This window comes from Astatotilapia calliptera, chromosome 14, assembly GCF_900246225.1.
Source record: "Astatotilapia calliptera chromosome 14, fAstCal1.2, whole genome shotgun sequence".
Classification (NCBI taxonomy): Eukaryota; Metazoa; Chordata; class Actinopteri; order Cichliformes; family Cichlidae; genus Astatotilapia; species Astatotilapia calliptera.
In genome coordinates, this window is record NC_039315.1 from 14,599,025 (window position 1) to 14,743,203 (window position 144,179).

Here is a 144,179-nt window from a genome sequence, read left to right on the forward strand (position 1 = left end):
ACTAAATTCACTATAAATTCCAGCAGCCCTACATTAAGTAACAGCATGATGCTGCGGTTCGTTACATTATACTTTAAGGGAGCTGTTTGTAAAGTTGGGTAAATACTCTGTTATTATGTCAAAAAGCTGGAACTGTTGAGAATCTGACTTTGTTGATTAATACTCAGCAAACTTTTACTTAAAGGGTTGTAAGCAATAAAAGCAGCAATCAGCCTTTAGTCTCACAGACTCCATTAAGACAAGCCATCAAAGCAACATATTTGGCAGAGATGAAAAAAAATGTCATATCTCTTTCCTGGATTGCTAGAAGGGAAATGTTCTACAAAATTCAGACATTATATGGATAATAAAAAAGAACAGATTAACAGAAGAAAAAGTTAATCACAACAAACCCCTTGCCTGCATTTGAGGAAGTGCAAATCACTGGATATTTGTGCAAAACTATATTTTTTTGCGTAGATGCAGATCTGTTGCATTTTATTGTTAGGTGCAGTCTTTCTATTATCCACTTTTTTTCAAATGCGCCATTGTTACCGATGACATCAAAGGACACGATGTATTGATGTAATGAATATGAAAAACAATTTTAAGGAAGTAGGTAAGGAAGGTAAGTCTATATATTTGTCACACTGTATAACCATCGTGCACCATGACCTCAAATCTATTTTTGTGATGATGGTCTTTCTTTTGCTATATTCCCAAAGCTTTCTGTAGTTCTCTGCTCCTCACACCAACTCTTTTGAGGTTGCTTTTTCTTTCTTTTACCTATTATGTAGTAAGAGAAATAGTCACATGGGAGATGGGCACCATAGTAACTGCAGCAGAAACTAATGGTCTCTTCCATAATAGCACCATTCACCGGAGCCCACATCGTTGCCTCCATTATATAGGACACCAAATGATTAGAGGGTTTTAGAAAAAATCCTCTGAAATTGAAGAAGCAAGTGTGATGATGTCTTTTTTTTTGATATAGTATGAGTCACCATGTTAATCTAATTAGGTACCAGATTCATTTTTGGAGCGGTTCAAAATGGGAGGACAGATAAGAAATGTGTTGACAGAATGAACACGAGAGATAGCAATACAGTTTCTCACACTGAATAATATGTGACAGAGCAAACAATTCCCACAATGTGCAGCACACTCGCACGTGAGCTCTGATGAATGTTTATTGGACTGTCATATGAGTAGCACCAAATGAGCTCATGAGCTGATAGTATGATAAAATTTCTGTTCTATTTATGCAGAAATACATACTCCTCCTTAGAGTAAGGTAAGCTGAAAATGGACAGATCAATCTCATTTTATCTGACCATTAGGGAATGGTGTCATGATAAATACATCGCATTTTGTAAAGGGTCAGTACTTGGTCAGATTTTGCTTCACTTTTGTTTTAAGTCTGTTATGTTCTTTCCTATCGATCAATGTGTCATGCTATTAGGACATCAAGATTTATTCTTGTTTGTTTGATTGATTCCTAGTTTTGTTTGGTTTTTTTGTAAGTGTATGTGTGTTTTGTCTCAGGCATCAGAAGAAGAATAAAAAAAGACTTTGGTGCAATACAGAACAGAGTGCTTTAACTTCAGTACAGTGCAAATACCTTCTTTATGCAAGTATCAGTTCCAGGAAAACTAATGTACTGCTGGCACAAAGGCCACTTACAGAAGATCAGCATACTGAAGGTGATTAGTTTGGCTTCATTAAAATCAGGACATTTGTTGGCTAGAAGGCCAGGAGGAGGCAGACAAAGGCCAGTAGACCAATGTAGCCCAAAACTAGTGAGAGGCACTATACTGACCCCACTGCACATTCAGTAATGATCTTGGTTCCCTATTGTCCATGATGTCTGTTTCTGCTGGCTGATGAGCAGGCAAGGTCAGCCACAGTGCACAGATCAGTGCCTGTGAAAATAAGGTTGACTGAGGAAATGAAAAGGGAAATATGTTTAGAATACAAATCATATTAGGAAATTCAAATTGTGAATATAAAGCAGTTTGCAATGCACAGGGCTTTGAACAAGACTAAATCTCTGTTGCATGTCCTCATATGGGCACTAGTATGAAAAGTACGCCAATCACTACAGACCTAAAGAAGTGCTATGTTTTAAACATAGGATCACCTCTACAGAGGGCAAATTCCCAACCTCTGCTGACAACACATCAGGTTCTCCTGTGGTACCACAGAATGAAAAGCCACCAGGACCACCGAAGCTCAACTCAGCAGGCAGCAGATAGACAACATAAATCAGACTGCAACTAATATCTGGCCACAATAGACCAAAATGCAGGCTCCCCAAAGAAAACCCCCTCGGAAAAGAAGCAAATTCAGTGAAAGCAGGAGCATGAAGTTCATTTCTGGGTGATTAGCTCACACCTCAAATTAAGGGAGATTTTTTTTTTTTTTTTTTTAAAAGGAAGACTTTATGAATGACAGAACTGCATTATGATTATATAATAATTATATTTTTTGGCATGGTAAAAAAAAGATGCCGTTTTTTCAAAAATGTAATTTAATACCTGTGGTGGTGCTACACTTTGCTGGCACATCTTTTCCTGAATTGGTTATTTATACTAACAACACACACCTATGGCAATCTCTGCTCATTTGTCAGTGCAGCCTAAGCTGTGACAGTCGAATGAATGATGGTGTTTTTTTGGAGAAAAAAAAATTATCTGTGAAAACACAAAGAGAAAGGCAGCACACAAGAGAGATCGATAACAGTTATGTTTAGGCTTTTCCTTATGTTAAGTAACAAAACCTAATGACTCATAAAATGCAGAAAGACAAGAACAATTGGAGGTTATGACAAGGAGGAGGAGTAGCACTATTATAGTAATGACTTACACGTTGTAGGGAAACCGCATGTACAGGACATTTCCCTAAAGTTTCCTTTAATTTTCTATTCCGTGAACTTTAAAGGAAATATTTCAATGAAAAAAAAGTGCTTCTCATTAAGATTTTAAAGGCCTAAATAATTAACAGTTACCGTGGAGCTACATGAAATTATTATATTAAAATACCTTATGATTCCACATTTCACCTTAATATTAATATGACAACTTGAAGGCATTTTGAAGTGTGAAATTTAGTTTTTACTGATACATAAAATGAATGGAAAACTTTTTTAAAGAAAGGCTATGGATATGGGTTGGTCTATAGCACAAGACACACATTATTTATGTATTTCATTTCTCTTAAATGCATGTGAAGAAGAGCTATTTTCCAGTTATTATTATGTATTTATTCAAACACTATTTCAGTATAATGAATCCTGAAAAGTACCCTTTTCTCTCTCAGCACAAGGCCAGCAGTCAAGGAAACATGTAAGTCAGCACTGCTCTCCTTGAACCAGGAGGACAAGGACTACCACATATACACCCAGGCACCCAGGACCAGTTAACATGGTAATATTACATCAGACTCTGAGAATTCAAAAGAAGTCACATTCAGACTTCAGAACAAGATTCTGAGTGCGTAAAAGAGATTCAGGGGGTAAGTCAACTTTTCTCACTTTATGGGAATTGCTTCCTTACAACCACTCAGTCAGTGTCAATGTGTAACTGATGCTCGCATCACAAGATGACCAACAGTGTCAAACTATTGTTTCATATCCTGTCAGAGACCATTCAATGTCATATGAGACTGTCCAGAGGTCAGGTTTAGTTTGTACCTGTAAATGAAATTCTACAATCTTGAGAAGGCACAGATGTTATCAGTTTTAGAAGTGAAAAGAACCAATCCTGTCCTGTCTCAGATAGCACTATCTGCAAGAAGTGGCACGATATTTTTAAGAGACTAGTTGAACCCCACTGTAGTCATGCAGTCATGCGTTTCTTTTTGAGCTTCAAAGGCATGTGCATCTTTTATTTCATTGCTTTTGAAATTCTTAGTTGAGGCACATTTGTGTACACATGCATTTCAATGCCTAAATGTCTCTCCTTGCAAATAATGCAAATAAATAGTACAATCCCTGAAAAAAGATAGGACACTGTGCAAAATGTTAACAGAAATGTAATTAAGAACAGAATGCAATGATTTGCAAATCACAGATTTTATTTACAATAAAACATAGAAATCATAACCCAGAGTCATATTGAATTTGATGGCATTAACACATCTCAAAATCTGTAATACAGCCATATTTACTACTGTGTAGCATTAATTTTTCTTTTAGCAAAAGCCTGTTTATGTCTGAGAACTATGGAGAGCAGTTACTGTTACTTTTGTCCTATTATTGTCTGATCAAGGATTCTAGCTTTTTTGACAGTCCTGGCCGTACTTTGTTGTATTTTTTTTGTTTCATGATTTGTCAGCACATCACAGGCAGCACGGTGGAACAGTGGTTAGCACTGTTGCCTCACAGCAAGAAGGTCCTGATTTTTGTTTTCACCACCTGGCTGTGTGGAGTTTACATGTTCTCCCTGTGCTTGTCTCCGGGTACTCCAGCTTCCTCCCACAGTCCAAAGATGCAGTTAATAGGGTCAGGTTAACTGGTAATTCTAAGCTGCCCATAGGTGTGATTATGAGTGCAAAAGGTTGTCTGTCTCTCTGTGTTAGGCTCCACTCCCCACCCCCCGCCACAAGTGATAAGTGGAATAGAATGGATAGATGGATGGATGGATGGATAGATGGATGGAAGCCTATGTTACTCTTAAATGAATTCTTAAACCTTTCAATATGGAGGGTTGCTTTCCAGATCTGCAAACTGACAATTCAATTTAAAGTAATCGTGCACCCATACCATCAGGGATTTATGCTTTTGAACTGAGTTCTGATAGCAAGGTGGATCCATGTTTTGCGTAACAGAGCTTTAACTAGTAATTTAAGGTGGTGAACTGTGTTCATAGACAGTGCCTTCTGGAAGTTTTCCTGAGCCTATGCAGTGATTTCCATGAATTATGGAATTATTTTGTTTTAACACAGTGCTGCCAGTGGTCTTAAATAACACTGGCATCCAATTAGGGTTGCCAACTCCCTGAAAAATAAATAAGGGACACCTTGTGGCCAGGGCCGGGCAACCCAGTTCACCCTTCACAGTGTGGTGAATTTTGTAGCTCTTTTTTTGTGTGTGAAATTATTTTTTAACCATTTGACTTGAATTTGATTTAAGCAGATGCATATTCTTTGTGATATGACCATATGGGAAACAAATGATCATTTAGCCATTTATTTTTAGCTCAAAATGACAACATTAACACAGTAAAACAGGTCTCTTTCTTAAACAGAAGCCTGTCATGCTTAACTTTTGAGAATATAAGTAAATCTTTCTTTAAAAGAACTCTGTCCTGCTTAACTTAAAATTATATAAATTAATAGAAAACAATAGAACGAAAAATATTCTTGTAACAGTGCACATATAGTGCATTTAGTACAATTGGCTTCAGTTGAGGTATTATTTCAAATCTTTTTTACGCACACACAAATCTTTTTTACACACACAAATCTTTTTTACACGTACAAAATATTTATGACCACATTTTGAGCCCATAGTGGTGTGCGTGTCTGTGTGAGTGAAAGACAGAGAGAGGGAGAGCGACAGATTTTCTGTTATAACCTTCATTTTATGGAGACACAGTGTGCGCACTCAGGTCGCATCAGAGCATCGGGCGGTATAGTGTGAGAACCTGCATCGTGACCTACGAACTTCTAACCCCTGCGAGTCAATCGTGCAGTTTGAGCAGGAGCTGAATAACGTGACTGAAAAAAATCGCACAGTGTTTGCCCAGCTTCAGGTGTACTGTCGTCCGAGACTTGCACCGCAGTGTCGGCGTTTGTTTCCCTGTTGGCCATGCTTGTTGTTGTGGTCATCTGTTGTCTTCCGGTATTTTCTCCGTAAGCGACCTTTCCTCGACCAATGAGATGAGCGGTAATCTGAATTGTCATACTCGAATTGTCATAAGTGTGCTGTCAGCTCATGTGTCACAAAGCAGGAGAGGGGCTGGGAATTATGTTTTCAAACAAAGCGTTAATTCCATAAACATTTATAGACTACTTTTGATTCTCACTGTATTACGGGACAAAGTGCGTCCCTTATTAGCTCAATACGGGACGTGAACTTTTGTTTCTAAATACGGGACGATTCCGTTTTTTTAAGGGACGGTTGGCAACCCTACATCCAATACTGTTGGCACTTAAGCTAATTAGCCACTAAATGTCAATCAAGTTGTATCTGTTCAGTAGCACTTACTTTTTAGCCTATTGTTGCCCCCGTCCAGCTTTATTGAGAATCTTGCTATCATTGAATTCAACACAAGCTAATATTACATGAAAAAGCAAAATGTCATTTAGTAGATATTCTGTTCTACTGTGAATAAAATATCAGTTTATGACATTTACAAATCATTGAATTCTGTTTTCATGTCTTTTTCTTTAAAAAAAAGAAAGAAAGAAAGAAAGAAAGAAGCCAGTTGATGCCAGTTCGGGCATTTGACAAGGATGCCTCCTGGTTGCCTCCTAGGTGAGGTATTCTAGGCATGTCCTACAAGGAGGAGGCCCCTGGTCAGACCCAAGGCTTGCTGGAAAGATTATATCTCTCAGCTGGATGGGGAACATCTTGGCGTCCCCCCGGATCAGCTGGAGAAGGGGGCTGGGGTGAGAGAATCCTGGCCTTTTCGGCTCAGACTGTTGTCCCCAGAACTCCAACCCAGATAAGCAGCAAAAAAATGGATTGATTAATTAATTAATTGCATTTTCTTTCCATGTCAGCACTAAGAGACCAACCGCACAGCGTTCCTTGGAGATAGTTTTATGAAAGGATCAGAACTGAGGTGCATGAAGTTCACGAGGCATCCTTTCTGTGTTAAAAGCCAGAGATATCAACCTTCCACAAAGCAAATAGTATTGTCCTATCAAATGAGAGGACATTACATGGGATGCAAACAGTAATCTATATGACTCAAGCCTCATTACCGATTCACAGCTTAAGTACCCGAAGAGCTGAGAAGCAGAGGTGTATTATGTAGAGTTCAAGCTTTCAGCAATGCTTTCCATTACCACCTTTGGTTAGTCCTTTGAATAAAAACGGGAACTGGAGGCTTTAAGAATACAGAGGAGGAACTCATAGAACTACTTTAATAAGGAGGCATTGCTTTGAGTTTGTTTGCAACCCCCTGAATCCTAAATCTGCCAGAATCATCATATGCATACAGCAATTCCACCCAAGTCCATCCCATCAAGGGCAGCAGCTCAACTATGGCTCATGCTTGTGCAGCATCACTGGGCAATGAAGGCTAGGTAGCTCATCTGTGAAGAATAGCAGTGGTTAGAGTGACAGATGATAGAAAGAGAAAGAAAGACAGTTTAAAAAGACAGAGACAGTGAGTATGAAAAAATGGAAATTGACACATCAGTTGAGTTATAAAATATGAGTAATCCTAGAGAAAGACTTCATTTTTGAGGCCACTGCTTTTGTCAAAGGCAACTGTGGGAGCATGTCTAATACCTAACAGTGATGCCTTTGATTTGTGGGAAATTAGGAGCGGTCAGAGGAAAGCCATATGAAAACTGGTGTTACGTTTCGGTGTGTCAGTGTTTTGTTTTTGCATGACTTATGTATTTCCTGCTTTACTTTGAAAGTCTGTGTTATCTTAGTGTGTGGAGGGCCTTCGTGGTTTTATTTTCCTTATCTTTGTTTTTCTACGTTGCACCCCGGTTGCCTAGGCCGGGGTGTAACATATGGGGGCTCGTCCGGGATCGCTGGAGGGTCCGAAGGAGGGACAGCTTCGGCCTTCTGTCTTCGCTGGAGGGTCCGAGGACCGCTTCAGCCTCCGTCTGTCTTCGCTGGAGGGCCCGGGGACCGCTCCAGCCTTCATCCGCCTTCGCTGGAGGGTCCGAGGACCGCTTCAGCCTCCGTCTGTCTTCGCTGGAGGGTCCGAGGACCGCTCCAGCCTTCATCCGCCTTCGCTGGAGGATCCGAGGGACCGCTCCAGCCTTCTGCAGCTGGTGGGCTGCGTGTCCGTGTGTGCAGCTGGTGGGCTGCGTGTCCGTGTGTGCAGCTGGTGGGCTGCGTGTCCGTGTGTGCAGCTGGTGGGCTGCGTGTCCGTGTGTGCAGCTAGTGAGCTGCTCATCCGCCTTCGCTGGAGCGTCCGAGGGACCGCTCCAGCCTTCATCCGCCTCTGCTGGAGGGTCCGGGGGACCGCACCAGCCTTCGTCGTCTGCTGGAGGGTCCGTGGGACCGCTCCAGCCTCCATCAGCTTCGTCTGCCTTCATCCGCCTTCGCTGGGGGGAGGGTCCGTGGGACCGCCCCAGCCTTTGTCGTCGCTGGAGGGTCCGTGGGACCGCTCCAGCCTTCATCCGCCTTCGCTGGAGGGTCCGAGGGACCGCTCCAGCCTTCGTCGTCTGCTGGAGGGTCAGTAGGACCGCTCCAGCCTTCATCAGCTTCGTCTGCCTTCGCTGAGGGGAGGGTCCGTGGGACCGCTCCAGCCTTCATCCGCCTTCGCTGGAGGGTCCGTGGGACCGCTCCAGCCTTCATCGGCTTCGTCTGTCTGGATCAAACTTTTCACTTGGTGTTAAATGTTTGATTTTTGGGTAGGGGGAAATGTTACGTTTCGGTGTGTCAGTGTTTTGTTTTTGCATGACTTATGTATTTCCTGCTTTACTTTGAAAGTCTGTGTTATCTTAGTGTGTTTAGTTTACATTTTCCCTGTCTCGTCAGTTCTAATTTGCCCCTTCTATGTATTTAAGCCTTGTGTTTCAGTGTGTCATGGTCGCGATCTCCCCCGTGTTGTAAATAGTTTGGTGTGTTTGTTGTAAATAAATAGTCTGTTGTAAATAGTTGTGAATGGGTTTGTTAATATTTTCGTTTGAGACACCTTCGTTTTGGGATTTTGGTGGAGGGCCTTCGTGGTTTTATTTTCCTTATCTTTGTTTTTCTACGTTGCACCCCGGTTGCCTAGGCCGGGGTGTAACACTGGGGAAACTTGAAAGTTGAACATATAGAGCCTGCAAGCTTGTTATTGAGGTAGCAGTGCAACACAGTGTAATTCAAACACAAATGTGTAACGCTTCATTACTGGTATGAGCAACAAAGTAACAAAACAGTCAGTGTGTTGACAGCAATATTGTCGCTGACTTGCAATTGAAGTGTTGCTCTGACCCATGTGGACATTATCCAGGGGCTTGTGTCTACCTGCAAACTTGGAAGCATGATTGTTTGACCTTTCATCACTTCTACAGTGGAACGTTTGGGGCATGAACTTAATCTCTAGTTACCATAGACATGGCTGCTAACAGAGTGGTGCCCTTTGCTAGGCAACTCTCAGCTTTCAGACAGTCAAGGGTGACGCTGAACAGGAGGTCTGAGTTACTGTTCATTTCCTTCACTGCGAAGGTCGTATCCCCAAGGCGTTGACAAGCTGACTGGTTAAAACTGCTACATGAGTCACACAGGAAAATAACACCAAGAAAGATCAACATCAGAAATAAAGCCATACAATGAAAAATGCGTAGTATTAATAGACCTCTCTGCATTGAATCATATCTGTTATTAACCTCTGTCTCTCTTCCACAGCATGTCTTTTATCCTGTCTTCCTTCTCTCACCCCAACCGGTCGCAGCAGATGGCCGCCCCTCCCTGAGCCTGGTTCTGCCGGAGGTTTCTTCCTGTTAAAAGGGAGTTTTTCCTTCCAACTGTCACCAAAGTGCTTGCTCATAGGGGGTCATATGATTGTTGGGTTTTTCTCTGTATCTATGAAGCGCCTTGAGGCGACTTTTGTTGTGATTTGGCGCTATATAAATAAAATTGAATTGAATTGAATTGAATTAGCTAATATTAAGGAAAAGAAAACATTACATCCTTTAAAGTCCAATGTTTTAGGGGAAGCACTAGCTTTCTCAGTCTGAAATTCCAGCTCAGGCTGTGCTGCTCCCACATGAACACAGATGAGGCCATCAATCAATAACCTACCTACCTGATAAACACTACCTGGAATATATTTTACCACTGGCAAGAGTTCCTACTTCTCTCCATAAAGGTTATTGTCAGCAAAGCAGCCATGGAGCTGAAATGCATATTTGATAGAAAAAAGTGCAGTAAGAGAAATTCAAAGAATATCCAAAGTTGATTAGTTAGTACAACAGATATGCGCATGAAAATACTTCACATAAATCCTCTAATCACAAATCAACAATACAAATGAACAGTTACTTTGAGCAACAGTGGTTTCAAGTAATCTTTGTCACACTAAAGGAAAGAGGAGGAAAACAATGTAGCTAATATATAAGAATCACTGCAGCAAGGATGGAAAGTCTGATCAAGGCTTAGCAGGAGGAGAAAGAGATTACAGGCTAATATGGAGTTAACACAGGAATGGCGTAACACCCAGGTGTGCACATTCAGATCACCAGGGAAAGAGGTTTTAAAATATAGATGCTATATTTACATTTCACCTCAAAGTAAGTTGTTGCAGCAATGGTGTAAAATCATTGGAAACAGCTGTGTCAATTTCATCAACACCCACACTTTGCACTGACAGCAGACGTTGGGCACTTTCATGTAATCTTGCAATCAGCCTAACCTCATACTTTTCAGATCTCAGCATACAGACTCTGGGCCATATGTTAGCAGGTGAGGGTGCTGGATCTAGAGGGGTATTAACAATGAAAGGGCTTAGCCAGAGAAAAAGAGCTGTCATTTTCAGAAGGACAGCCTGTCAGTTGCAAGTGCTCATCCAATTACACCATGAGTGCCGTCTCTTTTGCGTTCTCGTTTTCTTCCCTTCCTTTGAATCTTCCTGTGCCCTCTGCTTTCCAGGGCACATGATCTCACTTTTCCTCTGCTCTCCTCCTTCATCCTTTGTTGGGTCTTAAAAGGTCTCCAGTAATTACTGCTCCTCTCCTCCACTCCTCTCTCCTTCTCTCGTCGACACGCCTATTTCTATCAACGTACAAAACAAAATCTGTTTCCACATCAGTTGGCATATTACATCCAATGTGATTATTGTGCAGAAAACACAAAGTGTGGAAATGACTGACTGTGGTTTTACTGACAAGTAACCTGCCCAGACTCTGGGGAGCCACAGCTCCTGGTCAAGAAATAGTCCTGCACACTCCAAACCTTTTTTAAAATATATATTTACACATGGTTTGTAAGAATCAAATTGATTTTAATATTTAAATATTAATAATCAGTTTCTTGTATGTTTTGGCTAATCTGTGTAGAAAAAAAAACAGACAGGTCAAAATCCACAAAAGAAACCGTTCAGAAAAATGCGTTTTATCTCACGTTGCTCTAATATTGACCCAGAGTATTGAGCTGCTGGAGAGTCAGAATACACTCTAGAGACAACATTGCCAGCCTCAGCTGTAACAGTTTCTCCCGGGAGGATAAGAGAGGAGAAGACCAGGGCCCACCACAGCTGGGACTTGGTCCATAGAGAAAACAATGTGACAGCCACTGCATCACTTCCAAAAAAAATAAATAAATAAAAATAAAGGAAAATTTAAATGTTCTGTTGGTAATATAAAGTGTATTGTGAATGTTGGGTAGAGGAGAACAGGCTAAAATCAAATGGGACTGAAGAAGGGCTAAAGATGGATTGTATTCCAACTCCACCAGATTTGTTTCACCCTGCTCTGCCGGATGCCAACATCAAGCCCTCACAGCAAGGAGGCTGGTTTTGCACACATCACAACAAAAAGATTAGAACAGAGAGAAGTGCCATGTCCAGGCGAGGTAAGACACACACGTACTACCCAGAAATGAGACACAACATTGGGTGGGGGGGGGGCTCCGTTTAATAAATTTTTCCTCAACCACTCATCACATTGATATTGTTTCTCTATTTGTCTCTAGTTGTGGGTCCAACAGATTCATCCTACAAACTATTCCCTGTTCTGTTGATCGTAGGATGGATTCTCGGTTGCATAGCTGTTGTCTACTTCGTCTTCATTTTTGCTTGGGTATCTGATTTCTCTTTAAAATGTATGACATGCTTAAATGTAATACAGCAATAATGTATGTATTTGCTAGATGTTTTTAAATGTGAATACTTTTGAATAAGTTGTGAATGCCAGTGGCTTGTCAGTCAGTCAGACTTTCAGCCCACCACTCTGACTCAGACTGAACTATCTCAAAAAATATTTGATAGGTTACCATGGGGCTTTGCATAGACCTGCAAGCCCCAAGACAATGATTTGCTGTGACTTAGCTGATCCCCTGATTTTCCTTTTTAGCACTACGTCATGGTTTCAGTTTAAAACAGAAATGGCTGGATGGCTTAAAATTTAGAAAATTTAAGATAGACATGGATGGCTCAATCTGGGTGAAATATTTTATCCTTGGCAACCACTTAATATTTCACATTTCATCAGATCAAGATGACATGTATACACAAGAGGAAAAGTACCTCAGAGAAAAAATAGTGACTAGAGATTATGTTTCAAAACCTACAAGCCAGCCTGAAGTCTCATCCTGTGTGTTGTCTAAGGGGCTTGGAAAGAAAAGCGTCTGGACTTCTTTGAGTTGCTTGAAGACGTTTCACTTCTCATCCGAGAAGCTTCTTCAGTTCTAAGGGTCAAATGGTGGAGAGTCCCAGATTTAAACCCAGTGGGAGTATCCCCCCAAAGAGGGACAAAGGACCCCCTGATGATTCTCTACCTAATCACATGAGTCAAGGTGTGAAAGCAGGTGTGGGTCACAATCAGCCAGGGTTTCGGGTGAGCTCATTATGAAACCTGGCCCCACCCTATCATGTGATTTCCTGAGATCAGATGGCCCAGGATGTGAGTGGGCGTTAAGGCGTCTGGGAAGGGATCTCAAAACTGGATTATAGATGGCAGACAGTTGGTGTCGTAAACCACCGCCTCTGTTCAAAGATGGTCGCTCACAGTGGACATAGATGGCTTCTTTCACTCCTCTACACTACAATAGGTGACACGGGGGAGCCCATGAAAGATAGACGCAACAACATTGTCATCCCCTATGTAGCCGGTGTATCAGAGAAACTCAGGAGAGTTTTCTCCAAGCACGGCATCCCAGTGTATTTCAGACCCAGCAACACACTCAGACAGAAACTGGTTCACCCGAAAGACAAAACTCCTAAACACAAACTTAACAATGTGGTGTATGCTGTACAGTGCAGCGAGGAATGCTCAGACCTCTACATTGGAGAGACCAAACAGCCACTTCACAAGCGCATGGCCCAACATAGAAGAGCCACCTCCACAGGACAAGACTCAGCAGTCCATCTGCATCTAAAGGGCAAAGGTCACTCTTTCGAGGATGCTAACGTTCACATTTTGGACAGAGAGGATGGTTTGAAAGAGGAGTGAAAGAAGCCATCTATGTCCACTGTGAGCGACCATCTTTGAACAGAGGCAGTGGTTTACGACACCAACTGTCTGCCATCTATAATCCAGTTTTGAGTTCCCTCCCCAGACCCCTTAACGGCCACTCACATCCTGGGCCATCTGACCTCAGGAAATCGCATGATAAGGTGGGGCCAGGTTTCACAATGAGCTCACCCGAAACTCTGGCTGATTGTGACCCACACCCGCTTTCACACCTTGGCTCATGTGATTAGGTAGAGGATCATCAGGGGGTCTTTTTGTCCCTCTTTGGGGGAAACTCCCACTGGGTTTATATCTGGGACTCTCCACCTTTTGACCTTAGAACTGAAGAAGCTTCTCGGATGAGAAGTGAAACGTCTTCAAGCAATTCAAAGAAGTCCAGACGCTTTTCTTTGCAAGCTCCTTTGACTACGATGACCTGGATGACTGAGAACCTTCACAGACATCCTATGTGTTTGTTTTACTAATGCATTTTGATTTTCTTTGTTTGGCAGAAAAGTGGCATGTGAGGAAGAAATTCAATTCATCACAGAAAATAACTTCTCCTTCCAGAGGGCACGGGGAAGAAAAGATCATCTGTACGCTTCAATATTAATTTTCTATCAGATACGGTCTGGACAGACAAGAAAATGTTTGTATGAAATTAGGGAACGGTTCCCTACTGTGATTGTTTGATAATAATGTTCACATGAATAATTCTCTGTCCTGTCATATATTGTTTTTTTTCAAATAAACACATTTCTGCAATTATCTCCCATTCAATTGCAGTATTTATATTATACTGTAATCACTACAACATGAATTAAAACACTTTCAGGCATCTGGGATTGAAATCCATTAACTCCACAATCAAGTAGATATCCTATTGAGAACACCAGCTGTTTTTTGTCAGATAGTGTTAAATGTGAAACATTTGCATATTTAGGCTGCTGAACTTCACTTTGTAAACCATTTCAACTTTAAAAAGAATAATGCTTCATGTTAAAAAAAACAAAGCCAAAAAAAAAAAAAAACAGGAATATACTGTATTGTCAGTGTCACATACACTCTAAAAAGTAATTAATGTGACCTTTAGTCATTACTTACATATATATGTTGTTGTGAAATGAAAAATCAAGTTCATAAATACTGTTAGACTTCCTAATTAAAAATTTTATTTTATTGAGTTCGGGTGACACATAAATTATGCCTCTTTACTCAATATATAATCGTGATTTGTCTGAATTTAAAATCTTCTATTAATCAAAAAACAATATAATTTTAAGTTCTGTCGATGTAAAATACAACTTGATGATGTGTAAACAGCTCACAGTTCCCTTCTTCTACTCAAGCGGACATATTCAACAGCACGTGTTCAAGGTTTATCATAGCTGTCTTTAGCTGTGTTCGTCGCGAACGGTGAGTAATTTTATGCGAAATTACACATATTTGCAGTCGCTCTGGATTTTGTTAGTTTACTTTAAAACAACGACGTAACATACATAACATACATCTTAGCTTGCCCCCGCGTTTGTGTGTTTCAATATACACACAGCAGCTAATTCCACGATAGCATAAATTGTTGGGCTCTTTTTGGAAAATTTAACACTGACGTTACTCTAATGCAGACCACTGTAATTGTCTTATAATTATTAAAAGATAGCGGACGTTGTTAGCCCCGGCGCTAACTACTATGCTAACGTAGCTAGCCAAGCTAAGTTGTGTTCACTGTGATTTTATTTTTGAAATGTGAAATTTATTTTTTGAAGGGAAGCATTTTATGTTAGTAATTGATAAGAAACGCTTCTAAATTTTCGTAACGTTACGGGGTGAAGTTCAACCCCATTGGCTTCTGCGCAGTCGGTCGCCATTAGTCCGGTGTGTCTGTTGACCGCTAAGAGCGGTTCTTCACCGTCTGCTCGGCCTATTTTCACAGGTAAAAGACCAGACACCATCTTGGTTGGGTCCCCATTCGCCGCCAGTGCATTTTTTCTACTGAGGAATGTATTCACCCATGGTAAATAAGGAAAATGTTTAAATATTTTTCCAAACGGATAAGGCAAGAAAGGTCAATAATCCCACATATGGTTTCAGTAGTATGCCAGTTTTTGCAACACTAGGGTGCACAAAAATGACCATAGCTGCTGACTCAGCATTGATTCCAATTTGGTTTTGGAGAATGAAATGAAAACAGATCAAGTGGGATTATTGACATTGTAGCTTGTGTATAAAAAGTTTGGGGTTTTTTTTGTATTTACTGTCAGAAATAATTCTGTCCTGTCATGCCACACCTTATGTTTGCTTTTGTTGATAAAAAACAACTAATACATATATATATATATATATATATATATATATATATATATATATATATATATATATATATATATATTAGTTTTTTTGTTTGTTTTTTGAGTTAACACATTCCTCAGTAGAAATACATGCACTGGGGGCGAGTGGAGACCCCTCCAAGATCGCGATCGGTGGGGATACACGCTCCAACAGACTGGCCCAGTCCATGTCACCTCTATGTATATTTGATCTATGGAAAGCCACGTTAGGCTTTCCAGCACCCAGTGTATTCAGGTCTATGTAGTTTTGAATGTTTGGTTCTAGCTCACACAGCTTTGACAGGTGAAACTTATTCACTGTATTGAAGACTCACAGGTGAAGTTGAAAATACCATCTTTTGTATTTTTGTGCAGGCACAACTTTCTGGTGTTATACACTGTCCTGGCGTTGCAGATCTAGGGGTTCCAGTTAAGACGTGGTCAGCCTTCTAAAGAAAGTGGGAATCTCACCGAAATATTCAGTTACTTTGCTGTGTTTCTTGCCAGGACAAAGGCTCAAACCATCATCTTCTCCTGGTACCAAGGGACCTTCTTAACAAGTAAGCTTGAATTGAGTAATTCAGAATCATGAATCATGCTGACTGCAAATGAAAAGTATGAATTGACATGAAGGATTTTCAGAAGCCGATTTGGACTTGGGACTACATTACGACAAAGCACTGCTGTAAGCCTCCACATGGTTATAACACAGCAGTTGAAGCCACTGCCGACCAGTGTCTATAAACCAACATGCTATTTGTGCAATATTTCTTCAACAAATCAAAGATCCATCCATTGTTACTGCAGCTTACTATGCTTGTATAGTAGTGGCTGTGTGTGTTTGTTTATGGAAGCTGGAGGCTTTTTCAACTGTTGCGTTATATCCATGCACCATACAGTGGATGTTTACAGCGGTGTTTGTCGTAACTGCAATGTAGTCTCAAGTCTAAATCAGCTTCTGCAAATCTTCCGTGTTACTTTTGCACTTTTCATTTGCCGTGAACATGATTACTAAGCTCCCAAGAAATATTTGTTTTCATTACTGAGTCATTTTAATCACTTTTGCACACAACATGCTAGCACCTGCTATTCACTTACATTGTTTATGCTCTGCTAAAGCAAATGGATTGCTTCCGGAGAATTAGTGTGCTGTTTACAAAAGGCTTGTTTCTCACTTTCTAACTGTGACAATATGGCAATAGATAAAATTTCACTTAGAAGTGGAATAACCCTTAAAAATGATTTATTAGATTTTCTTTTCAAAGTGGAAAAACAAAACTGTGAAAAACAAGACATTTTTTATTTTAAACGTTGGATTATGGTTTAATTTAGCTTTTAAAAATTACAGAATGACAAAGTAAAATCACTGAAAAACACAAAAGACAACCTGTTTTAGCTTATTTTCCTACCTGTAGTAGTTCATTCCCTTATGCACGTCATCCTGAAGTGCTTGAGCTATGTATTTTATACATCCTAACATTTAATTTCTCCTACAGGGATGAGGAGGAGCTCAACGCAGACCTTGCAATGCAAATCATGAAGATTGCTATCATTGGTGATGGGCCTGCAACCATCATCGTTGAGGGATCCAAGATCCTGGAGAGGATTGATGTTGCCAGATCCTGTGCTTTGATGATGGGAGTAATCTACGCTCTGAACCTTACCTATCCCAAGCAGCTGAAATTTACCTTTGAGGTATTTCAAAAGCTATGCCTTGAGCTTGATGGACAAAAAGCCAGCTCTAAAGTAATGAATCTTAAGTTTGGTATTTTCTAGAGCAGACTTGATAGACCATTCGTGAGTGAGTTTCACAAAAACCTTATTCCTGCATTTCTGGCACTACTTCAATGTGTTTTACTAAATTTTAAAGTGCTGTTCTTAAGTCTTCTGAGTTAATGTTTTGCCGTGCCTTAAATGCTGTTATTTGCACATTTTTAAGGAATGCGTTTAATTTCTCCCATGACCTGTGTTCTGAGGGTATTGGTGTGTTTTAAAGTTTGTGTAATGCCCTCTTTAGCTGGCCTTAATCTTGAGGGTGAAAAGTCAAATATAGAAGAGAATCAAGAATACTTTGTAAGAGTGCTGACAAAGTTGAATGAAAGAAGCTTTGCTCATTTTATGTTTAAATTAGTGCATTTAATGTATAGCAGCCTGTCATCTATTGTTTTGATTCACTGTCACATGTTAAAGTTAAAAAAAAGAGGATTCAAGTAGTAGGTTGTATTACAATTTTAATACACAGCTCATTAAGTTTCAGCAGGCAACTTGTGTTCTAGGAAACTGAAGCCCACAAATCTTGCACTTCACACGCACGTTAAAGAATTGTGATGTTTGTTATTGTAATTAAATGGGTCTAACTCATTTGAATACATCTTTCTGAATTTCTATTCTTTCTGAGCACCAGGTACGAGTCCCTTAGCTGATGTCCAGGTATTTGGCATCACATCTGCCGCATTCAAACAAATACACACAACATCCATTTCTTTTTCTGAAGGTCATGACACAAGAGCACACACAGCGCATGTTAAGGCTGACCTTCGTTTGGGGAAAAAAGTGATCGACAAGTTTCTAAGGTCTTAGAACCTTGACTTCTTTGTGGGCAGGCACCACCATGCATGAGCCTGCCCACGCGGTAGTCATGGTTATAAGACACAGCTTTTGATCAAGGTTGTATTTTGGAGCGACTTAGCCTGCTGGGAAACAGGTAAATGCCCTTATAGAATCTCCTGTAGGACCAAAAAATTACTACACTGTAACCAAAATATCATATTTGACCAACATAAATACTATTTATGCCGACAGTTAAGTTCATTTTAATTATAAATGTGTTTTATTTTGATCAAAAAGCTACTTCACCATACATAAATATAATCTTGGATCAACTTAAATTCCTGTGTATTTGTTGACAATTATTAAGTTCATGTTACTCAGAATGTGTTTTTTTTTTTGTGGCCAAAAAGTAACTTCACTATACGTAAAATTCACGTTGGATCAACTTAAATTTTTGTGTTCTAGTCGAAAATTATTAAGTTAATTTTACTTAAGAATGTTTTTAATTGTGGCCAAAAAAGCTACTTCACCATACTCAAAAATATTGCTTTGAATTAATGCTATTCTGCCAGAAGTTGGCTTAACTCAAAAATTCTAGTGGAAAACGTTAACATGTTTTTTTTATTTGAACCAATGTTTTATTTATTAGAGTGTAGCCACATTACTGGGACATGCCAAGTTCTGCTCAATTATAGTCTACAGTGAATGTATATAGCTGGGTGTAATTTCTGCTAAAATGATGCACCCCATTTGGTGCTTGTTCCAAAAAGTTGTCTGTGTGTGCATGTGCACGTGAGCCCTCTCTGTATATTCCTGTCATACAGCTGTGCATCAAAATTCTTTCTTAGTCTTAGGACTAGCAATATTGTTACCATGGCTACCACAAGTCTCTTTTTTTTTTAGCAGTCCCGCACTCTCAATGGCTGTGAAACCATAACTCTTGAGAGATTAGACATCTGAGGAGTACTTTTTGTTCATAATTTGTTCTAAGAAATGTAAGCACCTGATGAACTGTTGCACACTACTGAATTCAGGCAGAATTTACTGTAGCACGTCAGGAAATGTTTGAAGCCAGTATTTGGACTTCAGCTATGAGTGATCAAACATCTTAGCTCATAAGTTAAAATGACCAAACTCTGCAATGGCGCTGTCAGCTTAAAGAGGCATTTTAAAGACTGCATTTAATAAGAGGCTATTACACTGTCTGGTTTTTTACTGCAAGTTGTGTCACATCCACTTTCCAGTAAGCAAGAGGTGTAAGCCTTATAATCGGGCACAGGCCAAATAAGCCTGTACATTGAGTGTCATGTTCAATATGTGCACCAGATGCAAACATCAGTCTAAAGGGTAATGAGGCTGAGATGGAAACTTTGTATACCACAACACCGTAATAGCAGAAACACATGTAAATTATAGTGACTCGCACACACATCTTCATGCTGACAAACATGCAAACACATGCAATTACTCTGCATCCTACTTATACACATATAACCTTTCATTAAACACGCATACAATGATTTGTAGTAATTTAATAGCGTCAGGTTGCTCGTAACAGATATTTTGCAGAATAATCATGCTTTATGCTGTTAACACACCCACTGTGCTCACTTCACAGCAAACCTGCCTTACACCACCTCACATCGAGATACGCATTCTTCACAAAACTTGCAGCCAGCCTCACTTTGGCATGCCTTCCCACTAATAGATCACTTTACAGGTACACCACATGGTGCTGTGCAAAAACATGTCTTCCAGGTGTGGTACATTAACTCTAAATTAATTCTATGTGTCTACACTTGACATTACACAATTACCACCTTGTTGTTTTGCCCTTGTTTAGTAGAAAAACATAAAACATGCATGAGTGGAACGCAAAACTGAGATCATTCTAATAAGATGCATCGTTCCTGTCAAACCTTACTGTAAGTATTGGATGGTAACAGCACATTATAGTGATGCAAGAGTCTTTTTTAGGCTTTAGGCTGATTTTAGCAGTAAATTTAACACCACTAATGATGCTGGCAATACGGCTGCAGTTCTCCTATATATAACCCTGGAACCACCTGGCCTAACAGAGGCTGTTTGATACCACCACCACCTGGGGCAAAGCCAGGTCCATTTTGGTCTTAAACTTATTTTGGGATGGGAAAAAAGTAGCCTGTATGTGGATCTAATGCTCTTGAAAGACTCATGGGGAATAAATGCATTTGTTTTAACAGTAGCTGTGGGCCAATTCAGCTGTAGTTAAGAAATCAATAGCTTCTTAAAATAAACACGGAAAATGACAGTTAAACTTGAGTCAAATCTTGTTGTGGAGTTGATACATAGTGAACAAGCCAAATATATAAAAGCACTGCCTTAACATAAGCACCATGACCAGCCAAGACAAGAGATTAAAGTAGAACTGATGGTTTTTCTTGATAATTAAAGACGGAGGTTGAAAGAATGCACATCATGTTTTAATTGTCTGATTTAATCCAAATATCTAGCAGCTGATGATTTGATGATATTTTATCAAGAGTGTTTAACAAAGCAACTATCTGGCCAGCAAAATCAGCAAACCAGCAAAATGGAAAGACTGCATTCCCAGAAAGCCCTACAAAGTGCTGCATGTCGAACTGGCATTTCTGATTGTGACAGATAATAGTGTTTCATCAGTTGAACCAATTAAGTGCTGTGACCTGTGTGCCAGTGTCTTGAAGCAGTTAATAAGAAATGCGTGGTCCACTTAGTGAGACAAAATGTAAAATTAATGGAACTGATCTTTCACCTGTTATCTGCTAAAAGAAGATCAATGGTTAGTTTAATGGCAGAACACACTAGAGTAGACATGGTTGAAACATGAAAGGGAGAGGGGGGGAAAGCATATGTGGCTGTCTTCAGATAACTGAAGTGGATGCCTAGCTGTCAGCTCAAGGGTCGATTAGAGCGAGCTACAACATGCAGTTTCACCTGCGAAAGAGAAACAAGATCCAGTGTGGAAAGTTGTGTGCAGCCAAAGTAATCAGTAATCCTCATCGGATTAAACTTTTAAACTTTTGCAGCTATCTATCCAAATGGACTCAGCTAAAAAACAAATAATAATAGGTAAACAAACAAAGAAAAAGATATTTAAAAACAAAAACAGATTTACTGAACAACCACAGGAGGTCACTGTTTTATATTAATTATGAAGTGAGCACAGACACTAATGTGAAGCCTTAAAGCTGTTGATGCAAAAAATATTTTTTAAAGTTTTATCATGTCCTTTTTTCAAATATTTTAAACTGTATTTACACATTGTCTATGCTGAGTACTTGAGGCAAACTAATACACATATGTCTTTTTTAATTCTTAAATTCTTGACAATATTTTTAGAAAAGGCATTAAACAGTTTCTTTTGATATATCTGCACTCACTAATGTGAAGCTGAAGAATTTTATATGTTAATTTATGTATTAAATGAAAACCACTAGCGACAGTGAATTGTTCCCGTGCCCGTGTGATCTTATGAATTCTTTTCTTTTATACTAATGCATGAAAAAGTAAAGAGCCATATAAAAAAAACTTCAGGGAAAACTCAACCAGTTTGAACTCAAAATGGGTGGCTATCAGCAGCCATTAAAAACAAGAGCACAGCAAGAGGGCACTTCACAATAAGAGCTCCTTTTGAATAAAGTGAGCAATAACAAGATGTGATTTCCTACCTGAAACACTTTCTCACTTATGATTCTCCTAACATATTATTTGCACGTGGCAGTGTGCCTATGCACATGTGCTTTTGTGCATACACCGTGCAGTGCCCCAAGCACTAACACACACAAGCATTCCAGAGACTGGAAGAGACACCCCCCCCAAGATACACACGCAAACACACACATACCCACACACATACCAGTAGACCCACCATTAAGGTCACCCAAAGGGCGCACGATGGAAAACTGAGTAGTTTTATGACCAGAGGGCAACAGAAGGGAACTTTGTAGTGGGAGCGAAAACAAAAGAAGAGCTGGCACTGGTGACTTTCTTAAAGTTGAAATGGCAGTAGGCTTTAACATTTTAAGCCCAGAAGTGCTAGTTGTGTTGTGAAATATAAAATAAAATAATAACAGCAAATTAAAAAAAAACAAAAAACAAAAAAAAACTCAAGTCACTCTTTAATGTGTTTTCGTTTAATATCCCCCCTCTGGGTTACCACAGCAGTCTACAATGTTCACAGTGCAAAATAAACTGTTCAGCCTCCTAGGAACATGCTGAGGTGTTGTAATGTTAGCTGTGATGTTAGCTAGTGTAGCTGCTAATGACTGGGAAGGTGAGAGCACGAGGAAAGTGGGTGGTGTGAACTTTCAGCTAACTGCCAAAGTGTTACAGCCAGTGGGAGCAAAAGGGGGAATCTTGGCAGTAAATAAGCAACTGCAACTAATATTCTACTGAAAACAGTAACTGAATGAATCTCAGATAGGGCAGAAATGTGTTAACCAGAAGCAGCAGGTGAAAATATCTTTGTTGGCTGTTTGTTGTTTTATGCAGTCAAGAAACACTAAATAAAGTTTGTCCTTGCTTTTTAAAGTCACCCTGTTTGACACACTGGCGACATTTTGTAGACTCCAGCATAACCCCCAAATACTTCTGGTCTGCTCTGCCAATGAGAAGCATGCACTCACGTGAAAGTTTTTATAGTGTGGTAAAGAAGAACTACAAAAATGAAGACATAAACAAAATAATTCCAGGCTTTACTTTTTGTCTATTTGCACAAGTATGTGTTTTTTGGCCCTTGCCCCTGCAGCAGCACTCTCCCCTTTCTTAAGATATTTTTGACACTTTTCTTCAGAGTTTGGTCATATTTCCTGTGCTCCTACTTGGCATCCCTGTCCCTCACATCATGTGCGTTATAATTCTCTTTGGCTCACCTCTGAACTTCTGAAGTGTTGTTTTCCTTCTTCTTCTTCTTCTTCTCATTCCCTGTACGTCCCTGACAGTTTCCCTCTCTAGTCTCAGCCAAGGTGCAAGCCATCCCCGTGCCAGGAAATGTGCTTGCTAGTTCATTGCAGCATGGGGTATATTTACTAGCAGGCAGCTTGGGAGCTGCTATAAAGATATTGCACATTCATTTGTTTGCATTGTGACTAACTTTTGGCTGGCTTCACACTCAGCTCCTACTCCCCCAATTCTTATAGGCCTAATTAGTGGGGGAAGCTGCATTTAGATTAAATATTTGCCCTCTCTGTGGAAATTTCAAAAATAAACCACTTTATTCATAATACACGCATCAAGTCAACAATATTGTGTGAGTGGAATGTAATGTATGTCCATACTTTAATCTTTACAAGGCCATCAGGGAAATGCAGATTTCAAGCTTTGATGTAGAATATTTGAATGATTTTCTGCACAATTTTATTAGGTACACCTGTTAAACTGCTCTTTATCACAAATATTTAATCAACCAATTACATGGCAGCACTTATGTAGACATGGTCAAACCGAGCATTAGAATAGATAAGAAGAAGTTGACTTGTTGGTCTGACTATTTCAAATCTACCGGATTTTGATTTCAGATAGTATGGTCAGACTTAAACAACATAAAAACATTGATCCATCCCGGTTATGTCAGTTCAGGATGTAGTGGTGTAGGAGATATTCTCTTGGCATCCTATCATGTCAATATGAACCAAAATTGCTAAGTAAGGTTTCCAGTGCTTTGTTTATTCTAAGAATTAGGCATTTCTGAAAAACTGAGAAGAAGAGGAAAAAAAAAAACATATCATCAGCTAATTATTGTAGTAAATGACTTCAGCTTCGCCCAAAATTTTGATTTCTTGTTTCTCAAGGATTTCTGACAAGATTAACCAACCTTTCACATGTTACTAGCACGTCCTTCCTATCCCAGATAACATGCATTCAGAAATATATTTGAGCTAAAGAACAAAAACACCCATGAACATAATAAGTCAAGCTGTCTGCAGACATACTGTGTTTTTTAAAGGTTTATTCTGAAAGAAAGATGCTTCTCAAGATGATAATCAGTCATTCTTAGAAAGTATCTAAATACAGGCAACTGAGGTATTTCTGTCTTTCTACAAGTGGACTGAAAGTGAGAGAAAGAAAACCGAGTGACCAATAAAGACACAAAAACAGCTAGCACAAATAGCATTGAGAATATCTGTCTATATATATATATATATATATATATATATAGATGTATAGAGATATATAGATATATATCAATATATAGATGTATAGAGATATATATATATATATATAGATATATATATATCTCTATATAGATATCGATACATATATCTCCCGCTCGCCCCTGCAGGCAGTTTAGCTTTCAAGCTGTAGTGCTCTACCAAAGGCCTGGGAGCTTGAATATATATATATATATATATATATATATATATATATATATATATATATAGTTTGGACATGGAAGGCGTATACAGTCTACATGGTCTACATGATCATGTACATCATTCATTGCACTAATTTCTAGCTTTTCTAGCTTTTTCAACTTACAATTTAACATTAAAAAATAAAACCACATGAAATGGTTAATTAAATTCTACTGATTTAATACAATCACCTGTATTCAAAAAATGGATGCACTTGTGATTTTTTTTAATGTTTCTGAAACTATATAAGAAGCTTAATCTTTTTGCTTTGTGCTTATAATCACCTTAAAACAAAAACAGAAAACATTGGCTATATGGCACACTTTGTAAGATTAAGCCAAGATAAAAATGGGAAATCACTATGCTTCTTCTCAATAGTTAAACATTTTATGAACACACTTATTCAATGTCTTATCAAAAGTTTGGAAGCTTAATAATATGCTCACATGAGTTTGTTAAAAATCAGATTCTTTTTTGACTTTGGCTTTTCGTACTGATAAAAACATGAAACGCAATGTGGCAATTACTGAAATCAAGCCGGGGTTATTATATAAACTGGACAGACCACGGACAGCTCTTTGCACTCGTTATGCTAAGTTAAGTCATATGGCAGCTGGCTAAAACACTGAGACGTGAGAGTGGTGTTGATTTTCTCATCCAATTCTTAACGAGAAAGCAAACGAGCATGAGAAAAAGCCCAGCTACTTGTTTAATAATACATTTTCTTATCCTTTGTTCTCCCACAAATGCACATACACACTCACACAGAGTAGCACAACTGTAAGGCATACCAATCTGCTTGACAAACAGCAGGCAGTTATAACAAATGACGTACAAAGACTGGAAAAGACACAGAGACATTCATTCACACGGAAACACTCAGGAGTCTCGAAGAACGAAAAGGGTTTGGTGTCTGTCGATTGTCGTCTTTATGACTTATGACCAGGTGTCATCTTAAAGGCAAAAACTTCATTTTGGTTTATAATCCACGTTGTGCTAATGAAGAGCAGCCACCTGCCAACTGCGGTAAAGATGTTAGCATTGATTATAGAACAGCACTGTGTAATATGCGATCGCGATTAAATACTCGCTGCTCTATATAATAAAATGACTTTTGATTTTCTATAATAATTTATCTAATCTAGTTTTATGGATGACCAAAGATTACACTATGAGTACACTGAAGAGTGGATCAGCATGTTGATGAAGGCTGAAACCAGCTGAGGTTTTATGAGAGTACAGCTCAGTCCCACATACAATAGAGTGGTTCAGCCCTGTTACATGTATATGAGTGTGAGTGGGTGTCTGGTGTATTCATATGCCAGTGGGCTGAGCACATTTGTCTGTCTGCTGCTCTTCTGCCAAATACTTTTGCAGAATTTAGACTGAAACACACTCACATGTGCACTCACAAATACACATTGGACTCATAAATGAGAAGCAAAACAAGAAAAATTGAGAGAAAAATAAAAACAAAAATACAAAGTGATTGTATGAGTAGGAGAATAATTGGGCTGAATGAATGAACTACAGTGTCAGAGGTGGAGAGACAGTGCTCAGTCCATCCATCTACGAGGGTACAGTGTGCTGCCGTCCTTGGATGAAGTGCATACTGCAGTGTCAGTCCACCAGCCATGGTCCATCCAGTCAAGAGCTAAGGGAAGCTTCCATTTTAATGCAGCCCCCGGTGAGTTCTTCAAAAATCAGAGGGTAGAGGTACTGTAGGGGAATGGGGAGGACCCATCCCAGAGGTATGTGAATCACCACACACGGCAGATGTTGTCAGGAACCATGTAGCTGCTTTTGTTGCAGTTGAATGCTTTGGCAAATTCTGGGAAATTCTGAAGGGAGCCTAGTACCCTGTGAACGTAGAGAGGAGATTGATGGTTGGAGCTGAAGTTGTTATATTAGACGGGGACTTGAAAGTGAAATTAACATGACATATCATTTTGTCTAGGTTTTAAAATGTTAGCTACCATTGTAATTTGTTTTCTGCCCTTTGCCGGCAGCACATAGCTGATTGATGTAGAGAAAATACTCTTGGTTTGAGTTTACCTGAATTTCCCTGGACTGTGTACGTCAACTTTAATGGAATTAACAGCTTGCTCTGGCCGATGTGTTCCACACCACACCTGTAAAAAGACAGTGATTAGGATGCACTGAATTGCACCAAGAAATCTGCACATCTATCCATTGCTTAACCCAGTCATCCATCAATCCATCCATCATTCAATCAATCCACCAATCCATCCATCCATCCATCCATCCATCCATCCATCACGAAGCATGCATATTTTGCAGGATATTTTTCTAATGTTGCCTACAGTCCTAGGAAAGATCAGAACTACAATGCATGTGTAAAAAATGGCTTATTATTCAACAAACAACTGCTGCATCAGACAGTAAGGCTATTACCTGAGCAAAGTTTAGGAAGAAGAGTTGATCATGGGAAAGGTCAATTCCAGGCAGAGGTGGTTCCTCTCCATGCTGCTTTACGTAGTTCTTGTAGGCCTAAATCAGTGACACAATCTTACCCAGCAGTCATGTTGAATACATCCAAAAATCACACTGATTATGAAATCATAACTTATGTCACCATGTTTGCAGACAGAAAAATAAATGCATATGGATCCATCCTGTCTCCCTGAGATCTACGTATTAATTAGAAAAATAATCTAGACTTTGCGCTGAAAGAGAAAGAAAAAAAAGTGTACCGTGTATGTACTTTGTTAGACATGTATAATTTATGTGAAAATACTATACCTGCTCTTTCATGTTGCATTCAAGTCTTTGAATGTCTTTTCTGTGCTTTGCCAAGCTAAAACTGATACATCCAGCAGCGACATTATGTCCTTTATTGCTGTGTTTACAATAGCTAATGAGCCAGCCTGTGACCTAACAAAATAACTAGTCTATTAATGTTAGAAAGCAGATGACAATAGCAAGCTGCAGACTGAATCACCTCCTCTCTTATCTGTAAACTGGGCCTCTTAAACAGACTTTCTCTCTCTCTCTTTTTTTTTCCAGGCTCATTACCTGATACGCCTGTCGTATCCCTCCATTGTCAGCAATGTTTTCTCCGAGGGTGTTGTTACCATTTAACTGGAGAGGCGATATAGGGACATAGAACACAAAGATTGACAGGGGAAAAGGACAGAAGGAGGCTGTAATTTTTCCTCTGTATTTCAGCAAATCGTACATATAACTTTTGGGATATAGGAAATCATTTCACAAGGGATAAAAGAAGCATTGTTCAAAAGAAAAGGACACAGAAGGTGAGACAAAGAGAAGGAGAGGAAGAGCCATTGATATGTCAACACAAAATATTAAGGGCACCTGGAGCAGAGAAGGTATGAGGCAGCAAAATGTGTGGAAAGACAGAAAAATGACCAACAGATAAGCTGGCAAAGGTAACAGGAAAGCAAATTATGAGATAAAGTAAAGTTCATGATAATATTGGGGGAAAATATGGGAGGAAATTTGATAAGAGAAAGAAGAAGGATGGATATAGTTCAGATGAACGTACATGTAGTCCACTAGCGAGATCCCAAGAGAAGTTTCCGTACTGATCAACAATGCACTTCGACAGTTCGAGGAACCTCTGTGTTGAGTCTGGTGTCCACCAGTCCTTCAGGTCGCCATCCTTATCATAGTTACGGCCTAAAGAATGAATGGGACGTGGACAGGTTGAACTTGATGAACAAGAAAACAAGAATATCAAGAGCACTTAAATGCTATATAACATATAGCAACTAACATATATATTCTATGTTAGTTGCATATTTCAATTACATTTATGTGTTTGTGAACAGTAGATGTCAGTACAAATAAATCCTCTCATCTCTGAAGCAGAACCAAGTTGGAAAAAAAGTTCTGAGATCCTAAATGGTGTTACAAAACATGTTTTTCTGGTACCAGTTACAAGGGGAAATCTATTACATATATATATAATTTATTTTTCCAAAGATCAATGCAGTCTGCCAGAACTGCCCCAGGGAGGAACAAAGAGTAACAATGCGGAAACTCATACCATTGTCATCAAAGCCATGTGTGATCTCATGACCGATTACCATGCCGATGCCGCCATAGTTGAGAGACTTAGCCTGGCCTTTGCTGAAAAAAGGAGGCTGAAGGATTCCAGCAGGAAACACTGACACCAAGAAAAGTAAAATAAATAAATCAGCAAATACATAAAATATGTATTGTTTTAGTCTTTTGCAGTTTAATCTTTGCATATATGTGAAATACCTATTTGATTTTTGCTGGATGAGTAGAAGGCATTGACAACAGCAGCTCCAGTTACCCACCTGGAGAAAGATGTTGGAATTAACCTACAGTGAAGAGCACTACTGCTACAGTAAAGAGCACTAGACTACTGTGAAATGCATGTTTGATGAAATATATCAAAATTAACCTGCAGTTATTAATAGCTGGGCTAATGTTAGCCTCCCAGCCGAGGAAAGCTGAACTCTATACGTGGGTAGGAGTATGTGTGGGAGAATGATCAGTGCACTGTGCTAAATGTGAGATACTGGGGTACACCAAAAGTGGCAAAAAGAGAAAAAAACTGATTTATTACTGCTAATTTAAATGGTAATAATTGCAGCTTAATATACATCTGGAATAAGGCAGTTTATTCTACCCCTCAATGGAAAGCTTACTCTTCTTTGTTGACTTTTACTCTGAGTTTCCGCAGGCGTTTCTTCTGCACATACTCCAGGTTCTGTAGGATGTTTTCAAAGTACTCCTCTGCACTGTAGCTCAGCTAACACCAACACACAGAAAAACAGGAGGATTAGCCGAGATGAGAGCTATCAACACTTGGCCATATATTCTCCAGCAAAACTCATAAAAGCCAGGAATTCACAGAGATTTTTCACAGAACCGATATGCGGCTACAATGAAGGCGCTCTGTATTCTGCTGAAATGATTCCATGAAAGAAGGAAAACATTCTCAGTTGCATATTTTCAGATACTTACATCTTTGTACTCATTGTTAAGATATTCGCCATCCATGATGTTGTCTGAATAGCCGATCCGTTCCCGAATAGCTCGGGCCTGCACAAGAATAGGTTGAGAAAATTGAACAAACATTTTTAGCCATCAACTATCCTGAAATTCAGAATGGGCTATACGTATAACAATCATTAACTGTTATAGCTAAAAGTATAAGCAATACCTTCTCCTCAGCTGCTTTCTTGGTCTCTGCATCCATCCATGTCAGGTCATCAAGGTTACTAATGAACACTTCCCGAATGCCTTTAATCATCTCTTCCATCTAAGCCAAACCACACAAACACAAACAAAGAGTGAAAACCTCATCATATCAGTCAGAACAGATTTACTGCAGAAGGAGACTATCATCAAAAGTCATCTGAAGTTATGCCAAGCAATCTTGCAACATACTGGGCAACAAATTCATAAAAATGCACTTCCCTGAATTAAGCCTCATTATTACATAGTCACGTATGAATGCAGAACAACTCCAGGTTACACTCTGTGTAGGAGACCTTGGCAGACATTTTCAGAAGTGTGATATTAGTTTAACATGACATATTTTTTTCTATCAAGTGTTAAAATTGGCTGTAAATTGGCAATAATCAGATATGCTTCATTAGTGACTAAAAACAACTACAACTACCAAAAGAAAATTATTATTAAATAGATATTTCTTTGTACATATAAAAGTCTCATCTTGTTTTAAAATTCTCTACAGTAGATGTCTTCACTCCTTGACTGCATGGTTACAAATACATTATTGATCATGCTACTGCTCTACATATTTTAAAAATCTACATTCGCTTATAGATGCATTCAGCATTTTAGGGTTTCATTTCTGGTTACTCGAATGATCCTGAGCTTTATGAATTTAAATTATAGAAGAGATATTGCAGCATAACGGCATCCATGCGATAGGCAGGCCAGTTATATTATTTTTATTTAACACATGAACGAGTGCAAGTGAAAAGATGCTTCAGAGCAATAGTAGCTTCAGATAATGAGATTTTCTTATGCAAATTCAAAAATCATCAGTCATCACATCAAAAGCTCACTTTTCAGTGAAAACTGTGGTGCATGTTTCTATAATGTATTTGCCCTGAGCTACATGTTTTCACGATCTGACTGACGGCACCAGTGCAAACCATGCCTGTACTTTGGCCATCAGACTTAAAAAGGCAAAGGTTTTTTGGCCACAAGCACAACAAATACACAACTGGGACAATTCAAATGAAAGTGAAATGAATCGCCACCAAATAACAAATGCAAAGAGAACAGAAACAGGAAATTAAAAAAAAAAATAACTTCAGAGACATCAAAGGTCACCCTTCAAGAGTCCTCTAACCACAGATTTATTTTGAGGCCACAGTAGGCAGACAAAAGGCACACCAGCTTCTCATCACATTAGCAGAGCCCTAGCTAACATAATGCGTGACGACTTGGAGAGCACACTGTGGTTGCTGACAAACCAGCAGCGATTATACTTAAGAGGCTTTTCTAAAAACCTTTTAACATACTTGTGATAGTGTTGTGTGCATGGATACGCTGTGTTCCAGTTGTTGGTTTTTTTCTTTTAGTCAAAGTTTTAGTATGATTATGCTTCTTTGTCACACAGTGCTGCAAATTAGGTGCATTATCTACCCAAAGCTAGCAAAGTGCTCAAAAATAGATATTTTTCATTCACCATGATTTAGTCCACATGGACTGAGTTTGGAAAAGTAGACAGTTGGACCCAAAGTTACCTTATCGTATTAAAAAGAGGGATGCTTAGAAATGTAACGCTTTAGCAACAATCTAATGAAAAATATTGTAATTCAACGTATCAGAGTTACATATTTACCATCTACATTAACTATTTTGAATTACTTTATATACCATATATACTTACTGGTCAATTTTTTAGGTACACCTTTCAAGTACCAGTTTGGATCCTCTTTTGTTTTCAGAACTGTCCTAAATCATTGTTGCACAGATTCAACAAAGTGCTGGAAACATTCCTCTTATTTGATTTGTGAGTGTTTGTGTTGTTTTGTCATGGTCCTGGGCCATGTTGGCCCAGTATTCTTAGTTTCCATGTGTTTTGTATTTTGTTCTTTATTTATGCCGTGGTTCCTAGGTTCTGTTAAGATGTTGCTTATTTGATTACCCTCTGTGTATCTGTGAGCCCCCGTTTCCCCTCCTTGTGTTTTATTCCATCTTTTCCCCAGCCCGTTATGTCTGTGCTCTCCCCGGGCTCTCTCTCCTCCTGTCTGAACCTCTGTGTACTTCCTGTTTTACTTTGACAGTCTCCCGTCAGTGTTGCGTTTACTCCTGCCGTGTCTTGTTATGATTATCAGTTTCACCTGTGTTCCCCGTGCGCTCCCACTTCCCTCATTAACCCTCTGTGTGTTTATGTCTGTGTCTCCCTCAGTTCTGTGTCACGTTCTCCCTCATTCATGGCTGTGTGTTTCTCCGTGCAATATGTTATAGTTTCCAGTTTAGTTTGTATGGTTTTTCTGTCCAGCAATAAAGCTGTGTTTTGAGTTCAATCCTGCCTCCGTGAGCTTGCGTTTGGGTCCTCATCCTGCCTGCACACAGCCGCAACCATGACATGTTTAGCCGAAATATATTTCTGAATGCATATTATATATAAGATTTGCTAATTACATCTGAAAGGTTGGTTAAATTAAATTATTCATTGCAATAATAACTTTTGTTAGGGTTTTTCCTTTTATTTATTTATTTATTTATTTTTTTGAGAAGTCATATATACACTCACTGGCCGCTTTATTAGGTATATTTTTCTAGTACCATGCCTTAATTTTTAGATTAATCAAGATGCTGGAAAAACTCCTGAGAGATTTTGGGCTATATTGACATGATAGCATCAGCTGCTGCAGATTTGTTTCTGCATATATCCCATTCAACCCTGTCCCAAGGGTGGTTTATTATTGTATTGACATCTGGTGATGTTATGTTCAATAAACCAGCTTTATCATACAGTGTGTTATTCTGTTGGAACACAAAAAACATCAGAAGATAGATAGACTATACATATAGACTATGGTGTTTAAATGACACTTAATTTAAAACCCCAAAGTCTATCATTAAATTTCCCCCACACCATTACACCACTAGCAGCTTGTGCTATTGATTCATGGCAAGGTGGAACCATGCTTTCAAACTGAGATTTATTAGACCAGGTACCATGTTTCCAATCATTTATTGTCTAGTTTTGATGAGCTGATGTAAGTTACAGCCTCAGTTTCCTGTTCTAAGTTTACAGGAGTGGCAGCGATTGTGGTCTTCTACTGCTGTAGCCCATCTGCTTTAAGATTTGAGGTGTTGTGACCTCTGAGATGCTCTTCTGCATACCTTGGTTTATAAAGTGGCAGATGAGTAAATATTGTATCGATGGTATACTAATAGCAGCAGTATAAAACAACAATTTACCTAAAGTACGCACTGAAAGGAAAGAAGAACATATCAAAAAGATACTGTATCTGTGTCACTTAAAGAAAGTGTGGCAGCTGCAGGTCAGTTAGTCACAATGAAATGTGTGTACTGTGTGCATCAGGGGATGTACTGCCATACAAAGATACTGTAAAATTCTTGATGATATGACAGAAATGTACAATAATGTATTTCTATTTTTGAAAGTTGTACATGGTCGCAAATAAAAATTGATTCACATGCACAATGTCAGATGCCACAGCTCACACATACACATGCATAGGCAGTTTGAATTTACAGTGTGGGTGGTGTGATCATGCTAACAAGGACACCTTGTTCAGCTGCTTTGAGTGGAGGCAAGCAAAAACTACAGTATTCTGATAGACAAGACACAAATGTGACAAAAACACAAGTGGGTGTCAAAATACTCTCCATCAGATGTGCCTGAAACACATGTTTTTTGTTGTATGTATGACTAACTGAATACATAAACGTCCACACTCCTCTTGTAATGCCCTGCAGAGGCATTTTTAGATTATCAGTTTCAGCTTTCAATAAACAAGGTGCGGAATTCCATTACAGAGATTGTATCTTGTCTAATGAAGGATATTTCCAAGAGCTCTTTATCTTTGATTGAGTCTAATGTGTTTTAACAATACAAAGCCTAATGCACCTTCTACTGACCAGTTCTTTACTCTTTTCAGAGAATGCCTCCTGCACATAAAGTCGTCCCACAGCATTTTCCAGGTTGTTGTTGACGTACAGAGCACACTGTCGCCACACTGCTGCCTCTGACGTCGTACCAGACAGAGCCTGCAGGGAAAGTAACAAGGCACAGATCAATTAAAGATGAAGGATAAACTGGTCAGCATATTGTTTAAAGAGGCTCATGGCAATAGGAAATGGGGCAGTGGGGAAATGATTAGATTAGAAAAAGGATTACCAAGATTTTTAAGGCATGGAGGAAGAATATGAATGAAGCAACGTGTTGAAATCGACTGTTTATTAGAGCCTGACTGATACTGCAGTTTTAGCATCAATTAAATAGGTGTGTGGGTGGCGGTAGGGTTTGATTCCCATCCCCCACTTTATTTTAAAGAATTTTTCAAAATGAAAACTCTTAACACCCCCCCCCCCAAAAATATAAAATCTTCTAATTTCTAAAAATGTGCCTATTTTGCATGTTGCATAGACAAATCTCAAACATGTTTTAACCTTAGATGGTTTTCCAGTAGCCTTGTCAGTGTTAGAAGATAAACTGTATCAGCTTAAGGTAACTGATATTGCTTTATGAAAGTAGCAAAAAAGTGCAGTAAATAACCATTTGGAAGCAGCCTTATGTGCTAATGTAACTGTGGTTTAGATCATTTCTGTTTAGCACTAATTACCAAGTGTTAACATGCTCACATATTCCAGCAAGGTGGTGACAGTGGTAAACAAACCTGCAAATGATCAGCATGTTGGCATCTTAAACATGATCCTATGCTAACTTTAGCATTTAATTCAAAGCATAAGTATTGTCATTTAGCCCCATACCAGCAGGAACATTACTGCAAACATTTTTAACTGCTTTGCACCCTGTGTTGTTTGCATTTCTTTTAATAACTTAGGTAAGCAGCAGTGTCTGCAAACAGGACCTTCCATGGACTATAACAGCATCAAGGTCCTGTACGTATACCTTGCGGAAGGCTTTCCTGGTGTCTCTGTAAGCTCTGCTAAGACCCACCACCATGTTCATAGCAAAACGCCACACCATGTAGTTCTGCAGATCCCTGTGAGTAGACAGAAACATGTTGAGAAAAAAGCAATCATACTCACACAAAGCTATCAATACTGTGCACTCCCTCCCCCACAAGTTTAGAGACAAAAACAGGCTTTTATACTCCATCACAGATACAGACTTAAATGAACACACCTACCTCTTGGTGTATTTGGCCAAGATCAGGTTGAGCCTTCTGTAATAGTTGGGCGAGTAGTTTATGACCTTTTCTGTGTCAGGGACGCTGATGTTGACTGTATTCATTATTTTAGCTGTGAAGTAACTCCAGTCAAATAGCTTCAAAAGGAGTTGTTGTTTTTTTTTAAATCCCCCCAGAGATAAAGAGGAGAAGAAGATAAAGATGAGAAAGAAGTATCTATGTGAAATGAAAACAGCAAACTGTGGTACATAAAGAATTTTTTTTTTACCTGTGATTCAACCTCAAGGGTGAAGTTGGCGTTCAGGTCCCCCAGTTCCATCTTGTTGTAAAGCAACACCGGGTTGTTACGATCCTCTGGGGTATCAGTAGCCTTGGAAAGAGCAAGACAGAGGGGCTAAAAGTCAAGAATGCTGTCACAACCCTCCTGTTTCCCGACACATGCGTACAGTTGCAGTGCAGGTCCAGCAGCATCAAAAGTATTTGGCGTCCCAGGAGGCTTTGGCTCTGTAAATGTCAGAGCGCGAATGGTGTGACTGCCTTGTAAAAGCCAGCAGCTGAGTGGAGGAGAAGTGAAGCATGGCAGAGAGCAGAGCAGAACAGACTAGGATGACAAACACAGAGTGTGGAAAACTGTTGATGAAAAGTCACGGTGTTGGGATCAGGCTGGTTAACAGCTTGTTTTAGACATCAGCTGCTACAGACTGGAACCACAGACACACACACAGAGGAGGGAGGTTTGGTCTACAAATGGATGACAGGAGGGTCATCCTGCTAACAGAAACCTTTTGTGTTAAGTTAGATGAAAAAAAACAGAACTAGAATACAGAAGGAAGAAGGAACCTTTGAACCATCATCTTTCCAGTCTGTCAAGAAGTACCAGCTTAGACAGAAAGATAAAGCTACTGAACCTGCACAAAGTCTTTGCCCTGCTAAAGTTTTTGCCTGCATTTTAACTTACATCCGTTGTAGGTTGCCTCTTGTGGGATTATAATATTATTTTATGCCATGTTATACCCCTAAATAAAGATTGTGAATTATTATGTCGTTTTAGTTTGCATTATTCTCCTGAATTAGAAGAAGGTGATAACTATTGCATTTGTTAAACTGATTTGCATTACATTAGACTGCTGATTTATTGTGAATGAATGATATTGTTTTATGATGCATTATACTGCTGAGTTATAAGAAATACTGTTCGCAGAAAGTCATCGCCTTATTTGTCTGATTAGAAGAGAACAGAACATGCTGGAGTTTTCTGCCCCATCTCAGCAGGAGCAGATAAACAGGGAGCCAAGGTCGTAGCTTAGGCGCTGTGTGAGAGAAAGAATGTGAATGTTTAGGCTTTTATGATTAGGTGGGGGCCACTAGAGGCTATAAGAGGTTGATCAATGCTCCACCATTTTAAGATCTGATGCTGTCTGCGTACGGTGTCCATCTCCCACGCGTGTGATCATTAAAATCATTGTTTGACTCAACCCGGCCGGACCAGTGTTGTTATTGTGGTTTTTCCTCTTGTATCCATCCCCAATATTTGAATCCGTAACACTCTATATACTGAAATGATCACAGTAATTATGTCACCACAGCCTGCAGCTCTACATTTAACTGCAGGTCAGTGAGCTCTATCAGGTATGATTCAGAAAATCTTGGATTTCACAAGGAGGCAACTCACTGAATCTCCTCAAAAATGTGCAAGTGTTTTTCATTATGTTGACTTGCTTATTAAGGTATCTGCTATTTTACTGCTTTATTACTGACAGTTTACTCCAAGTTACCATTCCAGGTTATGGTTAACTTTCTTCTGTAATATTTTAGTTGACTGTACTATTCAGTCTCAATGGCTGTCACCTCATTCACTAGCCTCAAAATTGAGATTAGTTTAGCTTAATACCAGCCTGCTTTGCATCACTAACAGTAGTTTTAAATCAATGACATCCCAATGTCTCTCTTTCCATTACCTGAAAAATATTCTCTTTCAGCTAACAAGAAGAAAATGTCACTCCCTTATCTGCACATAGGTCAAGGAGAACGGGAATGAAGAAGCTCAGAAAAAAAGGTGTATTTCATATTTTATAAAATGATATGTGTTTAACTACACGTCTTCTGTTGCTTATCATTGGAAAAGGGTAAGATGTGAGAAAGAGGTTTATTTTTGATTGTGGTGTAGTTCAGTTTGCCACATAATCTTGCTAGCTGTTTCATTATGGACAGCTCTCAACCACCAGGAAGTCTACACTAGCAACAGTGCCCAGTGACAACTAGCCAGTTTTAGTTTGACGATATCTATTTTATATCTACCACACTTCTCGCAGTGGACCGGGAATTATTTTACATTCAGTTATTGATCATAATCAGACTTGGAACTGGATGAATACTTGGAACTGAGCAGGCTTGAACTACAGTATGCATTACTGAAAACAAGATCTCTTTCCCATGGTTTCTCAAAGCCATAATAGGCATATTTTGAAAAGTACAGGAGGTTCTTAAGTATTTGAATTCATATTTCTACTTGTAAAACGGCAAAGCACAAATCCATACTTACATTAGCAATGTCTCTCTCCAAGTCTATAACTCGTGTCACCTCCTCTCTAATGCGAGTTTCATTGATCGCTAATCCTCGGTCCTTGCGCATCAGCTTAGCCAGGTCAATCATGAATTGCTCATAGGCCCGACATGCCTGCAAAATAAACACAACTTGTAACTCACTGATTTCAGTAACCACTGACTAAATCAAGATTTGACTGATACAAAGTCTGTCTATAGCAAACATGCATATCAATTAAGGCAAAATAGGAAGCTGTAAAGTGAAACCAGAGCAACGGACGTCTGTTCCACTCACACATCTGGTTTGGATTGAGATAGAGTTATCAGCATTATGTGTGTTTTCGTTCATCACATACAAACTCACTACATTTCTAAGAGTAGGAATAAAATTTATTTGTGCACTGATGTGAACAGATGTTTCGGCTGATAGCCTCATCATTTGTGGTTTTTTTGGAACAAATTCGGAGGGACATGAAATCCAGGGGCTCAGGTGAATAGTTGGAACTGCTTTCATTATTCATTGATTAAAACGCTTTAACTGCACTGCACTGGCGTGTGGATTTGTATACATGTAAACATGCAAACTGACCTCTGCATAAGGACCAGTGCATGCATAGTAATCTCTGGACACCAGGCCAAGGCTTGTTTGCTGGTCAAACTGGCAAGGAGAAGAAGACATTTATTTTCAGTATCAAAGCCAAATAAAGGCTTAGTCATTACCTTCAGTGAACAGAGGGACATGAGGGCTTTTTGAATATGAACAGAGGGAGGTGAGTTCTTTTCCTTGCCACAGGCATACACCTACATGAATGATATGCGAGGTTGAATCCCTGTCATCAGTGCCGACGAAAAAGTTAACCAAGAGCAGAGTTCCATATTTCTCATTCAACTTGGCAATAACGTCCTCCAACCTCCATGTTCTCCCTGAAGAAATAAGAAAAAAGAAGTGAAAAAGAAGTAAAAAGAAAGAAATGGCATCAATAACATCATGCCCAATGACACTTGAAAAAGAACCAAAGTTCTCTACCATAATTGGTCTCCCAGTTGTCAACAGCTATAGGCCACTCAGACACGTCAGGCAGCATGTCAAGCAGAGGACTCCCCCCTCTCAGCTCAATTAAACCTAGTTAGAAGCGAAAATCAAAGAAAATAGGTTTTGCGGTGTAGATACATTTATTTTCTACCCATAAAATTGTGAAAATCAATTAAAAAGAAATTCAACCACTGTATTGCTTTTTATCAAGTACATACTAAACCTGTGGCAATTCAGAGGCCTTAGAGGAGTTTATTGATGTGGCTTCCAAAGCAAATCACTTCTGAAGAAAGCATTCATTTGAATCATGTAAAGCTGAACTACTGCAGTTCTTTTTTTTTTTAAATTGATGATTCATGTATATTTTCATGACAGTTTTGTTGATAGACAACACAAAAACTGAATAAGAAACATTTAACCTTCAACAGCAATTTACAAAATGACTGTTCACATTAGGATAATAGAAGATCTAAAAAGGCATAGCGTGTTAATGTCTTTTGCCTGCTGACTCACTCTCATTGGTACAGGACTTGTAAAGGGTCTTAGCCTTGGTGAGAGCAGCAGCTTCCCCCTCCACTGTTTTTTCAAGGACACCTTCAAATAAAGAAACAGAGCAAGCATGAAGCAAACAATCACAGACAAAGATGAAGAAGCAAAGTTGCTCACTGCACAATAAGGAAAGAGGGAGTAGTTGGGTGCATATAACCTCAGGTACAACATAGAGGTTTTATTTTTCTTATCTCTGGGGATTCAAAAATTCAAGAATTCAGCTGTCATGCGTATGCATTTTATTTATTTTAATTAAGGGATGCTTTCGGTCCTTTTGTCAGAAAATGGCGACACTAAGTAAATTATGATATAAAGCCTTTGCACTAGATAGTAACCGGTGACAAAACAGAAGAAATGTAATTATTCTAAGAAGAAAAACATGTCACAGCTGTTCTTTTCAATTTAATTGTTTTATTTCTCTCTAAATAAAAACAACCTGAATAATTATTATGAAAAAAATATTCAGAAAGTGCATTTTTTTGAGTCATAAACAAGTACAGAATAAATGGTCTTCTGAAGGTAGTTTAGGTTTGCAGAAAATAGACAAAAACAAAGCTTTGATCATTTTTATTTTAAATGTTATATAAAAACACAAGCAACATAGTGTGTATTGGAATTTTCCTTTGATATACCAGGTGCCCCAAGAGCAAAGCTAACACATCAATACACTGTCAAAATGTGAATAAGGTGAACAACCAGTTTTACTTTGAATGAATAAATAAATCAATGAGTAAACAGATAAATAAATAGTGTTCTAGCTCCCATCTTTTAAATGGGCATGATAAATGTTATCATGCAAAATCATGTAAAAATAAATGCATATTTTATTCTGTGCTTGTCACAAATACCTTTTGGCATGGGAGTTACGGCACAGAGCAGACGAAAAGAGGTGGAAAGAAATCAAGGTGCAACAAAGCTGAAGGTGTGGCAGTAAAGGGCCATTTGGAAACAAGAGTGAGCACCAGCGCTTGTTTTATTACCTGCGTTCATTGCCTCTTCAACACCTGTTGTGGGCATATGGACGCCAGTTAGCTCAGCCTCAGGCTAGACAGCATTTCTAGGTAGACAGCTAATCAAAATGAGTGATAAGTGTTGGGGTGTAAACTTGCTAAACTGAGGGGGAGGGCATGGGGACCAATACTCTTTTCCTGTGCCGCCTCAAGGCACCAAGTTGCATATTGTAGCTTTAAAGTGTAACTATTCCTACAGGAACTGCTGTCACTTTTCAGCAGCAGCACACGAGCAGGAGCAACACGAGGATGTGCCTAAATACATTTTCTCATCATCAAGGTTCAAACACCCACACAGTCAGTAATTTTTGTGTTTGCTGCAAACCGCTGTGGTTAAAGCAAGTTTATTGTTATGTGATGCCGGTACAGAGTCCGTGTCCTCGGTGCTTCAAAATAACAAAACCTTACACCTACACAGGAGGTATCTGAAACTTCAGCTCAAGTCCAGCTGCTGGTTTGTCATTCAGCACCAACAATATGAAGAACTTAACTCTCCCTGCACTACGCTGATAAATTCATGAGCATGACTATCACGTCATAATGTTTCACTGCAGTTCAACTAGTATGCTGGGATTTCTAGGGGTGGTTCAGGGAACCTTGAAGAAAAAATCAGAGAGATGGTGAGCGCATTGAGTGCATTGAAGTGATAGGAAACATTGTAACAATGTAGGGACACAACATGATGTAGACTAAAGATATTCTGGTATCACAAAAAAAAGCAAACATAATTACATTTATTTTTCTCCATCGAAAAAAGTCTCAACTTTTCCCCAGCTTTTAGATTTTTTGTTTCTGTTCATCAACTGTATAGTTGCTTTATATGGCCTGTATCATGAATAATACATGATGTAAATGTCTTTCAAGTCTAAGTGCCTTGTGATATGCTTTGTCTACATACGGAATGTATGTAAATAGCTGCACTTATGATTGCTGTTGCTATTGTTTATGACAACTCAAGAGAAAGAAGCAGCCTTTATGTATTTCACATTTTGAAAATGTATCTCATCAGGACTATATGTGCATTTACATTTTCAGCACAAGATAGTGCATTTAATGTGCTAGTGCACTGACCTTTCAAAGACTGTAACCCAGGTTCATATCTGTCTACAACTAACACCTTTCCCAGCTACAAGTAGTAGTTGTTTGTTGTGAATACCAGTACAAATGCACGTGCTTACAACTACAGTGCTGTGCAAAAGTCTTGTGTCACCCATTTCTTTATATTTTGCTTCTGAGGACCCAGACTTTCTTGTAATTATTTTAAATGGTTTTAAGCTACACTTTTCAAAGCTTTTTAAAAGTTTTTCGTGGGACATGGGCTTCGTTTTCTCTTATTTTCAGTCCAGTCCTTTAACCTAACCATTGTTTGTTAGTTTTTTAGCCCTTAACACTGTGTATGATTCATGCATTAAAAAAAAAAACACCTAACTCAAGGGATGAACCAGTGTTGTGTCTACACAGAACAGAGAGCTTAGCAAAGAACCCATTTTAAATGGTGTCTTTAGGTATTTTGTTACTAGCCTGTCGTACAAACACATCATTTGTTCCTAACTCTATAGTTAAATCCTATGTAAAATGCCAAGGATAACACTGTTTCTTAGGCATAAAATAACATGTTTGCACCAACAAGGTGATTCCCAAGGAGCTAGGTGAAAACCTGGCATATCCCAGCGCAGTCTGCAGCGTGTCCTTAAAACAATAGAGGAAACTGGACAAGTGAAGTACAAAACATCTATAGTAGTATCTACAGAGTAGATTTAGCTCTTTCAATGCTGTGCACACAGATAACTAACAAAAACTTTTGGCCAAGGTACAGCCAAAGAGAAACTGCTACAGACCGAACTACAGAGATAATGCCCGTTCATGAACTCGTGGCTTCTCAGAACTGGCCTGCTGTCTAGAGAACCAGTCATCTAAACAACAAGAGTGAACGATTGAAGTCATTCATTTAGATTATTGTAGCATGTTTAAACATTTAGTCCCTCAGGGATGGCTTTTTGAAGATTTAATGGAAGAATTCATTGGTATAGCTAGCTTAGTATTTCAGACTGTGTGTCTCCTCTGCATTCATAAACTTCCGCTTGTTGATAGCCACAAAGACAAGCTGTGCAAACACTGTCTGGTTAGTACAATCCTCCTTTCTTGAGTCTAAAAGAAAGGATTTAAGGTCATTTTCCCCATGGCTTTTAGTGTAGCAGACTAAATATTCGGCAAATACAAGCATGTATAACCTGCATGGTAAATGGTAAACAGACTGGCTCTTATAGAGCACCTTTCAACTCTACCTGTACTCAACGCGCTTTATTCACCCATTCACTTTTTTGTGAATGCTTTCTATCTAACATTCACACACAGTCTCAAGAGCTTGGAAAGAAACATTCACGCACATTCATGCTACAACGGATGCAATAGAGAGCAATCTGGGGTTAGTGTCTTGTTCGAGGATATTTGGCACACAGACTGGGAGTAGCCAAGGACCGAGCCACCAACCTTCCAATTAGTAGATGACATAATTTACTTCCCGTGCTGCACTCACCCTGATGTCTGAAAATTAGCTTTTTCTTTCTGACAACACAAAACTCATAAAAAATAAGAAATGAAATAATATATAAATCATGTGCTGTGTTGCTGCAGAGATTTTGACTAAGATCTAAGAAGGATATACAAAATATCCCTGACAAAAAATGCTACCAACATTTCAAAAGCTTAAATGATATTTTCTTTGTTTTATTCTTCCTGGTTGTTTTGACATTATCCAAGGAGAGCAATTTCTGTGTTATCAAAAGTAAACTCTTCAGTGGGTGGTTAAGTAGGTAGGATGTGTTAGAAAGATAACCTTTGATAACCTTTTGACTTTGACAAGCCGTCACATAGCTCAACATGACCTGAAAGCTTCCTGACAATTATAAAGTTATCTTATAAATATTGCATCAACAGATATACACCATCATGCTGCACAGCTCAGTGACACACCAGGATCAATACAGGAAAGAGGATGGAGTTTAAATTACACGGGCGCTTGACAGCCAACTTTCCCCTGAGTCCAAAAGGACAACAATCCTGTCACTATGAGTTGGGTTGATATGAAAAGATAACAATAAGAACAAATTAGATTTTTTTAACTGCTCAAAAAAAAAAGGATTTTCAATGCAGCTCTCTACAGTTTAAAGATCTGGGTTTCCATAAATTACACAATTCATTTTTTTTTAGGAAAGATTATCAACTTTAATATTTAATTTATCAAGATCTGATATGAAATATCCTTTTTTTCCCTTTATAAGCAGTAGGTCTGCAAAATACATATTTGAGCAGTTTCACTCTTTGTTTCTGCAAATTCAGTTTGGATTAAATTTGTTTTCTACAGATTCTGGTGACCCATTATTACCTCAGTGCATCAAATACTGCTGATCTGTCACATGTTGCTGGCATCTCTTCCTTACACACAAAGTGTTTTGGCAGCAGCTGTGGCAGAGAAAGATAACAGTTCTGTTTCAAAGGTTGATATTCCTGTGACTCAGGGATGGCCGGAGGTTTTTCTTTTCTTATTATTGTTATTATTTCATTTTCAGCATCTGACTTCCATTGGGCTTTTGACTTACACTGTCACTCACGTGTTATCGTTAGACAATGAATACAGCTGGTCATGGTTCACAACAGTAATCCTGCATGTAGGAAAATGACACCTCACCACTAGGTTTAAATGTGGTGCAAAAGAGTGCCTTTGAAGCTTTCATAACGGGTGAGTAAGGGGGTGAGAGATGTGCAAAGCCAGCCACTCATTACACACATTAGTATGTGATGAGAAAAGGTTGGATTCAGAAATCCTTGGACACAGCTTTTTTTGTTTGTTTGCCATATGGGTTTCTGTGGTTTGTACCAGTGACCATCAAATTATAATTGGTTCATTCTAGTGTTAAAGAAGAGTCATAAAAAGATTTCCACAAAACATGAAATGATTCCAAGAGATACCTTTTCAAATGGTATCTCTATCTCCTGCTGCACAAAACATCCTTTACCCCTTGGAATAAAAAGGAAAACAATCACGCTGTGACAGCCACCATCCACTGACCTCAAGCCTACTAAGAACATGAGGAGCATTCTTTAAAAGGAAGATCTATAAGAGTGGGCAACAATATAGCAGGAACCAGCAGCTCCGGGTGGCAGTATTGACATCCTCAAAGGAAATCCTGACTACTATACACAGACCTACAAGTAGCCCAACTGATGAGAGAGTTAGATTTAAAATGACATATAAAACCAACTTAGAGGTTTCTTTATTGTGCTTATTTTATGTTTATATGTGTTTTTGGATCACAGCACAGCACTGTTATCTATAGATCTGCCTCGGAAAATAGAAGATATAATTAACGTGGCTCAGATACTGCCTCCCCCACCTCTGAGTAGGCTGTTATCACCTAATTAAATGGTACAGCAGCTCAATCGGACTGAGATCAGGTGAGGGACAAGTATATTCTTCATCCTCCTATATTCCACCATAATGATGTTGTATCCATTAGTTTCTTTCAAAATTGGTATGCTGAAACACAGAGAACATCATTTATCCAAATACAAACACAGGCTAGAATTTTGCACCAAATGCTCAGTGTGTAGTTTTGAGTGGGTTTTTTTTTTTGGTTCATTTGCTACTTTTTAAAGTAATTTCCTTCCTTTTTCCCTCATAGGTCTACTTGTTTTCACTTCTTGCATAACTGCATTTCACTTCAGACTCTTTATACCGTGTTCGTATTTCGAATCCTCCCATTTTCTTATTACCATGTGTGCACTATTTATGTGCTCATTTAATTGTAATGATGTCCTGAGATAGAGACCCTTCACAGGGCGCTTCCTGCAAAAGGGCACAGATCATGTGTGTGTGATTGGATTACTGACTGCCTGGCGCTAATGTTTAACCACAGCAAAGGCTTACCCTTTCACTCTCTTTTCTACACACACACACACACACACACACACACACACACACACACACACAAACAAACAAACAGACACACTTTCTATCACCCCTTATGTGTGTATTTGGATTTATTTGAGAATGGATTTTGTGCCACCTGATGTTTGCTTGAGACGTCACGTCAATTTGAACCAAACCACTCAGCATGATACAGAATCCGAATTTAGAGTTTCTACCCTCTGCATTGCCATTTTATCCCTGAGTGTTTTTCATTCCACAAGGCATTTCACTTGCAGTGTTTTTAGTGCAGCTGGATTTGCTTACAATACATGACTATAAAGGATGTACTTAGTGTATATTACGAGCAGAAATTGCAAATGAAGTCAAGACTGAAATGAGTCAAAAGTGTTTTCAGACTCTAAGTTTCCTGCTTTACACATTTGTAGGGACAATAAACCCACTGCGAGGAAACGTCTTTACCAAAGGAATACAGATTAGCTTTAAAAATTTTATGCAATAGCTTTAACATCTCAGCTTCTCTGAGGCAGCCCCGTCTCCTGTTCCCATTCAGCTAAAATTTATTGAAATGTGTTATCTAAGACTGTTTGTTTGCGATATATCTGAAAATGACTTCCTAATTAAAATTTCTTTGTCTTTTTTTTCATGGCTTTGCTAATGCTGTACATTTTCAGGTAAAAGATATTATATCAGACCGTGTACTCAAGAATATTCTGGAGAAGCTTCTATCGGTTAATGTTGTAAAGAAGCAATTGCATAAAACCATAATATTTTTCTAAATGTCACAGAGTAGTCTAGAGCCATAATTCTAGCCAATCAGTGGCAGACTTGAAAAGAGTATCAAAATCAGAACATCCTATGATTCAACCCCCTGTGGTCTAGGCGAAAGGATGGTAGGAAATCATTCTGCTTTTTTTCTGAAAAAATACATTTCTACTCCATATGCCCAGTGAGTTTTTATTTATTTTTTGTTTAAGTGAAATTGGCTAGTCAGGTTTTTGTTTGCTCTCTGTGTGCTATTGCTGGGAAATATCTGGGCAGAGGAGCTATTCTGAGGGTCAGCTGCCCCACAAATAAAACGTTTGAAGCAATTAGGTTGGAAAAAAAACTATTTTGTGTTACTTATGTTTAAACTAAAATAGGCTGAACAACTGCACTTTAAATCTCCATTTGTTTAAATTAAATATTAATTACAATTAATATTAATACTAATTAGTTAATACAAATGATGTTTTGTTAATAGAATGTACATAAAAGATGCACATAGCCAATATAGTCATTGGATAGAAAACTCCCATTATGAGGCCTCGCATTAATAATAATGGATTGGATTTATATAGCGCTTTTCAAGGCACCCAAAGCGCTTTACAATGCCACTATTCATTCACACACTGGTGGAGGTAAGCTACAGCTGTAGCCACAGCTGCCCTGGGGCAGACTGACAGAAGCGAGACTGCCATATCGCACCATCGGCCCCTCTGGCCATAACCGGTAGGTGGTAGGGTAAAGTGTCTACCGCCTACTGCCAAGGACACAACGACCAGGACAGAGAGCCTGGGAATCGAACCGGCGACCTTCCGGTTACAGATGCGCTTCCCAACCACGGTTGCCGCATTGACTGCTTTTGCTGTCATCATCTTAGCTATTAGAAAATAGAGGTCACAAGAAAGGAACAGGGGGGCCTTGTGGCAAATTGTCAGTCACCAGGTAAGCCCACCTAAGGCACACCCCTCTCTATCATCCTTTTTGACTCTAATTATAGTTTTAAAAATAAATAATATCTTGCGTTCAATAAGAAGCAGACAAATTGAACTAAAACCTTCAACGGATCTGGAAAGTGTTTACTCAGGTTAATGTTTAATTAGATCTTAGATTGCTTTCTGAAATCAAAGTAGCAGCCTCCTGCTGGCACATCAGCACTGGCTTCATGTTTCAGACCCATAAGTTACATGCAACTTTCATATACTTAGTGGTTATAGAGCTATTACATGTAGTCTTGTTCCCCATTCAGTGACAAAAACAGTAATTTCTTAGAGCTTGGCTGCGCCACAGCCTACTTTGCTATTGTGTAAACTAAAATAATCCCAGCAGTTGCTGAAACAGCCATATAGCTCAACACTGCAGTTTTCAAGTAAAGGTAGTAAGTATTTAGTCCCCCCCCCCCCCCCAAAAAAAGCAAAATCAAAACTTTGTATATACTATACACTCGTTCTGTCAGTTCTTGTTAGTCAAAATGCCACTTTATTACTCTTAGTGTTATTTACACAGGAAACTCAGACATTTGGCTTTAGGACAGCTAGCAGGGGAGGTTATTACCTTAGTGGAGGTCTAAACTATTTCCTTTTATTCATAAGCATTTTTTCTGGCAAAAACATATTCACTTCAGGATTTTAGTTCAATATGTTTTTGTTGGAGAAGAATTACTGCATTAATATTCATATTATTTTTCTTGGCCACACACCTCAGGTCAGCTATATTTATTTGATGTGTTTATGAGGAGTCGAGTTTCTGTGGTGTTTTGCAACGATTCTTGCTGGAATTTTGATATGAGGAGGTCATGTGAGCAAGCTATTTATCATGAGCAAGTCCTACTGTGGTCAGTACTGTTTGTCTTACAGTAAAGCCGTATTTCAGTTATTGTTGTCACAGACAGACAGTCTCTTCAGTTTGTCATAAGTTGTTAGCATCATGCAGAAAGAAAATCTCATATCTGGACACAGTGTTGATGCCACAGCTACCACACAGGTTTGTTTTGAAGCTCTTGATTATGCCGAATTCCACAAGAAACGTAATCTGCAGGCGCTGCCCTGGTTGGATTTTGCTCTCAATAGTCAGATTTAGACCTATACAAGAAGCACCTCACACAATCAAATCAAATCAAATCAAATCAAATCACTTTTATTGTCACATCACATGTGCAGGTACATTGGTACAGCACATGTGAGTGAAATTCTTGTGTGCGAGCTTCACAAGCAACAGAGTTGTGCAAAATACAAGAATGGCTACATCTGAAACTAATAAATATATGTACAATATATAATAGTATATGCATTTCTGGATGTGTATACTAAATATTTTTCTACGCGTGTGTGTGTGTGTGTGTGTGTGTGTGTGTGTGTGTGTGTGTGTGTGTGTGTGTGTGTGTGTACACATATTTTACAAATATGTGTACAAAATATGTACAAAATATGTGTACAAAACAAGAGAGCAGCAGTGTGCTCATATACAGATAATGCACAGATAAATGTACACACAGACACAGACACACACTTTGCACTTTAACAAACAAACACACACACACACACACACACACACACACACACACACACACACACACACACACACACACACACACATATCTGCCTTTGTTCCTTCCTAACTAGTTTGTTCCTTCCTGAAACACACTAGTTAGTAATTAAAAGAGTCACGGTCAATTAGTTAAATTATTGCACAGCATGCCACACCTGAGGAGGGGGAACTGAAAAACAAAATTCTACCAGCCTCGTGCACCTACGTACACACAGCTGTGGTCACATTCAGGGTGCAGATCCTCATTACGGATCATTACAGCATTTTACAGCATCTGAGAACAATCCAAGGCATTTACAAGCAGCCACAAATCTACACAGCTATTCACACACATACACATAGATGGAGTCATTTTTATTGCATGTCAGAGAGCCTAGAGCTCTGTGGTATCCAGGTGTTTTCAGGCCCCTGCAGCTGTTGACAGGAAAAGGATGTGCTCATCAGTAGGCGGTAGTATCCAAGTAAGCATCGGCAGCCAGGCCTAAGATCAGAGGTCTTATATTTGAGACCTCAGAGCAGAGGTCACAACTCTTAGGTCTCACACTTACAGTAAATTTGCCTTCTTACATATTTAGTCAATAGAAACGTTTTAGGGGCAAAGGTTTTATGGCTATAAGTCTTCAAAACAATAGAATGTGCACTTCAGATCCAAGGCGTTGTGTTTTTATTTTGTTTTTTTAAATGAAAAAAAAAGGACTTACACAGAGAAGCAAACAGAAAGTAAACCTGAACATGTGTGCATACAGTGCAGTCTGAGACGTTCCTACTGTGACAAGCTGAAGGAATGAGCGCAACACTGACTGCTGTTGGGGATTTAATCTGATGAATGACTGGAACCTCATGTCTCTCTGTGGTAAGCACAGCATTTAGAGCAATTAAGTCAATGATTGTAAAACATCAACCACTGCACTTTGCCCAGTGTTTCTGCCAAAACTTGCTTTCTTCCTTTCTCCTTTTATAGTAATGCAGCAGATATTAGTGCAAGACCTGATAAATCAGCCAGGTCTCAGCAACAATACAAGAGTAAGCATATTTTGTATGTGTAAAGTCATGCCGCAAACCCACACGGAGCCATGCAATGTGCATAACGGCACATACAATAGCATTTTCAAATGGTCAAATGAGTCTTTGTTGAGAAATGTTTCCTTCTTGCCCCCTTTGTGTGATTTTTATGAGTGCTTATACTGTCATTGAGAAGACAGAATAAAGCAGAAATGAATGGCTGTGAGTTGTGCAGTCCGAATAAGTTAATGTGCACTGCTTTTTATACCATCCCTAAGCTGTTTGTTAGAAGTCTAATTTAAAATCCCTGCAGTACCTCTGAGAATCTCGTGTTCAAGAAAATCACTGTGAAGGCGTAAGAGGCAGAATTTCAGCAATACACTTTTATAATTACACTACACAGAAGAAATAATGATGCAATTCTACCACTAAAAGGACCCTCTGAACAAAGGTATATAAATAAATGATCATTATGTTACAAGGCAATCTCTAAACCCTAATGAATGTTCTATTGATTGGTAAAAAGGTGTTGATCAAGAAGTAAAGAAAAAGTAACAAAATTAAAGAATTTGTTTTCCAAAACAAAAAAGTTTTAGAAAAGAAAAGCTTTTCACTTTAAAAATAGCATAGCATGATAAATCATTGTAACAGACGGCAGACAATATATACTTCATTTTGGATTAAATGCAAAAATTACTTCATTCACATCCACAATCATTTTTATGTTTTGAAACAAATCTCACCAACTGAAAATATCAGGGTAGAAAGCAAAAGAAAGACGATACTGTCCCAATGCACTAAACAGTGTGTTTATCCATCAAGACTGGACAAATGGATTACTCAAGGATGCTGCAAAGTCCACAAGACAAGCTGCACTTTAAACCCCATTTTTCCTTTCCCAATAAGGATGAATCTTTCTCATCCTCTCTAATCACTCTGTTTCTCCTGCAGCCACTCCACACTGTTTTTATTACAGAGAAAGGTACTGATATATACATTTCTAAATTTATGGCAGATGAAGAGTTTTCATTTTCCATGGAAAGTTTGTGTCCCATAAATATTTAGCACCCTGAAACAAAGGGCTCTGCCAACCTTCATGCAAACAACTTGAAATGAAGCATGGACCCATATGTACACACATGCTCAAATCTGCAAACACATTTGCACTTTAACTGCCTTTTTTGTAACAAGGACACTATACTCTAATGCCTACTAAAAACCTACAATACACTTGGGCGCACTCACACATGCAATGCTTAAATTGTGCTTTTTTCATCATAATGTGTTGGGATCTTTAGAAAACAGCTCACGCTCACACACATGCACACATATTGATAATGCCAACAAACTCCCAGCCCCCGTGGCATCAATGATATCTATAGAGCTGCGGTCCCTGATGGACAGTCCTCCTTACATGTAAACTAGAGAAACCAAGTCAAGCTGTCCTCAGTCCTACAAAAAATAGACCAATAAGAACGTATTGTGCGAGTGCTTCAGAAGTTTTCATAAGCTAAAAGCTTTGATACAACCCTAATTCCAAAAGAATCTAAAGACAAACAGAATTTTATTTAATAGAATATAAAAGAATATCAGATGTTTCAATTGAGAAATTGCTTAATTTTAAGACAAATGTTGGCTACTTTTAAATCCAACAACTTGGACGGCCCCTCTCTCCTTTTGTCAGGGGGCCACAGCATCCATGTTTTCCAGAAATAATTTCAACACAATGGAAAACTAAAACAGAGACCTTTGCACACTGTTTTCTTCATTCTGCCTCAGTGCACCTCTGCACTGTGTTTTTAAAGTACACAACTCAAATTTCAATTTGTCTGACTACAGAACTTTGACTCAATCTGTTTTAAATGAGCTTTGGCCTAGAGAAGATGTTGGCATTTCTGCATCATGGACACACGGCTTCACATTTGTACGACAGAGCTTTAGCCAGCATTAGTGGATGGCATGGGGAACTGTGTTCACAGACAGTGGTTTCTGGAAGTGATCATAAGCCTTTTCAATGATTTCCAGAGATTTCTTCAGATTTTTCTCAGTTTAAACATTTGATATGTTTTCTGTGTTCAATTGTGAAATAAATACAACTTTATGACATTGGTAAATCATTGCATTCTGTTTTTATTTTTGTTTTACACAGCGTCCCAACTTTTTCCGAATTGGATTTGTATAAACACTTTGGTCTGATTGCCTGCTTGTCTTTCTGTGCGTGCATCTGCTTGCGCGGGTGTGTGTAGGTGTCTGACCTTTGAGGATGACCTCCAGTTCATCTCGTAAGATGTCAAAGGTGCTGTATCTAGAGGTGGTTTCAGGGATGATGTTCTTTTTAAGCCACCCTCCACAGGCATACTGGTAGAAGTTGTCACAGGGGTCCACGTTAGCGTCCATGTTCTCAATGAGACGAGACGCTGCATGGACAGAGAGGAAACAAACTCCATGAAATGAAGGAATACAGAAATAAGCAAGCCATTGTTTAAGGATATACAGTTTCAGTAAAAAATAACCAACAAATATATGACAGTGTATATGCAACCTATAATTTGTATTCAAAATTGTGTATAGTGCTGTATAGTTTTTTCAACAAGTGCAAGTCAGTGAAACCTACCATTGCACTATATTTGGACAAATGTATTGACAGCAAAAAGCTAACAAGCTGCAGGCTACACTAAAAGGACTTATTTGAGTATTACTGATGTGAACACATTTTTGTTTAATAATTAAAACCATTGTTAACTTAGATTTAATAAAAATAAATGCATTCAAAGAATAAATATTAGGCTGAAAACAGAAAATATACAGTAAATGAAATCCCGTAAATGTGTGTGAAGTTAAATAACCAAAAAGTTGAAACTAATTTTATTGGGTTTCCCCAAAAGCAGATCAACCTGCCCTTCTCCCAGTCATAGATGGCACAAATAGATGGATAACAAGCAGAAAAATAGGTCAGAGACTAACACAGATCAAATTTTGTTTCATAAATGACTGTCAGCTGAACTGATATTCTCCTTGAACACACATGTCCATTCTTAATCACTACAATTTAGGTGGATAATGGCAGATGGCAACTTGAAGTTCCAGTTAACATGGTAGCCAGCATTTCCATTTTTATATGGCTTGAAATAATGTGATATAACACATTGATAAGTGATCTGTGAAAATCTTTCCATGTTTTCAGTTGTTATATAAAGCTAAAGATATGAGCTGTCTGAGGCATTATAAATTGTTGACGGCATCTTTTCACATACGATTCAGCAAGACAGTGAAAAATACTTCAAAACACTGAAATGCTGAAACTTCACAGAGAACATTGACTAAGCAGAACGAAGGTAGGAATTGTTAGGGCTCTTTCTGTAGGTCACTGAATAACCTGTAAAAAGAAAAGAGCATTTGCAATCATGATCTCCCTAAAGCCTGAAATGCTTGCTGTTGCAGTAGCATAATATTCAACAAAAGAAGATACAAAAATACAATTCTCTGGTATAAATGTAACATTTGCAGCAATGCAAAAGGAAAAAAAGCGGTATAATGACAGTGATTGAGTTCAGCTTAGCACCGGTACTCGAAAGATGTATACTTTTTTTAAACTGCAATTAAATTCCACAAGGCAGCTCAGAGATCTCCTGTGACAAGGCTGTCTGTCAAATTTGACTGAACTGGGACACCAGCTCCCCAAAAATGCATCAGAAATGAATCAGCATCTGTTGCTAGAAACGGGAGGTAGAGTTTTAACCAGTTAATCTTGTATTTCATGTATTTTTCTCTCCTATGAGATGTTTTTAACAATGTGAAAAAATAAAGTAATAATGTTTTATGTTAGTATAGATGAAGAGAGAGGCAGGGGTTCTTTTTTTTAAGGATAACAACAGAGTTGTTGGGAGCTACTCTTACAATTTTAGTAAAAATGTCATGTTCACTGACAGGAATCATGATAAAAAAAGAGGAGAGAGAGAAAGATAAGAAAAATTGGTTGTGTGACAACAGCTTTGTGTGATATTCATGAACGTTATACAAGATTGCTTATTGCTGGAGACGTGGTCAAAGAATATTTACAGTTGAAATAATGAACTCCATAACAAAATCTTAATATGCTGAGAAAAAGAAGTTTCAGCTTTGGACTGTTTCGCTTCATCTATATACCCGCTTAACGAATTACCAGTTTCTCAGCTTCTGTTTCCTATGAGAATCTGAAGTGACAATTTCTCCAAGAATGTATCTGAAATCCCTGGGCTTCATGAGGCAAACTCAGTTTTCCTATCTTCTCCGTCTTCCCTTGAGAAGAATCAAAGCCTGCGGAACGAGCCATTAAAGAGAATGCACAAACAAACACTGCTTACCTGACTGTGTGCAGTCCGCTGTGGTGCAGATTTCATCTACAGAAAATGCAAAACAAATCATTACTCAGTGGGATTTTTGCAGCTATCAGTCATGATGTCATATCCTATTCCTCTTACTCCACTTCCATTTTCTCTCAGTTCCTTTGTTTATTTGTTCTTCTTCTTGCAAATAACGTGTGTAACTCTCACTATCAGGAATGATTTAGATGGTAAAGTGTTAATGAAATTCAGTCTGACACAAGAAACAAAGTACTGTACGACCTTGAACAGAATGCTTCATGAGTTATGTGGAATTGCACATGATGTGCGCACAGCTATGTGCATGAACGGGCACAAACAAGGTGTTGAACTTTAATCTTCATGACTTGGTAGTTTACACATTTATGAAGCAAAATGCTATAAAAGCCTCAAACTTAATTTGATTCCTCTTTCTGTTAGATGATTGTTTTCTAAACCTGCAAATTTTCACATTCCTTTTATTATTATTTAATCTGTACATCTATAAATAAGCTTCCTATTATCACTATTAATTTATTCCTACATAGCTTGTGCCACATTCCATTAACCCTGGATCTGCAGTGATATAAGTGAAACTCCTAATATTATGTAAAATGAGCCTTCTGTCATGTGCAAGTGACAGTTTAATAAATCATAAAGAACATAAAAAAGCACGAAAATTCATGTATATGTTAAAAAACTGACAAATGAAACAAACTTATTTGGCTTCCACTGGCAAAGAAAGGCTTTCTCAGTGTCCTTTTATCATAATTTCTCCTGATTTGAAATAAACATCAAAATATATTTACATATATTCTCATCTGAGGTCAGATTTCGTACAATGGGTGTACAAAGGTGCCAAAAAACACAATGGAAACTTTTAAAAAAAGGACCTTTAAGAGTGTTTTCTTCATTCTGTCTCAGTGACTGCACTTCTGCACTGTGTTTTTAAAGTACACAGCTCAAGTGTCATCTATCACCTGAACAAAGTGCTGCTCTTCAGCAGGCTTCTTTGTGCTCACCATTAACCATGAACTCAGTTGAAAGCAATTGTCCTTCCATGTACACAGTTTAAAGGCAATCTTGAAAAGTTTGGAAAAGTTTGGTTAAGATGAGAAAAAAAATGCTCGGTAACACTCGGTGACTGTCAAAAGTATTTTTAATTACTTGATACATTTGTATTGATAAGGATTTTGTTAGGTGCAGAAAACCTTCATCAGCATGAGCCTGACAAAAAACCCCAAAATGTTTGTCCTTTGAGCTACTCAAGGTTTTCGATATTTCTTATTTATCTTTATCAGTCTTCTGTTGTTAGATCACTCACCCGTCTTCTGTGTGGCAAAGAGGATGATGAGGGCAATGATGACAATGAAGAGCAGGGAGACAATAGTAATGAGGCCGATCTCCAGGGAGGTCCATCGGAGCTTCTTAGCCGACTTGGGGGTGTTGGTCTCTGTCATTCTTGGCACTCCTTCTTCAACTGCCGCCTGTATCAACTCACCTACGGAGTTTTGACTGAAATGATTAGTCAGCTGAGAGCAAACTAATCAGCAGCTATTCTAATGAGCAACAAATTCTGATTTAGTAAGCAAAAACTTTAAAATGCATATATGCTGACGTTTGTAGTTTGTGTATACTGGTTGCACAAAATAAGTAACTTAATGTTGGCACATTGGGACATTTTTGCAGTTTTGTGGCAAATGTTGCTTTAATTTATTAGAAATGATTCAATAATTTAATATAAAAATAATAATTCAATCTAAATATAACAAAATGAATGGGTTCAGATAATAGCAGTGAGCCAAAAATACAAGTAGAACTAAAAATCCCAGTCTTTGGGAACCTTAAAGTTTGGGAATTTTTTTTTCTCTGTTTTTTTGGACCATGTACTTTTCTAACATGAAAGGTATTAGTTGAATCTTTTTGTTGCTTTCTTAGGCACATGCAGAAAAAAGAAAGAAAAAGTTAAAAGGAGATAAAAGACACGGCAATGTTAGGAAAACAAATGAGGGGGAAAAAAGAAACCGTAAAAACTTTTTTTTTCTTGGAGTGAAAGGTGAAAATAATGGAAGTTCTTACCCTGGTGACTGTACGCTCCCAACAACAAAAAAAAGGAAAGCAAAAGAAAACAAAAACAAAAACAAAAGAACAAAACGCAAAAACAGAGAAGGAAGCACACACTTCTGAAGAACAGAAAACAAGCAGAACCTTTCCTCTGCTCTTCTCTATGCAGTGTTGTTTTCCTCTCCGGGGCCAAGTGAGAACTTTACAAAGTTCATGAAACAAGTAGTTAAGTCTATCTCTGAAGGCAATTAATCCTTAATCCTTTAACAACGCTGCACAGACATGCACTCATTCAGTGACTGCACACAAACACTCATCCACAGCCATGCTCTCATACACACTACAAGCTATAGTGTCATGAGGTGTCTATGCAGATGGGTGAGTCTTGCCACATGCAGGCTGAGATGAGAGCGCTGCGTGACCAAAGGACAAAGTCTCCTAACTTTCTTTGAACGAACAGACAACTACAGACACACATCATGTCCTGTACTCCCACACACCCCCAATCCACATTTATCAAACGTAACCACAGTCTTGCTGGATGTAAATTCACCTATCAATCCACTTCATGACTAAACAATAACCCGAGGTAAAGTAAACCTCTGAGGTTATGGCTGTTATCTAGCATGATAAGCCACTATTACACACACCAAGCACAGATCCCCACAGGCAGGGTGCTTTCCCAACTCTACACCGAAACCAAAGCATGTAAGACATCACCAAGATTTACTACAGGGAAGTGACAACTGGATTTGTTTCTACAACTGTAATAAAGGCAAGGGAAAATATGGAGGGGAAACAAGTGATTGAAAAGATAAAAAAAAGGAGATGAGACAGTACGATGACACAAGTTGATATGTTAGTCGCAACTTCCTGTCAACCCCTCTCAGACTGCAGGAGGGGGCAGAAACTTTGTCTGCGAACACACACATCACTGTGACAGCAGTCCCACAGCTCTAATAAAACCATGTGTGCATGTCAGCATTGTAGAGGTTGTATATTATATTCAGCCACGCTTCTTGACACTTTGCATGCCAAGAAGTCGAATGTCTGCAAAATATATTAAAAGGGAAACTGAACATAAAGACGCAGTGAAGGAATGTGCAAAAAGAGTTGAGAGCAAGAGGAAGAAAAGGTGCAAGAAAAACTGAGCAGGACACTGAGAGGTCCTGAGTGACTCCCTAAAAGTGTATCCAGGCACGTTTAGCGGAGTCCTATAGGAGCACTAATACTGTCCCACTCGTGTTCTATTTGTCATTACGCTTACTGCTGTGTTTCTGGGGCTACAAATATAAAGTAAGGTTATTCTCATTTACTCATTAACATTGGATCTGGTTAGGTTAAGGGGACCTGTTAGCAGTGACAGTGATGCTTTTATTAAAGAGGTTTACTCTGTCAGTGTGTGTGACAGAGAACACCTAATCCATGTTAAATGTTGCTACTCCAGTTACAGGATGCAGTCAATATTTTTTTTTTTCTAATGCTGTGGCTCTGAGTGTATTTGAAAAGTATGCACTGCTGTGTCTGTATTTTAAGATAATAGTTTATGAAAGGAGCCACAAAAATCAAAACTCATTTTTTTCCCACTCTGTCTGCCTTTCTTGATATATCTAAAACATAAACAGCCCAAATCTTGTGAGACCACACAAACCCCTTCAAAATTAAACCCATCATTCACTGAGACACCTGAAAACACCCATGTGCCCATACGCACACGCACACATACACAATCGACACAACACTATTTGCAAAGTCACTTTTTTTTTTTTTACAACTTACATACATGTGAGCAATTAATATGTCCAGAGTCTAAATGGGTTTGAATACATGGAGGAATGTGGCCTACTTTAACTGAAAATAACACCACCTCTGAGATATGATTTTTAGCGCGGGGCCTATAGCTGCACACTGAAGACTAAAATCATCTTTGAGTGAAGAGTCCCTGTGCGCAAAAGTGCTGTGATCTAGATGAAATGAAGTCCACCTCTTAAATTGCTGTCCAAATGGTTTTTGCAAAAGCAGTATGAATGCAACAGTAAAAATAACTTTTAAAGGGATATAACACCAAACTTACAGCAACACCACCAGTCCGCACACAGCTGGAATACAGTGCACTAGTATCACAGAGAGGTTAGAGGATACCCAGCTGGAACAGTGTTTTCTTGACGCACCAAATGCATCTAAGTTTTAAACTATGGTGGGGAAAAATATAAGCCTCAGCGCACACACCGTGCTTCGCAACCGAGAAATGCGTGCCAGCTCCTCATCTCCTGTTGCACGTCAGAAACTCCGAGGGGGGTGGCATGATCAACTGGTGCACGCTGCCCCGTGTCACTGAAGCAGCACGGGCGCACAAGCAAAACCGATGCGCGCGCACACACGCGCGCACACTCACACATACGCTCACACACACACATACATAGAGGCGCCGACGCACACAGATGGCACAGCTTTACAAGAGCGCTTGGTTTGCGTGAGCGACTTACCAGATATGTCGGGAAATTTACGGTCGATGATATATATGGGCATCACATCCACTGATCAAACATCCATCAAATCCACGGAGGGAACGCGAACTGCTGATCGATCTATTCCAGACGATCTATTTGCTTCACCCGGGATTTCAACAAGACACAAACCGATCCCGCCTCTCTTCTTCTCCTTCTTCTCCCTCTTCTCTTTCCTCTGGCTGTATATTCTAGGAGTACAAGAACACACAAACGAACACACTCACGCACAGACCCTTCTCTACAACTACCTACTGTACTATACCACATCTACCCAGAGAGGATCGCTGAATTGAAAATGATCCATCAGAGTCTTGCGCAACTGTGTGATCCACACAGGGGAGACCCCATATTTATACAGCCCGTGACATACAGTAAAGCAGTGAAGTAGCCCTCTGAAGTTAGCCGTCCATAGAGTCGTTGCCTCCTCCGCTAGGGCGACGTTTAGAAGTGACCCTGTCAGCTGCACTTGCTACTAGTGGTGCCTAAATAGCCCCAAGGCGCAAATTCAGATGAACAGTGCCATGGACTGATGTGTACCTTATTTCGTATAGCCTACTTATACAGCTTTTAGTAGCTTTTAAGCCTGAGCAATAATGACAAAATGTACAGCAAATTCTCTGTTTTTAAGCTACACTATGCTTAATGGGTCTAAAATGCATAATTTGAATTAATAAGGACGAGCAGCTTTTAATGGAAATATTGCCTGCATTGATTTACATATGCAAGAAAAAATGATTTGTAATAGTGCAATCGACATGTAGGCAATAGGGACACGTGGATTAGTCTTCCTTTCTTTTCTTTTCGTTTCTTTTTTTTGTCCCTGGAGGCCTAGACAGTCCTAAAGATGCAAACATAAAACATGTATTCACCACTGATTCACCATTGACTACTTATTGTTGCAGGGTCTTTATCTCAGAATAATAAAGTTCCTTGAGGCGACTGTTGTTCCGATTTGGTGCTATATAAATAAAATTGTATTGAATTGAACTGAACTGAACCATAAAAATCTACACCGTCTATGTGGAGTGATCTCAACAGTGAATAGAGATTGTCTAATTCTTTTTAAACTGTCAGTCTATTCTACCTAAATCATGTTTAATGTTACCAGGGCTGGGAGTGTTATATTAAATATATCTGTGGATGTATGAGAACTGTTTGGCCTTGTCATAGTATCGTGCCTATTGGGTGTTAGTGAGTTTTTAAGACAAGTCAAAAAAAACAAAAAACTTAAATTTATTATATTCTCCATGTTACTGTTGAGTTAGTTGTGACCTTTTGCTCCTACTCCACTTACTATTTAACAACAATGTTCGCCAGTGGGCCATTCCTGTAAGACCAGTTAACAAACAGTGGTGTTTGAACTGAAAGTGAAAGTCAGCATTAAAGTGAGAGGGGTAGAAACTACATGACACTGGAAAATGAATGATGTCATTTATTCATGTCTTATTTATTTATTTATTTATTTATTTATTTATTTATTAGTAAGTATAATAAACATTTCACAATATTGTAATAAAGATGGACTATCTGGTCAAAGAGACATGATTTAGTTACACCTATTGCAAAATGCACTCAAACTCTAAGATCCAGAACTCCAAATTACTTTTTCGTGCATGTCCAAATTCAATAGAATGGTCCAGTTAGTCCAGGTTGAGAAAAAATGATTGCTTGATGGAGTTTAAGGAATAAAAAAACATTTCTATGGGTGGGGAAATAAACATGTGCTCATAGTTCCCCCCGGTTTAAAACTCAAAAAATAAACATCACTCTCCTGTGTTATAGTTTGAAAGCCTAGTAGTTATAGTTTTGTTGATCCATTCATTCACCCCAAGCTCTTTCTTAGATAGCTTTTGTGGTTGTATAACTATGTGACCTTACTTCCTTTTTAGCTCTTGTCATTATAGATAAAAGACCTTATCACAATAAAACAGAAGGTCATAGATCACAATAAGCTACTTTGTCAGCTCCACTATCAATCATGTGAATTACACCAGGAAAAAAAAATAAGCAAGCCTATTTAATGTCACCCAATTATCCTGTCCATGTTTCATTGTCTGCAATCACAAAAACAGTAGGCATGCCCTCCAAGGAATTCCCATCTGTGTATATCTTTTGAATATCTGTGAAGCTGAACTGACAGCGGTTTTCACAGCAGCTGTCTGTCAGTGCATTTAAAGGATGTTCATTTGCCTGGAGTGCAACCACTGTGATCATATTTTCCATCGTTGTGTTTCTGTGCTCTTCACATAAAACCTATTGCCCCTTCTCTGTTGGCCATTTGAGCTCTGTTCGCTGTCAGTAAACCCAGCATGTTATGGACTCCTGGAGAGTATTGGATTTTAATTGCGCTGTGCCTGGGGTGACACAGGTATTAAAAAGTCTTTTGTTGTAAAAAATAGGTCGATGTGTGGAAAAACAGACACAAACATACAGACACACACTCTTTTCATTCTTTTTAGGTCTTTGGGTCTTTTTTAGGTAGGCTGTATTTTTCAAGCTCAACGGGGTCCCACACTAATCTAAAATGATTTTCATCCAAGCTCAATTCCATGTTTACCATCTCAGTTCTAAATGGCATTACACAGATACAAATATGCATCAATTACCCTCGTGGACATCGCATGGGTTGAATAAAAAGAAATGCTGCCTTTCTGTCATTTTAATTCAATTTAGTACCATTTATTTCTTAGAATAAAAATAAAAACTTCCACATTTTCATTAGATGATTCATCAGCTGAGTTTTGTGTGACAATTTTGTGGATGTAATTGATTTCCAGACAACTGGAAGCAAAAACCGTGACTAATAACCACTTCTGCATTTGGTAGGCATATGCTTGTGAATAAGCTGAAGAAAACAAATAGATGGATGCTTGAATCACACAGGACAGGCACTTTGTCACAATTTTAAAAATATATGCTTTGTTCGTAATTAATGTAACTGATGTCTAAGTGTTAGGCGTTTGTCGCCAGAGGAGCCAAGGTACGAAGGGTTTTCGGTTTGTATCAAGGTCGCTCAGATGGGTTGTACTATCAGCAGCTCCTTTCAGAAACTGTCACGGGAGCACCTCTACTATCAGCAACGGACGAGCCATCCAATTCAGCTCAAAATGTGCTGTCAGTACACATAAACATGCACACATAATCTACACCCGAAGTACAGATCCACAGAAACACAGCCACAAGATTAATGACTCACATTTACTGCACAAACATTAATAACCTTGTCACTCATAGAGATGGACTTTCAGCCGAAGCTTTGTGACAGTCATGAGGCTGCTTGCAGAGGAATACAGAAGTGCAAAACATAGAAAACACAGGAAAATGGTTAAAAGTACCAGATTACTCAGTATTTCCACACAGGCTCAGACTGTTTAGTTCTTATTTTTTATGAATTATTGTCACAAGGAATTGGATATACTCTGCACTACACTAACAAAATTCATTTGTTGTTATTTTACAGTTCCACGACACTAACTCTTCAGTGATTTACTGGAATCACTGGGAAATACTATATGTAGTATTAGGTAGATGTATACATAGAGTGCAGGAATATTATGAAAGCTGTTCCACTTGAGCAAATGCCTTCCATTAGCATGTATATCATGTATTTGTTAGTGACTTACATTTATTCCCTTGCTTTGAATCATATGCATAACTACCATGTGGCCAAGTCCAACCACTAATAAAAAACATAATCTCTGCCATGTGCTTACTGTGATAACTTTTTGTTATCAATAATACAACTTCACACCCACACCCATTAATATACAGTGTTCTTTATTATATTCATTATTTGTGCAGAGATTGTTTGTGCTGATAATTTCACTTGCTCTGTTTGAATTGCAAAAGTGGGGCAAATATCTATTCCTCTTTCTTTCCTGCGTCTTCCTGAAAGAAGTTTGCCTTCAGGGCTTTCCGCTAGCAAGGCTGTCAGGCATAAAAGCGTTCTTTTCCCTTATCCTATTTCCAGTTCTCAGCTGCAGTGTGATCAGATTTAGATAAAGATCACGGTTTGGGTTAAACCTCACCCTTTTAAAACTGGTAACCACACCTTAGAGATCATGTCTGACAAAAAGGCCTGCAGGCAAACTGTGAGTGCGTTCGTCTGCGTCACTGTTTTTTATGATTATCGATAGTCATCATAAACGCTGTGAAAATTCAAAAGACAGCTTCTTTACCCTCTTCACTTGTCCACTCTTGCTTTGCAGTTGTGAGCTGCTCTAAGAATTCCTGACGTGGAAAGGAATGCAAACCGATTCAAAAAACTTCCTTCCCAATCAGATAAACTCTCTTTTTTTCCTCAAAGTAAAAAAATATATATTTTGATAAATATGACATTATATAAATGCAGTGCTAGTTTAAGCTCAGTATGTTCTTTTCTAGAGACATTTTGTTCTTTACTACCTGATACTTTTTCTGATGCATGCCAGCACTTGCAACCGACCATGCTGGTTATAAATATATGAACAGTTATGTGAACAAGGTTACCTATAGTACTAAAAGTGAGGAGAATTAGCACACATGTTTTACGATCCCTCAGTTTAATGTGTCAGCTCTGAAGTCATTAGTATTTTGGTTTACTATTAATATTGTGCTTTTAAGCATTACCAAGCAGCAGGTTGAGTCCCTGAACCCATTTTTAATGTGAGGAGACGCTGCTGCCCCTAGCACCAAACATCAAACTTAAAAGTTAAGCCACTATAATGGAGTGTTAGCAGCTAAAAAGACAAATGTGTGTCTCAGAAGGTAGTGTGTTCCTTTTTTCTGCTTAGTAGATGAATAGGTAACTCTTCACTAACAACTCACATGTATACTGTAACTTCAAACTAAAGTCATACAGCAGAGGAAATAATTATTTGATCCCCTGCTGCCTTTTTAGGTTTTCTCACTTACAAAGAAATGAACAGTCTCTAATTTTTCATGGTAGCATCATTTTAGTGGAAAGAGACAGAAAATCATCAAAATATATAGAAAAAAACACATTACATAAACATTAGAAATTGATTTGCATGTTATCTAATGAAATAAGTATTTGATCTCCCAAAAAACATGATTTGTTAGTGTGATTGAGGTCTTGAGACTGGCTAGGCCACTCCATGACTTTAAAGTGTTTCTTCTTAAGCCACTTCTTTATTGCCTGGGCAGTATGTTTTGAAACCATGTCATGCTGGAAGACTTTGTGACTTTGCCACAGTTAATGTGGCAAAGTCACCCTGTACCCTTAGCAATATATATATATATATATATATATATATATATATATATATATATATATATATATATATATATATATATATATATATATATATATATCCAAAGACATGCAGCTTGTGGGGATAGGTTAATTGGATAATCCAAATTGCCACTAGGTGTGAATGTGTGAATGTGTGAATGAATGTGAATGCGAATGGTTGTCTGTCCCTGTGTGTTGGCTCTGTGACAGACTGGCGACCTGTCCAGAGCGTACCCCGCCTCTCGCCCTATGACAGCTGGGATAGGCTCCAGCGCCCCCCGTGACCCTGAAAAGGATAAGCGAATGGATGGATGGATGGATATATATATATATATGGCTAACCAACCGGACATAGTGGTGGTAGACAAACAGAAGAAGACGGCCGTAGTGATTGATGTAGCGGTTCCGAATGACAGCAATATCAGGAAGAAGGAACATGAGAAGCTGGAGAAATACCAAGGGCTCAGAGAAGAGCTCGAGAGGATGTGGAGGGTGAAGGTAATGGTGGTCCCCGTGGTAATCGGAGCACTAGGTGCGGTGACTCCCAAGCTAGGTGAGTGGCTCCAGCAGATCCCGGGAATAACATCGGAGATCTCTGTCCAGAAGAGCGCAGTCCTGGGAACAGCTAAGATACTGCGCAGGACCCTCAAGCTCCCAGGCCTCTGGTAGAGGACCCGAGCTTGAAGGATAAAACCGCCCGCAGGGGCGTGCTGGGTGTTATATATATATATATATATATATATATATATATATATATATATATATATAACTGTGGGGATGGTGTTATTTGGGTCAAACTCTGCATTTGTTTTCCTCCAAACACGGTGAGTCAAGTTGATGCCAAAGGACTCGATTTGGGTTTCATTTGACCACAGCACTTTCTTCCAAGCCTTATCTGAATAATTTAGATGTTCACTGGCAAACTTAAGACAAAACTATTTGATTCACAAAGCTTGACTTAATAAATTGTGCAAAAATGATCAGTATTTTTTCAGGTTTGGGCATACGCATTTGTAAAATTGTTTTAATGTGTGGTCAGATTACTTCTTATTATGTACACATTTGCAACCCTTTTGGTGCAAATTTCTTTCCATAATTAAAAGAGTGGAAGAAAGTGAGCCTTTAAAGCTGTGTGCATTTGTTAAGCTGTGCTGAGATTTATTATCTGTTTAGTTTAGTTTAGTTTAGTTTAGTTTAGTTTAGTTTAGTTTAGTTTAGTTTAGTTTAGTTTAGTTTAGTTTAGTTTAGTTTAGTGTGGAAGTAGTCAGTAAGAAAACAAAAAAACAAATGCACCAAAATAGTAGTAGTAGTAGCAACAACAACTTGTAACAAGTGTAGTCACAGGTAGGTGGTGCAGGAGAAGTACAGGAGGAAGGACAGGAGTCCCACCAGAGTGTTCTGTATTTCCAGTTTGCTGTACTGACTCTACTGCTGAGGTGATAAACTCTTATCATTTAAATTAATGAAAACTGTGTTTTTTGTGCCGAGTTGCATCAATCTGAATTTTATGACTTGATAATATATGTGTTTTACCTCTTTCTTGAATTTCCTTCATTGGGGCCCCCAAAAACAGGCCACATGCTTCTACTGTTCAGAACCTCCCTCACTCCAGCCCAGAGGGAGAAGGACATATATACTTACCCCATCATAATGTCATAAGAAAATCTTCATAATTTGGCTATAAATGTCCTTTTCCTGCCTAGAAGCACCACTTGGACTTGGCTTGTAGCTCAGTGACAGACTCAATACTTCACATTTAACAAGCTACAGACTCTCCAAAGGGGAGCTGTTATGTCACACCAGTTCAATACATGTCAACCAGCAGTTCTAAACTGATGCTGCTGTTACTTTTCTTCACCTGCTTTTCCAGTAGGCCAGTAACTTCTCTTAGAATCTCAGGTCCAGAACTGTGGCTGGGCAGGTGTTTCACATCAGCCCCACATGTCCTTGTTTACTCAATTTTTCACTCTCATATATTAACAGCTATGCACACACACACACACACACACACACACACACACACACACACACACACACACACACACACACACACACACATACACACAAAGACACACACACCTACACACAGAAAGTTGTCCCTCCAAAAGCTCTCACTTGCTGACAGCTGGAGGTTGAAGAGGTCAAGTTGATTGCTGCTACACAGCTTTGATCTCAGACTTAGTGTGATCACTTCCCAGACTGAGGTCTACTGGTTCAGTACAGTATGTGTTTCTCTTTGAATTCCAGTGTGCAAGGGATAAAGCCACTCTGCTATGAAGAGGTATCCAGTTTTTATGACTAATTGGCTTCAAATACGGGCTTATCCAGCCATATTTTTGACTCTTGTTTGTAATTATTTTCTATAAGATGCATCAAAGAAACAAATATGCATATCATTAATTGGCACTATTTTTTGGTTAAATGCATATAAATATATAAATGCATCTCTGTGTGTTGCTCATGAGTGTATTTTCCTGAGTTGGTCTGAATTGGTTATGCATGACCCAGAAGAATTATCTAATAGTGCTCATCAGTCATGGCCATTTAGCATGCCTGCTCCTGAGTGTGTTCCACCCTCTGGCACCTCTGTTCCAAGCTTTCAGAAGTGATAAACCCTTTCACTGTGTCCACCACTGAACAATTTGTCTTACTACACAAATGATCTGACAGAGGTTGGTCCACAAGCATGAGTGACTTGGACCTGAACAGCTTGTCTCAAAGAATTAACTACAATTAGTAAAAGAAATACCAAGGAGCAGTTCTGAATTAAATGATCTTAACTGGCAATCTTGAAGATTTGTATTAAAATAAAGGTCTGTTAAGTAAGATGATAGTTATACTTTTTTTTCAGATGATAGTTATACATGAAGTACTATAAATTGGTTGTCTTCAGATATAAACAGGATAATTGCTGTTATATTACTGCAAAATGTAAATTGTGTTTTGAGGCCCAGCTGCGAGGTAGTTAGCACCACTGAGTCACAGCGAGATCAAAACCAGACTGGGGCTTTTCTGTGTGGAGTTTGCATGTTTTCCCCATGTCTGTGTGGGTTCTCTAAAGATACTCCAGTTCCTTCCCACAGTCTAAAAACTGGTTAGGTTAATTGGTGATTCTACATGTCTACACCACACTCCCTGCTGGTGGCTGATGCCCTCAGACGTCGGTGTGTTGGTGGTTCTTGGTGTCTGGGGCTAGGTGCTCAGGTATGTACCGGCTCACTCCTGGTGGCCGATTGGCGGGGCCTGGCGCCTGTGGCCCGGCTGGGCCCCTTCCGGGGTGTGGGGTGCCCTCGGGCCTCTGGCCTCTGGGCCTGAGGCCCGGTCCTCTCTGGCACAGCTGGCTGCTGGCAGAGCCCACGGGCACGTCACTGCAATCCCCTCTGGCTTCTGCTCCGTAGCTGCTGGGTGACCTCTCGTTTGGGGCTCTCCTCAGCTCTTCCCAGGAGGGTGGCACGGTTGCCCCTTTAGTGGTCCTCCTCGGGTCCTCGTACTCTGGGATCTCTGAATGTCTGGGGCCTGGATCTCCTCCATACCTGCTTCATGCCCTGGGGGACGGGGCTATGGCTCTCCACACTCCCTAGCAGATCGTTACATGGAGAAACCTTTTGAATACAAGCGTGCTGATCCACACAGGTGTGCACACAGGTGTTCACAGACACAAACTACACCTTCGTTGGCTGCACATTGCAGCCAAGGAACCTCAAAGCACATTGTGCGCTGTCGATCTTGCGTGCTGCACAATAACATGTAATATTTAGTATCTACTGTTATCTACTGTTAGCTAGTGTATTGTGATGGTGTTTTATTTATTATGTTGCTCTTTTTTGTTTGTTTTCTCTTCTGTTTTTTTTTATCTTCATACAGGTGATCCAGGTGTTTTGTTTGTTTTTCTTTTTTTTCTTCCCCCCTTTCTCACCATCTCTTCTCCCCTCTATTTTTCTTTCTCTCCCCCTCTTTCATTGTCTGTCCCGTCTGTAACAACCGAAAATCTAATAAAATAAACACATAATTATAATAAAGGTCAGTCAAATTAACCAATATGGCAAGGCCATGATGATCCACTTGGTAAAGTAATTCCGCTTGGCATCTTTCTTGGCCTTCAGACAACAATTCTGATGGCTAAAGATCCAAACGGGACAGGCAAAAAATTGGTGATTCTAAATGGACCGTAAGTGTGAGTTTGAATGGTTGTCTCTGTGTGTTAGCCCTGCCATAGGCTGGTGACCTATCCCCCCACGAACCTCCTTCAATCCTCAACCGCTTTAGAAAATGGAGGGATCAATATTTCCTCCTGCTGCAACTTCACAGTGAAACATTTAACTGGCAAATTACAAGTTGTATTTTATTATGAAGCAGTAACACACAGTCACATGAAATGCAATATTTTATTAGTCTTTTTAGGACTTACCTTTATTGGTCAGTGCTAAATGTATATACAAAAAGGACATCATTCATTTTCAGTTTAGAATACTGCACAGATTAATAGCACAAGAAGGAGCAGCCACAATGGACTATAGGTGACAGGCTGCGCACCACCAACTTCTCAGCAAGGTAACTACTGTGTCCTTTCACTGTGCTCTGCTGTTTGCAGACTCAAACCATGTGCAGCATTAAATCAGATCAGACTTGCTCACAGAATGATGGAGAAAGCTCGATTTATTGCCTGACTTCTTTATCAAAACAACAATAGTTTGCTTTTCTGGTCCCAGCACTCTGTCACACGCAGTATTAAAGTGCATTTGGAGTTACCACTAGTAACTACGGGTGTCACCAAATCAACCAGGACTGAAATCTTTGAGATTGCCGCTTAAATTACAAACAGAATGGTTTGCACTGAGATCGGCTCCAGGGAAAATACAAAAATTGAAGCGTTAATTTTGAAAGAGTTTGGAAAGACTTTATAAGGAGTTCAAGTCAAGTCAAAAATTGTAAGAAAAAACAAAACAAAAACAAAACAAACACAAAGCACTTATTTAACATACAGGCACTGTGAAAGTTCCTGTTACATCCTGACTCATTTCATTACCAGTGTTTTTCCAAGTCAATAATGCTGTCATAAGTAATTATGGTTCTTTCTTCTGAGAAGGCTCTTAGTCAGTCTACTCCTAAAATGGGACAAAGGCGTGCTTTTATGCAATAATCCCTTGACTGAGCCATAACGGAACAGTATCTATACTTCTGTCTTCTGCTCTCACGGATTACTGATTTTTCAAAAAGCTTCAAGTACAAGTGTGATATCCATTCACATCGCACACTTCACTAAATCCAATATCACTCCATGTATAGGATGTTATCTTTAGGGTAGCAATGACTTGATTCCCACACAGATTATATTCTTTTGTGCCTTTTATATTCATTCTGTCATCACACCACATGTTCCAGCAGGAATCAAGACTTGACAAAATGTGGGGACATAACAATGCAGGTACAGTGGGATTTATCCTAATCCAGACACTGAAAAGAGATTTCACTGAATACACCTCCTGATCAAAATGTAAGACATGTCTAGACCAGTTCCAAAACAGTTTTTTTCATTCATTGGGAATCAGCAGGAATCGTAGAGTTAATTGTGTGGTATCTGGGTTGGAGCTGTGTGACTAACCACTCTACTATGTGCCAAGCTTCCTCGTGAGTAGCAGCATTGCTGCATGCTGTCACCTCTTACAGTGTGCCATTTTCTGTGAGCGGACATTGTATGTTTTCAAGCAATATTTGTCTTAACACTCTAACATGATCTGTCGACCACCACCGAAATTCCTACGCTTCTATTTGGGTTTACTTTGTTTCCTCACCCTCGCTTGTTTTCCCCTCTGTCTGAAATCCTCTGACAGGAAATGTTTTACTTCACTTTGAAGAGTCAGCAGAGACACAGAAAAAGCATCTATCTCTCCTCTTGGACTTTTCAGGGGGCTACTCCTGTTTGAGTTTTCCATCTTCTTTGGCAAAATGTGAGCATACTGATTGGCAGTGAAAATTATGCAACAGCTAAGGTCAAGTAAGCATGAAGGTGAAGTACACAGCGGGCTACAAAGAGAGACTAGTTAACACCAGCCACTGAGTGTTGTGTCTGCTGTTTCACAAGTTTCTGGTTGATCTGAAATCGGCTTTGGCACTTTATGCAAACCCACTGCCCTCTAATGTTCTGTAATGAAAGCACAGCAATGTTTTATTCCTAGCTGTAACCCCCTGTGGTGAAGCATATTTGTTATTTTTAGTGATGTTCAAGAGAAAGGCTTTTTTTTTCTACTCCAGCCAAATTTTTCAAACTGTTCATCTCTGTCTGAGATGAGCACTGGATTGGAAACACCAAGATTGAAAACACACTTCCCAAGATAAGATCTGCTGCCAGTTAACTTGTTGGGGAGTCGCTACCCGTCCACAGTGTTTTGAAGTGCGCTCCAGTTTGATAGCGTGGCTGCTTGAAAGGTTTTTAAAAGTTTGCCCAGCCATGCTTGTCAGCAGCACGGGGATGATAGCCAAGCTAGTGCATAGATGTCAGTCAAGGAAACCTTTCGGATTTGAGCTCAGTCCCTTATGATCTGTTTGTTTTCTATAATTGAAGCATCTGCCTCTCAAGTTGAAATGATTAGTGCCAAAATGTTTATTTAATAACCAATCATATTTCATCATTTACTTGTCATCACTCAACAGCTGATGTTTCTTTTTCTAAAATGAAAAGGAGTTCAAACAAGCTGGGGTATTCTAAAACGGTGCCAGATATATTGCAGTTTACTGAACTCCTGTGACAGTGAGGCATGTCTCTTTCCACTCTCTGTCTCTCTCTCTCTGGTTATTGCATCAGAAGAATGAATGAGAGCAAAGAAGCCCATAGGGAAAAAGAGGTACTAATGGGGCCTTAATGAAAATCTTTGGTCTGCTCATTAATGTTGAAGTACATACACACACACTACACACATGGATAGGGAAAGGAAGCGAGGCGCAGTGCTTGGGCACACATATGAAAACATGCATATGAAGACAGATGGGCTTGTCACATCACCTCCTTTATATGAGCTCCTTTTATCTTCTCTCCCTTCCATCTCTTTTGTATAATAAGAAATAAAACAAATAATAGTTTATCATCATCAGTTGATTTGCATAAATGATCAGACGTATTACTCCCCCGTTATCTCAGACACAAGCTGGGTTTTCTCTTGTTGTTGTTTTAGTAACTGATTCCATTAAGCCAGGCATGCTGGATGAATTCGTTATGCTGATTAGTGTGCTGCAGGTTGTTGAGATGGAGTATAGAGATCATGGAGAGAGATGGTCAAAGAAGCAAAAAGCTAATTTGACACATTTCTCCACAATCAGCTGCCTTGATGAGTTCTGTCTCTGCAGAACTACAGCACTGGCCCACCTGAGTGGCGCCAGAGTCCCCCCTCAGATTTGTCACCCCCTGCAGGGGGTGACAAATCTGCAAGAAAGGAATTGTGAGTGTAGAAGACAGATACAGTGTTATCTGGCTCTGGTTGTATTCATCTTACACTGGCTTTAGGCAAAGCTTTGGAAGCCTGGTTCCTCCTGAGTGATCCACTATTGGTTATGTTTGACTCTGACACAGCTGAGCCATTACACAGTGCAATAGGTCCATCTGGTGGCCAAATTAGAATCTTGACGTGACCTGTTCATGTCTGTTCATTTTGGCCATTAAGTGACGTTCCAGGTGTGTTTGCCATGTTGGTAATTGGGTAAAAACAATGCAATCCTTGTTATGTGCAAAAGTATGTTTTTTTTTTTTTTTTTTTTCTGTCTGTCCCATTTGGTTCTTTAGCCGTCAGAATTGTTGTCTGAAGACCAACACAAGGATACCCAATGGATTTATTTTGCCAAATGGATCATCACGGCATTGCCGTATTGGTCCATTTGATCGACCCTTGTTTTTATTATTTATTTTATTTTATTTTCAGTTGTTACAGACGGGACAGACATGAGTGAGGGATAGGAAAGGGAGAAAGAAAGAGGAAGGAAAAGAAAAACAGAAGGGGAGAGGGACAGTGAGAAAGGGGAAAACAATCTCCTGGATCACCTGTTGAGAGAGAAAGAAGAGAAAACAAGCAAAAAAAAAACAAAGCAACATACTAAACACAACACCATCGCATTAATCTAGCTAAGTGTAAACAGCAGTAAATACTAAATATTCAATGTTGTTGTGCAGCACGCAGGACAGACAGCGCACAATGTGCTTTGAAGTAGCAGCCAAGAAAGGTGTAATTTAAGTCTACGAGCAGTGAACGCCCGTGTGCACACCTGTGTGGATCAGCGCGCTTGTATTCAAATGGTTTCCACATGTAATGATCTGCAAGAGGATGTAGAGAGCCATAGCCCTGTCCCCCAGGGCATGAAGCAGGCATGGAGGAGATCCAGGCCCCAGACATCCAGAGGCCCCAGAGTGCGAGAGCCCAAGGAGGACCACTAAAGGGGCATCCGTGCCACCCTCATGGGAAGGGCTGAGGATCCCCAGACGAGGGGTCACCCAGTAGCCACCGAGCAGAAGCTAGAGGGGGCTGCACCGGCGTGCCCGCCAGCTCTGCCGGCAGCCAGCTGTGCCAGAGTGAACCGAGCCGTAGGCCCAGAGGCCGGAGGCCCGAGGGCACCCCGCGCCCCGGAAGAGGCCTGACCGAGCAACAGGCGCCAGGCCCCGCCAAGTAGCCACCGGGAGTGAGCTGGTACATACGTGAGCACCCAGCCCCGGACACCAAGAACCACCAAACATACGCAAAAGTATGTTCTAAAGTTTATCTTTTTGAGCAAAGTGGACTTTTTAGTAGAAAATCTGTTTTTCTAGCCACAGTAAAGTGCAGTCCAGGAAACAGAGTTTGAAATAATATTTCAGTAGGAATACAACATGAGAACAATCACACTGAAACCCAAACCGGCCCCTTAGAAAAAGCCAGGTCTACTTCTGGATTTTTTTCCTACTTTTACGTTTTCATATAGTCTCAGGACCCTTCAGACTGAGCTTCTGAACAAATTATGGTCCTGTTACCCAAATATGGGTAATCAGAATGGCTTACACATTCTGATTTGATGAGTTATTTGGTATTGCTTCCACATACAAAGTAATGGCAAGTAAGAAAAATAGACATTAATTAATTACTAGCCCATATTTCTTTTTTCCAGTGACAGCCTGCATTAGAAATCTTACAGCAGCTCTTAGGTTGGAAATTAAGTCAATAAATGACACAAAACATAGGAAACTGGTTATATATTCCATTAATATTTACTCTGTAACACACATATTCATATTGTTTATTAGCTAATACAGCCACACACTTTATTATCTATAGCTTTAATACAGAAAAGTAACAAAAACACATACAGAGACCACAATATCCATTATGATCCATGATCCCTGTAATTTAGTCATTGTTTAATAAAACATTTTGAACTTGTCATTTAAATGATTCCAGTCAGGATTCATTGAATGATTCATGAATTTAGAGGTTGTGACATTTCACAGTGATCCCCCTAAACAAACAAAGGCATTGTTCAGAGGAACATATGGGAAAGAGCATATACTTACAAATCTCAAAATAGGTGGCGAAGCAAAAAGCAAAGCCCCATTAGAGTATCCTTGAAAGGTGTTGGGATCTCATAATAGCCTCAGTTCTTCTTGTCAAGACTCTCCAAAACTCCAAAAGTGTACTGGAAGGATGAAGTTCCTCCTACTAAAATGTCTTTTCATTCACTATCATGGCAATAGTGATGGATAGCGATCTTTCAGACAAAATTACCTGTTGGTGTTTATCTCCCCTGAAACATGGATCATTTTCATTCTCATTATGCAATTTTATAATGAGTATGAAAGCATCTGAATGTGTTACATTTTCCCCCTCATTTAACCAGTTATCTGTTGCTTCCTTGTCAAAATATTAAAAAAAAAACACACAGTGTGGTTGCGCAGAGGTCTGTGGCTTATAAATAGCATGTTGTTTTTTACTGTTTTCATTTCTACCAGGTGCATTAAAATCATTCCAGCCCAACAAGGCATCGGCTTTTAAAAATGCAAATCAGCTTAATGTAGCACTGAACTTTATGGCTTTGAAAAACTTTTAATAACGCAAAAGGATTGTCTTGCTTACTTGGAAGGTGTTGCCTTCTTTAACCTTACCTCAGCCTAATTTCAATTTCAAGCATTTGTGTTAGGCAGTTATTTGTTTCTGTGGGTACTGTCACTGCCATATGTTGTCGCACTCATCGCAGCCAACAAAAGGAACCGTTATTACTAAAAGGTATACCACATTTTGTTTGGCTGATGGGGATGTGACCTCCACTTAAACCTCTATGAGTGCACCATTAGTCACTTTTGTAACTTGTTTGGGAAAGTAAAAAATTTATATTCAAACTCAGTCAATTAGTGCTGATGGAAACTGAGTACTGGTGCATATGTCCTTGCTTATGTGAGAGATAAATAAGGGAAACAGCACCGAACCAAACCTGCATATCGCTAAACTCCTGTCACCGTTTCCGTGGAAACAGGTGCAGAATTGTTTGTGGTCTGATAAGAATTTCTGATGGTCAACTTGGCTTGAGTTGAAATGGCACACACACAAAGTAGAAATTAGCTATTATGCACCTGACACCCCTAATGCTATTCAATCTCCCTAAAAAAAACACTTCATTTGTCTCAGGGTGGGTAATAAAATAATGTGCTTCACCATCTAACTACCACTGACATCCCCTGATCAGTAGTTCATTATGTAGTGCAACAAAAATCACAAGTAAGTGTTAATCAACACATTATTGTTTCAAAGCAAGCACACACTGCTTCACCTTTATAAGTATTATTGTAAATAATCCCTACATTTAAGCGCTTGAATAATTAATTATTAACTACACTGTATTATTACTTTGTTAAAAAAAAACAAAACTACAAAAGAAGAAGAAGAATCTGCTCACAAGTCTGCCTAATTTGTGATATATGACAACACTTAAACTGCGTGCAGATATAGATTCCTAACACATCTGCATACATTATTTCAGATCTCAGTCATTTACAGGTGCATACAGCAGAGAACCAAATGGACAATAAATGCACTTCCAGTTTCATTTGAATTTTGTCTGCACAATTTGAAAAGCATTCTGAAAAGATACTGACAAACTGACAAGCAGTGAATGTGCTGATTTATGTATTGATTTTAGGCATTTTTTTCAGCCTGCTTGCTTATTATAATAACCTTTAAAAGCCCACTTTAATAGAAGAGAGGGTCCTTGTCCTTCAGCCTGCTCACCATGCGCCTTTTCTGTTTTTCAACACTGCCTTTATTAAGTATAGATTCCAGTAAAAATAGAAAAAAAAAGTTACTGCAAAATCAAGGTGAAATTCAAAATACAAAGTTAATTTAACTGGGCACATTTTTTAGTATTTCCCATTTTCAGTGATAACATTTTAAAACATAGGGTTGACATTATTTACTTGAAGTTTAATCTATTATCAAAATTTTATGCACCTAAGTATATTTACTACAAAAAAAAAAGAAAAAGAAAAGCCTTATCTTATTTAAATTTGGTAAATCACAGATTTGGGAATATATTTCTGGTGCGCGTCTGCACCATTTTCAGCATGGCTGTAAGTCCCATTATTTTCTGCAGCAGTTGAGCCTCTGCAATGGACACTAAATCACTTCCAGCATGTCAAAACATGACTTTTCAACTTGATTTAAATTTTTGAGATGTGGACTAAGTTGCACAAGGCAAATCTGGGAAAGGATCCAGACTTTGTTTCTGTGGCAAAACCTGTGTTTTCAGTGCACTCTGAGCTAGCAGGAAAGAGCAGTTCTGTTCGAAAAGAAAAAAAAAAAAGAGCAAATCATGCTCCCTATCTCGCTCTTTATTTGACTGGCTTTGAATATTCTTCAGCTGGGAAACACTGGAAATGTCTTGGCCGTAGCTGGAGATCCTGGTCTCATCACATTTTGTTGAGTTGAGTTTCTCTGCACAAGTTTGAGGCATCATAGCCTGAAAATTGTTAAGCCATCTAAATTGGACAAACAGGGAGTGGTCTAAAAAAAATGCAGTGATCCTGGAAACTATCTTACATACCTGAATGAAAATTCAGTCAATTTTACAATTGGTGAAATTAGTTTGGATTTGTGGATCTGTTCACAGGATATTTGATCAAACACCCTATTGTGTGTGTGTGTGTGTGTGTGTGTATATATATATATATATATACACACACACACACACACACACACACACACACCTTACAGTTAATAGTATATGCATATACAAAAGATGTTGTATTCTTCAACCAACCTTAATCAATGTTTTCATTTAGCAGAAAACACCAGAGTCGACCAAGCAATCTCCCCAAGGCCAGATCGTCCAATGCTCAGAGAAACTGCAAAAAAACCCAGGAGCTACATCTTAGACTCCACAGGCCTAAGATAGTATGTTAAACGTTAAAGATTATAACAGTACACAGTAGACTTCTGGAACAATATCAGATGAGAGTTAGAGAAAGTGGCAATGTACGTGCAAAAACCAAACACAGCTCACCGGTATAAACACCTCATATCAACTGTCAGCACAGCTGAGGAGGGGGGATGACTTGGGCTTATTTTGCAGTCACAGAACCCAGACGTTTTCTAGTCATTGATTTAACCATGAACTCATGGCATCCTACAGTCAGATGTGAAGCCCTCTGTCTGACAGGTAAAGCTTAGATCAAATTGGCTCATGCAACAGGACAATGACTTTAGTTTAGACCTCAAGCTAACTGAATGCTGTCAGAGTAGTGTCAGAGCTGTGCATAAACAAAAGCCCACAAACCACAATGAACTGAGGCAATGTTGTGAATGTATGGAAGCAACTGCTTACTCCAACAACTATGAGAATGGTTTCTGCTCACTTACTGACATTAAGATATTTGTTCTCCTTTTAGTTCAGAGTTTACCACTAAAAACCTAATTGCACAAAACCATTTGATTCACTGTTGCACTTCTATGAAAACATTTTTAACACAGGTTTAATGTGTCTTTTAGACATTTCTACTCACTAATGCTGGACTAACTTGTTTGTACCATACAAGTTTTAATGATTACATTGGACATAATTTGGATCTCAAAGTCACTTTAATTCTAAAAACAGCATTTGAACAATGCCAACATGCACCAGTTGTATTTTACATGGTACACTCAGCAGAGAATTGAGTGTTGAGCAATTATAAATTCATGGCACTAACTATTCATCCTCCTCTGCTCATTAAATTTAAAGCTCTCTCTTTTATGCAAATATAATCTTCCATCCTGTTTCTGTCTCTATATCTCTGTGTCAAGTGCTGCTTCATTAATATTTGATGTGACTTAGGATAATGATGCACTTAGACACTCTGTGTTTATATGTGTGTATGTGCATGTAGATGTGGGTACATTTGTGTTTAGAGAGAGGACGAGAGCTGCACTCCAGCAGCTCTACAGTTTAAAGTTACAAGCTGTGATGTACCACCAGAGGCCAGTAAGCAACAGAGGATTGTTAGTTTTATATTTGTACACGTATTCATGTATATGATGCAATGCAGTACATCATTTATGAATTTGAAGGGCATTTGAACAGTATATTACAATCATCAATCATCGATTAGCTGTTTCCTTTTCATGGTCCCGATGAACTACACCAAGGTTTTACTTCAAAGTATTCCCATGGTTTTGGTTTCATATCAAAGCCAATATTACAGTAAATGGATTTATTAGATGTGGTAATATGGCTGTAATTCTCAAATGAAGCTCTTTATTAGTTTGAATCTAATTTTATTTTCCTTCATGGGATGTCATTAATTGGTGGACACACCAATAAAAATGTCAGATGTTACAAAGCACACGTTCCATGTTAACACAAGGAGAATGCTAGCCATAGCAAGCCTCATTTGCAACAACACACAATCCAATAAGAATAAAATTCATGTTAGAGTCTATGCAGATTTGCTCAGTGTAAACTCTTATTACCCTCATAGTGCAGCATGCATGTGTGTCAGTCAGTCTGCAGATGGAGGAAGTTCTTTTATCATGTAGCTAGAAAACAATGATAAGCTAGTTGTGGTTGTGCTGGGAATTTGCAATAAATGTTTCATCACCCAAGCATGAATTTGTATATATGTATTACAATGACCTTGAATTTAACTGTGATTGTATAAATGACTTTTTTTTAACTTCTTTTTTAAGACTTAAAATGTGGAGTCTATGATAGCCATTTATTCATTTATTTATTCAAAATGGAGCTACATCAAAACGTGTAGTTCAAACACACTCACTGTGTTTGCTCTGATTAACATTTATTTTATAACTTTTAATAGGACGTACTGTGTTGTTCTGCCCTGTAATCGACACTAACATGAGGATTTTAATAACTTACTCAAAACTGTATACACCTACTGTTAAATATTCTGTTGTGGTAAATAATTTTCAGCCGTGTATTTCTTCTGTTCAACCTCCGCATCGAACTGACTTGAATTAAAATGTACTTTAGGTCTTTGTTCCATCAACAGATAATGAAAGTGTGTTCGTTTTTCTAACAGATCATGTGACCCTGCATTTACTCTGTTCCTCATCGATGCACTTTTGCACAGTGTTTCTGAATTTATTTTACAGAGCTGCACACTTACCTTGCGCTCACATGAACAAACCACTGCATGCAGTACACACACAGAGATAGATACACATAAAGTAGGTCACCTTGATGTGTGAGGCTGTGCTCAGCTGGTATATTTGTGTGGGTTTGTGTGTATTTGTGTTTTAGTGTTTATGTACCCTTGTGGATTGTGTTTTTGTCCTTTTACATTCCCCTCTGTGTCCTCCTGCCCCCCGAGAGAGTTGAGTCATTAGAATAGCTGGAAGTCACTTAGCCCAGACTATAATTTAATTACAGGACCTGAAGTCAGATGCACTTACACTCAGGAGCATCCACAGATAATGATATCATACAGTGAGTAAGAACATGAGGAGTGTAAATAAATGAGCCTGAGCTGACATCATGCATCTCTGTGCATATTTGCACAAAGGGCATAAGACCAAAAAGCTATCAACAATGATAACAAAGCACAACACAGGAGGTGTGATCTCTTTTTCTTGAAAAAACAAAAGTAAATGAACATTCATAATATTCTTTATCACAATATTCTCTGAAAGAAAATACATCATGTAGTAGCTCTCTGTAACACAGCTTCCTTTTACAGATAAGGGTAATTTATTTCTATAACCTTCAGAACCTTTGCCACACTTTTTTTCATCTTACTTTACGAGTACTTTTCAAATCTAAGGACATGGGATCATATACAAACAGCCATGTAAGCACTTACAGTAAACTGGCCTTACTCCACCCACAGAGCATCCACCCCACATGATTCCCTTATTATTTTAGCCCTGGCATTTAGTTTCCTGACTCCATTAAGCAAAAAAAAAAAAAAAAAAGGCGCGGGTGGGGGGTTTGAAAACAAAGCAATGAAAACCAATCTGCTGAAAATGGCTGGCACAGCCTGTGTAGATGGATTTCAAATGGAATTATTCAGTAAGTGATGGCTCCACCATTACACATAAACAAAAATCTGAATTGTCCAAAAATAAAAAAAATAAATACATGAATAAGACCCTCTACTTTTTATCATTTGCATTAAATTCTGTCAAAGGGCTTGTTCAGACAGGGGTGATTATTGGAATGACTCGTCAAATGAGTCGAGCCATGACACAAATAAAAATACACCCTGATGAATCGAACCGGTCCTACACGGATATAGAACCGGTTGTAGTAGTATGCTGCGTTTGGCTCAACCCTCCAGTGACTGCCGTGAAAGTAACCACTGATGACGACAGCGCGTAAATCAGCAGCTGGAAACGAGAGGCACTCTGGCTGCGCCGTTTGAACGGTGGACACAGGTGCCTCCCGACACAACCTCACCAGCTCCACATCCAAGAGACTGGAAAGCGTCTGCACACGTTCTCAGTTGGTTGGTGATATTTTTTTTTTTTTTAAAGAAAAAAAAGCATGAGCCGAATGCTGTGCTGTTCTCGCGTCGTTCCAGCCTGGTGAACTTTACAAGCTAATGAGTCAAATTTGAACACTTAAAAGTGCCAAAAGAGGCAGAACAATGAATTCACTGGAGATGTCTACGACGTATCAGAGCTCCCCAGCGCCTAACCAAAGCTACCTTCCAACTGCCACCTACGACACGCCAGAACCCTCCGGGATGGAGAGGCAAATCCGCCTGCTGCTTTTCGGTTTGTGCGTAACCATCGCCGCTGTAACGTTAGTTGGAGGTGTGTATTCGCTGCTGTCTGTCCTCCGGATGAGGAAAAAAACCTCCCTGTGTGTCATTGTGGCTTCCATGTCGGTGGACGACCTGCTCAGTTTGGTCCCACTCGCTTTATTCATGCTCCTTCAGTGGGAAGCAAATGGAGGTGAAGGGTCGGGCAGCCTGTGCACTTTATCTGGACTTCTGTACGTGTTCCAAGGTGTTTCGAGCAATATGAAGGCTTGCCTTATAGCAGCCTACACTTTTTATGTCACCAAGAGATTCGGAGTGCTTCAGTCTGTGCGCCGGCCACTGAGAGTAATGTGGGCTATTGCCGGTGTGTGGGCGGTCAGCCTGGCCGTCAGTGTCCTACCTTTATGCGGATGGGGAAGCTTTACGCCGGCCTCTCTCGGGTGTTTCCCAGAGAGCGACAGTTTTTACATTTTGCTGCTCTTCTCTTTATATTTTCTGTGTTTTTGCGGCTTGTTATTTTTCTTTATCCCCCTCACTTACCAGCTGCTGTGCTCCAGGGAGTCCCAAAGGACTTTATTGTACCCCAGCTATCTAGAAATGGCAAGAGGACTGAGCGGGACCACTCCTCTCTGTGATCTGCAGTCCTTTTCCCGGGACAGCCTGAATAAAAGTTTCGGGGCGTACAACGAACTGAGTCCAAGTCCGTGCGGGACAGAGATCAGGGAGAAAGAGGACAGCAGTTTGTCCCCAGTGTCTGCCAGTGATCAAAGGACAGCTACTGTCGGGGATTCGCCTGTGGTGTTTGCACAAAAGCGCTTCTCCATGATCCTGGCGGTTGTCAGAGTTGTTTTATGGATGCCAATGATGGTAAGAAGCCTCATAAAAGCAAATGTCCCAGTAAATGGTGCCAAAAACAACACCATAATAACTTTTTAGCAAATGGGCTGCCAACCCATTACTCTACTTGGCTTGGAGCCTTTTAGTTGTATTACCTTGAAATGAAATCATTTATTATTCATTTAGTTGGAATGCTATTCAGCGCTCTGTGTGTAGAAAATCTATGAAACTCCAACCGAAATCTAACACGAAACCGCCTCATAATTATAGAACAACCTCTGGACAACAAAATAAAACCTCAATATCTTACTTTAAAGTAAAATCACTTTAACCCAAGGTCTCTGTTTGGCTTTATATAGCTACACAGATTGTTTTGGTGATTTATTGCCGTAATCGGTGAGGTGAGCAGACCAATGGAAATTATCGTAAAGAGTTATATTGTATGTTTCTGGCCAAGGGTGACGTCAGCAGCCACCATCCGAGCAAATCCACGAAAGTGCTTAACAGCCAATTAGAGACTACCAGGGTCTCTGTGTGGCACGCGGTTGAAGAGTATCCCCTAATCAGATCACTGTTCTTGGTGGCGCATATGCTGTAAGCTGTAAGGGTTAATAATGTGGAGGGGAAATAAAGTGGAGTCGTTTAATAGAAGTGTTTTCTTCTCTTTTTACTTTCTCTGTCACTAAAAATGAATGAAATTCCTTATCTTGTTAAAGACTCCATCAGAAATCCTTCACAGTGAGGAGGACACATTGTGAATGATGTCAGAGATTGTGGAATTTATTAATATTAATAAATTATTTCAATTTAACTTCATGGTTTGCTGCCTGTCTTGTAAAACCTTGATATTTTTTAAAATACGTTTTTTTAATGCATTTTTTGTATTTCACAAAATAATCTCCCTAAAAGGCTTTGAGAACAATTGTTTGCAAGTTTTATGTAAAGCCTTTAGGGCACTATTCACTGGGTTTGCTTTGTGAAATACATCCATGCTTTGCAACACCAAGTTCCTCTGTTACAAGAGTTGTTCTTGTTCAAAAAAAAAGAAAAAAGAAAGCAAAAGAATAAAGTGTAGGTGATAAATGCTGTGCAGCACTGATGGACAAAGAGAATTGGCATTCCAAACTTGCAACCCTCTTAAATGAATAAAAACAAATGATGATTAATACGAAAATGTCAAGATATCACCGGTCAGAAATACAGTAATTTCTGTTTTGTTTCTGTGGATTAGAATATTTTCATTGGTGTTGGTTTTGTTTTATTGTAGCTGTATTATTTGTAGCCATCTTTAAAATTGAGAATACTCAGGTGCAATGCTAAAGTGCCGCTGGCCCACTGGAATACGGAACATAGGAAAATTAAAATCAAGAAAGCCCAGTATGTGTGAAAGGTCTATGCAATTTATTTTCATTCATGTGTCTCCCTCCCACAACTTCCTCATGCATATTAAGTCAGAGACTCCTCAATGACTTAATTTCTCTCCTTTTTTCCCCGCTCACAGACTTTGGTACTAGTGCGCCACGCAATCAGTGCACGCAGCTCCTCCCTGGAGACTTTGAGCTTCTTTCTCACTCTGCTGGCGCCTGCGGTCACTCCGTTATTCATGCTTTCTGAGCGCTGGATCCACATGCCATGTGGCTGCTTCATTAACTGCAAACGGGAACCAACACCAGAACCCTCAGGTAGATTATGGCACAGCACAAATTAATTAACTGTGCACAACCAAATGTCTTTTTGCACAGTAAAAGCCAAAACAACTGTTCCCGTGTGGTACAGGGGGAAACAGTGATGATTTTGCAGGGTGAAGAAAATAAAATTTTCTCACTTTTCTTTCTCACAGTGATGAAAAGAAGATTTAAGTTCAACCTTTCCTTCCAACAAGGCTACGGAGTGTATAAGTTGTCACATGCCACCATGTCACATAACAGTCCTCCCATTGAGAAGCCTGCTTATCACAGCCTTTTTAACTGTGACTTCCCTAATGCCCGTCATGATGCGCTTCAAAGTGGTGCGCTCTCTAGGCTGGGGCCCAATTTTGATTTCAGCACCACGTGCCCAGTGGACAGCTCCTCTCATGCAGATCTTCTATTGGAAGCAGTGGCTGGTGGCGGGGAGGCACTGGCTGATTGTGCTCCACTTCCCCATGAGAACCATGGGAATGATGAGAAATTCTGCTGTGTCCCTTCATTGGCTTCTCATCACCGGGAACAGGATCATAGTCTCACTGACACGTCATCAGTGTTTGAGGGGCCTGAGAGGAGGCTTTCACATGAGGAGTGTCGGAAAATCGAGCTGACAGACTGGGAGTGGTGCAGGAGTAAATCCGAGAGAACGCCCAGACAGGTACACCAGCATTCAGTGTAACCAGTTTATTTGTTGGCTCTTGAACCATTAAATGAATCATTTGTGTCTGTCACTTTGTGGTTTATGGCTGGCATTAGGCAGTTTTTCCACACACTGCAACTCTATTGCTTTCATAAATTAATCAAAGAAACCTAGGCTTTACCATGCAACGTGCAGTAACATAGTGTAGTGGTGATCATTTAAGAGTAATTAGTGTTTCGCGACCGTAAAACAGACACATTTTATAATCTCCCTTTGTGCATTTACATTTTGTTTGAAAGGAAATTAAAAATTTTTATTGTGGTCCACTTGTATAGAGACACAGGATGATAGACGATGGAATAGGGTGCAATATTTACACAGACAGTTTTTAAGGAAGTGTTTGATGAGAAAGGCTTACATACTGTTGGTTTGGATTTTTTTTTTCCACATCTAAAAATATGCCTCTTTATAATCAGGCTGACAGCCTTGGAACTGTGCGTGAGATTTAGATAAAATGCTTAAAATCCTCTCTCCTCTCCTCTCCTCTCCTCACATATTCTTATCTGTTCTGAGCTTTTATCACTTATAGAGCAATTGATCAAGTTACCGCACACCATTTTAGTAGCCAATGCCAGCCTGTCTTTCAAAACCAAATATACATCCACAAACTTAAAATTTATTATGTCTAGTGAATTTCTTTCACTAGAAATAAGTTGAAGTTGGAGGAATCTGCAGCTTTAAAATGCTTACAGTTTAAAGATCAGCATCAGTGAGATTCGTTGGATGTTAGCTCCTTCATATGTGTTTATGAATAAGTTGTGGAGGTTAAATATTTGAGTGAAAGTTGAATTTAAAAAACAAACAAACAAAAAAACAAACTTATTTCCAATTCATTCTGTAGTTCAAGTTTAATCAAACACACACATTGATTCAGTATATACTGTACAGTGGTGTTTCTATACCGGGACTCAAAGTTATCATTTATTCAGGTACTCAATATTTTACTCTATCCACTAGCAAAGTCAAAGACCACTAAAGCTTGAGACAGTTTGCTAGAGACCACTATCCACTAATCCATTTTAATCCATTTCTTTCTTTGTTGTTGACATCCTGTGTTCTTATAATACCAGAAGCTTAATTCTCTTTGTGTTTCGCTAGAGCCAACTGAATTGTTAAACAAGGACAAAGCAGTAAAGGCCTAATGATTAATGTATCCTGGCATTGGAGATAAACGACACAGATGAGAGAGCAGCCTCTCTTGTGAAACAGAGCAGCCACAAGCATTAACGTTGAAACCAAACTGTGACTATTAGAACAATAACACTATTAGATTTGATATAGGCTCATTCAGTAGACTGTGGATGTAAACAGACATGGAAACATACAGGCATGTACACACATGAACGCACGCTGTAGCTGTCTCTCCTTCTTTTTCTTTCTCTGCTCTACTTATAAGTTTGAAATGTTTCACTCTGAAAATCACCAGAGGGTGGAAAATCCATGGAGCATGCATCTACAGCTTGGTTTTGGCACTCACTTTGCATCATGTATAAGTCTAAGATGCTCACTGCTGGCGTGTGTGTTTGTGTGTGTATGTGTGTGTGCGTTTCCCTGCCCTACTTCTCAGTATACCAGTCTATATATATGTCTCTCTAGGCCTTAATCATTGATTGGGGTCTTTAAATGTGGAATCACGATTACAGTGCAGTTTACAAACAAAGATAAAAACACTGCCAAACAACAAAGAAAAATGAAGCCTTTTTTTCTGTATCCACCAACCATTATGTTCCTCAAACACATTTACAAAAGACATAAAGAAACACACACACAACGTGTTATTACTGTATAAATACAGAAAGCCAAACAACAGATGAAAGACAAGCCAAAATACTTTGTGATTTATAGTTCTTCCAAGCTGTGTTTTGTTCCGTGTTAGCAGACTAGATGTCATTACCCATGGTCTTTTCTCCTTACTGTCAGCCCATCTGGCCTTCGGGAGCCAGGGAAAGAGGTGGAATTAGAGCTTAAACACATCTTTACCCTCTCTGTGACATATCTGTTAGCAAGCACAGAGTCAGGGTCCACTTACAAGCCCTTTTCCCCAAGAGGAAATGGAGAACTAATGTGCATTAAGGTATGGAGGACTGAAACCAATTTACTCTAAAGAAAAAGATTGTCCAATGCAATGAAATATAGAGACTTAAAAAAATACTGACTTTGAATAAGTATGAAGTTGATACAATTTAAATAATAGATTACTGTACGTGTGTATGCTGACACTTCAATTAATGACACTTCAATTAATTAAAGGTGTGAAATAAGCAAATGAGTCATGCTGACAACCTGATGCTTTGCTGTCCTAATGTGTTTATCCTTATTTAGTGTATTTGAATACCAAGATTTTAATACCAACTAACCTTAAACACAAAGAACTACACAAGCGTATTAATTACTATTAATTAGTAATTGAGAATAACTTAATTACTGTTTACTTACTTGTTATTTAACTGTTCAGTTCATTACATTACACAAAATATCTTATTTAAACAATATATAACCTATTAACAGCAAGCCTTGGTATTCATCTAAAAAGGGAATGAAATATAGTGACACATCAAAAAATATCTCAGTATTAGTTAACTTCAGTACAGTATTTGTGCTCTTCAGTTGTCACCTGCTGTAAATTAAAAAGGAAAAAAAACGAACTGGATCTAACTTGTTACAGTAAAAGTTATTTACTGTTCCTTAGAAACAAATATTAGCTTTATGCCAATTTTTGGATCACAACATGTGCCTGGACATGTTAGCATCCATGTGCAGTGCTTAACAAATTTATTAGCTTTATTAGCCTAAAAAACAAGAAAACAGAAGCATCTTTCAGAAGCTTGTTTTTATACAAAACAATAACTGACTTCATTGGACGTAATTCATGTTCATTCAATTCATTTTTAAGAAAGTTAGGAATTAAGCAAGTACAACATTCCACCCCTAATATTTTTTTCTGTTTAGGAGTGCAAGTAAGTAACTTTAGTTTTTCATACTAAATAAAGTAATATTAATGTGTTTTACTATAATTTTCTCCCTTGGTGCATTTAAATAATATCTATATTTTGATTCAGTTTTATGCGCACTCACTACGCAAGTGATTGCACCATAACTCTGTTAGCAAATTTTAAAAAAAGTTATCATCACTGCAAAGGTCAGCACCACATTTAATGGTGATCCAGTAGTTTTGTTGCCATTTCCTTAATCACTGGGGTCAACATCAATTTGGCATAAAAAATCAGAACAGACTTACTGTCAGCAAATAAGGAAACAGTTCAAAGGATGTTAGAATACACTGACTGGGCGCTATACAAGTACAGGCCTTATTAGTATTCATTTTAAAATATCATCACATCTGCATAGGCAGAATTTGAAATTAGCTCCCTTAGTCCCTTAGCCCCCCTTTCCATTGCACCCTACACCCACTAGAAAAGCATGGTAATATGCACGGAAATATCTGACAACATTCACACGCAGGTGTAAGCCTTCTGTGTAGTCCCACCACTTCTTATTTTTTATGCAGACTTTTTTTTAACCTTATATAACTCATTCGATCTGCAAATAGCTTCAGCTGAACAAAGTCCTCTAGCACAAGTTAGATTTTCGTTGGACAGACCAAAAGAGGTGCAAAATGGTTATTGTGGATTTTTTTTTAAAAGGCATTTTAAAAATAAAAGAAAAAATTAACTTGGAAAAGGAAAAGCCAGGTGATCCTTTGGGGAGCATGTTAAAATAGTATTTTATATGTAAGATGAAGAAAGGCATGTGAAAATATCCAGAAAGAAATCCATCCGTGTGCTTCCCACATGATGTGTTCTGAACATTATTTGATCTACGTGACAATGTGTTTTCAGCTCAGCTTTGCAGTCTTTGTCTCTCCCTCTATGTCTCTCTCCATTCACAATGAGGCAAACATAATGACAGGGAACCAGGCAGATTTGGGGGAGATTGCCAAGAGACTGGCATCTGCTTTGTTTCTGTTGTGCATCATAGTCACAATAAGATTATTATATTTAACTAAATAATTTAGAAGCTTAATTAGACCTGCCACAGGTCTCCCTACTTCTGTGCCACATGATGCTTCTATTTCCCTCTGCCATTAGTATGCACAGTCTCAAACATGTTTTCACAGAGGCTCACTTTGATCTACTCTCTGGCATCATAATCTCTACAAAAGCAGTGTAAATGTGTGACTGAAAAACATGAAATATGATTGAAAAAATGAAAATTAAACTAAAAATGTAGACTCATAATTAAAAGCAAGCTGATAAGCCGTTGGAGAAAATCTGCCTGATACTGTGCACTCAAACTTTGCTATTCGAATCTAATAACGGCCAAAAAAATATGTCAGTCATTATTTGTGTTTGTGTGTTTTTTCACTGAAAGGTCTGTTGGCCTCTACATGCATGAAGTCTTGACATCTCATTTTAACAGCCGAGTGCTGTTGTTAGGGCTCTACATGCAAGCCTCATTAATTCTTGGATAGAAATGACTGGTCAGCACATTCATCTTACTGGACTTGACATCAGGCACATAATGTAACTTCAGTTACTTTAAACAACAGGAATGAGATGGAAAATGAGTTGTAGTCACAGTGAAGTATTAGTTGCTTTGGATTTATTGTCAAAAATGAGCGGCCAAGGCGGAATTTAATAGCAGTTTGATTTTCAAATAAAGACGATGTGCTAAATTCTGACTGAATTTTTGTTCTTTTCTGTGTTTTTCCTGTGCAGCGATCATCAGGTGGTCTATCAATTCCCCTGTGCGCCTTTCAGGGAACTGTATCTTTACAAGCACCTACAGGGAAGACGCTGTCTCTCTCCACCTACGAGGTCAGCAGTGATGGTCGAAAGATCTCCCCGAACAATGCCAAAAAGGTAATGTCATCTCAGCACTCTCTTTGTTTAAACTCACATTGGAAGACAGAATTTATTTCCTCCGTAGTATGGCATTGTGGGAAATGCTCTTTGCATTCGTACTGAGAATAAATACAAATATGAATCGCTTGCTTACTCCTTTGTTATGCTGTGATCATCGATCACTATAATTTACTTAAATGTGTTTGTTTGTGTTTAAATTAAAAGAAAGGGGTAAATTATGATTTAGTTCGCTTTAAAAATGTTGTTAGGTACATTTTTAAGCTTTGAAATCATTTTCCAGTCTGTAAGTAAATCTAGTCTGAAATTAAGCTAAGAGCTGCCTGGCTCTGGCATCATATTTAAGATTTATGCAAGGTAAATATTGTTTGTGAGATCAATTTTACTCTCTTATATAGCCATCAAGAGCAGCATAGTTTTAGCCATTTCTCTCACCATCAAAAACATTCTAGATTATTTATCCTGTCATGTGCTCCTGATTGCAACACAACTCACTTCTAGAATTAGCCCTATAAGACCTTGAATCAGTGAAATGTGGAAAAGGAAATTCCTAGTTATCAATAAATATAAAATATGTCCATATGCGTTATGTAACAAATAAAAAGAAACCATTTATTTTCATAAAATGACTAGCTTAAAAAAGTAGATTTAAAATTTCTTCAGGGAGTTCCACTGGGAAAAGATTAATGGAATAGAGTTTTAGAAATCAATTATAACATTGTGAGATATTTTTGTACGACATCAAGTACACTGTGGTCCAAAACAAAACATGAAATCTCTCTTCCCCTCAGGTGGAAGTTTATCGTTCGAAGTCAGTTGGCCATGAGCCCAGTGCAGACGAAACAGCATCCAGAGGCCAGGGTGGAGATGTGAACGCCAGCTGTGTAGGAATGGGGATGGAGATTGGAATGGAGATGGGAATTGGAGCTGGGGTTGGGGACACTAATGTCAAGATCCATCTTGAAGTTTTGGAAATTTGTGACAATGAAGAGGCAATGGACAGCGTCTCTATCATATCTAACATCAGTCAGTCCTCCACCCATGCCCGCTCGCCATCACTTCGTTACTCCCGAAGGGAGAACCGCTTTGTCTCCTGTGACCTGGGTGAGACTGCTTCTTACTCCCTGCTCATCCCCAGCAGTGGCACCACAGAAGCAGAGACCATAAATATCACTATACCTGACACTGTGGAGGCTCATCGGCAGAACAGCCGACGCCAGACACAGGAGAGCTCGGGGTATCATGAGGAGATACAGCTGCTCAATGAGGCCTATAGAAAGCAAGCTGGGGAGAGGGAAGAGTGACATACATACAGAATAATAATAGGGTGGCTCTCTGGTGGAGGTTGAAAAAGCACCTCAGACAGTAAAGGCTGTGAGACAAATTTCCTAATCATTCCACATTTACTTCTTTCTGATCACCGCTCTAACAGAGTTGACAGGTGACCCAAATAGAGGCTTAGCTGAAGACTGTAATAGTCTGTTTGCCTACTCTTGTACTTCCTCTTTAGCTAATATCAGGAGAGCACATTTACTGCCTATATGTAGAGTACACAGAGATATATTAGACTGTAAAATGATATATATTGTAAATCGAGTGGAATACAGACCTATGTCAAATAGACAGTAGAAGAGAATCAGTATTTTAGTAGTGTATCTGTATTCTTGCTTTCACCATATGCCAGTTTGTTATCACAGAAGAAGCAGGTAGAAGAAAAAATCACAGATGTAAAGGAGGAAAAAAGGACCAAGGTGTGATCACGTGTCTGACATGAAACAGCTCCAGTAGACTACGTCACTGGTGACTCAGCTGTGAGGCGAGGGGTCACCTGACCCATGTGTCTGACTCATCTGAGCATGTGTTGTGCATTTTAGTATCTGTGCCCATAGAGATGAGGGTATATGTTTGAGAGCATTGATCTGTGATGTCAGTTAACAAAAATCTTCACATGCTTACCGTGAAAAAAAAATGTGTGTTTATTCTGCATATATTTCTTCAAATTGTGTTTCATTTTCACCCAGCTGCAATGTCTAAAATGTCTATCTGCTATCTAATTTGGGGCTGGGAGGGTAGGGTGGATCCACCATCACTGTTTAGGATGTAAAACAAGAAGAAGTGAAGCAAACATTTTTTTTTTTGTTACTTCTTCAGAACAGTTTTCTGCCTTGCACATGTTTAGTGCAATTTAAATGAGTGACTGTGCATATTTCACCACAGCAGGCAGCATATGAATGTACATTCCAAAACCACTTCGGGGGATCATCTGTCTGACCGCTCGGTTTGCTTCCCATCCAATCGGTGAGCCACAGGGACCTCTTACTTTCTATCTAATACTGTACATGCATATATTCAGGACTGGAGTAAAATTTTCATAGATGGGACTGTGTAAATCAGTATTGTTTGACAGGGGTTAAGAATGTCTTTCTGAATCATATAAATCTTCATTCTCTCAGATGACATCATTCTTTATATGCACATATACATGTACTTGTGTGTAGAAAAAACAGTGAAACTGGTATTGAAGACTAATTTTAAAGTATATATGTATTTATGTTTGTTTTATGGTGATGTCTTCTATATGTTAACTGTTTGGTTTTTTGAACTTCAACACAGCCTTGGCACAGCAAGGACTTCATTTGCAAGCTTTTGAATTGTTCTTTAGGGAGTCCCAGCCATCAGCCTCAATGTCTCCCATCCTCCTGAAGACCGTTTTCATTAAAGATTCATACAAGAAAATTGCCTCCAACAGTAGTGCGATGCATTCCTAGTTCAAGCACTCCTAGGCAAAATGAGAGTAAATACTGTGCAGGCATGTGAATTGTGATGAATGCAACACTGTATTTAATATCAACCATGTCAACTGTTAATGGTGCCAAAGGTTTTTAGCTGAGCAGTGCGCCATCTTTCCAGCTTAACAGCGTGGATGTGATTCCATTATGTGCTTGTTCTCATTGTTAAACTACAGCTCAGCTTCTGGTCCAGAATTTTCATAAATTCAGCAAGTAATTGTTATTTGTCTTGTTATTAAGAATTCTGAGTTGCACATCAGCTGCACCAGTATTTGCATGTTTATTCATTCATGTCAACCATCTGGAGCTATTTGGTAACACACCGTTTGGATTCAAATGGAATTATTTACCACAAATTAAAAGGCAAGTAAAGTGCAATAGTTAGCTACTTTGGAGAGTGACCTATATAATATGTAACATCATTGGTTGCTGTGGCCCTAGGGTTTGGAATGTGACTAATCCACAACAGCTGTATGATGTCTTTATTCTGCTCAGTGTTCAAGATGACAGAAAAACAGCATCAAAAACATATTTCTTTTATAAGCTATTTCATAGGGAAAATTCTGAAATTGCTTAATTATATATTATCCGTGTACAGCTAACAGTTATTTTGAAACCAAATGACAAGAAAGTAGGAGAAAATTTAAAAGAGGCTGCATGAGGCTGCAAAAGCATAACGTAAAAAAACAAAACAAAACTGCAATATCAGAAACCTTGACCAGAAGCTATTCCTGATGTTTTCATCAGTTCTCTCTGATTCAAGGACTTTCACCTCCCACTCACAACCTCACTGTTTATGCTGAAACAATAAGGTGCAGGTAAGCCTGCATCAAAATGCAGCATCAGTGGCACTGTGTGAGACCTCTAGTACAATATGTGCACCTCTAAAGAGCACAGCACGATTTCTGAAAATGTAAAAATCCAGAAGGAGATAAAACCACTATATTAAAACCTGAGGCTTTTTATTGGAGGTTTTTGAAATTCATCTGGTCAGGGATTGCTTGTATGGATTACAGCTAGCCCCTAGGGTAACAAACATGGTGTATATATGAGCTGTACACCTGCTACAGTGCTGAAAGGTTCAGGGAATGGAGGCTTGGAGCATATGAAACAGTGCTTTCTTCTTTCATGTCATTTGCTTTCCACAATCCCTCTACTACTCAAAAGGCTTTACTCCCAGTATGTTTTTTAATACCTTCCCCAAGTTTAGCAGTATTTTTTCCTGTATCATTTTCTCTCTGACATCCCTTCATTTTGAATCCCCCATCTGTTCTCTTTAGAGTACCCAGCTGAGATACTGATAGTACTCACAGAGTTCAAAATAATGACAAAGATAAAAGAATTGGCAGCTGAAGCAAAAACATGAGTCACTCCCAACTTAAAGTTTACCCGATCACTGTGGAATTGTTTTCTTTTTTAATGTCCAAAGACACAACTGAATATATTTCTGTCAAAGCTGAACAGGGAGCCTTTGTACAAGCAGGTCCAGTTAGTACTTGATGAAAATGAGATTCTCAAATACAAACTGAAAATAAGATTTTACACAAATTAGTCTTTCACACCAAACTGCTAATAAATCGTTTCATCGTCACAAATCACTATTCTCTGATCTGGGAAACTGTCTTCTTTCAAATGCATCTCCTTAATAACAAAATAGCTGATTGTGGAAGTACTGTGTAAGTATTCATTTCACTGATTATAAAAGGAAATCGTGTCTTTGATGGTTCTGATGATCACAGTGGGCGTGAAAAGAAAAAATTAATTTAAAAGTGGCAAAGCATGATATTTCCTGACAGGAACAGAAAGATTAAGGGTGGGATCTACCCTGTCACCTCCCATGAACATCCTGCACAAATCTTTCACACCACTCTTTCTACTCTCTCATCTGTGAAATGTGCTTCATGGCACAGATAGGGTGTCTATTGCTTTTAATTTGCAGGGCAAAGACACAGAGTAGAGAGAGGTAAACAATAAGGAAAAAGCACAGATTTTCCCCATATGGCATTGCTGCTAATTTGAAATAAGAGAATGCAGAGTATAATCCAATTAGATTTGGAGCATTCAGAAACAGAATCAGTGAACGGTGACGTATGGAAATGTGAAAACACTGTTTGTAACCGCTACAAAAGTCAGATAAAGCCAAAGCAATCAGTGACTGAGGAGATACTTAATAAGAATGTATCACTACTACTACTAATTGTTAATGTTTTAGTTTTCATTTTAAATCTGACAAAAAATTATATTAAAAAACAGTGCTGAAGTGTAGCAGAGAGACCCTTTAAGGTGACAGTCAGCAGTCATGGTGAATCTTTTTCATTTGGCGGCAACCTTTAAGGCCCAGATAGCAGGTCATTCCCTAATGTTCCTTAAACTGCAGTGTACCAGTGTGAACCTGGTACAGCTTCTATCTTCTATCTTATACAGATGGATATATTATAAAGGATTCTTCAGATTTACCTCCAGATACACAATATAACCATCCCTCCCAAACAGTGGTCACAAATCAGTCCAAATGTGTGGTAGTGGGCACATCTGCCATATTGAGATAATCCATCCCACCTCACAGGTGTGCCACATCAGGATGCTGATCTGACATCATGAGTAGTGCACAGGTGTACCTCAAACTGCCCACAACAAAAGGCCACCCTGGAATGTGCAGTTTTGTGTCACAGCAAAATGCCACAGATGCCACAAGCAATGAGGGAGCGTGCAATTGGCATGCTGACAGCAGGAATGTCAACCAGATCTGTCGCCCGTGCATTGAATGTTCATTTCTCAACCATAAGCTGTCTCCACAGGCGTTTCAGAGAATATGGCAGCACATCCAACCGGCCTCACCACCGCAGACCTCGTGTAACCACACCAGCCCAGGACCTCCACATCCAGCAGGTTCACCTCCAAGATCGTCTGAGACCAGCCACCCAGACAGCTGCTGGAACAATTGGTTTGCACAACCAAACAATTTCTGCACAAACTGTCAGAAACCGTCTCAGGGACGCTCAACTGCATGCCCGTCGTCCTCATCGGGGTCTTGACCTGACTCCAGCTCGTCGCCGTAACAGACTTGTGTGGGCAAATGCTCACATTCGATGGCGTCTGGCACGTTGGAGAGGTGTGCGCTTCACGGATGAATCATGGTTCACATTGTTCAGGGCAGATGGCAGCTGAGAATGTCCCAGTTCTTGCATGGCCAGCATACTCACCGGACATGTCACCCATTGAGCATGTTCGGGATGTGCTTGACCGGCGTATACGACAGCGTGTACCAGTTCCCACGAATATCCAACAACCTCGCACAGCCATTGAAGTGGAGTGGACCAACATTCCACAGGCCACAATTGACAATCTGATAGACTCCATGCGACGATGTGTTGCACTGCATGAGGCAAATGGTGGTCACACCAGATACTGACCGGTTCTGGGTCCCCAGACCCCCAATAGCGCAAAAAACTGCACATTCCAGGGTGGCCTTTTGTTGTGGGCAGTTTGAGGTACACCTGTGCACTACTCATGATGTCAGATCAGCATCCTGATGTGGCACACCTGTGAGGTGGGATGGATTATCTCAATATGGCAGATGTGCCCACTACCACACATTTGGACTGATTTGTGACCACTGTTTGGGAGGGATGGTTATATTGTGTATCTGGAATGAATTTTAGGTCTCTACGTCCATCCCATGGGGAATGGGAGCAGTAACAAAGGTGTTGCGTTTATATTTTTGTTGAGTGTAGATAATGGATATTAAATACCACAGAAGTGAAAGTAAAAATTAATTAGAAACTCTTCCTGAATTCTAAATCATGGAGGTGGGAATCTGAGAGTCTACAGTAATATATGTCAACTTGTATTAGTAGTGATGAATTCAGTCTAACTTCATTTCAGAGAAATTTTGGAAGTAAAAAACTTGGCATTCTGCACTTGCCCTACTTCAAGTGTACATCTTCAAAAAAAGAAGCAGTTTTTTTTTTATGTATTTTAATTTGTCACATGACCCCAGAGGTTATGCTGAAAACACACTTTTAGTGTGTTTTTAAAATGTATTATGTCATTTTAAAATCTGGAAAAGAATAAAATTATACTTTTATGCTGTTTAAATGTTATTCAGTGAATAATTTACATAAATATTTTATGGATTCCCTGAGAGACATCCCGTTCATAATCTCTGGGGTTTAATAGCACACCCTTTGCAGCTATAACAGCTTTAACTCTTTTCAAAAGGCTTTCAACAAAGTGTGTTTGGGAGTTTTTGACTATTCTTTCAGAAGCGCATTTTTGAGGTCAGACGCTGATGTTGGGTGAGAACAACGTATTGTATGTAAAAATGCATAGGGTTTAATAAATGCATTAAAATGGCACAATAACCTATCATAAAAACAAGAAAAAATGTCAAAAAAATGTTTACAACTAAAAATTATATTATTATTTATTAGGTACATAGCAAACTGAACTCATGTTTTTATGCCCAAATTTGAGCTTCAGGAATTAATCAAGCATAACACTTAACTACAAAAGTTTTTTTTTTTCACCTCTTCAGGAATGCAAGCAAATAGCTGTAACTTGGCATCTTAATCAAAAAATAATATTAGCAATACATATATATTTTGAGTGACAATTTGATTAACTATTATAAAAGCACAAGTATAATTACCAATACTATTAATTTTGGGCAGCTCTGATATAACTCTTACATTCGGTGATGGTCTAATAAACTTGTTAAGCACTGCTAGAAATTATACAAGTAACAGGACTGAATGCTTTAGTAATACAATAATTCAGAGGCAAATAGTTATGTTTAAAGGTTAGTGGTAAAATGTCAGTGTCCTGATCTACACAGTAAATCATAACAAATTGCATAAAAAATAAACTGGAAATTTGAACTGAAATACACATTTGTATGCTAATTACTATGATAACTTCGTTTGAAGAAGTCAGCTAGATTTAGAAAGCAGCGTTTAAAACGGTAATATGGAGAGCAACCAATCCTAGAGCGCCACGTCAATATCTAGTTGCTGAAAATGTTGACGGCATTATTATGCGACATGCCAGACGGAAAACAGCAAGTATCTCGGATGTGACACTTTTTCAAGGGGATGTTGTTGTTTAATAAGTGAGTTAGAGGGGCGCAATTTAGGTTTGGGGTGTAGTTATCGAGAACCCAACTGTCAGTGGCTACGTGAGTGTCACCGCATATTTTTGAAGTGAAATATTTAGTTCGTAAATCCACTGAATATTGCTGGTTAGCGAGTAGCTGTAAGCCGTTAATTGAACGCAGGTTAACGGACGTTACCGTTGCCTGCCTCTAACCGCAACATGAGCTATGGATATGGCGGCGGTGGAGGAGGAAGAAGAGGTAGAAGAGGAGGTCGCGGGCACAGAGATGACAGCAGAGAAAGATGGGAAAGGGGAGGTGGAGGAGGCTCGAGAGGAAACATGTCCGAATTTGACCCGGATCGGGGAGGAGGTGGGCAAAGAGACCGTCCTCCTCCACACCTGAAGGGCCGTGAGATTGGACTGTGGTACGCAAGATATGGAGCCGTTAGGAGGAAGCAAGCTGACCGGAGATCGGTATGGACTGTGCTTGAAGTCATGCTCATTGTAAACATGGAAGGTCTGTCTGTATAACTGCAGTCACCCTGTTAGCAGGGGCGGATCTAGAGAAATTTTCTTAGGGTGGCATGAGGGTGGCAAAGAAATCAAATGGGGTGGCAAAATCAAAGCCCCCCCCCCCCAAACACATATGCAGGTGGTTACATATGGTTAAAATGACTTAAATGCAGTAAGTATACACATTTTTCATATAAATATTTTCTATAACTTAATTATTCTCTGTAGTCCACATAATTAAACACTTTAGTTACATAAAACATGTGAGTTTTGATTGTATGTACTGTATAGCCTGTATAATAAATAAATATGTAGCCCAATAAGTATAAAATCCAGAAAGCTACACAACATGGGGCGGTTCATTTACAAACACAAGTCTAACTTAAGTTTCACACTGTTTTTTTGTTAGAAAACAATCACATTGTTAGATGCTTAAATTACACAATATGTCAGAAATCTGCACTGTCATGAACAAAAATGTAAACCTAATTTTTCATGATTTGTTGGATCAACCCACAGAGGTCTGTAATACAACAGCCGTTTTTGACTCCTTTTGAGTTTATGTTTGTATTTCACCCTCAAAGTGTTTCATTTTATTTTTTCCCCCTTGCCTTGTTTGGTGTCATTCTTTTCAGCTCAACTGAATTTAGTTGTTCTTTCACTGACATACTGCATTAGTATTACTGATCTGAAATCACACAAATAACTTGAAATCCTAGTAGCATTTTTTTTTTTTTACTGTAAAAAAAACCACAGACATGTTGAGTAAATTTTTACAACCTGAAATGCAAATATAAATTGTACATTTTGTAAATGTATACAACTATTTATCTAAAAATGCAGCCAATACACCTGCTGTTTTTTTTTTCATTTTATGGAACCATTTAAAAATATTACTAAAACTAAAATGAGAGAACAATCAGGTGTCACAATAAGATGCCCCACAAATGATGTGTGCCAGTAAAAAAAAAAAGTTTGTCCACCAAAAGACAGGAGAGCAGCACGGATAAATCTGCAGGCCTGACAGCAGGGCCCTATTTCAGGAAGCCGGTTTAGAAAACTCAGAGTGAAAAACGATACTCAGGGTTGAGTAACCCCGAACTGTCCAACTCGGAATATTCGGTTTCAGAAAGGCTGATAACAATTAGTTCAGTCAACGCGGAGTTGCTTTAACCCCAAATTAAGCGCGCGCACGAGGATACATAAAGCCCTGATTAGTGGAGCACAGATTAAGCGAGTCACCATGGAGACGGAGGGAAAGAAGGCGCGGTCAATGTATTTTACAGCGCTTGAGGCCGAAATTCTGATGGCAGTATATGCCGATAACATGCAAATTTTGCAGAAAAAAAGTAACACAGGCTCAGCTGCAAAAGAAAGGGAGCATGTCAATGCGTGAGTGTTAATTTAAACATTGATCTAGGGATTTCCCACCCATTTAACACGTTATTTTATTATATTTTATTTTTTATTTCATACATTTTATTTTGTGATGTGATGTGAGTGCAGGTGCAACCCAACAGGCCCCAAACGTTCCTGGCAGCAAGTAAAAATGAAATATAAAAATATAGTCCAAACAGGTATGGTGTAATTGTATTATGAGCCATAGTGTCTGTTTGTCCGATGTAAATCAATTGCAGTTAGAGGCTACATTAATTTCCCCTCTGTAAGCACTTATTGAAATTATCTGAGCATTACAAGTACATATTTGCTTACTCTGTATGCTCAAATGTGACCCGTTATGGCCACTAGAAAAAAAGCGGAGGCCCGAAAAACAGGTGGGGGTCCTCCACCACCACCACTCACAGAGCCTGGCCACTTGGCTTCCACATTTGTGATAATGTTGGCAGCATCACATATGATCTTCACAGTGCAGAGAACACAAATTAGCATCCATTACTATAATGAAATAATTTGTTAGTTTGAAATGCTACAGGGAACTATGTACCTGCACATTAATGCTGTGGAAAGACTTCCTGTTCACATAGTCTCCTTCATTTACTGAAGGAGCAATGATTGGAATGTGAGTGCCATCTATACAGCCAATCACGCCTGGGAACTGTGAAAATAAATGTAAAATTTAAGCAGTAGTTTAAGTATCACCACATCATGGATTAAGTTTTGTTCATCCTGCTACCTGCAATTTTGTGGCATCCCTCTTTGATAAATCTTGTGGGTCTATGACCGGGAAACACCACAAACGAGTACAGGAGACGTTTCAGTGCAACTGTAACATTCCTGACTGCCCGACAGACGGTAGCCTTGGAAACGTGCTCAGCGTCACCAATATTATACAGAAAGCTCCCGTTTGCAAAAAACCGAAGTGCGATACAAATAATATGTACAGAACTGAGAGCATGTCCGCGATGTGTCACATGAGCAATATATGGCCTGAGGATGTTATTCAAATAAATTGTAGATTGTGCTGAGAAACGGTAACGTTCGCACAGGAAATCATCAGGAAATGATAAAATGTCCAAACGCGCTCTAATCACTCTCTCCCGGCGGAGAGCTCTGCGGAGAATTTGGGCTTCAACATCTACTGGCTCTTCAAGGAAGGGGCACGCCATGTCTGACACTTCCTACAGTCAGGTTTCCGACAAAGAGGCGGAGAACGTCAGGGTTAGTTGAAGTAAACCTGCTAGGGGGCAGGTTAGCTTCACGGAGTGTGTCGTCATAGTAACTCACTCAGAATTAATCTAAACTCGCTTTGTGAAACCGAAAACCCAGAGTTTTCGTTAACTCAGGGTATACTTACTCAGAGTTTGCACTAAACCGGCTTCCTGAAATAGGGCCCAGGTGTATCACTCCGCTGGTTTTCTACTTAGTGACAGTGTTTACACTGCAATGTGCCTTTGTGAAATTCATTAGTGCCCTCACTGACACACAAAACAAAACGACTACACAACAGAATGCAGAACTACACAAGACAACCCAACACACTAAGTATACACTCCACACTAAACGTCACAAATGGCCACATCTAAAAACTCTCTCTAACTCGCTGTCTCTCTCTCTCCCTTGCTCGCTCTGTCTCGCTGCCGTTACCGTCACTCCTAAAACTTTTCCCTCTTCCTAAACAACCAAATCCCACGTGTTGACTTTTTTTTTTTTAAATTGGTCGACATGGTACATATTTCCAGCAAATTCCACACACACACACACACACACACACACACACACACACACACACAAACGTGACGACAGTATTTAGAAAAAAGCGTGGCTTATATATATTACTGTAACTCTGGATTTACTGGCCTGTAATTAAAATTTAAAAACTTTGAAGTCCAAACTTTCAATGTGGGCTGAAATAGAGACCCAGCGTGGCTGCAACTTGTTGCTATGTCAGCTTAAAATAGTCATGTGACCACAGGGGGTTCATAACACTCACCTTCATTCCATTTCCAGAGTGTAACATCCACCCACCTGTGTAAAATCCGAAATTCCCATGGTGTTGTTCAGAATGTGCTCTGGCACAATCATAAGCATCGCTTGCTACTGAAAACAAGGAAAAAGCCGGTCCTGTTGTGGGCTGAACCATTTGTTAATGGTGGAGCGGGGGGACACTATGCAATATATACAGTTTTAGCATTTATATTCACTGTTGACTGTAACTACGCTCAAACTGTTAATGCTATCGTATTGTAATTAACAACACTGTCATATGCAAAACTGGGGTGGCAAGGGATCATTTTAGGGTGGCACTTGCCACCCCATGCCACCCTTCTAGATCTGCCCCTGCCTGTTAGGAGCAGATCTTTGAGCACATCAAAGTGTGGGAAGCTGATTGGAAAATTGCTCACTGTGTGCACAGAAAGTATTCACACTGATCTGAACATGGGCAGTAAGTCACATTTTCCCCTGCTGGTTAACAGACAGTTGCTTGTACAATATATAAGAATGGTAATAATTATATATAAAATATTATTAATAATAATACTAATAATACAAACACACCACCACCACCATCATTATATACTGAATAAATATCCAATCTGTCATTGTGTTTAAAAAAAAAAAAAAGGATTACTTACACAGCACAATTCAAAACTACATCTACAACAGTAAGTATTTCTGTTACATATTTATCTTCTTACATCAGGAATTAGTCTGAGACAGGTCCCTGTCTTCAAAGTGTTAATGAGTAGTATTTTCTTTTTCAGTGGTATAAAGGGAAATTTGGAAAAACACTGTTGCAAGGTCATAGCTAACTTTCCTTTTCCCATTTGCTTGTGCAGCGGGCAGTGGTCCAGATGGATGAGGCAAGAGAGCAACACATTACCAAACTGCTTAACTCTGTCCAGAATGACCAGCTCGGCCCAGAAAGGGGCCGCAGGGATGAAAGAGCCTCGACCTCTGACAGCTGGCAAACAGCTGCCAGGGATAGTGCCCACTGGTGAGAGAGGCTTGTATAGCTTTATCAATTGTCGTTACTAACTTATAATGAATTAGTAGGAAAGCTAGACAGAATAGTAAAATTTCAGTTATTTCTTCCCCTTTGACTGCTGACATCATGACTAATTTAGTGTGTTTATCATCATTAGTTACTTTGATGGGGATTTGCCTGAAGAGGAAAAAACTAAGACTGAGGTCAAATGGGAGGAAGAAGAAGGTAGTCCAGGCCAGAAGAAAGCAACTGGCAAATCACAAAGGTAACTTTGTGTAAAAATGTGTGATTTTTTATTTTTTTAAATCATTTAGAAATTCTGCAGAACAAATAGTAATGTAAGGTTTTCCAGGTAATATTGGATGTTTATACCGCTGAATGTTTTTTTTTTCTTCTAGTCACTCTACAACAGCGGTTAAAGATGAGCCGCCAGATCAATGGGATGAAGAAGATCAGGAAGAGGAGGCGGCGAAACCAGTTATTAAAGATAAGGATCTGGAGTTCTTACATCAAGAAGTAGTCCGAGACAGGTCCCTGGATGACTACTTGAAGAGAGATCTGCAGAGTAAGAAATCAGATGGAAAGTACAAAGAAATGCTGGTAAGAGTTTTCAGTGGTATAAAATCTAGGTTTAAGTTTCTAGCATGAACATATTTATTAAAATAGCTAAGGTGGGGACAAGGTGGGATTTTTTTGGTAGTTTAGCATGTTTAGTGCCTTTAGATAACAACATTACTACTATACTAGTCATTTGTTGTCATTTAATGTCCAAAAGTCCAATTTAATTAATTAATTAGTGTTTTTAATAAGAAAAATAAAAAGTAATGGGTTTCATTCAGTTGAAAGGTTCTATGTTTGGGGAAAAAAAAAAAAAAAAGAATGTTGCCCAAATGCATTGCTGCATTGGCTGTATGTAAGTAGCTTTTGTTTATGTTTGTGTAAATAAGTAAATGTTTATTATATTTATACATTTAAATTGTTTAGTGCAAAATTTTACTGTGGAAATAGGTGTGCAAAGTTTAATTTATGTACAAGATGATGTGTAATGGAAAAGTCTTCTTACCAAGTATTCAATCAATTTATCATAATGTTATCATGCTACATCATTTCAAGTGGTTACCACTGTATTAGTGAGGTACTGCGCAGAGTCAGTATTTATCTTTGGTTATTAGAATTGGATAACTTCTAATGTGCTAGGACTGTTCCCATTATGCAATTTTTCTTTTTAAAGTATCTGTTCCTAATTTTATTGAATTTTTATCTCATTATTTTACTCCTCATCTGTTCTTTTTGTCTTCAGAAATTCAGGGAAAAACTACCATCTTATGGGAAAAAAGAGGCAAGTATTTCACATGCAAATGTGCTTTTATCATGAATCACTAGTTCTGCTAAGACTTCATTACTGGTTTTCAGATTTGATTTATTTATTTTTTTGTTATTGTTTGCTTTCCTGCCTCATCTGTAAATCACTCCTCTTCAACCTCCTGATCTCAGGAGCTGGTAACGCTGATCAATTCTAACCGTGTCCTAGTGGTGAGTGGGGAAACAGGATGTGGCAAAACCACTCAGGTCACTCAGTTCATCCTGGATGACTATATCAACAGAGGCATGGGCTCAATGTGCCGTGTGGTCTGCACACAGCCTCGACGCATCAGTGCCATCTCGGTATGTACTCTGCTGGCCTCTGAAGGATTATATGTTGTTGTGTGCCTACTGATTTTAATGTGGTTGCCATGGCAATGCTTCTGTTATGCTGCTTCTCTATGGGATAGGTCAGGCAGTCATTTTTGATTCCTAGCAGACCTGTTGGTTCTCTGTCCAAGGCTAGCTTCTCTGCCATCAAATGTGTCTTTATAACCAATCAGAATTAGGCTTATGCATAGAGGCATCACTGTTCAGTGTTAGCTGTTAATAAGAGTGCATGCACATGTGCCTCTAAGCCACTGCATAGGTTAAATACTAAGAACCTTTGTCACTGTGAGCCAGAGAGCAGTGCAAATTTACACAAACACAGCACCATGAGTCCAGCCACACACACACACACACAATAACAGTAGAGAACCTATGAAAGAATGTGATCTGTCTGTGAATGAATGCAAAGTACAAACTTCCACACTTAACTAAAATTAAACAATGAAATAAAAGGACAAAATAATTAGTTTGATTAAAAAAAGATATGGATATATTTTTAAAATCTTTTTATTGTGGAAAATATTTGTCTCCTTCCTGATTTCTTGCATATTTATATTGAATAAATAAATGGCAAATGCACTGTTTCCTTACATCGCCCTTTTCTACTCTACACAAGCCTACATGACATGTCTCATTCACCTAAGTGCTTTCTATGTCCAAGGATACTATGGCATGCAGACTGGAGTAAACAGGGAACGAACCACCAGCTTTCTGACTAGTGAATGATCTGCTCTACTCCCTGAGCTATATTTCATAAATACAAAATGCAGAACTTGAGTGATGATTTTCTTTAATAAGGGGAAAGCTTAAAACCTGCATGGCCCTGTTCGAAAAAGCAATTGCCCCTTAAACATAACAACTGGTTGTTACTTTGATGACATAAAAATAATGCGATGCATTTGCATACAGCAAAATGTTGGCATCGCTCATATAGAAATTATTACTTTTTTGCAATACAATGCTGTCTCTCCTCTTAAATCCTATTTGTGTGTGTGTGCTCTTCCTATCAGGTTGCAGAGCGTGTAGCGGCTGAGAGGGCAGAAAGTGTTGGGAATGGGAATTCATGTGGTTACCAAATCCGCCTGCAGAGGTACACAACACCTTCGAGAAGTGCTCATGCTTAAAATTCTTTCTCCTGAAACTTGAGATCTGGTCAATGTGGAGGCCATTTGACTACAGTGAACTCATTGTCATGTTTAGGATGTTTAAGAAAGACCAGACAAAGATTTTCCATTTTTCCGTTTTCTAATTTTGATGAGCTGCTGTGAATTGTGGCCTCAATTTCCTGTTCTGAACCAAGAGAGTAGTGGCACTCGTGGCCCATCAGTTTTAGGCTGACCTGTTGTGCTTTCAGAGATGCTCTTTTTTTATTTTATTTGAGTTACTTTTACCTTCGTATTAGCTCGAAGCAGACTGGCCTTTCTCTTCTGACCAGCTAAGGATTTTCACCCAGAGAACTGCTGCTTACTGGATTATCTTTTTCTGACCATTTGCTGTCCATTGAAGATAGTTGCTCTCTTGGCCATGTCTACATGCCCGAATGCATTAAGTTGCTACTATATGAGCAAATATCTAATTGGCTGATTAGATATTTGCATTAACAAGCAGTTGAACAGTCATGCCTAACAAAGTGGCCAGGGATTGTATGAAGGTGAAATTAGGCTCACTGTATATTTAATTGACATTCTGTAATTGGTTTAGAGGCTAAGAAACCAAAAGCAATACTTATGTTTAGAAAGCTCATTTCCCCTAGATCTGATATGGTTAAGAGTCCAGCCACAGCAGGTTAAATTGATGGGAGCGCTGTTGCAGAAATCAGACTGTTTTATTTCCCTCCCTGATTACGTCTGTCTATTTCAGACTGAGCTTGCTGTTTTCAAGGTTGGCGGTAACAGCTGAGGCTTTGTGGTTTAGACTGAAGTTGGTGATATCAGCCAGCATGATCAGAGTAGGAACAGATTTAGACATCTTAAACACAGATTTTGACATAGTTAGCAGTTTTAACACATGACATATGTTATAGCTCATTAATATTTAAATTAAAAGCTTACTGAGCTCAGATGTTCTGCATGAGATCTACAGCGTGTTATATTTTTTATGTATACATAGTCTACATAGACTTGGTGAAAGGACTCAAGATGGATACATGAAATGTGTGGGTTAATGAACGCCATAAAATGATTTTTCTTAAAAACACACTCATTAAACATCTGCAGCAAGAATTTAACAAAAGCAATTTGCTGTTGTGCAGCCTGAGCGAACAGTGATTTATACAATAGGGGAGTATGCTGATTTCTATTGGATATTTTTCTATAATAAAATACCCAATTCTGCTTGTTATTTACTGGCTGATTTTTCACAATTGATTTAGCTTACTGATAGTAGTCAGTACTCACTCCATAGGCTATCATTGCCAAAGTCATGTTGGTTAATCCACTACTCACAGTCACTGATGAAAATGAAGGTGACAGAATCTTCTCACTATGTGCAAGGTTTGGGTAACAGCCAGGTAAAGCAGCCAGCTGTGTCAGTGCTAGAGTGTTTGTGAAACAGGATCCAGAGTATTTGTGAATAAATACGCAGTGAACATGTTGCTCTGCAATACTACAGTATAGAAATGTGTGGTTACAACTGTATTCTACTATGAATGTCTTGCCATTGATACATGTTGCTCTGTATTTATATACCAGTCCAGAAGACTCACTGTTTTTCGTGGTGCTTTTGCTGGTTTTACTCTCTTTTGATTTTTGTGAAATATACATTAATTCTTTGGACTTCAGGCTTCACAAAAAAAGAAAAGAATATTATATCGTGTAATTAGTCTCCTCTTCTTGGCACATTAATCTTGCATCAGTTATACAACAAACCCTTTTAGAAGGCTCAGTTGTTAATGAATTTTGTTTTATCAGATATCATATGAAAGGCAGTTCCTACAGTGATAACTTTAAAATAAGAGAAGCTATTTTGTAATTAATTGAATAAACCTTTCAGCATTAGTACATAAACAAAGCATGGATAAATCTTCTTACTGTAGTGCACTGTAGCATACTACAATTCCGTTACATATTGTAGTATAATATTTGGTATCAGCAACATTTTATTTTCACTTCTATGTAAAGGTTAAACATAAAAGTGGTGCTTATTTAAAGTAAAGTAGCAAAAATAGTGGAAATGCAACACAGTTAACTGTTACAAAACCTAAGTTCATTTCTCAGAGAAGTCCTGCTTTTATTTTGGTGACCTTACTTTAAATTTTCTAAATTGCACAGATGTAAGAGTATCTTTTTCTTTCTTTTTTTTTTCTCCCATTTTCCAGCCGGTTACCAAGGAGACAAGGTTCGATCCTGTACTGTACAACAGGCATTATTCTTCAGTGGCTTCGCTCAGACCCGTGAGTTTGCTTCCACCTCTGCCTTCTCATCCTGTATACATCTTTTCCCTGTACATCTTCTCTGCTTTTTCCCCTATATCTCCACTCCAGCCATTCCTTTGTTTGTCACTCTGTTTTGTCCCCATTGATTTGGGGTTGACGCTACTGTTTGTGGAAGATTCATTAGTATGGGTCCCCATTTTCTGTTGACTCATTCCTCCATGCTCGTCTTTGCATTCTAAGTGCCTTCAGAAAAAGAAATACAGACTAAGTGAAAGTGCCAGCTTTTCCTTGTTGTCTCACTTCATGCTCTTTCGTTAGCACGACTCTAGTGAGTCATTTCAGGGCTACCCTTTTCTGACTAAACTGCATTTTTGGTGTTAAGCTAAATTCGCACATCACTTTGCTTACAAGTGGACGTCTGTATGGACTGTAGCTCTGTTAAATACTTTCTAAAAAAATTATTTTTGGGTAACGTCTGTGCCTTGTGAAATTATTTTAAATAATTTAAATCTCACTTAAAAGTACTTAAAAATGTAGTACCATTAATTGAAACTTGTAAGATCTTTAAAGAGAAACAAGAGAGAATTTGTAAAAAGAAGAAAAAAAGTCAACCAATATTGGTTTTTTTTGTTTGTTTTTTTAACTCTTTAGACAGAAAAAGGCAAAAAAAAATAAAAAATTGCTCACCTTTTTTGCTTTTATTGTCAGATTGTTGTCGAGTATCAGTCACCTGGTGCTGGACGAAATCCATGAGAGAAACCTGCAATCAGACGTTTTGCTCATCATTGTAAAGGACTTACTCAACCTCCGAGATGACCTTAAGATCATTCTCATGAGTGCCACGCTCAACGCAGAGAAGTTTTCCCAATATTTTGGTGTGTAGCTCACTAATTTCTTCACCAAATTGTCAGCAAAAGTTTTGCAGTTCTAATAAGTTGAGCTGTTCCTCTTTCTCGCCGCTCACGGTTTTGTTCTCGGTTTAGACAACTGCCCAATGATCCACATTCCTGGTTTGACGTTCCCAGTGGAGGAGTTCCTACTTGAGGACATTATAGAGATGACCAGGTAGAACCACTTTTCTACCAAACACACATGTACATGCACAAAGACACATTGGGACCTCGTATAAACTAGGCTGGGTTTCTCTGCTAGGTATCGCCCCCAGAATCAGGACCGTCGCCCCTCATGGAAGAGAGGTTTTTGGCAGGGGCGAAACTCCAGACCTGAGAAAGAGGAGAAAGAGGCTGAATACAAGGAAAGCTGGCCATGTTACGCACGAACACTACAGGGCAGGTGAGTTGGTGAGAAAATCAGGCTACTTAAATTGGAAGAACAGCTGCCAGTTTTTTGGGGTTTTTTTAGGTAGGAAGCAGGAGGATTTGTGAGACTCGTAGTTTTGAGTAAATACATTTCTTTTAAAGTTCTGATTTAATGAAGATTAAATATAGAGAATTATGGTTTTGATCTACAAACAGTAAGAGAAAGATGAGTGCTTGAAACTGATGTCTGATGCATTTGTTACATAAACACAGCTACAATTAAAGTGCACCATCACAGACAGTTCCAAGGTCTGCTTAGTACAGACACAGCAACACTGTAGCTTAGTTGCTTTTGTTCAAAACATAATTACAGCTGTGAAGGACTTTGCTTTGCCAATTTGACACTTACTAAATTTTTTGGGTGCAAATTTCTCTCTAATAACTGCTTTAAAATTTTTAAGACAATCCCACAACACAACAGAATGGAGATAAGATGCCACTAGACACACCTGCAATATAACAACAGAGGCTCTAAACAGGAGACAGAAGATTGTTCATGTCTACGTGACTGGATTCCACTTCAAAAACTATTTCAGTTTAATTTTAAAGTAATCCTGGACATGATCCAGTTTGAATACTATAGGTAAGGAATTCGATATGTTGATACCCTGAACAGAAAAGGCTATTTTTCTCAAGTGAGAATTCTTGTAATAACACTTGAAGTTTCCAAAATGCTTTGTCTTACTGAACTGAAAGCTTTAAGAAGAATCACAATATTACTGAGAACTGAGGAGCCCGATGATTTATAAAATAGCGTAATATTAACAAATATTTTTTTAAATGTCTTGGCATATTCAATGTTGGTTTGTTTTGCCAGTGTTTAGTTTTGTTATTAAAAAATAATTAAGTCCTAAATTCACAACATGGCATCCAGTCTATTGTGTAACTAGGCAGAAATATTACTTTGAACACTGTCGGTGTGCTTGCAAAATTAGTTTTCTGGTGATTTCAAATGGTTTCAACATAAAACACATTTTGTATTAAGACCTACTGGAATACATTTTTTAAAAAACAGAAATACTGCTTTTATAGTTGAACACGACACAGATGTTTCTCTTTTTCTCATTCTAAAGGGAAAAAAAGACAAAGGAACCAATTATTAATATGTTACTGATCACCAGTGCTATTACCACAACAAAGAAAAAGTATCAACTGTAATTCAAAGCTATTCTGCATTTTTGTACTAAAGCATAGCATGTGAAAATATTTATAAACCTGTTGTAGCCATATTACAGCGTGTGACACCTCCAGCAACAAGTAAGGGGAGAGCAGGAGCACTTATGTTGCCATGTCCATGTCCTGTGTTTTACAGGTACTCTGACACAACCATTGAGGCTCTCGAGATATTAGACAGAGATGAGAAGATTGATCTGGACCTAATTCTGGCACTAATTCGTTATATTGTGCTCAATGGGGAGGTGAGTCTAACCTTTTAGTTGTGGTTTGAGTGCAGCTGGCATAAATTGGCCAAATTCTAGACGATGCGTTTTATTTAAAAAAAAAAACAACAACAAACTGAATTTGTACTTTATGAAAATGTCAAAATGAATGTTTCTGTAACAGGAGCTTGCCTTTGAAGATTGTCATTTTTGGACATCATGTTCTTTAATCATTGACAAAAAGTTGCCTATGTGAAAGGTGGCTTGATATTAAATGGAAACTAATAGTTAATGGAGACTCTTAGGCTGGCAAAGTACAGTACATTCCTAGATGGAGCAGATGGAGGGAGCAGGCGGGCTAGCTGCCAAACACAGACATTAGATCAGAGAAAATGACACAGATCCTGGCAGCAAATTTCTGCTAATGAGTGATTGAACAGATGCTCTCCCGCTGCACCTCCATTCCCTTTTTTCTTTTTCCAGTTCTGGTTAACTTTCCTTTTTGGATGTCGGCATCATTTCAGTGCACAGTTGTTAGCTTTGTGAATACAGTGTCACCTGTGTGACTTGAAAGTAGAAAGTTTTAATTTTTGTAACTGCTGGCCCAGTAGCTTTTCTAGGAAGTGGTAAAATGGTTATTATGAAAAAATATATGTCCATACTTCAGCTGCTTATCTAGAGCCTGGAGCCTATCCCAGCTATTATACAATGGGGCAAAAAAGTATTTAGTCAGCCACCGATTGTGCAAGTTCCCCCACCTAAAATGATGACAGAGGTCAGTAATTTGCACCAGAGGTACACTTCAACTGTGAGAGACAGAATGTGAAAAAAAAATCCATGAATCCACATGGTAGGATTTGTAAAGAATTTATTCGTAAATCAGGGTGGAAAATAAGTATTTGGTCAATAACAAAAATACAACTCAATCTTAAGGTAATGGATTTTTTTTTTTTCACATTCTGTCTCTCACAGTTGAAGTGTACCTCTGGTGCAAATTACTGACCTCTGTCATCATTTTAAGTGGGGGAACTTGCACAATCGGTGGCTGACTAAATACTTTTTTGCCCCACTGTAGGTCAAGGGCAGGGTACACCTTATACAGGTCGTCTGTCCATCACAGATCTAACACAGAGAGACAAACAAAGACACAAACCTACAGAGACAGTATAGCGTCTGTAATTTACAGCCAGCACCCAAAGAAAGCCAACACAGGCACAGGGAGACATGCACACTCCACAGAAATCCCCCCTGCTGACCAGGAGGCGATTCAGGGTAGACTACTATTAATGAGAGAAGAATGATTAGTTTACTACCATTTTAAAAAGTTAAGTGCTATGACTGAATGAAGTAAAATAGTTTTGGATGTATAAATAAACAAGAGAGTGAAAAAGAAGAAGAACACGGAGTGACTAACAGAGGCAGACAGAATAATTATACTTTCCCATATGAAGCTGTATCTCCATCAGTCACGGCCACACTGAGCCAGTCAACCAGCTGATTTGTTGTGGCGTTGTCAAATGGCTGTGAGAGAACTGGCTGATTCACCATGATGGTAATCTGAACCAAGGATATGGGCCATCTGCTGAGCTTTTGACTGTGATGATTGGTTAATTATGTTGCAGGGTTCTGTGATTATACACCTAGGGGTTTAACATACAGGCATTAATGAATGCCTGCTGGGTGCAACTGTATGTGGGTGGTTTGCTGTGTGTGTTTGTGTGTGCTGTCATAGAGTAGACTCTCCAGAGCTTACTGTACTGTACTGTCACTTAATTTTTAGTTAGAATTAATTAGAGTGTGTTTCTTCCTGGATGCGTGTAATTTGTCAGGTTGTAGCTAGGCAGCCGACCTTCATCTCTTTCACAAATACACATGCAGAGACTTTAACATACATACAGTCCCATGTGAGTGCCAGTGGTTGAGAACTGGTGATAATAATTAGCTTTAATTAAAAAGTTGGGGAAACCAAGGCCTAGAAGCTACTTTTTATGCCTTCCCTTCATTTCTCGGAGGAAATGAATAGCATGGTGCTTTTTATAGAATCGATTTTTATAGCAGCTTAATTTTAGCTAGAGAATACTTTGTTTAAATCTGGATAGGATGAAAACGAGTTTGCTGAAACTCTGCTCTGTATTATAGCTCTGTACAGTCTGTATAACTGTATATTTATTAAAGACAGATTTGACTAATTTTATCTTTGACCTTTCCAGCATGGCTCCATGGGCTAGCATTGACTGCCTTGTGTAATTTTTTTGTGTCACAAACTGTAACCTTCATATTTGTGTCACTGATTTCTGTCAAAACTTTGAGTATTTAGTGTTGAGACAACAACTGTGGTAATAGCTTGTATGGAAAGAAATGAAACAGTACTGCACCATAAACAATTGACTGATTTTTGACTTTGTCTCATTCTTTGTCTCCTTCTCTCTATTCTATTCTTTGCTGCTGCAATGACTGAGCTCTTCATCAGTCATTAAAGGAGTCTTTTTCAGCTTTTTTTTTTTTTTTTAAAACCATTACAGCGTTACTGTAATGGATTTTGGCTTTGTGAATGAGGCGCCGATGCCTGATATCCATTAAGTGGTCAGCAATCTGCAGCCACTGACAAAAGAGCTCAATGCGCAGAGATTTCCTCACCATTTAGTCTTCTCTTCTTATGTTTTCACAGCTAGCGTTTCTGTGTCTGTACTTTTTCATGTGACTTATTGATTTCCTTTTCTCTTTGCTATTGTGGGGAAAATTAAGTCAGTGCTTTTGTTAATGTTAATCAGATGCTCTCCTGTACTATAAAGATGCATTTGTCATAAAGATGTTGGAGTTTCAGTGGCTATTTTGTGTCTGAATGTGAATGTAGAGGTTGGGAGCTGAGAGCAAATCATATCTACAGTATCTGCCTCAGCTCAGCTCCTCTGAGGTCATGGGCATCTTGTTTGCTGGACCCGCAATCTACTGAGACCCTGCTGGATTTTGTGACTTACAGCTGTGTTGAGAGTTTTGTATCATGTCTTGGACAGGAAGGAGCAATCTTGGTGTTCTTGCCTGGTTGGGACAATATCAGTACTCTCAATGACCTTCTCATGGCTCAGCAAATGTTCCGATCAGGTATGCAAACAGAAACACACATTCAGGATGTACAGCATGGAAGTGAATGCACGTCGGTGTCTTGCAATTTTTCTTTCTTGCTTTGACTATACAGTTTTCTGTTCCACAGTTGAGAAATCCATCCTTTGATTTTCTTAACCACTTATTGAATTCAGGGTCGCAGCAATATAAAAGCCTATTACAGCTGTCATAGAGCAAGAAGCAGGGTACACTGAACTGGTCGTCAGTCTATCACAAGGCGAGAGAGACGACAACCATTCATAGTTCACACTTAAGGCCGATTTAGAATCGCCACGTAACCTAACAAGTATGTCTTGGAACTGTGCGAGAAAGATGGAGTACCCGGAGCGGACTGACACAGGCAGATTCAAACCCAGGATCTTCTTACCATGACGAGACAGCACTCATCATTGCGCCACTTTGTTGAAATACACCCATTTTCTTAACTGCTTATGGCTTAGTCTCACTGGAGTCAAAATGAGGGTGGTTTCCCGATTGCTGGTTTTGCATTTGGTGACAGATTACAAATAGAGTTTGACTGCAATAGTCAACTGGTCTCTTTGTCAGTTGTGATATACAGTTAACTCTGAAAGTTTAGCAAAGGTTTGGAAATAAAGGCTCTATATTATAAAAGATTTGTCTTCCAGCTTATATTTTCGCAAAAGATGACTGCTGACTCCGCTGGTTGCTGATTGCTTGTATTTTGCGTATATTTGTATGTAAAGACAAAGTTGCTAAACACGTATGTCATTTTAAGTTAAGTGGACTCCAGCAACTATGTCACTATTTGTGGTGCAATTTTTCCATTCATCCGTTATCTTCCACCTATCTGAAGTAGGGGTGCTGTGGCTGTAGAATTCTCCATGGTTTCATGATACTTGTTGTTATAGAACACATAATTGTTCAGCCTATGGACTAGTTGTATCTTAAATTGACAGTCAGTGTTTTATTTGAGTTTTTCTTTTGTGTCCTGTTACATTTCAGACCGGTTTGTTATCATCCCTTTACACTCCCTCATGCCAACTGTTAATCAGACACAGGTCAGTATTCTTCAGTTTCTCTTTTTTCTCTTTCTCGGACCATCTCTTTGTCAATTGTGTCCTACTTTAGTCCCCTTTCAATATCACAAATGTCCTGCTCAATTTTTCTCTCTAATTCTTCTCAGGTTTTTAAAAGGCCTCCTCCTGGAGTTCGAAAGATTGTGATTGCTACCAATATAGCTGAGACCAGGTTTGTAAGAGCATGCGTCTGTGGTAAAAGCTTGTCCAGTCTTTGCATTTGTACTTTGGAAAGTGTTTAAAGGTTTAGAAAAAACACAGACCTTTTATGACATTCCATCATATATCTGTTTTCTGTGTGTGCCAGTGCCTCAGTCAGGAATGAGGCCTACAACTGGATTGGAGCTAATTAGCATACATCTCTTGGATTGATTACAAATACTGTCATATTGGTTTGGATGAGAAAACTCTGACAGGCAATTTGTTAATGCGTTCAGAGTGCTGCATTCACACAAACGAGCAGAGCAAATTAAGGAGCTGCCTGCCCTCAGCACTCCCCTCATATCACTCCACTAAATATAGACTCTAAACTAGAGTTGGATGTCTCGAGACCACTTTTACTTGGTCTTGGTCTCGTCTTGGTCTCGACGGACTTTTGTCCTGGTCTCGGTCTTGGTCTCGCTGTTTCGGTCCTGCGTTCTCAAATCTAAATTCTCTAAATCGGTTTCAGTTGTGTACTGATGTACACAACAATGGACATAAGGAGCTTCTTTCAAAGAAAAAACTCAGGTAGATGTTATTTTATATATTATGCTTTGGATGTTGTTCAGTATATTTCTATGCAAAACAAGAGGAATTTCAATACACAGCAGTATATTCACAGTTGAAACCAGATATTTACACACACTTTATGGAGAAAACATAAACTTTTTTTTACTGTTAAACATCAATTTAGAGTAAACTTTTGTTTTAGATAAATAAATGTTGAAATATCTTTTGAATTAGTGAAATGTCAGAATAAAAAGAGGGAGCTGTCTATTTTAATCACTTTCATCAAATTTAGGAGCACATGTACACTAAGTTTATGGTTAATTAATAAGAAAACTCCAGACGATTCCATTCTGAGCTGAAGAAGCTTCTGATTGGTTAGTAGAGTCCATGTGAGTAAATTGGTGGCACAGTTGTGGATGCATATAAGGCAAAACACAGAGCCTGTTTCTTTGACACGGGAAAAATCCAGAGATGTCAACCAAAACACCAGGAAAAGAATCGTGGAGCTCCATAAGTGTGGCTCAATTTTGAATACAATTTGGTGCCATTTGCAATTAAGAAATACAGATAGTTTCTCTCTTTACTCTTAAAGTTAACAAATGTGTTTTTTATATTTATCAATCTAAAAAAATAAACATTTAGTTTGATTTGATGTTACAATTAAAAAAGTGTTTTTATCTGAAGAGTAAATATCTGGTTTCAACTGTATATTTGATGATGATGGAGTTTGGCTTGATTGTCAGCACAAAGAGGGAGAGAGAGGGAGAGAGAGGAACAGAGAGGGAGAGAGAGGAACAGAGAGGGAGAGAGAGGAACAGAGAGGGAGAGAGAGGAACAGAGAGGGAGAGAGAGAATGAGGACAGAACAGAGATGGAATAAGAGCAGGTGAGACACACATGTTAGTCAAATGGTTGTTTGCCAAAACTCATCAGAACATGTACCTAGTGTTTCTTTTTAGATACCATTTGTTACTTTTCAAATTCTATATTTATTAAGTTATGCAGGCTTGTTTGCACAACAAGGCTAAATAATTATATAAACTTTTCTCAATCTAAATATTGTACTTTGGTAGAATTAAAAAATAAGTGTAGTGCAGGTCTATGGTGATTTTTAGTGCTACTATCATCTAGTTCTGATTCTGGTTCTGTCTTGGTTACTGTTGTAGTCCTGTTTTAATTCCGGATCAGTTCTGGGTCTGGTTGAATTGGGGTTTAGTCCCTGTGTCTTGATACAGGCCCGACTTGGTTCTGCCTTGCTGCTTAATTAAAAAACTAGTTTAAGGTGTCCTGCATATGTATATAGAATAGCATCTGGCTGCAGTTTAAAGACTTTTTTTGTCTCGGTCTCGGTCTCGGTCTTGGTCTCGTCTCAACTTGGTCTTGGTCTTGTCTTGGTCTCGGATTAGGCGGTCTTGACTACAAGTCTACTCAGAAACCTACCAAAGGGCTGGATTTTATTTTTTACTTCTAAGTGATTGTGTAAGAGTCTTAACTAGGAATTCTTGAGAGTCTACTTTCAATAGGGCTGTGCGATATGACCAAAATCTCATATCCCGATATAAGAATTCTGTCGTCCTGATAACGATATAAATCACAAAAATGTAACATTTTCTGTAAATTCTGTGAATCTCGGGCAGCTCGTCTTGCGGGAAGTGTTTCCAGCTGCGCGTCATGTAGCTGGAGTCGAGTGTTTTAACAGATGTATGAAACGATACATTTTTAGACATAAGTTGTAGCAGCCGCCGTTTTCTCTGTGAGTATTTATTACACAGCGTGCTGCGGGGAAAAGCCTGTTCTAACGTTTGAGTCTAAGGTTTATTTTCTAGCACCTGGCGGCTCTTTTCTACTTCTTATCCGTAAATAATCTGCTCTTTCACGTGATTCAGTTTATTTTGAAAAGTCTCAACAGGATCTTGAGCTTTATCGTGAAAGGTTTATGTGGAACGTAAACAAGCGGACACGCGATAGTGTTACCGTCGTTGTTGCTAACCACAACGCATAAAAACAGGCGCTTGTCCGTCCATAGTGTGGTTATATTAAATATAAGAGAAAGAGAGAACTTTAAGAAATTAATATAGCCACTACAGTGACCATCAAAACGATGAAAAAATATTGCCGCAAACAGTTTATTTTTGCGACACCACCAAACAAACGATAGCGTAAAATGAAACGATATATATATCGTTATATCGAACAGCCCTAACTTTGAAGTGTTTTTTCTGTATTATTACGTGCAACTTATGTTTTCCCCCCTTTCTCTCTCGCCTGCTCCTCACAGCATCACCATCGATGATGTTGTTTATGTGATAGATGGAGGCAAAATTAAGGAGACCAACTTTGACACCAGCAATAACATCAGCACCATGATGGCTGAGTGGGTTAGCTTGGCCAATGCCAAACAGAGGAAAGGACGTGCTGGCAGGTGTGTGTGTGTTTATGTGTGCGTTTGTGTCTACACGTGGGTATATTTGTAGATTATAATATAATGAGGGCATACTTTATATTAGTGCCTCTGGGTATGCAATATGGGATAATTAGCTTCCCATCTATTTGTCATCTAAGCTCTCCATCACTCTTCCCTGTAAGACCACTCTGTCCTGCTTTCCCATCTGTAACCACTCAGAAAGGCAAAGTGTAGTCACTCTCAGGTTGTTTCCAGTCTTTTACTTGAGACGTCTGTTCTGTTATATAGCTCTGACATCAAAGTGCAGCAAGGCCCAATTAGCAGAGCTGCTTACTGTGTGCAGTTTCATCCCACTGATTTTTAAAGTAAGCCCTTGTCACAGGGCCTGTAAAACATTTAACCTCTTTTCCTTCTCTGTCTCTCTAACAACTCTCTTCTCTAAATATCCAGAGTGTGTCCGGGGAAATGCTATCACCTGTACAACGGTCTGAGGGCCAGCCTGTTGGATGCCTATCAATTACCTGAAATTATGAGGACACCACTGGAGGAGCTGTGCTTGCAGATCAAGGTTGTATATGCGGAGAGAAAGAGGGATAGACTGACAGAGAGAGAGACAGATAGATGTGGGTTTGGGAGTTTAGATCAGGACAATATTGCTCTCAATGAGTTTTGTGAGTGCAGGGGCGGAACGAGGACAGCGCTGCTGTTTTTGATGTTGTGCTGAATTACAGCCTCTCCTCTCTAATGAGAACTGGGGATGAGCATCCCGGGCTGACTCATGCCCTCTCCCGCTCTTACTCTCATTTTTTACAGACAGTATAATTACTTTTCTACACATTTTTTTTCTCTTATATAAACAGTCTTTTTCTTCTTTGGTTGCTTACTTTTTTTTTTCGCGTTCTCTTTTGAAATCCTCACGCTCCACTCAGACATATTTTAAACAGTGCTAATGGAAAATTAAGCCAAAGGTCATTTAGATGTAGTGTTTGCTGTGATTGTTCTCACCAGTTGCTGTATTAGATATGCATTTTAGTGTGTCTCCCCCACTCTCTGTGCTGGATGTATTTGAGTATGTGTGTGATATGGTTTTTGAAGCTAGTGGGTGAGAGTTGCACAATGCATCAGACAGTCCTTAAAGTGAGACAAACACTGACAACATGCTAACCTTGACCTGGCTCTCTAATGCACAAACACTTCAACATCACATTGTTAGTCAGACATAGAGATGTGGCTGTTTCATTGCTCTGCAGTTAGCCACAAGTAAATGTTCCTTTTGAATGTGGAAATGAACGTGCATTTAGCCAAACCAAACCATGTGATCACATTCATTTCGCGTAGCATTCAGTGAATTGCGTTAGTTAAGATTAGAAGTAAGCACTAACATCTTTGTTGTTCTGTCACAAAAAGCAATATGAGCAAGTCATTCAAAGCTAACTGTACTTGATCTTACTATATCTATAGTACTGTGAAAATGTCTTGAGTGATCCCTTATTTCTTTATCTTTTGCCTCCAATAAGTCAGACTTTCTTGTAATTTTAAAGCAGTCTTTAGTAGTAGTTCTCCAGGCTTTTAGGTATTTTAAAGTTTTCCTTTAAACATTGAGGAACTTTTTCTTGTTTGTTTTGGGGGGGGGTTTTCCGCTTTGTCTATTAAGTCACTTAGCACTGGCGTATAATTAATTAAGGTTTTTGTTTTGGGGTTTTTTGTTAAAAGGCACCTAACTTAAGGGATAAACCAGTGTTGTCTACACATAACAAATAACTTAATCAGTTTCAAAAAGTACTTTAGGCACTTTTTTATTATCTGACTGTCATTAAAACTCATAATTTTGAAAGACTTAAAATAATATTTCTGAGGTATATTAGTTATTAACTGAAATATTTGCATAACTCAGTATGTGAAGTGTGTTCTCAAAAAGAGAAGTGGCAGAAGAAAAACTGTCTACAGCAGATGAACACCTCAAAGTAATGAAGAGAAGTACAAAAAAGTCCTGCAAAGACCTGACACAGGACCTGAAAGGTAGATCTGACCTTTTGATTTATCTACTGTTCACTGAAGCCTCATCAGAAATGGTCTCAGAGGACAGGTGGCTTTCAAGAAGCCATTCATAAGGAAGAGAAGAGTTAGAAAAGAATGAGGTATGCCAAATTACATAAGAACTGGACTTAAAATAAATGGCTACAGGTTTTATGGGGTGATGAGTCCAAATTTGTCATTTTTGGTTAAAACTGGTGTCAGTATGTACAGAGGTGGGCAGGAGAGAGGAGCAACAGGTAGTGCCTCCATTTGTAAAACACAGTGAAGGCTCGGTCATGTTTTGTAGCTGGATCTCAGCCAGTGGTAATAGAGGTATTATCAACATTGCCCAAATTATGAACACAGAAAAACACAGTCATACTCTGATCCACCATGAAGTACCATCTGGAAAGCATCTGATTGGCATGTTTCATCATGACAGCCATCCCAAATACACTGCCAGTGCAGTAAAAGCGTACCTTGATTGAAAAACACACAGTGGAACACTGTTAGTCATGGATTGGCCTTCTCAGAGCCCAGATCTTAACATTATTGATGCAGTGTGGGATCATCTTGACAGAGAACAGAGCAGAGGACAGCCAACATCTAAAGAAGAGCTTTGAACGTCCATCAAGAGGCCTGGAGAAATATTCCTGAAGATTATTTAAAGAAATAATAAGAAAGCTGCACAAGAGAGTTCAGGCTGTTTTGAAGAACAAAAGTGGTCATACCGAATGTCAAAATATGAAGAAATGGGGAGTGGCTCAAGACTTTTCCACAGTACTGTGTGTCTATAAATCAATGTTTTCCATAGTTAACAGCCCACCTGATTAAGTAAAGGGAATTATGTGGAAAAAATTATGACATGCTTGTGCTGATCAAAGCAAAATATCACATACACTCCCTAGATACTGAAGCTTGGGTCTATAGGTCGATTCCTGGAGAAAGCCTTGGACCGTCCCACTGAAAAGGCTGTCAGCCTCGCCATCAAGAATCTCACAGAACTGGTAAGAAAGTAACTAAAAGGGTTTTTTGCATGCTGGGCTGTGACCAAAGATTACATAATATACTAGTAACTTAATATATTAGTAACTAACTAAAAAGCCCTTACAAATTCAGTAACTTGTGTTGCAGCAGCAAACTGAGAAATTAGTATTTACCCAGATAAAAATGAGCTTTCAGGCTAATGAGGTTAAACTTGTTAAAATAAAATAAAATTGTGGGATAGTTATTATGCACATGTTTCTGAATGCCCTTTCTTATGGATATGATGACATTGTTTTGTCAGAACGCCCTGGACCAAAGAGAGAATCTTACAGCATTGGGTTTCCACCTGGCTCACCTGCCTGTGGAACCTCACATTGGCAAGCTCATCCTGTTTGGAGCTCTGTTGGGCTGCCTTGACCCTGTACTCACTATTGCTGCTTCCCTCAGCTTCAAAGACCCTTTTTTCATACCCCTGGTAGGTAGAGCTGAGTTCACAGACAGCTTATGAAAGCTTACGCTGTATACTATCTTTGAACTTGTGTGTGTGTGCATTTTGTTTTTTGTTTTTTAACGTATCTGTTTGTCTTAGGGTAAAGAGAAGATGGCAGACATGAGGCGGAAGGCCCTCTCTAGAAACTCGAAGAGTGACCACCTCACTATTGTCAATGCTTTCCAGGTAGAACAGCCCACATGGGTGACTCCTGATTTTGTACTCACAGATGTGTCTGCTGTATGAATTGATCCTATCTTAATTTATCATGCATTGATTTACCCAGGGCTGGGAGGATGCAAAGCAGCGTGGAGGCAGGTATGAAAGGGAATACTGCTGGGACAACTTCCTGTCTGCCAACACACTCCAGGTGAGTCGGGATGATTCTGCGTGACTATATTTTAAATATGGACTTCTTTCTGTGAAGTCAAAGGTGTGCTGTATTATTAGAAGCAACTTGTCCTTTCATCATTCAGATGCTGCAAAACATGAAGGGTCAGTTTGCCGAACATCTCATGCATGCAGGCTTTGTCAGCAGCAACGATCCCAAAGACCCCAAATCTAATGTCAACTCGGGTAAGTAAGAAGTTTTTCTGTTTGTTTGTTGTTTTTTAACTGGTCATGATATCTGGGCTGTGAAGCAGTAGCAAAGTATGATATGAAGCATTTAAGTTTAATATTTTCTTTTTCATTTGTTCTTTATCTGTCACTTTTTTTCCCCTCAGGCAATGAAAAATTAATCAAGGCAGTGATTGTAGCAGGTCTGTACCCTAAGGTGGCCATGATCAGACCATCTCACAGCAAAAAGAGGCCAGGGTAAGTTTGCTAATCCAAAGGAGGAGATGAGCAATGACAGACAGGAAAGGGCTGCACAGGCCAAGATAGAGAGGTGCACAATCAGTCTTATTGATCTCCAGAGAGAAAAATAGCCTTCACACTGCAATATCTCATCATACGTCCTGGTAAGAGTGCTCTGTAAGGGCACTGTGACAATTACCCCAGGCTGTGCAGAGGCCACGTTTGGATGATTGTCAAAAACAAAGGCACTTTTGCAGCTCAAGATCAATGCAGTCATCATAAAATTGCCCAAAGGCAGCTGTCATAAGCGGTGGCTGTGACCTGCGTGCAAAAGACAGACACGCACAACAGGGGCACAGACTCTTTCACAGCAGGCTGTCACTTTTATTGTTTATCTCGTTGACAGCTTTAGACCTAGGTGCACAGTCATTTCCCAGGGTCATTTCCTTTGTATAAGTAATTCGTAACACCAAGCAAGTTTTTAAATGTTTATGTCCGCACCACGGCTCTCCACTTAATGAATTCAGTGCTTGATTAAGCACTTGCAACAGAATACAAAGTGGTGTACGTTGAGCTGCAAAAGAGAGACGGGCTATTTGTCTGACGCTTAAGGCACTTTGTGTAAATAGCAGAATCCATTTTCTTTTTTTTTTCTGGATTATATTGAAAACAAAGTAATCTGTATATAATCTCCTCTCTCTTATGGGTTAAGTGCATAACAGAAGGTTAGCACTTGTTCCCTGTAGTGAAACAGTTGGTTTTCTTTGGCCAACATACTGGTGTGTGGAACACAGTGTTACTTTCAGCATTCTGCATACGTTGGATTAAAAAGCCAAAAAACACCTGATAGAATTTAGCTCTTGAACAGCTAAATTCTGAGTTATTTTAGCAAAAATTATACTATATTACTTTTTCCTGGCAACCCAAACAAGCCAACAAGCAAGCGATACACGACTCTCCACTAATTTTAGAAAATTAGTGTTTTTCTAATTGTACTCTCATTAACTTTAACATTTGACATACTATCTGAGGCTGGTAGAGTTTGAGGTGGAGGAGTTTGATTTTTTTTTCTCACTTCCTCTGTGCATTGCAAGGTCATGTGCATGACCTTGGGGTGAGTTTGTCAGGGCGTATAACATGTCTCGAATATTTTCCACTGAATAATTTACTGTGGAATGCTGGACTCTTAGATCATTGCCGATTTCTTTCCACCGTTTTATTGTTTTAACACAGACCAACAAACTGCAAACACTTATGTAGCGGTGTTCACACTTAATGATCAGTTAATCAGTCACATTTGATTAGGAGTACCTGGCTCCTACTTGCCTCCTTAATTCTTATAGAAATACTTAGGTTTTGACACACTAGTCCTTGGTATTCCACTGCTCATCTCTGCCTCAGAGATCACACCAGATTGTAGTGTTTGCATATAATCGTTATTTTTATCCAAACTTTTTGAATAATTTGTCTATAAAAATGTAATCAAAAGGGGGGGGGGGGTGTTCATAACTGTTGCAATTTCTTTTTTTTTTTTTTTAACTGTTTTCCATCTTCTGCTGTGATAAATTGTCTTTTTTTCATCATTTATTAAGATGACAATTTTAATAAAAAAATATGTTGTAAAGTATGAAGAATGTGAATATTCCCAGCTCTATAAAACACACACTTAGACTCACTCACATCTGATCTTTTGCAGTGTCAAAGTGTACACTCAGGCTGACGGAAAAGTGTGTATCCACCCAAAATCTGTCAATGCCGAAGAGATGGAATTCAACTATACTTGGCTTATCTATCACCTAAAGATGAGAACAAGTAGTGTGAGTATCTTACATGGTGGAGTAATCTATCTCTCCTAGTAAATGTTATATTGTTCTGTAAATGTTATTTATTTATTTTTACATTTGAGTCTGTGTTGCTTTGTGTCTTCTTGAGTTTGCATGTGTCCCTCGAATGGTGCATATGAGTGGAAAAGAGGGCCAGTGGTTAAAGGTTGGCAGTGGTGCCACACCAGCTTTGCACTTAATGAATATTTGATTAAAACACTGCCTTTCAAGTCCCTCTCAAAGGCTCTTGTGCTTCAAAGCTTCCAGATACAATGTAGTAGTTGGTGGTGGGGTGCAAAACAGTCAGTGCTGTTTGCTGACTGCTGCCTTTTTCTATATTCTCTCTTTTTTTTTCTTTCTTCCCCTCTTCACACCCGTTTCCCCTCCCTTGCATCTCTTTGTCTTTGTTCTTTCTGTGCTCTCTTTTTGTGAATGTTTCTATTCTGCAGGAAAACACCTTTTATGTCCTCTCTGATGGCCGCCTGTGCTTTTTGTCTTTAAGGGAAAATAAATGATTTGCTGCATTTCACTGTCATTATTGTTGCCATTAAATGATTTTTTTTTTTCTTGTCGCATGTAAGTGGTTTTGAGCACAATGACATGGTAAAAATAAGGTATTCTGAGAGTGCGAGATTTTCAAGGTTATTTGTTTACCCTGAGAAGAAAGCAGAAGTCCAGGGCTGTAGATAGGACAAAAAAGAATAAAACTGAAGGATGACGTCCAGACTTTATCTTCTCTGACGCACTTGCCCTCGGTGAGACATAACATTACACATTCATGGAGTAAATGCAGTCGTCTCTGCTGTCTCCTCGCTTTTTTTCTCTTTTTCTTCTCTCTTCTCTCTCCATCTTTTTCTACTTCTCCCTTTTAATACTATGGTCTTCAACCTTCAAAGCTGAAATAGTTTTTGTTTGCTGTTTATCCCGCGTCTTTGACTTTTGACCTGAGAGCAAAGGAGTTTTTTGTTAGTGTGTACCCACAGAGTGATTTATAGTGCACCTATATATGACACCTTTTTCTGCCAGCAGTCTTTAGAATTTAACTATAAATAACTAAAAAAATAATAATTTGCATTATCATTAGTAGGAATGGGTATCGTTTAGGTTTTATCCGATACCGGTGCCAAACCGGTACTTTTGAAACGGTGCCGGTGCTTAAACAGTGCTCGAACCGATGCTTAAAGAATAGAGAACACAAACTTTGTCCAAAAACCTCTCATGTTTTTATTTTTAGAAGTCTCTTTTTTTTCTGCAAAATGATAACCAAGTTAGCCTTTTCTGTTGATACAGCATACCTCCTTTGGTTGGAACCAGTGCTTAAACAACGGAAAACACAAACTTTGTCCAAAAACCCCTCATGTTTAGCTGTTTTTTGTTTTGTTTTGTTTTTTTGTAAAAAGATAACAATTTTAGCCTTTTTTGCAGCTATAGGGCATATATAGTATCACTCTATCAAACATTTTTTAATCTGTAGCTCTGCTCTAAAAGAACGTACGTACCTGGGCTCGCCTACTATCCTTGGAAAGGTAAAATGATTGGCTAGAATCCAAAGTGTGTGACATCTCAGGAAACAAAAAGCACCGAAATGTGCGCTGCTTTTCGGTCTGGTTACTAACGTTTATGTCAGAACCGGTGCCGTAATGGCACCGGATACCGGTACCCATCCCTAATCATTAATCAGTCTCCTTCAAACACAGAAGAAAAATGGATGAGGTGTAATACATAAGTTAAAGTCACAGATTGGTCAAGATGACATTTCTCTTGAAACACATTTCAAACTCCACAGCCTCTCCTTACTAATGGGACACTTTCAGCCCACACCACAGAATAGCTGTCAGGCAGGGTGTGCCGTAATGATGCTGCTCTCTGTCACCAAATGTGTTGACGTGTTTGTTGTAATGGCCCTGTCGTCGCGCGTTACTGATATCTCTGTGCTCCCTCAGATCTTTCTATACGACTGCACTGAGGTGTCACCATTCTCACTGCTGTTCTTTGGAGGAGACATTACCATCCAAAAAGACGAGGACCAGGAAACCATCGCAGTGGACCAGTGGATTGTCTTTAGATCCCCTGCACGCATTGCTCACCTTGTTAAGGTAAACGACACACACATGCACATCAACAACACATCTGTCTTTTTGAAATTTCTTTTGTATTAATCTCTCCTTCCTGTCTGTCCTGCAGAGTTTAAAGAAAGAGCTGGATTCTCTGCTGCAGGACAAAATTTGTAATCCTGCTCCTGTAGACTGGCAAAACCGTCAATCCAAAGACTGTGCTGTGATCACAGCCATCATAGACCTCATCACGACCCAGGAGAAGCCCACAGGCAGCAGTAGGGGCTATGGCAGAACGTGGGCGTCGGCCCCAAGAGGAGAGCATGTTTACTTCAATGACGAAGATGATGACGATGATTAAAAGTGGATAGAGATTTGGCTGTCTCTGAAAAGAAGATGCCATGAAGTTACTGCCTGCGTCCTTGGACACAGGGTCTAGTTGGATTATTTATGATAACCAGCTGGCCTTCTTGATGGTTCTGCTTGATTGAAATTTTGCTGCTCCTGAAGGCCAAATACAGGCCACTGCTATTAAAAAGAAAGGCAAAAAAAAGGCCTGCATTTGATTCCCATAATTTTTTTTTTTCACCTCTTAGATCAAAGGACCAGTCTTTCTCTGAATTCTTTCTGTAACTTTATCTTGTTAGTGAACCTCTTGTTTGGATAAGTTTATTTTCACCTGTTGCCACAGGCCTGTGCAATAAAGAGAAGGTGTACCATCATGCGGCTTAACTTCATCCGCCTTGCCGGGCTGAGATGTGGAAAATCTCAAATATTGCTGGTTTTACGATGAGAGAACATAATTTGTTCTGAGCTTTAAGATCATCTGGGTAATATGATATTTCACACCCTCGATTTAATAGCTCCAATCTGAGAAAGGTGCAAATGTCCAGAGGATTTATCTGATTATCCTTCATTAAATGTTCAGAAAGAATGTAATTTATTGTCCCAAGTTTTATTCCTAGAGTGGTCTCTGCTGATGTGTAAAAAAAAAGAAAAAAAAAGAAAAAGAAAAAAGTCATTGATCAGACTAAATGATGGGCAATTCAGCTTTTATTAGGAGTTGCTGATTAAAAATATAGAAGGCTGAATAATCAAGTTGCTTCAATATAATCTGTATTTACGAAAACATACATTACACATTTTAAGCCGTTTTACATATTTACATGTACAAAGGTAATTTACACTAGATACAAGAGAGGAAATGACTTAAACAAGACCGGCTCATGTGTGTGGTGCCAAAGCTAATGTTCCCTGAGAGCAAATGCAAAGCTGTTCTCTTTGAAAGTCTGGATACTTGTGTCCTTCCTCATGGCAGCACTGCCGACCGCCATAGCTTGGTTCGTGTGGCTCAACAGTTATGGTTGTCATTTGGACTGAGTCCAGAGCAGTTGGCTTGATAGATGGTGTTATCTTCATCCTTTGACCAAGTCATTTTTCTTCTTTAGCTGGGCAACACTAAAAAGATGACTCATGCTGGGCAATACCATTAAGAGCAGGGCTGTTCTCTATCTTCCGATCTTGCCATCAGCACACAAAATTAATTTTACCATCCTTCTATAACACAATAAATATGAAGGGGTGGGAGGGTGTACACCCAATATCAGTGCCAGTCCACGCCATTAAAGCCACCTGTCTAATACTGTGTTATACCACATACTTAAACTACTCTTTGGGCAGTTTAAGTATGTGTCAAAGCAACACCTATATGAATGCCACAGACAGCTCAAGATGATTTTAAAGTTGTAGCTGGCTGCTGCATATACCTGTGTCTGAGACCGATCTTGTGTATTTGTGCTTGTAAAATATTTCAAACAATCAAAATCATTGAGTGAATGGAGCGTCTAATAATATTTGTGACATGAATGAATCATTGATTCATGATGGTGACATTAACGGGAGACAAGAGGGTAGACAGACTACCTTCTGTTATGCACTTAACCCATAAGAGAGAGGAGATTATATACAGATTACTTTGTTTTCAATATAATCCAGAAAAAAAAAGAAAATGGATTCTGCTATTTACACAAAGTGCCTTAAGCTTCAGACAAATAGCCCGTCTCTCTTTTGCAGCTCAACGTACACCACTTTGTATTCTGTTGCAAATATTGTCATAGTTTCACATGCCATCAGAGGCTGATTAAACACTCACAGGAGTTTCCACATTAACCCACACACTTTACATAAGCTGCCAATCACACCCTCCTTCCTTATTATCACTTTCACAATCAACAAGATGCTGGCAAAGCTTCAATCACATGGCCTGAGAAGCCTCATTAACAGAGCGCATGCCAGGCTGTTGTTAGTTTCACACAATTTAGCCTGTTTTACCTCTTACAGTATTACTGTACTCTCATTTTAATTGCACATTATAAAGCGTATTCTTTGTAAATGAACAACAACAAAAAAAAGCATTTACAAATTTCATACCAGCTATTGCTGTGTGGTAGGGTGCTAAAAAAGCAGTGACTTTGGCTGTGGGTGTGAAGTTTTACTAACCAGGCTAGGGAATTAATCAGTGTGACAGATCCCACTGTCAAAATGTCCCACCTGCACAGAGACAAATCAGTTATTAGGGAAATCCGTCTTCCACGTGTTTGTTTTTAGTCTTTCCTTTGAAACTTAGACAGTGTGGCTGATATTTATTGATGATTGTGGCTCCATCTTTATTCCACTGTGAGGGCCTAGCAGCCGCAAGGCTCTCATAGATGTCCAGTTGTCCCCTGGAGACAGGTCAGTGGTATGGTTATTGAACTCATTCGTCTGAGTTCAGTGCTTAAAAAGGCAGGTCACTGGTGTGTTGAGGGTTCACTAATGGCCAGGGAAAAGCCCCATGTAGGTTAAGCAGTCTGCTCATCGTCCTGTCACACATTAGTCTCAAGGCCCTGCAGGCGGTCCATTCTCTGCATGTTGCGTTCAATAGTGGCCTGGCATGTAATTGGTTCAGCACACTCGCTTAGAAACCATCCCCTCTCTCCATCACGCAGCCGCTCGCCTTCGTACCAGCCTAAGAAGAGAAACTGGCTTTAAATGAAAACAGAAGAATGTGTTGTGTGGTACTTTATGCTTTTACTGGCTCTTCTTTTTTGGTTCTGTCTGTTATTTAATGTGAAAAAGGCTTCCATGTGTTTGCACAGATGTGAAACCACATCTTCAAACAGGTATCAGATCCATTATGTGGAAAAAGTAAATGCAGACTTTGAAAGAGAGATGGAGAGTATGTAAAAGTAAATGATGAAAGGAAACCGTTGAAACAGGAAGGTGGAAAATGAGAGGAATATTAAAGAGTATGAGTGAGGATATATGAAGATATGAGGGAGGCAGAGAGAGCTGACATACCATCTTCTACAGTCTGCCAGACAAGCGCCACATCAGCCACCTGCAGAGACAACTCGTCTGGCTGCCTGGCGGTGTAAGTTCTGATCATCTCCACCTGCATGAGATCTGAAAGAGCACATCTGAATCATTTTAGAGAAGTCACACTGGCACTTTAAATATCTTTTGACAGGCTAATTTCAACCAACTCAGCATGAGGAAACTGTTTCAACTCATAACCACAAGGTGGCGCAACAGGCTAAATAGAGAAGTCAGGACAGAGCGTCCATGTGAATTATGTGTTGTGGAAACTCACTGGTTCGGTCCTGAGTCTTCTTATTGTTGTCATTATTGTTCAGAGCACTGATCCACCGAGCACGCTCATTCCTGAAAGAAAGCGTAATGGCACATGAGGAACTATTAAAGGACTTTATAGTGTTCCCAAAGTTTAATAACACCACAACTCTCAAAATTTTGCTCTACTATGGGAGTTCCTCGCTGCTTTAATTTCAGTCGAAGATGCTTTATTGTTCAGATTTTGTATCATAGATACAAAGGGCGGTCAGAATCAACTTAAAGAAAATAAAATGAGGTGGAGTTGCACGCAAACAGCTTTACAGGCTGGTGTGAGCCGCACAGGAAGCTTAGTGTTCCCTCGCTATCCTCTGTCCCGTGTTATTGAGAGGGCACAGAGGTGTGTTTTGTAGTCAGAGGGAACTGAAGGGAACAAGCACAAAGGCTTGTTCTCAGAAAAGAACTGCCCTGCCCTGCTTTGCTTTGCTTTTTTTCTTTCTTGTTTGAGTTTCACAGCGAGGAAAAGTGGGCGGAGTTGCACAGATCAGGTTCCATGAAAATCCACCTCTCATTTCACCTGTTCTAAAGGATTTGGAAAGGGAGAGAGGATGAGATAAAGAAGCCTACGGAAATGAACCTGCGGGGGTTTGCTGAGGCCCTCTGTGACTCAGCACTGCTGGCCCTGGATCTTGCAGATGAGAACAAAATGCACAATTGTATGGACCCTCTTCACAGGGGCCTCAAACGGGACGTGAAGAGACGAAGCCCATGAGTCAGACATCATTACTGCATTTCAATCTGTTCTGGTTCTTTTCAGGGGGGAAATATCTTGGCCATGTCAACAACTAACTTGACAATGATATAGGTCAGTAGAGATTGGATAACAATTACTTTTAATAAAATCGTGAAATTAAGAGAACGGGGCGTACCCACACTGCAATATCAATGCCTGTCACACGGTGTGACCTTTGGATTTGGTGGATACATTTCATAACGATCAACTGTTGAACCAATCACCTCTCTTTATCACCTGTCGGTGTGCTTGAAAGCAACCCTGCATTTTTGTCACTTGATGGCCTTTTTAAAAATAGGACAGAGTTTTGCCTTTGTTCATTTCTGTGCTAAAGATGCAGGTTCTTTACATTCATTCGAGCTGCTCTGTGGGGAAAGACAGCTGTTAGTTGTTGCTTCTGACAGCTGGAGGTGCATGCCAGATACAAATACATGTGTGCAAACAATCACAGCAAGTCACCTCGCACTAAAGCTGCTGAGATGCCTGTTTGAACCCACTTTCATTTATGGGTTCAAATATAACAAGCACAGGCTCTAGGCGAGCATCATAAATCCAGAGGACTTTGTTTCACTCCTTTTCCATTGTAAAATGTCTTTACATATTACAGATAAGAAGAAATGACTGCCTCTTTCTAATCTTCCATCCCCTGACAACTTCAGCAGCACGCTACTGCTTTTCATCTTTACATCTTCTTTCCTTCCTGTCAGTTTGTTTACTCCGATCGCTCCTGTTCCCACCCTTAACTGACAGTATTTGGGTACAATTCCTACTTCTCAGACTGAAACGCGGCATATCTCAGCACGGAGCAACGCAGCCAGGGAATTTCCCAAACCAAGGGGAACAATCTGCAACTACTTTTTTTTTCTTCATTATTATCACTTAAAATGAAAGTAGAAAGAGTAAGAAAACCAGAGTGCAACAGGAATACAGTCTCTGGTAGAGACCGTCACATAATCTCTGCTGCTTTGTGTTGTAGCTGCATATCTGACAAGCAGAACTGTTTTGCTGCAGACCTCTGTAGCGTCTCTGTTTCACTAATAGAGAAGAGCTATTCACTGACGACGAGACACAGCATCAAGGTCATGGGAAAGACACGTTGACATGAGCACAGCAAACAAAAGGATACACAGAAAAGAAAAGAAAAGGAAGAGGGCACAGACAGAGAAGAGGAGAATCATAAACACTGCCACAGACAGCAAAACAAGCCACACTGAGGTCCCTGTGCCATCTCAAATCCAGCTGTCTGTGTGAATTCCTGATGCATTACATCGCTGCTAAGGTTAGAGGTCATTGTGTTGTATGTAAGCTTCTTAGACCTTGCACAAAATACTCAAATTAAACTAAGGCATCAGCTTAAAAGGTCGGCAGGTAGAGAAAAAATGAACTGAAAGCAGAAATAACCACACTGACAATAACAGTCCATTTCCACAGTTTCATTTCAACAAAAACAGACCTGCCTCGAGTCAGAATGTGTGGAATTTCCCTTTGGAATATGGAGAATATAGAGAAGGGTTTTTTCTTTTTGTTTTTTTTAATGTTTGTATATTTGTGTTAACACTCATTAACAGATAAATCATGCACAGACCTGCATTTTGTCGTTAGCACTTTTGTGACAGTGACAGGAAAAGCAAATCAAGTCCCTGCCCCACCCTATCCAGTTAGCAGCTGCATGTCTAGGCTTTCACTTTGGAAAGATTAAAAAACATGATTGGGACCAACCTCATCCAATACGTGTAAACGATGTATGCAAATTATTTGATTGCACTGCCTCTTTAAGAAACTGCCTCGTACCTTGCTAATTATTGTATAATATTTCATTATGTCAGTCATGTGAGTGAGAGCCACAAAAGAAAAATGTACACATCGACCTGTTTTAGTGTTTGCATTCAATCTGCTCAAAAGATGGTGACTTATGTTGGAAGATGTCATTTTCATAGTGGTTGTTTTATTTTGATACTGTGGCATAATATTGTGTGTAATATTAGGACATTTAGTCAGCTATGATGGAGGGAACAAATGTTTAAACTGAACAAAAATGCTTTTTGGGGCTCTTCCTGTGCTGCTTTGTATCCAGTATGAAATGAATAGTGGATGCTTCATCTTTTCTTATTGCATTCACAGGCTGCACAAACTGGCATGCAGGCTACTCGATGAGAACCTAAAACTGTTTTTTGTCATGCAAATAATGTCAGAATTTTATTTAAATGGAACATTTTCACAATTTTACGTCATTTAACCGAGTCTTATAGATAAACTAGTACTTTCAAAAAGTTTCTGCATTACTGTTCACCAAAATGAAGATCAAGTCACCCGGGTGAACAGAATTATCGAACAATATTTTATGGACTTGTGTTTAAAAATTTTTATAAAAGTGGTTAAGTTTATATTCTGAGATCCTGTAGTCATGTTAATGTCCACTGTGACACCAGTTTCCGAGGCCCAGCATCTATTTATCTGTCTTATTTGCTTCATTTAGCTCGTAAACAGGCTGGCTAATGAAACAACACTGTGTGTCAGGCTGGGTTAAATCGCCAAATTGGGATGAATGAATGGAGGAAAAGGAATTTATCCACTGATTTAAAAACAAAACAAAGCGAAGACATTGGCTGCTGTTGAAGTGATGAGACAGGACGGTGAGGAAGAATCGGGAAGAGTTAAGTTGCAGGCAGGGGGAAGGATAGTCGTGGGAAAAAGCCTGCTTGGCAGTGGATTGTTGCTAGGCAACAACTTCAACAATGACTAGAAACCACTGTAACAATGGACAGTTGCCAGCACTTCCAAATTTGTGTTGTTTTTCCTGCTGACTTGATGCAGCTTTCTGCACCATATCTCCAACGTCCTTACACTTATCACCACACTGTGTTTATGTGCTTAAAGAGAAATTATTTCCTCGTTACTAAAACTGGTTTATGAAGCACTGATTTCAGTAACTACTCTAAACGAGGCATTTTGTAGAGAGTTTAAGCTTTGGGAGTTGTTTGACTTGAAACGACCACTTTAATCTCCATATTTCAACTTTATTCTGAAACTGATTGATGTGTTTTTCTTAATTTGGCACTATTACCTCTTCTTAGACATTTGCCTCCCATACAATAATTAATAAAGGCTCAAACTATCAATGAAACTAACAGAAACTAGGCTAAAACTAAACATTTTGAAACAGTAAAAAATTTACTGAAACAAGCAAAGTTACTCTGGAAAAACTGAAATTAAAGTGAAAGCAAAAAGTCAAAAGGAAATAAAATAAAACCAGACCGGTCTCTCACATATGGATGCTTAAAGCACTTGTCATTTTAAAATTCGCTTGGTTAATGTTTTGCCGATAACAGTCATTATGAATTACTTTTAAGAACCTAAACCAATGTTTGGTGGGGAAACAGGCTCCTGGTAGACAAATTTTTGACTTGCAACTGCCACCCCCCAAACCTCTTAATGAGGACTTTAGAGAGAATTGTTATCGCTCTGCTTCTAAGATTACAGCCGGTACGTCAGTGACACCTTGTGTGCATGCCTCTGACGCAAAAGGTGTCGGCAGTTCGGCAGAATCTGCTACCCTGAGCTGAGAATGGTATTAGGGTGGGGTTGTAACTTTAGAAATAACCAAAAAACACTCATCCAGTGTGAAAACAGATTCATTTTCTGTAGGTCATCTAACCCTGGAACTTTAAACCCTCGCACTTATTTGCCTGTACTGGCCAACTTCCATCAGGACTGAAAAATAACTATTAATCTTTTGAATGCTTGACTTGATGGCTTGCTGTAAGGTATCCATGTTTAGTTATTGCTGACTAAATCCAGGTTTAAACATGTAGTATTTTTATCAATAAAATGTAATTGCACACCTGTAGTCACCAAAACAAGGCAATAATATTATAAACAGTAAACGGTACAAGTCGAAAGACATTTTTAAGGTTGCAATTTGCAGTGTAGACGTGCCATATACACAGCCTACACAGAGAAACCACAGCTTCTGTAAAGGCAACAGACAGGGAGGTTCTCTAACTACACAGGAATGAGGGGGAACCGGCCCCGTACATATGAAAACACTCCTTACAGTATCAAACCACAGCAACAAGATGCGTGCGCAAACGCCTGTGCATTCATCGAAGTGCGCATGTGTGCATAAGCTGCAGCTCCCAGTACTCAAAAGAACAAATAAACCTTGCAGGAAGCCCAGTGCATAGCTGATCCCTTTTGTTTGTGTGGGTTATACAAGCAGCCTTTAAATATTTTTGTTGTACTAAGACACAGAATCCAAAGCTCCAGCTACACTGACTGTATTTGTGAGTAAATATTTAAGTGGCACATGCGACAAATTTCTGAACCAACCCCTTAGACTATAAATAAAGAGAGCCGCTTCTATTTAGAATACATGATTGTTTTGTTGACTTTATTCCAACCCAATCATCTGATACAGCCGGTCTGTTTCAGAGTACAACTCCAGACAGTACGACTGTATAATGGAACAGCAGACTTTATTTAACAGTGCGCCCATCTCTTCCTTAAGTAACAAAATATCCCTGTGACTTGTAATGGTGCAAAAAGAGACTATAAAATAAGAACCATGAATCTTCTTTGCTTGAAGTTAAAAGGTGTATTGGAGCACATACAGAAAAGATAAGGGAGCAGAAATTTGATCCAAGCTCCCTCGCAGAGAAGAGTAGACATGCTGGTCTTAAAATTTTAAGAGATTGAGCCTTATTGTGTGGTTCAAAGTGAAATCACACGACTACTCTAGTTTCCCAAAATGATGATAGAATACACATGAGTGTTTTAATGAGAGTCAAAAATGACTCATAGTTCCTTATCGCCATGCCTCATAAATCTGTGACAAGTGAAATGCAAGTGAAACGAAAACAGCACATTTAAGAGGGACAAAGGTTACAAAAAAAAGCACTTACAGCAACTCTGTTCCAACGATCATGGTCACCTTGTCACCAGAGCAGTTGCTAGGGAAACTCAGTCGAAAGAGGTGGTTGGCGCCAGCTTGCCGTGAGCTCAGCATGCTGGTGGTGCTTCTGATCGGTGACCGGTTGAAATCGCTGGGTTGACAAAAATCCACACTGATCTGATTCCTCAGAGCGTAGTCTATGACAGTGTAACTGTCCTCACTGACAAGAAAGACAACAAAGTGATCATTGCATGAAAATTCAGTGTACTTAGTCCACATCACTTACAAAGCAAGCCATACAATTCTATGAATCATGAAGTGGGAAAGACTGTACTATGGTATTTAATGAAGAAAATGTTCAATTATCCCTCAGATTTGGTTCCAATCAAAAGTCCAAATGTGCAACTGTCTATATATCCTACGACTGCACTCTGTTTTTGCTTGTTTAACTGCATGCCTACATTTCCCACGACTTTTTCAAAAAATCTAGTAGCAGCTGCAGTTGGTCAGAAACATCTGGAGCTGATTGTGAAACACTGCACCCCTGACATGGCACTGAACCTGAAGAGAAAGTGTGTGTGTGTGTGTGTGTGTGTGTGTGTGTGTGTGTGTGTGTGTGTGTGTGTGTGTGTGTGTGTGTGTGTGTGTGTGTGTGTGTGTGTATTCATAGTGTTAAGGAGCTGAAGTCCAGCTCATGTTTTATCAACCTGAGACTGAAACAGCAGCCAAGCCGAGAAGCTACTGGACAGCAGCTAGCTTGTGCATTACATAAACTCAAACAGATGCCAGCAGTGAGCACGTCTGACTTATACATGATGTAAAGTGAGTGCCAAAGCCAAGCAGCAGAGGCATGCTCCATGGATTTTCCACACAAAACTCTGAAACTCACGGTTGTGACTTCTTTGAGAATCCAGTCATGGTTGGGAGGCTCACAAGGTTTAACCGACACCTACTCTCCAACTATCACCCACAAGTTAAAACCTTTTTCCCCACTACGTAACACTTCTTGGAAGAGGTAGCTTTAAGAGACACTGCACTGTGTGTCTGTGTATAAGATGGATGTAAGACAAGCACAAATCTAACTGTGACTAGACACTTCTCACAACTTCTTAAAGGAGTTGTTTAAAGGAATAATAATAATAATAATATGATACCCACGGGAAATTTGCATTCCTGCAGATTTAGAATGCAATTCGTGTCTATAGAATGGTGTTAATTAGCTTAGCTTAACAAAAGACTGAAAATGAACTAATAAAAGTCAACTTTTCATGATTACTGGTTAGATTTTTCATACTTGTCAGATATTGAAAAATAAAATGTTCTCTGCTGAGCATTAGAGGTATAATTCGAGTGATTACAAAAGCAGGATAATCATCTACCATTATGTTGAGTTACCCTAAACAGTCCATTTATCGTTCCAGATTCAAAATGTGCATTTTACCAAAACCTATTTTTAACTATGTAATGTCAGTTTTAACCTCTGTTATCTCCTATGCTCATTGAGGAATGGAGATTATATTTGAGGAAGTCAGACTGCCACTGTTGACAGTGACAGGCCTGCTGCCCTTCACGACTGAAGGAACAGGAATTATGTCAATATTTCTGCTTTGCCTGCATTATTATATTATATTATATATAATACTCTATTTATCTAAAAAAAAAAATGCTTTTCCTGAGCTCTCTGACCTCGACATGCACATTAATTGTCATTTCAACACTTATCCAGGAATGGGGATATGAGCAAATGCAACAAATAGAAGCAGGAAAGTGTTACTGATAAGAGAAAAGTAGGAAAAGGAAGAGAACCCTAGAGGGACAGACAAAGAGTGACAGGATGGAGGCAACAGAGGTGTGTCTGTGTGTGTTTGTTTGTGCGTGCGTGCGTGCTTCAGCAAATTTTCCAGTTATTATAAGATATTTTGAACCCTTTATCGTAAAGCTATATTGTGACAGTTATTTCTCAAGAAGGTCTGGTGCTCTCCATTTAGAGCTATTCTGTGTACGTGTATGAACACATTCCTGTATGTGTGTAATTTTTAAAGAAAAAAAAATTGAGCATCAAAACAAGCTGATAAGGGCCCACCAAACATTTGTTCCCAGCTGTCTGTAACTTGTAACGTGATCTGGGCATGCCTATGGGCAGAATGAATAACGGAAATAACAAACGTCTTTCAATTCCTACACAGATTTTTTTTTCGTATGTAAGGGTAAAGCCTTTGAATTCCACTCAGCTGACAAACAAGTTAAGCTGCATTTCACTTTATCTTTTTTTTTGGCTGAAAAATTAAATCGATGAATTTAATCACCTAAAACAATCTAAGATAATCTTCAAATGTGACCATTAATTGCAATTAGAGATACTAAAATAGTGTTTGGAATTTGAATCTCTTCAAACACACAAAAATGAAGCGTTAACAAGATAAAACATCAAACACGCCATTAGCATCATTAGCTTTTTGGCTCCTGACTGACCTACAGGTGAAATGCCTGGAATGCCATTGACATCATGACACTGGGAATGCGATGGGTGGGGAAACTGCATGCTTGAGGTTTGAGTTTTTTTGCATGTGTGTCAGATCATTGCCAAATGGCAGATGAATTGAGGTGGGGAATCGCCGTGATATGCTTTGTCAACATGTGGGAGAGAAACGTTAAATTCTTAAACAATTTTATAAAGAAAACCCAAGTTGTGGCTTTCCTTTTCCTGGACACCCACACACACACCCACACCCACACACACACACACACACACACACACACACTTCTAGTAGCAGGAAAAATTCATTATCACAGCTGTAATAAAGAACAAACAGTTCAAGAAACAAGCAAAACTAATATAAACCTTTAAAGACATGTTGAGATAGAACTCCATGTAAATGGATACGTGCCCACACACAAAATAAGAGTATAATGCTGAAAGCTGAGCCTATGACCCAAAAAAAAAGGAGAATAGACTAGACACAGGCACATACAGCAAAAAACACAAACAAACCATAAGATCAAGAGGAAAAGAATGAGAGAAAAAAAGCAAAAATAAAAAGAATAGATGGAAATCTCAACATGAATTAATGTTTAGATGATGCCCAGCATTTACACAGGAACATGGGGGGGATGAGAACGAAGCCAGCTGGAGTGTTATGTAAGTGTTCCTGCGAGCCAGAGTCCAGCAGAGCAACACTTTACCAGTGCATGACACAAGGCCCAGCCTGACAAAGGGATGGTCCATAGTTTAAAGTCAATGAAACAAGAAGATTGTCTCGTCTCTTCTTAATGGCTATATTGTCCTCTCCATTACAGATTTAGCAGTGGGTGATGTACAAAAACAACTAACTTTTTTCAGATATCATGTTTTATGTGTGGAACTGTACAAATCTAAGATGATTATAAAAATAATAGTGAACATCGGTAAGCACACAGCATACTAAAAACTTACAAACAGCTTAGTTACTTTTGAATACATGGAGTCAAATGACAGGCAAACAGATTTAGCCTTTCTTTCTTCAGATAGCACAGGGTTATATATACACTCTCAAATGGCTCTAAGGTCATGCCTATGCTTTCTCTAGCCTACTGTGTAAGTAAGTGCTTTGGCTCTGACCTTTTCACCCCTTTCTTGTGGTTTTGACAGAATCCTAAAAATGTTAAAGTGAGACAAGACTGAACTTGCAAAATATACCACTCAAACTATAAGTCTTAATTTCAACAGAAAAGGCCATTCTGCCATTATACCTACAAGCGCTTGTGATCTAGGAGTGCCTGGATAGCCTTGTGTGCCCCTGGTGAGCTTTTGTTTGGATTACTGCAGATGGAGTGCAGCAGAGTAGCGTGCCACAGCTGGACTTCAGCGCTCTCCACAGTACAAACCAATATTATAACAGCTTCCCCCATCCAAACGTACGCACACACATAAATACACACTATGATTCCGGAGCCCTCCCTTTTCCCGAATCCGTCTTCCAAACACAGGCTTGACACCACACACTGCTGGAGTCTGCCGTGGCAGATCAGATTCCCAGAAAAATATCATATGGAACGTTTCTTTTCTTTTATACAGTTCTGAGGAATTCTTAGTCTGCGAGTGGCGGGATTATTACTTCCAGACACTAAGGAGATGGCCGGGAATTTTTGTTTTGGCAAAAACAGACAAGCAGGCGCACGCATGCACACACAAACACACAAATGAAAGTCATATCAAGGATGTCCTCTTTATAGCTTTTCTTTTTCTTTTCTTTTCTCCATGGTATTGCCTAAAACTAGAGGAAATAGGGGAAGAGGAAAGCAGACTCACTGACGGGTCTGACAATAGAGCAGGTTTCACAGCTCCAGGTGATTCATGGCAACAAGACATGTCAAGAGCCAAAAAAACCTCTCATAGTGCCAAATAGCAACAGGTTCAGGTATCTGCACCTGATCTACCTAAAAACACACGTGATAATGTTGCCAGGGTGGAAGTGCAGTCTACATCTGCGGTGGCATCAAACTCCTTTAACGGTCTCTAAACCCTGCTACCAACACTTCTCGTGGTTTGCTTTCGGTTTGCACAGAAATATTGTTTTGCTTTGTTTTGTTTTTTTAAACAGGCTCATTTCCCAGGACGAGTTCAAACATGACGACAGAGAAGACAAATCTACACACCCTGCACTCAGGATCTCGGTCACATACAGTGCTCACACGCAGTGAAAACCTGAAGACTTACGGTTAAACTTTCACACTCAACATGCCACGACATGTGAATTATGAGCAGAGCCAGCAGACCAAGCTCAAACTCACACCAAGTAAATCAGATGCAGACCCTCCCATGCATGGCCTGGCAGTTCTCTACAACTTCGACGAGACTCACCTTTTCTTCCTGGTGACAATGAGGACGTCATTGAAGAGGAAGAAATAGACCTGCTGCCGTGATGTTCGCTTGTAAAAGATGTTGTTGTCCACAAATGCAGTCAGTTCCCCTCTTTTTACCATCCACCTGGAGGATGAGACCAGGGGGAAAGGCTAGAGGAGCATAAGAAAGAAAATATGGTGAACAGGGGAAGATGGTGAATCTAATTAATCAAAGAAATTTTAAAATGTCTGTAATGTTGGGGATGAACAGCTGGAGAATGAAAAACGGTTCACTAGGCATCCGTGCGCTCCAAATGTGCCAACAGCAATTTCCCACATGGCTTACGCACACTTAAACCTACCAAACCCCGCGTTTACTGTCGATACTCATGACAATACAGGGGTGAGTTCTTCTTTTTGACAGATACGTGTACATACGTGTTAGCATGCACCACTTGCTAAATATGATCAGCAGATGTGGCCTATTAGCATTAAAACTGACTGTGATACACTTAGCATACAACTCTATACAAAAACATGGTGGGTTAACACTACCACCTCACAGTGAGAGGTACATGAGTCAAACCCAGGCAGAGCTGTTCTGTGTGGAGTTTGTATGTTTTTCACAAGCCTGCACGAATTTTCTCTAGAAACTCCACTTTGTCACGCCATCAAAACACATGTTATGTTAATGAAGCCTAACTGGGACAAGCACACTGTTACAGTTAAGGGTGACAGACTAGCTCTTTCCTCATGTTATTTCCCTGCAGTCTCCCATAACAGGAAAGCCTCAGTGAGATGTGTTATCATTGACCAGTTAGTCTTGTGGTTAGTCAGCCAGGTTTTCTTGAATGTGGTGGAGAACATAGGAGCAGATAATGTCATGGGAGTCTTTCCAGAGGGTTGCCGTTCCCTAACTGCCTTTGAACTCTAGTGATATCGGTGCATACACATCCATCACCAGTATCTGTTTAACCCTAGAACTACTAGGGAGGGTCATTTTGACCCCATGCTGCAACAATAGCAGTAGGAATTTCTTGAAGAAAGTAAGTTGTAAATTTTTCTCAAATTTTTCCACAGTGTGCATCCCTTTACCTCCTCACACCTGAAACCCATTTGACTCAGCTGGTCTGCTGCAGATTTCACCGTTCGCTTACTTGGATTAGTTCTCCACACTCTGTACTCTGCTCCGTTCAGCTAAAGTTGCCGTAATGCTTTTCACAGCCAGCAACTCATCCAGTTGTCCACGGGTCCGTCCTCCACTCTGCCACGGCTCAATAACCATCCCCGACCCATTCAGCTCTGCGATAATTACTTGCCTTTTATCTAACTACAGTTCCCTTTATATTCCTCTAGCAACCTTATCTAGCTAGCTCTAGCAGCCTTCATAACAAAGTGTATGAATGATATGTCTGTTGCTAGGCAACCAAGCCCGAAGCAATTAAAAAAAATGTATCTTTCAGCAGTTGAAGGTATAATTTTTCTAAACTTTTATTTTCTCTTTTATCCAACTTACTTCAGAATTCACTATGTGATGAACAAACCTGTTGTACACGTACAATGACAATAAAGGGCTATTCTATTATTGTCATTTGTTAATCAAAAATATTTTTGCTTGCCAAAAAACTGAAAAAACCCACATACCTTAATCTTGAACTCCAGTTGAGAGTTGATGGTGTACATCATTTCTGTTCTCTCCATCGTCCGAGCTCCTTCATTGCACTTTCTAACCACCTATTAATGCACACACACATAAAATGTGTAAAAACGTCAACATGCAGGCACTCTGCTTGTCATTTCATATCCACATATCAAAATTAAGAGTACAAGAAAGCTAGATTAGCTTTTTTTGCATAGTAATTAATCATTTCCTGTTGTGGCTCACAGTGATACAACAGAACAGGAACTGTTACTCTAGTTTTACAAACTAATTGTCTAAATAATAACCGTACGTCAATAATAATTTTGTTAAATAATTTAACAAAGGTGCAAGCCATTAACATTGAACTTTTGTTTAACAGTGCCCTCACCTTGCTAACTGCTTGTAAAGCCTTCTTACAAGCTTCATATTGCGGTGAGTCTTTGGCTGTCTTCTGACAAATTGTCTGTAAAACATGGATTCACACAGGTTGTATAATTAAAAACACACATTAAAGTCATTAGTTCACAACAACCCACAACAGCTCACTGGACTCATGCACGTCACTCTCAGCAGCCTGATCACATATTGAAGCTGTGGGAAGAAATGAATGGAAACCAAACTTTCTCAGGATCCAAACCCTCCAAATGTAAAAGCATAAACCCAAGAGGTCCCTAAGGAGACAATGACGGAAGGAAGAGAAGAGGGGGATAAAAGCAGAACAAGCGAAAGGAAGAAAGGGAAGCAAAGCAAAAATGGAATAATGCTCTGCCAAAGTAAGCATGAAAGTGAAGAAGAAGAAAAACATTACAAATCAGTTAAGATTATTAAAGAATTATGTAAGGTCAAAGAAAGATCTTTAACACTAGAACAAACCATGTGTTGACTTAACAAGGGCAACACAGATAAACAAACCGTTGTGCAAGAGGCAGTCTTGTAATTCCTAAGCTAGCCCTGCTGTATGTTTTCAGTGCACTTACATCCATGAGCAAGGGAAGGCGAGTGATCCTCTGCATGGGCAGGATAAGGAAGGAGATCATGGGGAGGTTCCTGCAGTCAGGGTGGCCCTCTATCCTGGTCAGCACCTCCTTAAATGTTGGATTCTTGGAGCTGTATGGGAATAAGGAGGCAGATGCAGCACTGGGTGAAAAAAGTGAACTTGGTCGAGGCAAAAGTGGAACAGCCATGTTGGATCAAATCCACGAATGATAAGATAAGAGCGTATATGTGTGTGATTGCTCGGTCACTCACACCAGCCTCTGCAGGGTCCTCTGTTGGTAGACCTCATTGGAACAGTATGTAATATATGGATCAAAGCTAGACTGGGAATGCTTGCAAACGATGTCAGTGATGTCATCGATCACTATATTCTGCTCATGTTTTTTCTCCAGTTCCTTGAAAAACCTAGACACCAAAGTGGAAGTGAAAGAATAAAGGTTAGTGTGACTCACTAACTTGAGTCATTCCCTACTGAGGAATAATATAGAATAGTAAAATGACAACGTCCGGTAGACAAGGAGAGCTGCCAACAACTTACTTCTAAAGTCACCATAAGATGACAAAAGAGGAACTCTCCACCACTTAAAATAGACATAGCAAGCCATTAGCCATAACACAGAGGCTTTTCCTCTTCCTGAGCAGCAGCAGATGGCCATTTCAAAAGGCATGCCACATGTCCAACTAAGGTGATAAACAGGAAACTTGCACAGACACAGGATGTGGACCTTGACCAAGCTGGAACAGGTTCCTGCTCATCTGCAGAAGCACCTCTAGAGCCTTTAACCAGACCCCCCATACCTACTCCACATACACACACAGTGACTATCTATGGAAAAAAAAAAACTTTTTGTGGCTATGTAGCCTTGTGCCCATGCCTGACCCAGTACGCTTAACCTTTTGATGAAGGCATGTGCACACGAGATAACAAAAAAGAAAGAAACACATGCTAATTCACATCCTAAACGATGTATTTGGGACATTTACAGGTCAAAGCTGTTCATTCTGAGGCAAAGCATCTCCTGATGGATGTCCTCAGGAGGATCGAGGTCACGGTAAATGAGTCAAATCAACAGTGTAAAATAATTTAATTATTCAAACTTAGACCTCTAATCGAGGATCATGAGTGAAGTCAAGTGAAATGAAATCTGGTCTACCTCCAAGTGCAGAAGAATTCCTCATTTTATACACTGCGTCACAGATGCTGCATTAGGAATACAGTCCGATTTATGAAATGTGGTGGGACTAAAGCATGTAATAGCCCGAGAACACAAGTCAAATATAATCAGTAACACATCTGCATATAAAATACACAACAGCCCTCCTACTTGCTATCACACACAGACTACACAGAAGGCTGAAAATAGATTGATATTCAGGTATGTTTTAAGATAATAACCTCAAAGCTGTTCCTAGTAAAGCATCTGGTTTAACCAGTGCTACAGGGCTCTGTGTATCTTAAGATCTGCCTTCCCAAGTATCAAGGGTAGTTTCTCATTACTGTGTCTGGCCTGTGTGTAAGATGATTCTCAAGAAATTCAAACATATTAGTATGATGTAAAAATATTGAGGAGGACGTATGCGTACTGGAGATGCACCAGGTATATGTGTACTATATACCAGGGGTGAAATCTTCCATGTAAAGTTGTAATCTTCATCAAATGTCATGAATAACTGGTAGTTTCTATGCATATGTGCACACACACATCTCACTGAGCAGTATTAAGATAATTTGGTTGTTTTTGCATTTTAGCCCCAAACCAACAAGCGCCCTAGGAGACTGGAAAATGACAGCATAATCTCATTTCATGCTCAGATTTTTTTTAATCTGAGATTTTAATGCAAATCTGGTTAAAGAGTCAAACTTGAAAATTAAACATCAGGATTATCATATTCAAAATACTCTTGATTTTGAAGTGATTTACTTAAAAGTATTGTACATCTTGTGCTAATTGTGGTCTTAACCAAAGTGAAATCACATGTTTCTAAAACAGGTGAAGGAAGAAACAGGACTGCACTAAAAGTGAACAGTGATTTGAGAGAATTTTACCATCATATAGAAACACTGATGTGATAATATTAACAGGCTGAATTGCAGCTGAACGTTCAACCTTTGTCATATTGATATCATGGAAAGCGTCTAAGAAATGATGTCATATCTAAAAGTGGCCTCGGAGATAAACTCGAGGAAGAGCAACTGGCGGCCAGAAACTGCTCTGCCAATCATTCGTAGAAATAATGGAGTCGGATCCACCAGAGTAATTGCTGAGCCATCACAGTTTTCATCAGTCTCAGCTTTCATGGCCTCTCATGCATGATTGTTTCCATCACTTTATACGATTTTTGGAAGGTCATGCTACGTGGCCAGGAATGTTATTAAACAGTGAACTATAAAGTCATGATGGACAGGTAACCTCAGAGGATCCATAGCAGCAATTTTTCATAGACGCATAAAAAAACCCCAGACATGCTGCCTGTTTCAGTGCTTTCAATCAGTGAGGAATGTTCACTTTAACAATGCAACCATAATTATGAGGAAGACTTCTTTGTTCCTTGTTGTTTCACTCAATTTGCCCCTTGCTTCTTCTCCATGTCTGCTTTTCGTCAATCAGCATGCGACTTCACTTACACTCGCATCCAGAAAAGAGCTCAGCGCAGCGTAAACACAAATCCTTTGACAATGAAAACAACCCTTACTGAAGGGAGGAGAGTAGCTGAAAGTCTGTATTAGCATACACTGGATAGTTAAGCATGCCAAATTATCCAGCTAATTAAGCAAAACCAAGGTGATGAAAGACACCTGAAGCCTAAAAATTAAACAACCAACCAATTCCCCTAAATCAGTGATGCCAAACTCTTTAAATCATGGGCCACATGCAGCCTACTTTGATCTTAAGGGGGCCGGACCAGTGAAACTCCCCTTTGTATAAATGTAAAAACATTTAACAACACATTGAAAATCTTTCAGGAAAAGCAAGTGCAATTGCATGAATAAGTCTCAGTTTTTTTTTTAACATGATAAAGAAATGCTGCTGTACTAAATGAAAGAAATCTGTCAGCAAGAATAAATAAATCTGTAAAATTACAGAGAAACTTCTGATAGCTCACCTGTAATCACAAAACTGAAGATTTTTGTGAATTCATAAAAAAAATGTACTTTTGTTTATTATTTATTTATTTTACTGTGGACCAATAATAATTCAGTTCAATTCAATTTTATTTATACAGTGCCAAATCACAACAACAGTCGCCTCAAGGCGCTTTATATTGTAAGGTAGATCGTACAATAATAGATTCAGAGAAAACCCAACACTCATATGACGCCCTATGAGCAAGCAAGTAGTAGTAGAAAAATATACATATTCTATAGTAGATAGAAGTGAAAAAACTGGAACTTTTATGGTATTTAATTGTTTATCTACTAATAAATTACTTTAGTGTAGTACAAATTACTATTGGGGGGGGGGGGGGGGGGGGGGGGAATGGGGGGGTCTTTATCAGTAGGCCAAGCTGTAAAACAACTTAAAGTCTAAAATCTATGTCCTCCTTCACTTTTCCAAAGCCATTCAGTGGGCCGGACAGAAGTCTTTCCCAGGCCAATTCTGGCCCCTGTGTCTTATGTTTGATACGCCTGCTCTAAACCAACAAATTCTTTAAACCAACAGCATGACTACCAAATATGAAGACGAATAAAGGTGCTCATCTGATAACAAATGTACTTACAAAACAGCAACACTCACTTTTTGCTAGCCTCACAGACATCAGTG

At 39.1% G+C, this 144,179-nt stretch overlaps 4 protein-coding genes and 1 long non-coding RNA gene across 11 annotated transcripts in view; 3 read left to right on the forward strand and 2 right to left on the reverse strand.

Annotated features, from left to right (window-relative positions):
• Nucleotides 1–15,699: 15,699 nt before the first annotated feature.
• On the forward strand, nucleotides 15,700–17,963 carry LOC113036897 (uncharacterized). The gene is made up of 2 exons (XR_003274518.1): nucleotides 15,700–16,156; nucleotides 17,093–17,963. It is a non-coding gene; the product is annotated as an uncharacterized LOC113036897 (long non-coding RNA).
• Nucleotides 17,964–24,538: 6,575 nt separating this feature from the next.
• Nucleotides 24,539–58,609, reverse strand: LOC113036237 (neprilysin). 4 transcript variants are annotated; one of them, XM_026192443.1, is made up of 23 exons: nucleotides 58,134–58,609; nucleotides 54,908–55,084; nucleotides 53,587–53,622; nucleotides 51,499–51,660; nucleotides 38,960–39,040; nucleotides 38,441–38,536; nucleotides 38,219–38,337; nucleotides 38,003–38,071; nucleotides 37,412–37,546; nucleotides 35,138–35,239; nucleotides 34,870–35,006; nucleotides 34,629–34,722; nucleotides 33,635–33,763; nucleotides 29,700–29,798; nucleotides 29,501–29,578; nucleotides 29,182–29,285; nucleotides 28,769–28,827; nucleotides 28,551–28,670; nucleotides 28,047–28,180; nucleotides 27,557–27,622; nucleotides 26,936–27,031; nucleotides 26,576–26,652; nucleotides 24,539–26,380 (listed from the first exon to the last, which is right to left on the reverse strand). In XM_026192443.1, the coding sequence occupies exons 1-23, from the start codon at nucleotides 58,174–58,176 to the stop codon at nucleotides 26,281–26,283; spliced, it is 2,313 nt and encodes a 770-aa protein (XP_026048228.1). In that variant the 5' UTR covers nucleotides 58,177–58,609; the 3' UTR covers nucleotides 24,539–26,280. The 4 variants fall into 4 exon arrangements, with proteins under 4 accessions (XP_026048228.1, XP_026048231.1, XP_026048230.1 ...); XM_026192446.1 differs by lacking the exon at nucleotides 58,134–58,609 and adding an exon at nucleotides 57,722–58,033; XM_026192445.1 differs by lacking the exon at nucleotides 58,134–58,609 and adding an exon at nucleotides 55,792–56,365.
• Nucleotides 58,610–79,220: 20,611 nt separating this feature from the next.
• LOC113036317 (probable G-protein coupled receptor 149) lies at nucleotides 79,221–89,718 on the forward strand. The gene is made up of 5 exons (XM_026192586.1): nucleotides 79,221–80,458; nucleotides 81,930–82,110; nucleotides 82,269–82,771; nucleotides 87,532–87,675; nucleotides 88,467–89,718. The coding sequence occupies exons 1-5, from the start codon at nucleotides 79,475–79,477 to the stop codon at nucleotides 88,977–88,979; spliced, it is 2,325 nt and encodes a 774-aa protein (XP_026048371.1). The 5' UTR covers nucleotides 79,221–79,474; the 3' UTR covers nucleotides 88,980–89,718.
• Nucleotides 89,719–95,446: 5,728 nt separating this feature from the next.
• dhx36 (DEAH (Asp-Glu-Ala-His) box polypeptide 36) lies at nucleotides 95,447–124,602 on the forward strand. Of its 2 annotated transcripts, XM_026193728.1 has the most exons (27): nucleotides 95,449–95,640; nucleotides 95,740–96,032; nucleotides 100,310–100,467; nucleotides 100,616–100,723; nucleotides 100,857–101,058; nucleotides 101,759–101,797; nucleotides 101,953–102,123; nucleotides 103,161–103,240; nucleotides 105,467–105,541; nucleotides 106,232–106,398; nucleotides 106,507–106,588; nucleotides 106,676–106,816; nucleotides 108,155–108,260; nucleotides 111,236–111,323; nucleotides 112,308–112,363; nucleotides 112,489–112,553; nucleotides 115,370–115,513; nucleotides 115,946–116,063; nucleotides 118,420–118,518; nucleotides 118,800–118,973; nucleotides 119,088–119,174; nucleotides 119,275–119,358; nucleotides 119,465–119,564; nucleotides 119,714–119,804; nucleotides 121,483–121,603; nucleotides 123,553–123,705; nucleotides 123,794–124,602. In XM_026193728.1, exons 2-27 carry the CDS (start codon nucleotides 95,778–95,780, stop codon nucleotides 124,022–124,024), a joined length of 3,195 nt encoding a protein of 1,064 aa, XP_026049513.1. In that variant the 5' UTR covers nucleotides 95,449–95,640; nucleotides 95,740–95,777; the 3' UTR covers nucleotides 124,025–124,602. The 2 variants fall into 2 exon arrangements, with proteins under 2 accessions (XP_026049514.1, XP_026049513.1); XM_026193729.1 differs by lacking the exons at nucleotides 123,553–123,705; nucleotides 123,794–124,602 and adding an exon at nucleotides 122,273–122,647 and having other exon boundaries at nucleotides 95,447–96,032.
• Nucleotides 124,603–124,688: 86 nt separating this feature from the next.
• Nucleotides 124,689–144,179, reverse strand: part of LOC113037028 (rho guanine nucleotide exchange factor 26) — a 26,330-nt gene continuing 6,839 nt past the window's right edge. For all 3 annotated transcript variants that reach the window (XM_026193731.1, XM_026193732.1, XM_026193730.1), the window contains 10 exons: nucleotides 144,153–144,179; nucleotides 140,668–140,820; nucleotides 140,397–140,526; nucleotides 139,808–139,882; nucleotides 139,422–139,511; nucleotides 137,797–137,948; nucleotides 132,967–133,176; nucleotides 127,295–127,365; nucleotides 127,003–127,107; nucleotides 124,689–126,670 (listed from right to left, as the gene is read on the reverse strand). The exon at nucleotides 144,153–144,179 is cut by the window's right edge and continues 134 nt beyond it. In XM_026193731.1, the coding sequence (XP_026049516.1) occupies nucleotides 126,528–126,670; nucleotides 127,003–127,107; nucleotides 127,295–127,365; nucleotides 132,967–133,176; nucleotides 137,797–137,948; nucleotides 139,422–139,511; nucleotides 139,808–139,882; nucleotides 140,397–140,526; nucleotides 140,668–140,820; nucleotides 144,153–144,179 (1,156 nt within the window). In that variant the 3' untranslated portion in view covers nucleotides 124,689–126,527. The remainder of the gene's footprint in view (nucleotides 126,671–127,002; nucleotides 127,108–127,294; nucleotides 127,366–132,966; nucleotides 133,177–137,796; nucleotides 137,949–139,421; nucleotides 139,512–139,807; nucleotides 139,883–140,396; nucleotides 140,527–140,667; nucleotides 140,821–144,152) is intronic.

Coding starts and splice junctions, on each gene's coding strand:
- LOC113036317 (XM_026192586.1), top strand. CDS start 79,475: ATGAATTCACTGGAGATGTCTACGACGTATCAGAGCTCCCCAGCGCCT. Junction 82,772..87,531: donor CCGAGAGAACGCCCAGACAG/GTACACCAGCAT, acceptor TTTCCTGTGCAG/CGATCATCAGGTGGTCTATC. Junction 87,676..88,466: donor CCCCGAACAATGCCAAAAAG/GTAATGTCATCT, acceptor TCTTCCCCTCAG/GTGGAAGTTTATCGTTCGAA.
- LOC113036237 (XM_026192443.1), bottom strand. CDS start 58,176: ATGCCCATATATATCATCGACCGTAAATTTCCCGACATATCTG. Junction 51,661..53,586: donor AGCGGACTGCACACAGTCAG/GTAAGCAGTGTT, acceptor CTGTCCATGCAG/CGTCTCGTCTCATTGAGAAC. Junction 39,041..51,498: donor ACTGGAGGTCATCCTCAAAG/GTCAGACACCTA, acceptor CTTTATTTGAAG/GTGTCCTTGAAAAAACAGTG.
- dhx36 (XM_026193728.1), top strand. CDS start 95,778: ATGAGCTATGGATATGGCGGCGGTGGAGGAGGAAGAAGAGGTAGAAGA. Junction 108,261..111,235: donor ATATTGTGCTCAATGGGGAG/GTGAGTCTAACC, acceptor TGTCTTGGACAG/GAAGGAGCAATCTTGGTGTT. Junction 118,519..118,799: donor TCAAGAATCTCACAGAACTG/GTAAGAAAGTAA, acceptor TTGTTTTGTCAG/AACGCCCTGGACCAAAGAGA.